The sequence below is a fragment of the Mustela putorius genome, unplaced genomic scaffold (assembly GCF_011764305.1).
Source record: "Mustela putorius furo isolate JIRA1106 unplaced genomic scaffold, ASM1176430v1.1 tig00003846_pilon_pilon_pilon, whole genome shotgun sequence".
Taxonomy (NCBI): domain Eukaryota; kingdom Metazoa; phylum Chordata; class Mammalia; order Carnivora; family Mustelidae; genus Mustela; species Mustela putorius.
Genome location: NW_025421999.1, coordinates 11,508,272 through 11,636,685, shown reverse-complemented (window position 1 = coordinate 11,636,685; position 128,414 = coordinate 11,508,272). Strand labels below are relative to the sequence as shown.

The window sequence follows — 128,414 nt, the reverse complement described above, 5'->3', positions numbered from 1 at the left end:
GAATGTGGGAAGAAATGTGTCCCTTTCCTGAGACTATCAACAGTAACTCCCCCACATGTCTGCATGTGCTTTTTCCCCTATTTTGATTGGCTACAGAGGGAAGGAGCCATGGATGGAAAGAGTCTTTATCCATGATTGGCAATTTAGAAGGTGATCTGAGAAACAAGCTCAATACTGAACTGTAAAGTTAGAGAAAATTAAACTTTTATTGTGTGGAGGGATTATACATTTTTGATTTATTTATAATGCAATAAGGCTACCCTAAGAAACACAGTGAAAAATAGGAAATCAATTCTTGTTTTGATGTCCATCTTGGGGAAAGGGACTGGGCCTTCATCTTTGAGTATTTGGCAGATTGCCCTATATTATCAGGTGCTCCATAAACATTTGCTGAAAAGACTTTAATTTGGTACTAGTTTCCAGATCCTGCTCTTTCTCCCAAGTCAGTGACCCAGAGGTGAGAGTCTAAGAGCCCACATTCCACACAGACCTGTGTCTAGAAACAGTTCATGCCTATTCCACTTTTAAATCTCTTTCCAGGTATACTTTGCCTAAACATGTTGCAAAGGAACTTTTGCATGAATGAATTCACCTGTCAATATTCTTTTTGAATGACTTCCTTTCATCTTAATCTAAAAGATACTTTTATTTAGCAGTGAACAAAGGCTAACATCACTTATTTGGGAATAATGTCTCTTTATTGGCTAGGAAGGAGGAGAAAATGATTACTTGTATTGTAAAATATATATTGGGCTTGATTTTAGTCTCCAAGGACTTTGTGCTTTCTGAGAAGAGAGGGGAAATTATCTTCTGTAATAATTTCTAGAATCTTCTTTCATACTGAAGAAGTCATGAGAGGCTGCTGAATCCTTTTGTTTCTTGGGGAACTACCCTCTGGCCTTGGTAGGCTAATTATAGGAGATATGTTACTTTGAAGATATTTTTATACACCAAAATGTGGTATTTCAAAAAATATTTAAGTTTGTTATTAGTTATATTAGGTACCTAAGTAAATTATATTAGGTACCTAAATATTTAAGTTCCTAATTGTATTGAATACCTAAGTACTATCTGCTTAGTAGAAATGGTTCCCACTTTTTGTAAACCTGTAAACAGAAACCACAAATGTGGACTTAAAAATGCTACAATTGAGGGGCCTGGGTGGTTCAGTCAGTTAAGCAGCCAATTCTTTATTTTGGCTCAGGTCATGAGATCTGAGCTCTGCGTCAGGCTCCATACCGGGCATGGAGCCTACTTGAGATTCTCCCTCTCTCTCTCCCTCTCAATCTCAAAATAAATACATAAATAAATAACAGTAAAGTCCTATAAATGTCAAACATATAAGAGATGGCAACATTTAAAAGGAAAGTCTTTTGTATTGGATGATGAAAGCATGCTCAGAAAGCATGCCAGAGAAGAGAGGGTACATACCTTGTTTTGCCTGCTTACTGCTCTTAAAGGATTCTTAAGCCAGATGTCTCTAGAATTGTGAGAAAGTGCATCTCTAGTGGTGTGAGCCCTCACGTGTGTGATAATTGGTTAGGAGAGTCATGTGAACTATTGTATCTCCCCTACCGTAATGTCAGCTCCTGGAGATTACGGGATTATGTTTTGTTTACTGCAGTAGTTTCCCAGGCATAGACCCCTGCCTGGTGTGAAGCAAGTGCTAAATAAAGACTTGTTGATGGATGAGAAGAAATAAGGAAATGTACCTCCATCTTACTCGGAAGGTGTAATTTCCTTTTTAAACAACATTCATAGTCTTTATGAAATTGTACCGCCACACTGTTTTCTGGTTTGTCCTCATTCTGAGACAGTAGTGTGTGGCGGTTGAGAGCTGAGGCTCTGAACTTTGATAGAGTTGGATTAAAACTCTGGCCACGGAATCACTGGCAAGTATCATAGTGGACAAATTAATTAATATTCTTAAGCCTCAAGGAATTTCTTCATAAGACTGTTGGAAGGATTCGATTAATCATATATATAATTATATATGTATGCATAGATATAATTCCTAGCTTAGTGCTTGACCATGTAAGTATATAGTATATCACTATTATAATAATAATTAGTTGACATTAATAGAGAATAAACTGAAATTTTATAGACTCAAGTATCTTATAATTTTAAGTTGCTTTAAAATGAGATCCATCTGGGATAACATTTCTTTACTAAGAATTTCATTCAAGGAAACCCTTTGAAACCAGAAAATTCCCTACTATGGTATTTTCAGATCTCTCTGTACCATGAATAAACCATGAGAAGACTGTATTAAGTACCTGTGGATTTCTGGGAATTCAAATTATAACATAAATTCAGCCCCATCTGATTGGCCTACCTCACCCACAGTGTCAAGGTGACTAGGCAAGCAACTGGCCTTTTGGTTCTTAGCCCTTCGGCTTACTGTGCCCTGATCTGTCAGTTTTACTGCCTCACAAAAAAAAATTCTCTCTGTGCTCTTTATGTTGTAATTCAGTGTCTAAATATCACATTGGATATTGTGTGTCACTCAGGGAACAACATTTCAAAAACATAATTATTCATTTGCATAAATTAGTATAACATGGAAACACAGATGAAAGATCTTGAGCTACTCCATCACCACTGCATATAAAATAATATAAAATAAAAGTGAAGGAAGATCTTTATGAATAGGAGGCCATGTTTAGATAATAAAACTGGGGAACTGTGCCAAAGAAGGAGGCAAGAAAGGTTATGTCTTTAGAAGGCAAGACGACAAGTATTCTTGATCTGTTTTATTATTTTGTTCACTGAATATAAAATATTTATTAGACTTCAATAAATTCGTTCCTAACCGGAATCCCTTTAATGTTCTTCTAAGCTATTATATTTCTCAACCGTGAGGTAAAACAGTTTGGGGGTTTGGAGACAGAATATGTACTATATATTGTATAGTATATACAATATATAGTATTGTATGGCTTCTTACTCTGGTGGAGGAAATCTTGCCTCTTCTACCTTCCCACTCCAGGATTCTTTTCTGTTCCTCAGAAATAAAGCTGAGGAGTATAGCTGCTCCTTTGGCCTAGGAAAGCACTTTCCCTCATCTGTTGATGGCTGGATCTTTGTGGAGGCTTTCCTAAATCCCTGCTCACCCGTCAGCCTGGCTTTATTCTTTGCCCAGCATGGATATTGTGTGTGTGTGTGTGTGTGTGTGTGTGTGTGTGAGAGAGAGAGAGAGAGAGAGACACCATTCACTGATGAACCGGCCATCTCCTATCCCATTAAAAAATAAGCTCAGGGCACGCCTGGGTGGATCAGTGGGTTAAGCTTTGCCTTTGGCCCAGGTCATGGTCTCAAGGTCCTGGGATAGAGCCCTGCATCGCACTCTCTGCTCAGCAGGGAGCCTGCTTCTTCCCCCTCTCTCTCTGCCTGCCTCTCTGCCTCATGATCTCTCTGTGTCAAAAAAAAAAAAAAAAATATATATATATATATATATATATATAATAAGCTCTGTGAAAATAAGACCCTGTTTATTTTGTTTGCTGCTGTATACTCAGTGCCTAGCACAGTTCTTAGTATAACCAACTGGATGCTAGTAAATCTACAGGAAATGTAATCAAGGCAATTACAATCAAGGCAATATATTAATTTTATTGTTAGTATCCCTTCTCAGTCTTGGATGATCCAAGTTCTGATTTCCAAATTTTCACTTGAGTCTGAGATATTACAAATTCTGACTTCCGCAATTGCAGAATGATATATAACCTTAACATGTAATATTAGGCACTGAGTACTAATACATACTGATGTTGGCCACTAAGGTCCATGAGGGCTCGATGGGAGAACACTGGGCTAGGAGACTCAGGAATGGGAATATCGTCTTATTACTAGAAGTTCTTCTACTTTGGCGTTCTTGGGGAAAGTACACACAGAGAGACCCTGACAAAGAAAGGCAAGGACAGTTTTACTGGTGGAGTGGTTCTGGCACCTCGGATCCCAGTGTGGAGCCGCTAAGAAAATGCACTAGAGCAAGAGATGTGTGAAGGGGAGGAAGCACCATTTGATGGTTTTATCTCTTCCGGCTCAGATGAAAATCTTAGAATCTTATCACTCTGGCCAATAACAAGATACAGATGGTGGTAATTGCCTACAACGTCACAGATGGACATTGACTCAGCTCCTTCTGTATGAGAGAGGCCCCTTGCTCTTTTACCTTCAAGACACATGGATTTAGAAAGAACTGCACACAGTAGATATATCCCCATATAAATTGTGGTGCAGATTCTTAAACAGTTACACATTCATTTACCAGATGACCTAGTAATCCCACTTCTAGGAATTTACCCCAGATAAATGAAAACATGTGCTCCCACAAAGACTTGTATTTGAGTGCTCCTCACAGATTTATTCATAATGTCTTAAAACTGAAATCAAGAAAATACTTGGTGTTAGGGAATAAACAAATCACAGTTTATCTATATAATGAGATATTACTTAGCCATAAAAAACTCCACTGATATATGTAATATCACAGATGATGATTCTTCTTTTTTTAACAGATGAATCTTAAAAACGTGCTTTGGGTAGAAGAAGCCAGGCCAAAAAAAGATGACATGCTGTATGATTTCATTTTATGATATTCTAGGGGAAAAAAACTATAGTGACAGAAAGTAGAGGATTTGTTGTCAGGAGCTGAGGAGCTTGGAGAGAGTTGGGAGGAAGGAGAATGTTTGCACAAAGGAATGTGTCACTTTTGGAGTCATGGGAAATGTTCACAATAATGGTTGTGGGTACACAACGATATAGGTTTGTCAAAGCTCATGGAAATATACACTTCAAACTGGTGAATTTTATTTTATATTAATCATACATAATCATATAGTGTTTACATATATATACATACTTGTATGTTTACTATATATAGTAATAGTATGTATATACATATATACATATATAGTATAGTATAGTATGTATGTTTACTGTATACATATACTGTATATATAGATACTATACATATATATGTATATACATATACATATATACATATATAGTATAGTATGTATGTTTACTGTATATATAGATACTATATATATAGGTACTATATATATAGATACTATACTATATATAGTATGTATATACATACTATTACTATATATAGTAAACATACAAGTATATATATATATAAGTAAACACTATATATAGTATTTACTTAACCAGCTTTGTTGAGGTATGATTATATAATAATATATATTATTATATTATATATTATTATGTATAATATATTATTTATATATTATATATTATTATATAATTATATATATTCCTATAAATACTCTGGAATCTGATACAAAGATATTAGTATTTCTTCCTTTTGAAGAAGAGGGAAGGGAGGAAGAATGTAGACTTTTTGTTCCTATTTAAAAGAACAGCCTCTGGGGCATGTTCTTGCAAAATTACAATGGGTGACATATTTTCTGTTTCACTCAACATGGTTCTGAATGGTCCTTCTCATTTCACATTTTGTAATTACAAATTCTTCTTTGTGTTCTTCAGTGACATGTTTTTTGACTAGGAATTTTTTTTTTCCCAATAGTACTGGGGGATGTGGAGGGGTCATGAGAGGGGGAGTGAGTTGCTGCAGGGTTCTGTTCTTCCTATGAAATAGGAAATGGGTAGTTAAGGATTTTCTTGGTTTACTCATGTGTGGTAACTTGTCATCCGAACTTGTTATGGTTTGATCTGATGTGTCTCTTACACTTTTGAGTGTCTCCAATAGGAACCCTTCATTTGAACAAAAGTCCAAATATATGGCGATCTGGGTAATGCCTATGTGAATAAGCCTGTGTATTCATCCCTTTGACTTCAACCTCTAAGCTGGGCACTTCCATTAGTGAATTTTATTAATGTCATGCTATTCATAGGTATGATGGTTTTAGGTCTTTGAGCAAACTTTTCTTGAGTTTTGACCTCAACCTGACTTACTAAGAATTTAATAATAGATAACAAAGGACAAAATCTATTCTGCCTCTTAAATTTATGCTTTGTGCTCTGTTTCTTTTTGATTGTCCTGTTAAATATTTGTATTGATCTAACTTAAATTAAATAGTTGAAAATCTGATGGGGTCAAGGAATAAGTAAAAGTCAACCCACAGTAGATGTGTGGTAACTTCAGTCAGACCTTCTTTGGGATATTAAGTACCTCTCTCCGCCCCTGGTAAGTATTCATTCCCCCAAACAAGGGATGCCATTCTAGATTTACTGTAGTAGAGAAAGGCATGGCCATTTGAAACCGGAGATATCTTCAACTAAATAAGCCAGGTTTATTTATTATCCCCCTCCTCATTGAACGAAGGAATGAGGAGATTCATATCTTCTTCTATTTTTTTTTAATGGATTATGAGATTCAAATGTGTGGGAAATTATTTTCATTATGTTGTGGGTCTCTATTTTGAAAAATGAAAAATTTTCCTTTTCAGGATTAACTTTGTAGGGAAGAATATTATTCCTAGTCCCAATCTTCTTAATTTGAAGGGAAAAAGCTATTTCTGACCATTGCTAAATCCCATAAACGCTGCCAAGATTCAACCACACCCAGTCCAAACTCTATCCAAACCGGGCCGCTTCTGCCATCTAGTGACCATGCTTCTGAACTACACGCGTAGGACACTACCTAGCCTGGTAGGCTCAAGTGTCAAGATTTTTAATTTAATGTGTCATGTGATTAGTTTTGGCCTTCCTACCTCCTGTCTGTGTAATCTTGGGAAAATTATGTGATATTTCTGTGACTTAGTTTATTCATCTGTAGAATGGGAAGAAGGACCTGTCTCTTACAGTTTTCATGAGGTTCATATGAGGTTCATATATGAAAAATGCAGAGCAGAGTGCCTGGCATAAGGAAATCCTGAAGAAAAATGTGATAGTATTTTATTTATAATTATACAAGTCCAGAGCTAAAAAAAAAAATAGGCCAAAGCATGGAAAATAAAGTTACAATATATGGAGTACTTCAGAATAAATTAAGTATATAATATTTAAAGCTTGGAAGAAAATCAACTTTATTTAGGCTTTTCGTGTAGGCTGCCAACAAATGCATTATTGCACTTGTCTCATTCCAAGTCTTTCCCCAGCTCATGCTGAATGTTCCCGTCACAGAAGACAACTCATTACTCTGCATACATTTTAATGCTTTTCTTCCTCTTTCTGAAATAGTCTCCCTCACATTTTTACATTTCACAGCCCTAAACTCCCAACTCAAATGTCAGCTTCCCATATACACTCCTCTAGTGCTGTCAGGTGGAGTTAACTGCCATGTAGCCTTTAATCTCGTCTTCATTAGAGCATCTGACAGAGACAGGCTCTACTGGAGAGAAGCGGGAATCCGGTGTGCGAGGCCATGTAACTAGTCGGTGACTTGCCGGCTGTGGGAAACTGTGTATTGTCTTTGTATCTTCTCCCCCTCAAGCCAATGCCTCACACAAAGACTTCACACAATCGTGCTCCATAGAAGCTTGCTAAATTGAAATATGAGTTTAGCAAATGTCTTAGAATGCCTTTTTTTTTTTAATTTTTTTATTTTTTATAAACATATATTTTTATCCCCAGGGGTATAGGTCTGTGAATCACCAGGCTTACACACTTCACAGCACTCACCAAAGCACATACCCTCCCCAATGTCCATAATCCCACCCCCTTCTCCCAAACCCCCTCCCCCCAGCAACCCTCAGTTTGTTTTGTGAGATGAAGAGTCACTTATGGTTTGTCTCCCTCCCTTTTTAAGAAGGCTGAATGACTCATAGAGGCTTCTAATGTACATTGAAGTACATCGGCCTACTGGTTTGAGTTGGCAGGGTTAGTCCCATCAAAACATGCTTTTGGCATACAAAATAAGTAATATCTCTTTTTTAAAAAAGATTTTTATTTATTTATTTGACAGAGAGAGGGAGAGAGAGAGCTCAAGCAGGGGAAGCAACAGGGGGTGAGGGAGAAGCAGGCTTCCTGCTGAGCAGGGAGCCTGATACATGGCTCAATCCCAGGACCCTCAATCATGACCTGAGCCGAGGGCAGACACTTAACAGACTGAGCCATCCAGGCGTCACCAAAGTAAGTAATATCTTAATAATAATAGTAATAATAGAGTTCATTTAAAAAAATTTGGAAATTACTAAAAATGTAAAAAAGAATCATGGCTCCCCTACCCAAATAGTCCTATTTGATCTTTTTTCAGTGTTTTTTCTATACATTGTTTTTATTATGGTTGTGATCCTTATCTGTTTGCAGTTATATATCCTGATTTCTTTTTTAAGATTTTATTTATTTATTTGAAAGAGAGAGAGTATGAGAAGGGGGAGGGTCAGAGGGAGAAGCAGACTCCCCGCCAAGCAGGGAGGCCAATGCAGGACTCAATCCCGGGACTCCAGGATCATGACCTGAGCCGAAGGCAGTCGCTCAACCAACTGAGCCACCCAGGCACCCTATACCCTGATTTTTAAGCTTAACATACTGGAAGTATTTCCCCCTCATGCTATATACACATCAAAAACAATTTGAAGAACCAGAATCCCACTGAATAAATGTACCATAGTGTCCTTAACATCACTGTAGTTCAGACAGTTAGCTTGTTGATGTTGGTTTTTTTTTTTCCTCTTATATGTAATAACACGAAGTAAATCTTTGGGCATAAAGGTTTTCCTTTGCCCAGGATTATTTGCTTTTAAGAGTCCCAGAAGTATAATCCCCCACTGACTGAATACCTTATTATAGCAAGCCCTGAGGGACACGAATTGGTTTTAATCAATGGGTTTTGGCTTCTGATGGCTGCAGGCAACCATTATGAACTTCAACTGCCCAGAACTCTACTGAAGATGTGAAGAAAGGCTTTAGAAGATTGGGCTGATCAAACACAGAAGACGTACTGTTTTCTAAAACCATTCGCTGATATTAAGTTCCTTGCTTTAATTTTTATTGCTTGTTTGTGCGTGTGCATTTATGTGTGTATTTTGTCATTTCATTTTATAAGTGAAACCCTCCAGCCCATTATGTGTTAGCTAATTTTATACCTTTCTTTTGCAAAGAATGATTTCTTTGATTTCTGGATTTACTCACTTACACATTTATTAATGCATTTTACAAATATTTATGGACATTTACTCCATGCCAGACACTTCTACTAGGTATTACATAACCAGGCATTAATAAGACACATTCTTAAAAGCATTGACAATGTAGGACAAAACTTAACTTCAACAGAAGTAAGAATTGTATGGCTTTGGAAGAAAAATGGAGGAATTTTTCTGTCTGGGGTAATAGGAAGACTTTACAAAGGAGCTTCTACTTCCGTCTTGAGTGATGTAGGAGTTCAACTGTTGGGCATCAGGTGGATTCCAGTCAGACCAACTTCTTCATGGGTATGAAAGGGAATGATATGGAAAAATCGAAATATTCTTTGTGGCTAATGAGGAGGCTTATATGGAGGGAAAGAACAGGAAATCATGTGGTAAAGATAGAATGAGGCTAGATAATGAAGGGTTTCTTGTATGTTTATATATATATATGCATTTAATTTATATCTGTCTTTATATATATAAATAGATATATTTAATTTATATCTATTTTTAAGTTGCAAGCAAAGTAGTTAATGTTTTATATTATAACCCATTAGGAGTCATTTAAAGTTTCTTTTCCTCTTCTTCATCCTCCTCTTCTTCTTCTCCTTTTTCTTCTAAAGCAAAGGAGTGGCATTAAATGATAATATTTAGGAAATATTATGCCAGGCATGTTACTTGGACATTTTAAATAAGTTTTCACAACAATGCTATGAGACAGTAGAGTTGTTTTCTTGAATAATATGGTGGAGGAAAATAAGACTTAAAAGAAGTTAAGTAATTTGTCCAAAGCCACACAGCTGGTAAATGGCCAAAGGGAGGTACAAACCTGAGTACCGTCGACTGCGGAACCTCTTAATCACTGTGGTCTATTCCCTCTTCAGTGACATATTTTAGAAAGATGGCTTTGGAGTCTGGAGGGAGGTAATTAGTAGTTGAGGGAGAGAATGAGAGAGACAGAGAAGTCAGAGCCCATTTGTGAAGCTATTGCAAAAATGCAGGACAGAGGTGATGAGGGCCCAAAGTTGGAGAGACTAATGGAGGCTGAGAGATTGGAAAAACAACAGCTCTAAGTACAAGGCTTGGATAACAGAAAACCACAGCAATTCTGGAAAAAATAGATTCATTTTATTAAGAAGACTGAACATTCCAATTGTAGCACCTATCATTTGGGGACTATCATAACATTCTAGAAAATAGTTGTCCCTCTCTGAGACTGATCTGAGGTAAATGACATTTCTTTCAAAAAATCTGGCATAATTTCCTTTTGAATCATAGGGTTGCCTTTCATATACAGAGGAATTGTGTTCAAGGAACATTCTTTATTCAGGCATTGCTTCAATACATTGCTAGATCCTGGGGTACGCAAAGATGAATGGACTAAAAACTTTCCCTTAGAAACTTCCCAGTCAAGAAGGGTTGGTACAGTTAGGACAAAATAATCACACTGCTGATAAAATGTACCCGATGTCCTGAGAGGTGTTAAGGCATCCCGAGAGCCCCCAGGGAGGGGACAGAATTTCTGGTTGTGGCATTTGGGCAGAGTCTACCAACAGTCTGTGGAGAGAGTCTGCATTTAAACTGGACATGAAGCATTTGGGGAGGGAGGTAGAGTGAGAGGTGGTGAATCCCGGGTAGAAAAAAAAAAAGAGAGAGAGAGAATCATCACAGAAGGAGAAGAAGGCAAGAACTGGGCATCTGTGGGGAGAGCAGAGTCAAGTTTAGTTTGATGGTTGCAGAAGGCACGTGTCAGCAAAGGGAGGGAGGTAAGGCCAGGAGATACGAGGCCAGCAGAATGCCAAAGCAAGCTGTCACATACGGTCGACCGGGGCAATATGGCTGACACTAAGTAAACACTCTGGATGGAGGAAAAGGTTTTTATTGTGAATCACTGGATTAGAAATCCTTCCGGGTCCTCACACCTCAAATATCCACAACAGTCTTCACGGTGCCTGGCAGATGTGTTGCAGATGTGAATGAATGACTTTTGTTCTTCCTGCTATAGGTACGATAGAGAAGACCTACTTTCCAGCAAGCACACATCTTCTAAAAAAAAAAAAAAAAAGTAGCCAAAATTAATGGCTACCAGTGAACTCTGGAGTCAGGAATGGCTCCAAGTCTCACTGAGGACAAATGATCAAGCCTCTCGCTTCAAGCCCTCTTTCTTCATTTTCAATTGGGAACAAAATTAGAACCTACCTAAGAAGGTTGTGACATTTTAAAAGCCTGGCATACAAAGCACTACAGTAGGCTATTATTCGGGAGCTGTTAGAATTCTAATGTAGCAACCAGAGTTCCTTTCTTAGGCTTCTGGCAACCAGCAGACCTATCAAGACATTATTCTACCTTATCCTCACATCTGTCCTCCTGACATTTTATTTCACTCTTCAGAATGCATAAAGCAAAGAATCATAAACATAAAAATCATCACTTTTCCTTGCCCTAACTGATTGAAACCCTTTTCACATGACAGGCTTCAGCGGGCACTCTCTCTAGCTGCCTGCTGGACCCTGTCAGCTCTTCCCGCACGCTGCCCCGGCCATCTGCTACGCGCCACAGCAAGCCATATGGAACCTAGCCCCCACTTCTCTGGAAATGCTTGGCTTTTTCCTTCTGCGGGTTCTTTGCTTAGCTGTGCTTCCTAGGTCGATGGAATGCCCTGGTTTAGATAACAGTTCTCTTATCTTCCATCCTTGGAAGGACAGTCAATGACTTTAAATTTTATCAGGAGAACCTTTAGATGGTGCATCAACACTCAATGCTAAGTAGTGACCAAACACTTCACTAAAAGCCCTGTGACGTTTGTGACACAAGATAAATAATTCAGAAATCACGGTCCTGTTATTCTTTCCTACAACTCTCCCTCTTCTCTACAAAAGGAGTAATATTATATTTGCTTTCCTTCTTTCCTCTGATACTTTTAGCTGCAATTATCTTCCTCCAAGCTTAGAACAGCAGGTACAGCCATGCTGAGATGATTAGTTCTTAAGTGTTGCAGGTTATTAGCTGTGCAGAAAATTATATGCAAACCAAGATATGGTTTGTCTCCTACTGTGATAATCTCCATGAGATTTACAAATATCAAGGAGATTTCTAAGCTCTCCTTAAAACTCCTAGCAAAAACGCTCCTCTCTTCAAAGTAGGCGCTTAAATTAAACCTTAATCAGTTTTCAAAAATAACTTTTGAGGATTTTGTCTAAATAAATAAAAGTGTCGGGTTGCTTACTTAAATATACTTTTTAATGAAACAGGAAAAAAATGTCTTAATGGAACAGAGGTAAAAGGAAGCAATTTTTGCTGATTTTCAGCAAAACCATGAAGTGAGACAAGCAAGTTTTCAGCTGCCATAACATCTTTTCCACGCTTCTCAGTTTTTCTTCCCACCATGGCCCCAAGCCACTTATAAATCATATTTTTTCTACCATAAGAAAAAATGTATTAAAACACTAGGATGTGAGTATAAATTAATTAAAAAATGTCAACCCCCTGAAGATAAACGAAGGACATGTTTTAACAAAAGCACTTCCAAGGAAGAAATAAGCAATTCACCTTCATTTTCATGGGGGAATAATTTCGCTCTTCTATTCATTTTCTCTTAGGCAGCGATTCTACTTCCATAAAAAACAGCTCTTTTCCTTCCAGTTCTTTCCAGAACAGAGTCAACATACTTAAATTCCTGTTAACTTTGTCTTTCCCAAAGCACTTACCATATATTGCCTCATAATGTAGTTATTTGGGTCCTACTTAATGAACTCAGATAGAAAGCTCAGTTAACTGTCTGTTTTTCTTTGTATGCACAATTGCAGACCCTATGCCTGGCTCTACTAGGTGTGTATAAATGAATCTGTGCTGAATGATCTTGAGAAGTCCAACATTCACTACAGAACAGAGAACTTGGCATGGACGGAAGGGATCTCCGGAGTTAATTGCGTCAATGTTAGAGCCTACATTTGAACACAAAAGGGTTTCCTTATATTTTTGTGGTTCTCAACCTTTTATGTTTATTCATGCTTTAAATTTTTAAGTTTTCGGTGACCACTTTCAAAGGATTCACAAAACAAATCAAGCTAAACATTTCAGCACTGAATACAACCTTAGCTAGTATTTTGTAGTCAAGGACCCAGGGCAAGCTCCCTTGGATGGCATTGGCTCAGAAGTACTTGACTCCGCCCCTTGCCCCGTAATCTTCATCAGTGTCCCCCTTTGCTGCAAGCCACCCCAAACAACACACAGTTGAAATAAAAGATGGATCCCGCTAAGCAAACTCCGTTTGTTGTCTACTATCTCTTCCTTCTAAGTAGACAGCCAACCTACTTAAGAAATTCAGTAGTCACTATTGGTTAATTAATTAATTTAATTTTTATTATCTTAAATTTAATTTTTATTTTATTGTAATAATTAATTATTATAATATTTACTATTTATTATTTTTTATTATTTTTTATTATTATGTCCAATGTACATCACCAGTTTTTGATGTAGTGGTCAATGATTCATTAGTTGCGTATAATACTCAGTGCTCACCATAATACATGCCCTCCTTAATGCCCGTCACCTGGTTACCCCATCTCCCCAGGCCCCTTTCCTCTGCAACCCTCAGTTTGGTTTCCGGAGTCCAGAGTCTCTCATGGTTTGTCTCCCTGTCTGATTTCTTCCCATTCAGTTTTCCCTCCCTTCCCCTGTGGTCCTCCATGCTATTCCATATGAGTGAAACCATATAATTGTCTTTCTCTGCCTGACTTATTCATTCAACATAATCCCCTCCAGTTCCATCCATGTTAATGTAAATGGTAAGATTTCATCCTTTTGATCCCTAAGTAACATTCTATTGTATATATGAACCACATCTTCTTTATCCATTCATCTACTGAAGGGCATCTTGGTTCATTCCACTGTTTGGCTCTTGTGGACAATGCTTTTATGAATGTGGGGGTGCAGGTGCCCCTTCTTTTCACTATGTCTGTATCATTGGGGTAAATACCACTCGTTAATCTTAGATACACTGCTGCCTATTTAATAATGCTTTATCTGCCCTGCCCAAGCTCTTCTATATATTCAAAAGGCAATATTCTCTCACATTCCACTAAACATTCTTTCATGGCACTGATGATCGTGCCTACCTTTTACCTTTGGCCAAGTACCCCTATTCTACCCATGTTACACACTCAATGCAGGGTTCTGGGGGACAGTCATCGCTCTAACAACATTACTAATTATAGCAAAAATGCAAGAAAAGCAGGGAACCCGTGAAAGGTTCACAGTTCTCCACTGATCCAGTGGGCCACAGAAGCTGGGTCAGTCACTGTGAAGAGGAGTCAGCTGGCATCTAAGACTCCCCTCAGAACGGAATCCCTTTGATTTCCTTGTCTTGATTCTTCATACTGCTCTACTCAGGGGCAGACCCAGATTCTGTGGGCTTGAACCTTAAATAATCTGGGACTTCTTTATGAAAAACAATAAAAATAACAAGTACAGAATTAGTTACAAAATAAATACTGATTTCCTTTGAAAAAAATCACAACAAATGACACACTCTAAAAAGTTCACATATACCCCAAACATCACAAAACCTACAAAAATAATAAAAGTTTTCAAATTAATTAAGTGTTGGATGCAACTTTGTGATAATGCTTTCCTACTATTTTGGGCCGCCTACTCTCTGGTTACCTCTTTATATGACATATGGCGAGGTTTCTGGGCATTTCCATTTTACTCAAGCAGGGCCAATTTCAAATACTCATGCGTTGACAATACTCATTACCCAGTTAGCTGTCACTAACAGTCTTACAGTAGCATATTATGAATCTCAGTGTTAGTTATTCTCCATCAAATCAGCAAGAAAGTTATCTTTTATTGGTGTGTTGATATAATTTACTACTCTTTTTAATTTGCTGATCAAATAATTGAAAAACTTACTCATTTCTTTTCAAAATTGATCTATTTATTTTAGTTAATTGTGGCTTTTGATATGATCTGAAATTTTATCGACTTTTTAATAAATTAATTGAGTTGAAATTTTTTTCTGTCTTTGAACACATACCATAGATTCTTTTTTTTTTTTGACAGAGAAAGAGAGAACACAAGTAGGCAGAGGGCAGACAGAGGGAGAGGGAGAAGCAGACTCTCCACTGAGCAGGGAGCCTAGATGTGAGGCTTGATCCCAGAACCCTGGGATCATGACCCGATCCAAAGGCTAAGCCACCCAGTCATCCCCATACTGTAGATTCTTAAAGTATTATTGTTCCCATGCTCTATGTCTTGAATAGCTTTCTAATGAAGTTATTATTCCACATCCAGGGTTGTTAAAGAAAGTCACAAACTTAAAGAAAAATCCAAGTTACTTGCATTTTTACAATGCTTCATCTACAAAACAAGAATGTGTTGCAAAATTTGAAGTAGTCAACAATCCCAGGTACTGCAGATGGAGGGTTTTTTCCCCTCTATCAATGAGCTTAAGTGAAAGAGCTGCATACCGCACATATTCTGCAATTAATTAATCTCTTAAAGAGCACTTACAGCCATTTGTCTTCACCAATGTCATATGCTAATCTCCATATAAAGTATTTTATGTGCAGTACTTCTTTTTATGTCCACCGCTATCCTATTAGTTGTGAATATAATAACTATTATCATCTCCACTTTACAGGTGAAACTGTGAGGCTTGAATGTATAGCTAGCAAGTGATTGAGCCAGAAGTCATGCTTGGAAACTGAATCTAGGGCTCAAGCTCTTAACCCACTTACGATCAGATTTCTTTCTTGCTTTCTTTGATTGCTGTATTGATAGAAGTGAGAAGATTTGGCAGGAGGAAATGTGTGCCCTGAAATACCTGAAATATTGGCATTGCCTTAGCTTAAGGCTATGTATGGCAAGAAAAACAGACTTAGCAAAGCTAAAAGGGTGCATATTTCCCCCTCCCCTTGTTCTAATGATTTATTGGATCATGGCAGCCATTTTTAGCCTCTGAGACGGGCAGAGGGAGCAAGGAGGCTCTAAGTTCTCACCACTTTTGCCAGCTATACAAGATTAGCCTGGTGTAAGGAAGGCAGAATCTTGGATCTTCCCCCTGGCTGTGACCTCTGTTAGACTCTGTCACCAGACTGGGGTACAGCTTCCTTCTCTCTAAAATGACAGAGAACTACACTAAGTGGTCTCTTAGGTCTTTTCCAACTCTAAAATTCCATGAAGCTCAAATGCAGTGCCAGTTTAAGTGGGAGCAGTGGGTGTACCTACTACCAAAGACATTTATTTTTTCATTTATTTTTTTGAGAGAGAGAGTGTGTGTACAAGCACGGAGAGGGGCAGAGGGAGAGAGAGAAGCAAACTCCTGGCGGAGCAAGGGAGTCCAATGTGGGACTCAATCCCAGGACCCCAGGGTCATGACATGAGGCAAAGGCAGATGCTTAACTAACTGAGCCACCCAGGTGCCCCTATTTTTTTGTCTTTAGTTGCTAAACTCATACTATTTAGATATGGATATTTAGATATTTAGATATACTGAAAGACAAACCAAACTATTCTCTCTTCTTAAATATTCTGATTTATCAATTACCCACAAAATTAAAATGAAGGGGCTTTGATATTAATAAACTGTATTGTGCATAAGTAAGGATATTATGGGAGGTGATCCACTGATAAAACAACAACAATAATAATAATGATAATGATGATGGCCTCACTTGAGTTCATATTGGTTTATGGCAATCTGTAAATCCAATTTGGAAAATCAGTCATATTGAGACATGTTTACAAATAAATGCTCCTGACAAAAATTATAAATGATCAATAAGCTCATGAAAAAGTAGCAATATCTCTGAGAATCAAGGAAGTGAAAATTAAATCAAAGAAATATAATTTTCTATCCCCCAAACGAATAAAGATGGAATGGAAATGTAATTTGACTTTCCTAAGAGAAAATTTGATAATATATTTGGAATTCCTTTTAATTAAAAAAAAAAAACTTTATGAAAGCAGCTAAACTGAGCCCGACAACACTTTTTCCCCCAAGGGTACACCTGAAGCAAGAGTTAAATGTAAGAGGAGTCTAATTTTGTGCATTTCTGACTAATTATGACAATTCTAAGTTGTCCACTTCTTTTCCACTCATAATTCAAAGAGACAAGCCCTTGTCGTGTTTTGTGCCCCTCACTCCTTAACTGGACATCACGCTGACCCTGCCTCCTGCACCAGGTGGGAGGACCCCAGCTGAAGGTGCTCTCAGCTCTAGGTCTGCAGACCCTCCTACCACCGACTGAGGGCTCTGACTGGAGTCCCGGGCTCTGACTGGAGTCCTAGACTCTCTCTCCTCCCACAGTGGGATGTGTGCAGGGTTGTATCCAGCAGCCAGCATCAACCATCCTTTCAGATCTTCTTCCCACCTGGGACAAGCTGGGAATCTAGTGTTGTTTGGTCTGAACAGATTTAAGGAGATTTTCTCAGGAAAACCTGAAAACTACCCGAGCCTGCCCTCATCCTACAGAGTCCCTTCAGTTGAGGGCCGTGGTCATCCAGAAAAGGCAGAGGCGTCCTTAGTCTCTCTTACCTCCTGGAGCAAGGAGCTTCCCTGGGCGGGTGTGGGTGAGCGTGGACACTACTCGGGATTCCAGCTTTGCTCCATCCAGGGGCAAAGGGGTGGGGGGGATGGGGAGAAACTACTTAATGGGTGAGATGTTTTACTTTGGAGGGATGGAAATGTTTTGAAATGAAATAAAGGTAGTTGTTACATAACATTGGGGATGTACTAAATGCCACTGAATTGTTCACTTTGAAACGGTTAATTTTATGTTATCTAAATTTCACCTCCAAAAAATTTTTTTGGGGGGACGCCTGGGTGGCTCAGTTGGTTGGACGACTGCCTTCGGCTCAGGTCATGATCCCAGAGCCCTGGGATCGAGTCCTGCATCAGGCTCCCAGCTCCACGGGGAGTCTGCTTCTCCCTCTGACCTTCTCTCTCATGCTCTCTCTCACTGTCTCTCTCAAATAAATAAATAAAATCTTTAAAAAAATTTTTTTTTTATTTGAGTAGAGACTATCTTTGAGTAGCAGCATTATGCATGATTTCTCTTATCTTATTTGCATTTAAAAATTGTCAATTGGGAATGACATTGTTAGTAATTAGGAAAGAATTGTAAAAAAAAAAAAATGAACCTCCAAGAAACTTAAATTTAAAACTACAGTTGAAGGCAGCTGACAAAAAGGCTAAGAAAAATCTAGACATCATTCCACATACTTTGAGAAAAATACATCTTCAAAAAATATATGAAAAACATAATATGTACCATTTTCACCTCTGTTCATTAACAAATTTTTTCCCATGTATGGCTTCCCAGAACTCTTTTTAGCAAAGAAGAATGGCAACAGGAAAGTTCATAGACTTAATTTAGAGCAAGTGTCTTTTGGGAAAAGGAGAGGTGGTGAGAAGGGATGGGATTATTGGGGTAAAAAGGTTAATTCAAATCTACTTTTAAGAAAGAAACAACTAGCCATTTGGAGGATGAGAACAAAGTTCACTTTTACAGCTGTGTTTGTTTTCCCTCTCTTTCTCTGCCAGATAGAGGATTGAGAGAAAGTAAATGCACGATACTTTTTTGCTTGCTTGTTTTAATCATAAAACTATTCCCTGAAGACTTTAGCTAGAGCAGTGGAGTTTTGGTTTGGAAAAATTAGAGAAGCAATAAAGGAGAAGGAACTGCACTTCTCGCTGCCTCTAATTTTCTTCTGTAATGAGTTTCCTGCTTAAATGTGCATGCAATTTGTCCTTTTTTCCTTACGGGAAAATATGCGCAGTAGCAAAGCTTTCAGAATGCTACTTTCCTCGTAGAGCTCATTTTGACCCATTGGGGGAAAACCCTTACAATTAGTGCCAGTCCAGCCCTACTGTGGGAAACATTTGCAAGAACATGGAAGGTGTTGTTGAAAAGAATAATAGATCAAGGCCTTTTATTTTTCTATGATCTACTTATAAGAAAACCATAGATATCTAACATGCAAAGAAAACTGATGGCTGAAAGTGTTTCTCAAAGTGTTTGTGGACTGCCTGAATCAAAATGTCCTCATTATTGCCCAAAATACAAATAGTTGGTTTAATCCTAGAACTACTGAAACAGAAACTGTTGGAGGTGAGACTACATTAAAAAAAAAAAAAAATACACATAGGGACATCTTGGTGGCTCAGTGTGTTAAGTGTCTGTCTTTGGCTCAGGTCATAATCCTGGGGTCCTAGAACCAAGCCCACATAAGGCTCCCTGCTCAGCCAGGAGTCTGCTTCTCCTTCTCTCTCTGCGCTCTCTCACCCCTCCTCAGGCTCTTGTTCTCTCTTTTTCACATTCTCCTTCTCTCTCTCTCTCTCTCTTTCTCAAATAAATGAATAAAATCTTTTAAACAAATACTTGTAAATACATTCTAAGTCAGAGGTCGATGAAGCATGAGCAGAGGACCAAATCCAGCCCACTGCCTGTTTTTATAAATAAAGCTTTATTAGCACACAGCTACACTCTGTTGCTGTTTTCATATGAAGATGGCAGAGATAAGCAGTTGTGACAGAAGCTCTATGGGCCTGTAAATCTTAACTGTTTACTATCTAGCCCTTTGGTGAAAAAGTTCACCATCCCTACTCTAAGCTACTGCCTCTCAAACTTTCATGTGCATAGGAATCTCTCAGAAATCATTTGAGAAAGATTTTGACTCAGTAGGTCTGCCTGAGGGCCCGAGATTCTTTTTCTCTCAAATCTCCTATGTGATGCTGATGTTGCTGTTTTGTAGATCACATTTAGTACCATGGTCTAGAGTAGCTGTTCCCAGAATATGACAAATGTAAATTCTTAACTCCAGCATAAGTCTACCAGGTCAGAAATGCTGAATCATGAGAGACTATGGACTCTGAAAAACAATCTGAGGGGTTTGAAGTGGCAGGGGGTTGGGAGTTGGGGTACCAGGTAGTGGGTATAATAGAGGGCATGGATTGCATGGAGCACTGGGTGTGGTGAAAAAATAATGAATACTGTTTTTCTGAAAATAAATTAATTAATTTTTAAAAATGCTGTGGTTTGGACTCAGCAATCCATGTTTTATCAAGCCTTCCAGGGGATTTCTGATGCATTCCAAAGCTTGAGAACCACTTGTCTGGATTATCCTTATGTAAACTAAAACTATCTTCAAAGAGCCTGAAATTACATGTTTATGTTAGACTCCATTGTCTAACATACACGTCATTGATTTTCCTAAGCATTGTATATATTTGTTGATCATAGTAATCAGCAGGGAAGGAGACATGCTGTATGAAATTGCCGTTTAATAATCTGATATTTCTTCCTTGTGTATCCAGAATGGCAGCTTCAAGTAACTAAAATTTTAAATATGACTTCTTTGATTTATTCTAGTTTAATTAATAATTGCTTTCAGAGGAGTTTTTTATTTTTGTGCCTGCTCAAAATAGCTTCAAACGGCATATGTCATCTCTAAAGTGAACAACAGAGAGAGCTGGTGTTATAATACTAATCCATGAGAATTAGGGGCATTTCCCCTCTTTATTAGCTGAATCAAAGGAAGAACAGCCTCTTGACTCATTCTTGAATAAAATGTTCTTGTGTAGATGCGTAGGGCCTATTATAGACAGCCCTTCTAATGCCAAAGCAGCTATATGGTATGTTCGAAATGAGTGTAACATGTAAGTAATTCCATACGATTACTTTGTTCTTTTTTAAGATTTTATTTATTTATTTATTTGACAGAGAGAGACAGTGAGCAAGGGGCCATGAGCAGGGGAAGTGGGAGAGGGAAAAGCAGGCTTCCTGCCAAGCAGGGAGCCCGAGGCAAGGCTTGATCCTAGAACCCTGGGATCATGACCTGAGCTGAAGGCAGACGCTTAATAACTTAGCCACCCATGTGCCCCTCTATTCAATTACTTTCAACATTCACAGACCTAATATGTTCAAACAGTATTGAAGGTACAAGAGATTACTAGAACACAGAACCTGTTCTCATTAAACATAAGGTTCTGGGGAGAAGGAGTATTAATAGAGACATGTAAATAAAATTAATAATATAGAATACAACCCCCTACTAAGATCAGAGAGGAACAGAGAGCTGCTTTGGCTGGAAGTGTCTTTTGGGTTCATGACATGAGTGGTCACAGGAAAAGCTGAGCCATGTGGCACTGTACTAAAGAAGTACAAACTGGTCATCATAACCATCCAGTTTGTCGACAGGAGAGAAATGTTTACAAAATGCAATGGAATTTATTCCCTGGGATGAGGGACTAGCACACAGGAGACAAATGGACTATATTAGATCCTTGCCTTCAGCACCACAAAGATTTAAATGGGTTTGATTGGCATGGATTCAAGATTTGGCTTAGCGTATCCAGTCAAACAAATTAATGTTAATACAGCTAAAGGACTGAAATGAGCGATGCTGTGTCATTTTGTCCTACCAAGTGACTTTTTGTCTGATCAAGAACATCATTTTATGGAACATTTTGTATAATACTTAGAAGTACTTGGTGGATTAGAGACTAAGTAAATATTTGCTGGTATATGAAGAGGTAGATGGAGAAGAAAATGGCAGATTAGATAGAATAAAGAGATGGTTGAAGTCTGATGAGAGTGTTGTCAGTGAGAATGAAAGAGAAAGGAAAACTGGAGAAATGTTGTTTAGGTAGACTCTCAGGGGTTTGATAATTATTTGGATACAGAGACATAGAAGTCAGTGCGTATGAAAATGACTGGTGACCAAGTGATGATAAGGTCTTGAGCATTAATAAAAAAAATTGGAAAGCTATTTGAGTTTGGGTGTGTGTCTGAGGATGAGCTTAGCGTTCAACTCTTTGAACTGGAGGGACTACAGTGCCGAGGGTGTGATAAACAAGAGGCTGTTGGCATCACAACTTTGAGGTCTGGAAGAAAGTTTTGAAATAGAAGTAGGGATTGCAGTTATCTTTATAGAGATTTTAGGACAGCTTAAGTTATGATAAAAAGAAAATATATCTAGTTGCAAGTGTACTGATCTGTCCAATAACATTTATCAAAGATGTAGCATGTTCTATGCTCTGGGCTACAGGCTGATGCATATATCGGCCCGTGTTTTTGGAGGACTGATTATAGCATAGGTACTGCCTGGTGATAAGACAGGGGCAGCAAGCTTAGATGAAATTTACATCCTAGTGGGAAGAGATAGAAAATAAAATGAAGACGGAAAATGTATACTGTTAGACATGATATGGAGAAAAGTAAGGCCTGAAAGCAAGATGGAGACTGCTAGAGCTAGGGGCTTTCACTTTTGAGCAGGGTGATCAGGGAAGGCCTTGCTGAAAAAATAGCATTTGCACAAAGACCAGAAGTGGGTAAAGGGGCAAGGATGCATGGGAAACACATGCTCCAGGCAGAGCAGCATGTAGCAACAAGAATACTCGGTATAAATGCAAGGGCGGGGGGGGAACATGCCTGCAACACTGGAATAATGCCAAAAAGGTCAGGGTTTCAGCAGCGGAGTAGAGTAATAGGAGACAAGGTCAAGGAGGTGACAGGGAACAGTTCATGTGGGAAGGACTTATAGGCTGCTGAAATGACTTTGGCTTTCATTAAGAAAGAGAGGAGAGGGTGCCTGGGTGGCTCAGTGGGTTAAGCCTCTGCCTTCCGCTCTGGTCATGATCTTGAGCCCCGCATCAGGCTCTCTGCTCAGCAGGGAGTCTGCTCCCAACCCCCACCCCTGCCTGCCTTTCTGCTTACTTGTGATCTCTCTCTGTCAAATAAATAAATAAAATCTTAAAAAAAAAAAAAAAAAGGAGAGGAGAACCTATCAGAGGGATTTTCATGGAGGAGTGACAGGATCAGACTTATATTCCATAGTATCACTTGGGCTTTCACTGGGAAAAATAACTAAAGAGGCAAGAACAGAAGCAGTTAGAAGACTAATTTAGGTAAGAAATGACAGTGGCTTAGACCAGGTTAACAGCAGCAAAAGTGGAGAAGGGCTGCATTCTGGATATATTTCGAAAAAAGAGCTGATAGGACTTGACTGGTTGATTATGGGGTGGGAGAGAAAAGGGGGGGAATAAAAGATCACTCCACCATGTTTTTCTCTGAGCAATTGGAAGTGGGGCATTATCATTGTCTAGGATGGAGAACTCTGAGATAAAGTTGGTGTTAGGAAGGAAAGATCAGAATTTTGTCTGAACATGTGAATGGTGAGATACCCTTTAGACAACCAGGTGAAGTCATGGAAGAGGCTGTTTTCTATATGACCCTGGAGTTTGGGACAGAATTGTAAGCAGGAGATATGAATGTGGCAGTTGTCCTGTCCAGATGGCATTTGCAGCCTGAAGCAGATGAAGTGCCCAAAAGAACGAGTGCAGACAGAGAGAAAAAGAGCTCAAAGGCTAAATTAAAACGAAAATCCTGGAACATTCAATATTTAGAGTCAGAGAAAACTACAAGAACTAGTCAAAGAGAGGCAATCAAGGAGTTTATACTAAAGAAAGACAGAAATAAGTGTAAGTATTTTTGTACTTATTACAGAGGGGGTTCAACGGAGGAAAAAGATTGAGTCTATCAAACTAGTGAAGGATCAAAAAAGATTTGATAGACAAGGACCTGGAAGTGGGTGAGGATGTTCCAGGCTCAGAGAAACAAGGTTTACCAGTCCAGCTCAGTGTGATAGGGTGTGGTCAATGAAAATGACTTTGAAGCCAGACTGCCTGGATTTGAATCCTGGCTCTGCATTTACTAGCTGTGTGACATTGGCCAAATTACTTCAACTCTGTGGGCTTCAGTTTCCTCATCTATAAAGTGAAGATAATAATAGTACATACATCATAGGGTTGTTATGAGGATTAAATAATTTAATATTTGTAAAATTCTTCAGTTACATAGTATGCTATGTGCTATATAGAAGTATTAGTTAAACAAATCAACACATGGAGATTTGCAGTTCTGTGGAATAATTCAGGAATTTTAATGCTCAGAGTACAGAGAGGGTGGGTGGGGAGGAGAAACAGTGAGTCATAAGTCTGGAGAGACCAGCGGGGGCCACTCATTGGAGCTCTTCATATGGTAGTAGGGTATTTGAGCTTTTCCTCTAAGCAACTGATCAGATTCACGTTTTTGAAATGCCATCCTAGAATCAGGGTGAAGGTTCCTGAGTGATGAGGTAAGGTTAAAGGCAAAACGTGAGTAAGGAGAAAGAAATGAGATGATGTGAAGAGGAGGAGTGAGTGAACTGGAGAGCATTAAGAGGTCAAAATCAGCAGTGACTGGTCATGACTTGGATATGAAGAGTAAGACAAAAGGGAAGAACTCGAATGACTCCCGGGTTCTCTACTGTGTTACTGATTAGTTGAGAAGGAATATAAGAGGAAGAACATGTGTCTTTAAGGGAAGATAATTCTTCTGTTTTGTAAGTGCTGGAATTGAGTACTTCTGAGACTCAGGCTAAGAGGATCAGACCCTCTGGGCAGCAGAAGCATGGGATACAATCTGATGCACGGCCATGACCTCAAGAGAAGAGTCTAGGTCGGACATGCAGATTCAGAAGTCAACATCGCGTAAGTGGTTGTGGGAGTCATAGAATTAGAAGAGATGCCTAAGGAATAGCATGCGCATGAGAAATCCTAAGCAGAGCCCTGTGCAGCATCAGCACGTGGTGAAGAGACACCTTCTTCACACAGAGGTGGAAGAAGCAAGGAAGAGTGGCTTCTTAAAAGCCAAGAAAAGGAAAATATCTAGGAGGATGATGACTGAAGCCCCAAATGTTGCCTATAGTGAGGGCAAGGACAAGAACAAAAGAAATTTCATTAAGTTTGACTATTACGAGATCGTTGGTTCCTCACCATAAAATGAAGTGGTAAAAACTGGAGGCTAATTACAGTGGGCGTAGTAGACACAGTTTGTGCTCCTCCCATATCTTTCCAGCATTCGCCATTCCCATACCTGCTCATGGGCTCCTACTACAAACACCTGCCACTTTCTGCCCTTGTGGCCAGCAGGAGCTCAGCTTTGTCTTGGAGCTGGCCAGAATGGCTAGAGTGTCAATGTTACCAGGAGCAACCTCAGTGATCTGAGATGAGAGTTGATGGGTAAGTACCCCAGGATTCCCACCTCCAAAGAGGGTAAACTCTCCGACATGTTCTGCATAATTTCTCAAATGTCCTCAGTGAGATTCAAATCTCAGTAGCACCCTATCCATTGACACACCCTATCTTGACTCTTCCTTCTCTAAGTCACCTCCCCCTGGCTGGGATTACCTCCCAAATAAGCCACTCCTATCAAATTCTCATCAGAGGCTAACACGGAGTTGCCCAACTTAAGATATTAGGTAATAAAAGTTATAAAGAGACAAAGACTAAAATAAGTAGAATATTGAAGCAAGATTGTGGATGAAAAAAACATATAGGGCTGTGGCTAAAGGATGGCATAAGGTCTAGAGATTTTTTTTTTTTCTCTTTATATCATAGGAGAAAATCAAGCAAGTTTACATTCTGAGAGGAAAGAGCCTCTAGGAAGGGGCTGAGAGTGTAGGACAAAGGACAGTGTCCCTGGGATAGTTAGAAGGCAGGTGATTGCACAAGGAGGGATTGTGAATTGAGGGAAAAGGGCACATTTTCTTTGAGTAAGAGGAAAGGAGAGTGCAGTTGAGTGTTTATGTTTTGGTAGCTGGAAAGCAGAAAAAGAGCTCATTCTCTTAGGGTGAAGAAGATTAAGGTCCAAGTATAAATCTATTGAGCAAGAAAAAGGATAAAAGTTGAGACTAATAGAAGGCCTTCATTTAGGCGTCGAATAGAAAAGAGAAAAATTTAGAAAGGTAAGTCACAAAACGAGTAATACAGTGACATGGACATGAAAGAAGAAACACGTTGAAAGGAGAAAATGATCAAATTGGCCAAGATTGTAGACTGGCTGAGGTGATAGGAAAAGGTTTTTGGATTTTTCCATTTCCTACATAATTATCAGTGATTTTGGTGAGAGGATAGAATAGAAGCTATTTGCTTAAAGGAAAAAGGAGTAAGTGGAAAGGGAAACAATAGAGAATAGTAAACAGAAGAGCCCTTGATCAACTAATAATTCCAAAATATATATTCATATCAGTTTAATGGAGAATGATATTTCCAGGGACACCAAAGGCTTATACTCAAAACTCATCAGCTATTTGGTTTTATTATATGAAATTACCTAGATTTGATAATTTTTAATTACAAATAGGATAATTTCATATGACTTAACCCAATACCCTAAAATGTCACCTAACCCATCTTGTCTTACTGACAAGAAGTCAGATTCTCCGGTCCTGTGGGCTAAGTTTACACGGAATACCTAAGCCATAAAATTGCCAAGAATCCTTTATAACTCATGAGACACATGGGTGGGGGATAATGAAAATTGACAAATTATAATTTCATTGTAATTTCAGAGTAAAGTAAAGAGTAATTTCATTACTCTTTGCTAATAATGTATACTCGACAATAAAGAATAATAATTTCTATAACACAGTATTAGAAATAAGCAGTTTGCTTCTTGCTATATTTTCACAAATATTCTGAAAATAAAAATCTTTCTCTAGATCCCTCAGCTTTTTTTCTAAGTATTTTTGAGAGTAAAAAAGCTATAGTAGAATGAAACTATGAATGGTAATTTATCTGCTAGAGACACTATTAAATGAAAGCAACTTTAGTGAACTTGATTATTTTGGACCTTACTCCTTGCTTCAATAATTTTTCTCAAATTTAATTGCTTGAAGGCCAATGATGAAGGGCATGTAAAATGCAATTAACAGGCGAAAAATCTCTCTTGCGATTTGATATTAAGCAGAAGTGATGGAGTGTGACATTAAAAAAATGGTATCAGAGGTGTACACTTTGCATTTCACTTTAATTATATCAATTTCAGATTCTGGAACACTGCAGTTTCACACATGCTTAATTAAATTATGTCAGTACCAAGACTTTTAGGTTAAAAAAATTTTTTTGGAGGAAGTTTCAAAGACAGATAAGATGAGGACAGTGGCTTTCTGGCTACTGGGTCAGAATAAGCTCTTGATTATCTCTTTTTACCTGTAATGATCTATGGTTGTAGTAGAAAATGACTTGAATGGAATTCAAAGCCCTGAAGACAACTGATATGATTTTCAGTAGACTTTGGGCTCACAGGAAGGACAGTGGTCTATTAATTTCACTCACTAATTCCCTCTTATAAGTAGTTTCAAACTGATCTACTTTTTGCAGATGTAAAAAACAAACAACAGAGAGACTAATAAAAACCTTTTTTTTTAATTAAAGAATTAAATCATTCATTTTACTTCAAAGAATTTAAAAGGTTGGGGCTCCTGGTTGGCTCAGTCGGCTGCCTTTGGCTCAGGTCATGATGCCAGGGTCCTGGGATTGAGCCTCCTGTGGGGCTCCCTGCTCAGTGGGGATTCTGCTTCTCCTTCTTCCCACTGCTTTTGCTCTCTTTCTCTCTCGCTATCTCTCTCCCTCTCAAATAAATAAATAAAATCCTTTTTTCCTTTTTTTAATTAAAAGCTCTAATTTATACCCATTTTACAAACCAGAAACTAAAACTTAAAGATACTACTGTTTAGGTTGTGTCCTGCTGGTTGTATTGTTGATGTACAAGTTTCCCTATGACATATCATGTACAGCATTCCTGATCTACATGTTCCTTTCAAGGGATTCTGTGAATATGCAGGAATTACATATTTCCTTCCCTTGCCCCTATTTATGTTAATAATGATGTTCTTTTTGCCCTTCCAGTGCTCATATCCTATCTTCTTTTCCATTCTACCCTTTTCCTAGAAGCATTCCACGATAAAAGTTCAAGTGAAAGTCGTTGATGGAGGCCTGAAGTCCTCATGCGGGGGACACTAGCTAAACCTTGGTACCAAGTAAGTCTTAGGGGCACATTCGTTAGCTTAGATTCTGAAGAAAGTATCTGAAGCCACAGAGAATACCCGCTCCAGTGCTCCAGACATTTTGAGATAGACCAGTTATTTTCTGGGGCCAGGATTGTACTTTTGGAATGTTTTACTTATTTATTTACTTATTTATTTAGAGAGTGAGAGTGAGATCACAGCGGAAGAGGGAGATTGGAGAAGGAGAAGCAAACTCACCACTGAGCAGGGAGCCCACCGCAGGGCTCCATCCCAAAACTCTGGGATCATGACCTGAGCTGAAGGCAGTTATTGTGTGATCCCCTCAAAATCTACTTCCTTAACTGCCAACTTTAACCAACTCTAGCTGTACTTAGCTAGACAGGTTAAAATTGACAGAGTGAAAACCTACAAGTTAGGTATCCCCTAACTAATTAAAATAATTTAAGAGACTCTGATAAGCTAAGATTAATAATACATGTAGAATTTTATTGAACCATTGATCGTTTTTTCCCTGAGACATTTAAGATTTTTCAAAGATATTTCACTAACACTTACATCTTCTTTTTAAAACTAAACATCTTGGGGCGCCTGGGTGGCTCAGTGGGTTGAGCCGCTGCCTTCGGCTCGGGTTGTGATCTCAGGGTCCTGGGATCGAGTCCCACATTGGAGACTCTGCTCCATGGGGAGCCTGCTTCCCTCTCTCTCTCTGCCTGCCTCTCCATCTACTTGTGATTTCTCTCTGTCAAATAAATAAAATCTTTAAAAAAAAAAACAAAAACAAAAACTAAACATCTCTAGTTAAAGCCCAACACTAGATAGGGACAAGCGCACAAATCCTATGTGTACAGGTTGATAAAATATCACAACATGAACTCACCCATGTAACTGTCTTCCAGGTAGAAAACCTTGCCAGTACTCTGAAGCCCCCTCATGCCCTTCCCAATGGCTCCTCCTTCTCTCCTTCCTAAAAGAAACCATTGTCTTGACTTCTAACACCACAGATAATTTTTACAAATTTTTAAGTGTTTTTATAAGAAGAATATTCAGGTTTTTAATCTATGCAAATTCTTTCAGTCAACATTATATTTAAGAAATGTCATCCAAATGGTTTCAAGTAACTGTAATTTTATTTCCATCACTGATTGCTGCTCCATTGTATGAATATACCACTCTAAAAAATCAGTCTGCTATTCATAAAAATCTGAGTTATTTCTATATGGGGGGTCTAACAAATATCACTACCATGAACAGTTTTGCCCTTGTCTCTTGGTAGAAATGTTCGACTTCAGTAGGTAATTACAAATTTTCAGAGTGGTTGTACTAATTTACAATCTTACCAGCTGTGAATGAGGAATCCTACTTCACATTTTAGCCCTAATTTTTAATGTTTGTTAATAAGGTTGGGAGCCCAGAGGAAGCATCATCCTTGTCCAAATGCAGCATTGGGATTTTATATATTTTACCCCAGGTAAGTAAGCTGTCATCTTGGTCTCTTGTCATTGTGATCTATTCCTGAGCTGTAACTGTTCACACTCTAACTGAAAGTGTATCCTGTGAACCAAGACAATTTAATAGCATATGGCAGGGTACCAGTATGATGATCTCATGTATGAGTAACCATTTTAAAATCATCTTAGTAAATTGTTGATTCATTGGCCTGAAAAGAACAATGTCAAAGTAAGCCCATTCAGAGGGTGAGGCATTAAGCCTGCACATTGTGCTTAGATGAACACTGAGGTCTTCCTAATGTATCTTATGCTTATCACAAATGTTTGAATGAAAGTTCTGAAGATACCAGAACTTTTGCACTACACTACTCTAGAAGGTAGTGTTAATTAAACTGACAACAGACGCCTAAAACTTCTCATCCATTCCTTTTAAATAGGTCAAAACCTTCTATTAAAGTTCCTTATAAATCCTAATAGTCTTATTTCAAAAAGTCTTAGAAACTATACCTAGTTTTTACTCAGTTAAGAGAAAACTTGTGAGAGAGAGATGATCATTTACCTTAAATGATCCTGGGGCTGGAAACAATTTGAGAAATACATTTGCAAAATGAAATGTCTATTATTTAGCTTGTCTTTGAAAAGCTGAGTGAGACTTTGGAGTTGCTGTGGAGAAGAAAAGAGAATCACATTCTTGAATTTATTTATTTATTTTAAAGATTTTTATTTATTTATTTGACAGAGAGAGACCACAAGTAGGCAGAGAGGCAGGCTGAGTGAGAGAGAGGGAAGCGGGCTTCCTGCTGAGCAGAGAGCCCAATGCAGGGCTTGATCCCAGGACCCTGAGACCATGACCTGAGCTGAAGGCAGAGGCTTTAACTCACCGAGCCACCCAGGTGCCCCTCTTTAATTTATTTGTAAGTAATGGATATGCATCCATGGTAAAAAAGAAACTGAACTAACAGGTTAAACTTGTAGCCTTCAAAGAGAACCTCCTCTCCTTGCCTCATACACCTTAAGTAGGTGAAGAAGAAAAGATGTCATCTCTGAATAATAAAGGGAAGATTAAGAGAGGCTTAATCTCCGTGGTATTTCCAGTACCCAAAGTTTCTTTAACTACAAAGTCCATCTCCAATGTCTTGTCTTTTTTTTTTTTTTTAATTACATGCATTGTCACTAATTTCCAATACATCATCAATGTTCTTCATTACCTTTTCTTCAGCCCATGGAGTCATGTGAAGAATGATGCAATCATGAAGTGTCTGGTGAAAGTTAAAAAAAAAAAACAAAACTAAACACACCTAGTAACCTAGAAGTAAGGTGTTCATGTTCAAACCTACTCCTGCTGTCTTTGTGCCGTTTGCTTCCAGTGACATCCAGTTAACTGAATTGGTTTAGATAAAAGATTTAGCATAGACCCCGACAATTTTTTCAAGAAATAGCAGAAATCCTTTGCAGATGATAATAAAAAAGAAAAACAAGAGTGGGGTTAAGGAAGGAGGAGGAAATGTGGGGCAAAAGAGAGTGCCTTGTGCACCTTTTCACAGGCCTAGGTCAGTAAGGGTGTGGCTGGTAAGTTTTAAGAGGGGCCGCGTTCTCCTTCAGGCAGAGAGCAACTTGCTCCTGTCCCTCAGCTTCTCTGCAGATTGAAAAACCTCCATCAGGGAATGGTGGAGACTCCTCAGCTATCCTCCTGCCTCTGAGAGGCTACTCTGAATGCTCTAGAGTTGGGGAAAAAAGAAAAAAGAAAGGGTAGACAAAATCTTATTTGACTGGAGTGGTTCGAGCTGAAACTTATTTACATCTGAATAGTAAAGTGAAATATACCTGAAATTTATTTTGCACTCAGTAGATATTTAAAGCTGAATCGTGCGTGTGTGGGTGTCTGTGTGTGTGTGTGTGTGTGTGAGAGAGAGAGAGAGAGACAGACAGACAGACAGACAGAGATGTTACTATGGATCTCATGTGTGAATAACCACCCCTTCTCCACCCTCCCAGTCACTGAAAATTTCTCCCTGGCAGTTACTGCCACTGCAGGAACTCTTCCATCTCTCTATTTATAAACACCCCCTTCAGGAAGAGCTTGCTGGGCAGAAGGGGGCTGGGCCGTAAGAATAAAGGTTATATTATGAAATTTGCTCAGGAATCTAAGTCTAAGAACAGTCACTAGCATAAATTTCAATTTGCAACCCTTATATTATACCCTTAAATTAGATGACAAATGATTAAAAGACACAATGAGGATTTTTTATTGCTGTTGTCAAAGCAGCTTTCTTTCTAGATTGCTAAAGATATGCATATTAATATATATATGTCCTTGAAACTTGATTTACTCTCTTCTCATTTTACAGTGAAAAAAAAATCAGCCACATATACATATAAGTTTATCCAGTTATTTTGTAGCAGAGTAAATTCTAGAAAGAGAGTCTCCTACATCCTATGCCACTGTTCTTTCAACCTTGTGCCTTTAGGGTGAATACTTAGTAAAATGATTATTTTAGGAGAGATGCTAGTGTTCCTTTGCCTGGCATATCTTAAAGTATTGAAGGGTGGTTATGATAGAGACTGAAGCTACCATAACTCAATTCTTAAATAATCTTTTTAAGATAATCTTTTTTCAGTTTAAGTGAAGACAAATGACAATTGAGGCTACAGAGATTGTGGCATTTTTTGAAGAAGTTTAACTAAAGAGCCTAAAAGTCCCTGTTACCGTTTAGATAGTGAGCAAATTGTGCCCATCTATTTATATGACATGTATAGTCATGATATATGGTTTTCCTGAGGCACAAAAGTGGAGGCCAAGCATCTGCATAATTATAGTGTTAAATTCTCCATAGCTGCTTAAAATCCATATACTAACAATACTTTAATCATCAATTCATAGGCCAAATATGACTGATAGAAATAATTTTTTAGGCCCATCCTCTTGCCTTACTTTTCATTTTAACATTTATTCCTATAAAGTATTTTTAAATGCTTAAATAACTATAGAATATATTTGGCATAATTGGTATACCTTTTATTTGGGATTATGTTATTTCTTACTCTGGAAAGACTTCATTCAGTCACCAATCTGCAATTAGATTATACAAATATTCTAATTAAGTTGAGTGGAAATTATTCTTTTTCAGAATGTTTTATGATAGTCCTGTTAAACAACTTTTATTTGGTCCTTCCTAGCCTCTAAGCTTATTCAAAATTGAAAATGAAATTATTCTTCTTTTTCACTCTTATTTTTGCTATAATGCATACCTCTCTCCCTCTCTCCCTTTCTCTCCCTCTATGTCTCTTTCTTTCCTTCTCTCTTTCTCTATCTCTCTCTCTACACAAACACACACACACACATATGCACACATATACATATAAGTATACATATACATATACATACACACTTTATAGAGTTCTATTTATAGCTCTCTCAGATCTTTTATATATAGTACACTTGGATATACAGATGAAAAGTCATCATCAAATATTTCTAGGCCTTATAAACCTATGGAAGTATAAATGAGCCAACATTCTGTTATTCCAGAGGGTTGAGCTAAAACCAATAGCTAGAAATTACTGGAAGCAGATTTCAGCCCAATAGAGATTATGGCTTTCTCCCGATCAGAGCTATTAGAACATAGAAAGGGCTTCTCGGGGAGGAAGTGAGGCCTCTATCATCAGAATGATTTAAGTAGAGACTGGTTTTATTTATACTGAGAGAAACTTAATAGGCTTTAGTTGAAGTAGAAGACCTCCAAACTCTAGGATTTTAAGATTCCTCTTTAGTTTTGAGTCCAAGTCACAAATGTATATTCAGAAATGAAACTATATAACTTTAAAGGATTTGCTAATAATATGTATACTCAAGCGACAACCAATTGGGCCCAGATCAGGTCTGACCAGGAATTACTGCCAAGTGTGCAATTAAAAATTATACAACTTGGGTGTGGGCACCAGAGTTCAAGTTTTACTTCTGAATACGTAAGTGCTAGTGACTTGAACTAGCTAGGTTCCCTAGGAGCACTGAGGACTTAAGGCTTTGGGTTGAGAAAGATCAGTGTGTGAGAAAGAACTAGAGCCTTGCCCTGTGAAATGAGAGGTTGCAGCCATTAGCTCAGGAAAGCTTAAAGGGAAACCTGGTAACATTTTTCACAAGACTTAGTATCACTGCTCATGTTTATTGGAAAGTGATAAAGGTTTATTGAATTCTTAAGGGATTTTTTATTTTAATTATGATTTATACCCCCACCTGCTTTCAAGTGAAATAATAAATAGTTATGATCTTCTGTTCCATAATGGAACCAAACTTTCATTTTAGTAAATATACATCAGGAATGGTTATGCCAATCAAAATGCAAAACTATAATACAATGGAAAGGCAATTAAAACAACACTTTTTTTTCATATAGTAAATGACATAAATAACTTTCATATAGTAAGTAATGTTCAAAGGGACACTAGTAAATGACACTCTTTCCTGTTTTGAGAAGCTGGTATTATTCTAGAGTAGTAGAAGAAAAGAGACTTTCAGGATATATTTCATTGTAAGGCATTCTTTGCAAGACTGGTTTGGGTCTTCAGCTTCTAAGGGGAATCATTATGATTCCTCTATCAGGTTTGTTTGTTTGTTTGTTTGTTTTGGACCGACTAGAGTTTTAAATACTGTACATGATATATTGATAACATAGCTGCAGACGTGATACTATTTTATACCATGCAACAAATACAATTGAACTTGTCACAACAGAGTCACATGCCTCCCCCAGGAACCACTTATACCTATAGTTTCTAACGAAAGATAAGGGCATCAGAACATGTGTGGTAAAATCATTAAGCTTTGCTCTGAGCCTCTTCTCTCCAAAGACCATATCAATGACATGAGAAGGGGGTGCACAGCAGCATCTTCTGGTCCTTACTCATCTGGTACAGGGTGGTGCAGAATCCCTGTTTTGACTTGTACACTGGCAAATTTTATTTTGCAAGTGTGTATCTCAGCATGAGCCACAACCTTGGGGACAGCCAAGTGTCTGTTTATTCCCAAGTTCATGGGGAGGAACTCACTTGAAAACACAGGGCAGCTGGGTAGCGATGTGGGTTGCATCATAGTCTCTAACCCAGTATTTCTCAGACAAGATCTTTCTAATCTGCCGATTAGACGGTGGCTTTGTGGCATTTGGCACATTTGTTTTAAACAGGATGTATCCATTTTGTACACCCACCTGGTTCCTGCCAAAGAGATGACCTGTTGAGACAAACAAACAAAACTCGAGAGTTTCCAGGATACAACTGAAAGCAGTCCGACTAGGTATCCCCTCCCCACCCAAAAGACTATGTGGAATCTTCCTGGAAAATTAACTGAACATTATAAAGATAAAATGAGTTTTTCTGACATTTTCAGAGACATTTAATACCTGAGAATTTCCAGAATGTGCTGAACAAAAACAGCCTTTTAAATAAGTGTTGGTTAAATGGCGGGGGTGGTAGCGGGGGGGGGGGAAGCAGTTCCTTAGCTGGTATAAGCTTAGGTTAACAAACTCCTTGAAGACGCAGGCTAAAAGTCGTTCCACATAATTATTAGGTGATCTAAAATTGCAGTCTGACTTGAATCAAAGCAATCTGTCTTGTGTCGACAGCTCCGCTGGCCCTTCCAGAGTAGTCCACACATGACATATTTGCATAATGCCATGAGAGCAGGGACAGACTGACTATGGCCCTATAGCACCTTTTCCTTCTTGTAGAGCAAATGTCAGTCTTTTTCATTAGATGATACTAGAGTGCCATGATAATGCTGTACTTGCAATTTAGGCTTTGGAGCCGCCTGATATATAAGAATTAAATCTCACTGCTCTTCACCCAACATCATTCATTCTGAGATACTTGGAGTGAAAGAGAGCGCTATTCATAATGACACCAGGACAACGCCATGTCTTGGCAATGCAAAAACCAGAGCACTCAGTCCTGCTAGCCTACCAGTGCAGAAAGGCCATTAGGAACCCCAGCTTTGTTCTGAGAGATTAATTATGTATTTTGAGGCTGAAAAATAGGTGACAAAATTTGAGATTTGTAGCACAGATATTCTTTATCCCACCTTCTCAATTAGACCCAAACCAAGATCATGGTTGCCCTCCATGGTAAAACCCACCTGGCCTTCCAGTCCTGTATGAAGAAAAGCCACAGTGTTTAGCCAACCCAGAAAGCAGAATGTGGTTCACTGGAAACTCAGTTTGGTTTCTCATTATTTGTTAATTTGTGAGTCACTTAATTGAGAAACTCTTGCTGTAGAAGGAGGAATACAGGAATAGACAAGGCAGGACAGCATGCGGACGTGCATGGAAGAAAATAAACCTTTCACTACACACTGTTGAATTTATATCTTTCAGTGTTGGTCAATGCAGAAGTGAGACAGTGAACAAAAGGTGTCCTACGGTGTTTGTAGGTGGATGAGCAAAGGGATCTGTCCTGCCTCTTGGCTCCTTTAGAGGAGTGCACAGAATCAGCTTGATGCTGTTTTCATAATACCGTGCATGTCTCTAAGGGATTTAGAGTAGTTCTTTCCACCACCAGGTAAAGAGGATGAGGGTTAGGATTGAGAAAGTGTCCTCGGCCAGAGTTAGGTAGGTTACTAAATTCTGATGATTCCTCTTAAGAGCTCATTCGGACAAAAGAAAGCGATGAGCCTGACCTATCAGGATAAACAACTTAGAAAAAAGCAACCCTATAATTTTCTAGATTTGACTTAAAAATCTAGTCTTATGGGTAAATATTAATGAAGAGAACTGATCAAATGGTGTTAAGAGCCTGGAGGGAGAAACCTTAAATCACAAAATATCACAGGGACAGTGGGAGACTGAAAAATGGGAAAGTATAATCTGCAAGAAAAGAATTTGGCCTCTTCCAGTAGGAAAAAATCAAATTTGGAGGATTTTTGCTTTTGCAATTTTTAAAGGGCAGAAGTACCCTTTATGAATTTGTCTGTGTGCTTAGAGCTGGGGTAGCCTCAGACTTTGTACACAATATAATGTATATTGGGAAAGGCAGTTTTGTTGGAGGTGGGCTTGAGGAAATTGAGGTTGCTAGGGGATTTGTTTTGAGACAGATCTGGTTGTCTGGTAAGCACATTGTTTTTACTAACATTTTGTGCTTATTGGGGGCGGCTTCACAAGTCTCTTCCTGTTCTATTTCAAGATGCCCCCTTACATCTTGTTTTAGACCTGGAACACTTTGAATACCACCCACATGAGGCATAAAATGGCTACATATTTCTGCAATCTGTTGTCATGAGCTAATGACAAATGTAATACTGAATACTATATAAGTCTGGACTGTAGGGAGAGCTATGTTGGCAAGAGAAATGGATTGATCTTATAATAAGATGAACCATTTTACCCTCTGCCTTATTTAAAATCAAATACCTTTATCATAACATTTTAAAATTATAACTTTCATTGTCACTTTTGCAATGTCTCATTTTCTCTCTATTCTCACATCCAGTTAATTTATCAAGCACATACTTATGATGAATTATTTAGGCAACGGGAAAGTTTTTTTGGTTTGTTTGTTTTTTAAGATTTTACTTATTTATTTGAAAGAGAGAGAGGAGATAGCAAGCACAGAAGAGAGGGAGAAGTAGGCTCCCTATTGAGCAAGGAGCCCAATGCAGGGCTCAATCCCAGTACCCCGAGATCATGACCTGAGCCAAAGGCAGCCGATTAACTGACTGAGCCACCCAGGTGCCCCAGCAATTAGAAAGTTTTAATGGCTATCCATTTGCAGATATGTTGGGGAGGAATCAAACTGTTTGAAGTAAAAGGACAAAATGCATAAAATAACTCCATTTTTAGAAATGCTTTAATGAGAAATAATATTACCAAAAACAGAAGAAAACAACCTTCCATTAATGAATGGTAGCTTGTTGTGGCTGGATACACTGAAGGATTTAAAACTTCAGGGTGTGGCAGAAGCTGCTGAGCTTCCTGACTTCTCATCTGGGAAGCTTTGCTGCTACACACAACTGACAAGATGCAGATTCGTGCTCTATCCACTTATTAGGATTTTCTTTTGGAACGGATTCCAAATGGGATTTTCTCAAGGAAGATGTGGTTTTAAGGGTTGTACACAGCATGAGTAAGCAAGACATGGAAGAACCAGGGTCAAGAAACCTGGTTATAATATTTAAGAGAGAAACTAATTTCAAAATAACGGAATGTCCACCCTCCTTACCCCATTTGACGCCTTCTGTCACACTTTCTGGTGAATGGACAGAAAAAGAGCTGCCTCAGGTTAATTAGAAAGTAGTCCAAAGGTTGTGTAAGGTAATTTTTGGAATGAGTTTGTTCAGTTTCCTGTCTTTTCTATATATTTTTTTTACATTTTTATGGGGATATAATCAGACATCCTTATGCAGGGAAGCGAAAGTCCCCCTGATGTGTCAAAGCCATATGCAAGTTCTTACTTCACAGCTTTGCTATTCAAAGCATGGTTCCCAAACCAGCAACACTAGCTTCACCTGGGAGTTCCTTAGAAATGCTTGGTCTTATGCCTGCTATGGAAACTACTGAATCTGCATTTTAACAAGATCCCCAGGTAATTGTTTGCACACTAAACTTTGAGAGGTATGGCTTTATAGTGTTCACTCTGTCCTCCCCCGCCTGTTTTTACTTAATCTGCACATGTACTAAGAAAAGACTCCATTGTTTGAACATGGATTGCTTTGTGTATTCTCTCCAATGATTAATTTAATGTGGTGCTCTTTCTCTGCCAGCTGCTTACTTTCCAGCCACCAATGCTCAAGGTCCTTAGGAAATGATTATGTACTACGGTCAACTTTACGGAAGACACATTTATCTACACAAACTGTAACAAGGAAGTTGTCTTTAAATAAAACCACACTATACATGCCAAACTTATGTGTGAGTTTGTGGAATATGAAGCAGACCAACTACTAACATTCATCAAAGGAAAGTGAAGAGAAATATTCCGCTTTACCACTAGGTGGAAACAGAGTAATTTTGAGTATACTTTTCAGAGCCATGAACTACTACCACAGGAGATAAGCTCAAAAGGACCTAAGAAACCATTTGCTGTAATTCTTATTGATGAGAAAACTGCGTTTCTGGAGATGTTAAGTAAAATTGCATGTGTCTTACAGATGGTGGTCTTCTAGAGCTATGGAGGGGGAGAACTACTGGTAAGTTTTGATCTTCAACCATTTTCATCTATACGAATAACATGTCATTATCCTCCAGCATGAAGGGAAGACAGGATGTAACACCTACATTGCCTCTGTGTTACTGCTAAAACTAATGACGAGCACAGTCACTTAAATTTGTGAGGATAGGTTTAGAATAAAATGATTTTTCCTCATCCCTGTATTATAATTAATCTCAATCAAGTAATAATTCTCCCTTTTTGTAATAAAGAGATATTCAACCAACCCATAAAGTCACACAAGATTTTAATCAGATTTGTTTTCACGAACATTTTTGGTTTTTAAATTTCGTATTGGGTTCAAATTAAGTAGCCTAGAACAGAGCTTCTGTTAGCGGGTTAAGTACTTTGTTTTTCAGAACGTGAAATCTATTCCCATTATTTTTAAGGAAGGAAGGAAATCTGAATTCAGGCCTTGAGGGACATTAGGAAAAATTTACTCCAATCTCTTTCCATATCTATATATCTTACAGATGAGAAGTACCAGAGAACCAGGGATGAAGTGTGTTGCCCACAGAAGCAAAGCCATCACATGCCCTTCTTCTTTGTTCTAGGACAGACTCTAGCACATATTTTGGTCTATATCTTTCTGTTGTTCATTGGTGTGTGTTAACCACAAAAGGATTATTTCCATTCATTACATCAAAAAGTGTGTTTAAAAGTTAACTTTTAGTTAACTATTCCTAAGTACTATTTGCTAAGTTCTTATGTATTTAGTACCATAGTGTCATTTTCCTTTTGATATTTCTGTGACATGGTTGATTATGATCATCTAAAAATTAGCATTCCAGTCCAGAGTCTTGGCTGTCATTACCATGTTCCATACGAACATGGATAAAGCATGTTGAATTAGCATATTAAGTATGCAAGTCCAAGCACACAGGAGGAGCTGCCTCTCTAGGGGCAGCCTGTCCTAAGTGTATAGAAGCCAGCACTTGCATCACTGAGCAAATGACATACTTAGCTGCCTTCAGAACTTGAGTATTTTCTCAGCAGTAGAGCCTCAAGTGTGGGACATCCGGGCTCTTAATGGCACAACTACATGGTCCAAGTCCCTTGGTATTAAAATGGTACCACAAGAAAAAACAAAAAAACAAAAAACCTGGGAGTGACCTTAAAATTAGGGCAGGAATTTGAAATTTAAAAAAAAAGGATTCAGTGCAGGGGAATAAATGTCCTGAGGTATGATGGGAAATGACCAACCCAAGATTCCAGTTTGTAGAGGATGGAACATGAACCCATGTCTGGTATGGTTCAGGAGACTGTAGCCTCTACTCTTAGCCCCTTGAGTGCAGTGAGCTAGAGGCAACCAGGTGTGGTCCTGTTTCACAAGCTCTGAAGTGAGGACTGGACAGGGATTCTGGTTCTACCACTTTGCAAACGTTCTCTGCCTCATGTCCTCTTGCAGAAAATGGGGACAACACTAGCAAAAATTTAGTGGAGCTCAGAGTTAATGGATAGAAAGTGCACAGGAAGTACGGCACCTAGCACAATAAATGGAGCTCCTCTCCATCCAGGCAGCTGGCCTGTGTGGCAACTTTCTCACCTCGTCCCAAACCCAGAATCACCTGGTAAGATACTATGATAAGTAGTACACTTTGAAAAGTACAATACTCTACACAACAAACAGAGGATATCATTATCATTAAAGGCAAAGAGGAAAGCTCTGGAGTCTAAATACTTGGGAGTCTGAGAAGAAACTATGAAAGGCTCACGTAGCTAAGAACATAAACACATTCTTGATGGGTACATTTAATTGCAACGGCGGTCACTTAAACTGAAACTTAAGGGGTTTTTGTTCGGAAACTGCCTACACTGTACCTTCCGATAACTCAAACCAGGTATAGGCTAGCCCTGAGGCCCTAACTGGGCAGGGGTGGAGGAGGGAGTTGAGGGGAGAGGTAGGGGTGTCCTGAAGGTGGGGAGAACAGGTTCTCTCAGGAGGGGTCCACTGACCAGGAGCGGGGATGAGGGAGGCGAAGAAGTTTATCCATCAATCAGCCAAACCACCACAGATAAATCAAGTCCTGCCCCCAAGCCCTAGACGGGCTAGTGGATTCATCGCGGGTATTTCGAGGGAAAGAGAGCGGCAGCTGGGAGGTAAAACGGTGGGGGGCTGGAGAGGTGGGGCGGGGCTCCTCACAGGCCCCTCCGGCGTCCCTGCTTGGCGGAGGCGCTGGAACGTGCAGGCGCTGGCGTCCGGGGCGGCATGGGGCGCGCCGGGCGAGTCCCCGCTTGCAGGAAGCGCGGGGGGGAGCCCCTCAACCTTCCTCCGTCCCCGGGCAGGTGGAACGGGTTCGCGCCTCGCGACCGGGGGAGAGAGGCCCTAGGGGCGAGCGGGGGGGCGGGGCGGGGGGCCGGGCTCGACGCGTCTGTCATTGGCCTCTCGGAGCCGCCCCGGCGCGCGCCGCTTTTATAAAGCAACCACGCTAGCCCGCAGGTCTCCAGCCAAGCTCCCAACGGCCCGCTCTGCTCAGCTCGATCGGCCCGCCGGCCCGCGCCCACCATGGCCACCATTCAGCAGCTGGTAGGAAGATGGCGCTTAGTGGAGAGCAAAGGCTTTGACGAATACATGAAGGAAGTAGGTGAGGCTCCCGGCCAGGCGGCGCCTGTAACGTGGCGAGTGTGGGTCTGTTCCTGGGTCCCCTTCAGCGTGCCGAGCTCCGCGGCGGGGCATGCCCGGCTGTCCGCCGCCAACCCCTGTACCCCCATCCATCTCCCATCCCCCCACCAGCACGTGGGCAAGCAGCGGGCAGAGCAGCGCGCGCCTACCGCCCGCCTGCGGATTCTGAGCTGTTCCGTCTCCGGGTTCCCGCAGCTCTCTCTCTTCCACTTTCCCCTAGCCCACGCGGCCGCCACCCGCACTGCTTCCTGGCCTTTAGCGCGCTCCTCTTCCGCCCCAAGCTTCACTTCTTTCGACCTCCTCAGACAGCCCCCGTAACTCTCCCTCTTTTTCTTTTCCCACTGCTCGTCTTCCTTCCTCGTGCCGCCGTCCCGCCGTCCCGCCGTCCGGCCGTCCAGCCATCCTGCCATTCCCACTCGCCCCATCGTGGCCGCACCCACTCCCTCTTCCCCACCTTGCTCCCGCCTTGCCTCAGCTTTTGTTCCTGGATGGCGCACGGGTCCCCTCTTCTCCACAGGGCGCGGTTTCCAGCAGAAACCCTTCCGAAGGTCCGAATGGGGCGACAGCTTCGGCCCTCGTTCTGCGGCTCGGTCGCCTCTGCCCCAACCCGCAGGCGCTCTGCCCGCCCTCACCGGGTGAACCCGGGCCCTTTGGTTTGGAGCGGCTCCCGGCGGAGCGTCGGGTTATCCTTGCCTCCCGGCCGCAGAGCGGCGCTCCGAGGCGTGGCGCTGCCGGCGCCGACCGTCTGGCACTGCCAACCCTGAGCCCTAAGCCCTGAGCGCCGCGGTGCCAAGGGCATCGGGCGGGGCCCGCTGTGCCCACGGAGGGCGACGCGCTGCTGCCCTGCCCTCTGTGCCTGCAGGATGGGGGGCGTAGAGGCGGGGAGTGGGTTTATTGGAAAGCAGCCGTCAGAAGCTGCGGAGCCCTCCAGAGGCTGCTTTCCAGCCGTTTGCAAGATGGGTGTGGCCCTGCAGGAGGTCGTTCGCCCCACCCCCCCCAAAGCCTTTCAAGGCAATATGAGTCTCTGTAGGAAGATTCCAGATCACCCTCTCAAAATAGTACCTGAGTCTCTGTTACTGTCCTTTTCTAAACCAGTGACAACCATTGTATGCTGGTTGACCCATCGGGTGGATTAGCAAACAAAAGTGGACCTTTGTCACAGGCCACTTTCCCACAGGAAGTGGGACGGAGGTCTATAGCATGGATCTTCTCAGAAAAGGGGCTTCCAGCCCTAAGACAACTGCTGGAACCCTGAGGGTGCTTTAGAAGCTGCCCATCCACAAATGTTAGCATGACTGCTTTCTGGGGCGGACTTTACTACAAAGACCCTCTACAGAAACCTAGTCCCTGTGGCACTTCAGAAACTGAAGTGGCCTTTATCCAAGACAATGACAGGTGAAGGCTGGTTATTCTCAGAGTAAAAGTAGAACTCAATCTTTTTTTTTTTTTTTTTTTTTCTCTATAAGTCCAGATCAAGGTAACTCTGGAAGAAGCCAGTTTTGCACTCATAGGCAATAATTGTCAGTGTGTGTTCACTTGTGTGAGGACCAAATAAAGAACGCTGTTTCGCTGCCCTTTGAAAATGAATGTGCTCATTGGGTGGTTTGTTTCCAGGGTTCTAGAATCATGAAAGTTGTGGGGCTCAATTCATTAGAGAGCAATCAAGGTGTGGGAAGAGCAGAGCCCTATATTTGTCCAAAGTGAGAATTAATAATGACTCATATAACAACACGAGGCACTAGTCCCCGCACTAGCAAAAGAGAAGGCACCCAGGGGACATTGCAAGCCTAGCTGAGTTTTTATTATCAAGCTAGTTACTCAGCTTAGGTTTAGTCTCTGTGAAACCAGGATTTGGCCTAGATCTAAGTTTCCTTATAAATGTTAACATTAGGGACAAATAGGATTATAAATTAAATGAGATATCAATATAGTAAGTGAGTTACACAGCTCTGAAATGCTTACTGTTTTTGAAGATAAAATTTCCCCAATTTATCTGTATCACGATTGTGCAGTTAACTCTTAAAATACCATGCTCTCTGAACAGAATTGATTTGGATCTTGTGTAGCTATTAATCAGATATTTATCAAGAGCTTTGCATGTGTCGGACTGTGTGCTAAAGTCATATAATACAGTGTTGGGCAGAATTGAGTAAATCCATTTTGGAAGTCCAGATTTCTTCCCTAACTTTCTGAAGGCCAGCATACCATGGTGGCCAAGAGCTTAAGATTTGGAGCCAAACTGCCTGTTCTGTTGGTTCCAGCTCCTTCATTTCCTAGCTGAATGAGCTTGGGTAAGTTACTTCAGTGCCTCATTTTCTCATCTTGTAAAATGGAGACAGTACTCTCCACCTCTCACACAGTTGTTGCAAGACTTCCATTAATTCATATATGTTAAGTGCTGGCACATTGTGGTAAACGCTGGATATGTGTTTACACTTGTTATTGAGAAGTGAATAAGTGGAAATATGTACCACACAGTAACTGCAATTAAATTACTGCATTTATTATGTAAACCAAAGCCTTGGTCTTCCTGTTATTTAACATGATAAAACATTCTACAGGAGTGGGAATGGCTCTGCGAAAAGTGGGTGCAATGGCCAAACCAGATTGTATCATCTCTTCTGATGGCAAAAACCTCACCATAAAAACTGAGAGCACTTTGAAAACAACCCAGTTTTCATGTAACCTGGGAGAGAAGTTTGAAGAAACTACAGCTGATGGCAGAAAAACTCAGGTCAGTCATCATTCAACAAAATCACAGACTTGTCGAATGATAGATTGTATTAATAATAGTCTTACTGGTTATAGACAAAACTTAATGAAAAAGTTAAAGTATTTTATGAATTGAGTTTGACCAATTAGTGAAAGTACCAGCTTCATATCTTAGTCAATTTTGGAAAAATAGTTTAAGGAATATGAGAGAGAGCAAGTGTCTCTTACAGGGAATATGAGAGCGAATAAGTGTCTCTTACAGGGATCTAGAATTGAAAAGCATAAACTGTATTATTAATAATATTGGTATGGCTTAATGAAGTGGGTTCAGAAAGAAAAAGATGAAAAAATGTCGATTAAGAAAGTTATGAGCAGGGCGCCTGGGTGGCTCAGTGGGTTAAAGCCTCTGCCTTCGGCTCAGGTCGTGATCTCAGGGTCCTGGGATCGAGCCCCGCATCGGGCTCTCTGCTCAGTGGGGAGCCTGCTTCCTCCCCTCTCTCTCTGCCTACTTGTGATCTCTGTCTGCCAAATAAATAAATAAATAAAATCTTAAAAAAAAAAAAAAAGAAAGTTATGAGCATCTCTCCGATAACATACTTTGGAAGATTAAAAAGTGTATTTTTGCAGACGGTCTGCAACTTCACAGACGGCGCATTGGTTCAACATCAGGAATGGGATGGGAAGGAAAGCACAATCACAAGAAAATTGGAAAATGGGAAATTAGTGGTGGTAAGTGCCAACATTCTTGTGTCTTATTAGGCTTCTTGTTTGCATTCAAAGTTCCTACAACTGTTCAATACTGATGATAAACATGAAAACTAGGTTTGGGTAGGAAAAAATTGCAAAATAACAAGGTAAAGACTAATTACCCAAGAGAGCCCTTTGTGGGAGTAGAAGACATAAGATGACAGCAGAGGATGTACCTGGAGCTAGGTTTAGTCTATGCTTACTGTGGCGTTACAGTAAAATCTTGGGAAAGCCATCAAAGCCATCAAACTCCCCTCCTGGCATACATCTTTCCACTTCTTTAAAATAAGGAACAACATTTGCCAAGATCATATGAATACTTTAGACTTTGCAAATCAATACTTTAGTTTGTAGTAAAGCATACACATGTCATAAGCAAAATAACAGGTTCTAGTTTTTCAAACTCAGGAATTCTAAAATTCAGTTTCTCCATCTATGAAGTAAATTACAAAATTTTGTAGAATGTCGATCCTTGTATTTAACTACCATTGCTCTGTGACGCAAGACTGACCTAATCCTTTAATATCTTTCTTTCTTCTAGGAATGCATCATGAACAATGTCACCTGTACTCGGGTCTATGAAAAAGTAGAGTAAAAATTCCATCATCATTTTGGATAGGAATTAGCTGTGAGGATGAACAAGCTCAGTTCAATGAGCAAATCTCCATACTGCTTTTTTTTTTTTTTCCATTACTGTGTTCAGTTATCTTTATCACAAACATTTTACATGCAACTATTTTGAAGTGTTGATTTAATTAGGATCATCCCTTTGGTTAGTAAATAAATGTGTTTGTGCTATGCCAGTGTCGTATGCTTTTTTTTTTGACGTCATATGAAATTAGTGGTGAATTTAAGTATGAATTCATTAAATTCTCAGGTAGTCTTGAGAGTACTATATTGAGATCTTTTTTTTTTTTAAGATTTATTTATTTATTTATTTGAGAAAGAGAGAGAATGAGAGAGAGTGAAAATGAGAGGAGGAAGGTCAGAGGGAGAAGCAAACCCTCTGCTGTTCAGGGAGCCTGATGTGGGATTACGATCCCAGGACTCCAGGTTCATGACCTGAGCTGAAGGCAGTCGCTCAACCAACTGAGCCACCCAGGTGCCAGAGATCATATTTTAGTAACTTATGTGTAGAGCTACTTCTATGGAAAATACAGTACCAATTATTTCAACTTCCCCTATACTATTTGAACTCTGTATCAACTGAAGAATCTTAAATTTCTGGCAAAAGACTATTCTCATTAAAAAAGAGCTACATAAACATTATAATGTAAATAATTAGAATAAAAGTTAAATGACCATCATTGACCAATGATCATACTTTAATAGTGCACTTATAACTATTATTCATGAATTCTACAACCCCAAATTCCTTTAATTAGCTTTCTGAGGACCTACCATGTACCAGGCAGTGTTCTAGAGGTTGAGGCATATCTGAACACAAGGTCAAATCATTGCCCTTGCCATGAGAAGAAACACCAGCTTTAGAAGAACACAGTGGATTCCTTAACAAAAGCCAAGAAATAATACAGTTCTCAAATACTTCCTATGTGCATATATGAAAAGTAACTAGGATTCTAATGAACACCTGCTCTGCTTCTCAAACCCAAATATAAACATTTGCAGTTCACATTTGGAGAAATAGCTTGTAGACACTGAGCTCAAGACTTGTGTGCAAGATCACCAGAGCAGTGCTTAGGGGATCTCGAACATTATCCCTATTCAGCAAGTAAGAAAACAGGTTTTGAGTAGTTAACCTGTTAAAGGTTACAGAAATGAGAAGAGCTGGATTGGGAACCTACATCTCCCAGAGTCCACTCAATGACTGTTTGTCATTCTATAACACTGCCTCTCATCAACTTGTATTAAGATCCTAAGTCTAGGGTGCCTGGGTGGCTCAGTAGGTTAAGCCACTGCCTTCGACTCAGGTCATAATCTCAGGGTCCTGGGATCGAGTCCTGCATCGGGCTCTCTGCTCAGCAGGGAGCCTGCTTCCTCCTCTCTCTCTCTCTGCCTGCCTCTCTGCCTACTTATGATCTCTCTCTGTCATATAAATAAATAAAATCTTAAAAAAAAAATCCCAAGTCTATAATGTTCCTCAGAGTAATAATTGAGGTTTTTGTGAAACCACTCTGAAATGTTAGCTGGTAAGACTCTTAAGGATTACTGAAAGCTTGGGGTGCCTGAGTGGCTCAGTGGGTTAATGCCTCTGCCTTTGGCTCAGGTCATGATCCCAGGGTCCTGCGATTGAGCCCTGCATCAGGCTCTCTGCTCAGCAGGGAGCCTGCTTCCTCCTCTCTCTGCCTGCCTTTCTGCCTACTTGTGATCTCTGTCTGGCAAATAAATAAATAAGATCTTTTAAAAAAAAGTATTACTGAAAGCTAGCAGTCAGGGAAAGAGCTCAGCTCACTGACACCCTAGGCCTATGTTGTCCAGTATGTAGCCATGAGCCCCAGGTGGCTACTGAACACTTGAAATGTGGCTCATTGACTTAGATGTGTTGAAAGCAAAATACACACAGGATTTCAAAAACCGGTAAAATGTCTCTTTTTTAAAATATTGATTACATGTTGGGATGCCTGGTGGCTCAGTCGGTTAGGTGAATGCCTTCGGCTCAGGTCATGGTACTAGGGTCCTGGGATTGAGTACCACATCGGGCTTCTTGCTCAGCGGTGAGCCTGCTTCTCTCTCTGCCTCTGCCTCCCACTCTGCCTACTTGTTCTCTCTCTCTCTCTGACAAAAAATATATAAAATCTTTTTTTAAAAAAAGTGGAAAAAATAATGATTATATGTTGAAATAACATTTCTGGATATAGTTGGTTACTTAAACATTATATATTTAAAATGATTTTCCTGTTTCTTTTTTTTTATGTGGCTAGGGAAAATTTTTAAATAACATGTGCCACCATTTTTGTGTCCATGTCTTTTATTGGACGGTGCTGCTCTAAACTTCCTTTTCTATTTGGATTTCCATCTTATTTTAGTCTTCATGCTAGAGTTCCTCTTTCATCCTCTTTTTTCACTTTGATCCTCTTTTTTCACACTGAAAACAACGTTCCTTGGACCAAATACTGGGCCAAGTATTTCAAGAGTTTGGTAATCCTCAGAACCACCCTGGATTATGTGCATTAACTATTGTTTTCTGCCTCGTTTAGATGACGAAACTAAGGCTCAGAGTCTAGGTAATGGGGTTGCAAGCCATACAGTGACTGTAAGTCAGAGAAGAGATTGGAACACAAGTTCATCTGATGTTCAGGCCTGTGCTATTAATAACTATCATTCAGGATTTCTGCCACTTTGTTCTAATGCCTGTACTGCCTCGGTTTATGGATTGCAAGTGTTGCTTAAGGAATAGTAGGCTCGTGTTTCTCATATGGGAACCGTTGACATTTTGGGTAAGAGAATTTTTCACTGTGCTGGAGCATGGCAAGCATCATAAGACTTTTTGCATCCTAAGATCATGGCCACACAATGCACATGGTTCCCATCAGTCTACCCCCAATACCTCCTATATTTCCATATATCCTATAAGGATATGGTATCATACCCATTTGAGAACCTTGGGTAGAGCAAATGTATCTCAACTCTGTTACCGGATGTCAGTTAAGGCCTTCTTTCTGCTAAGCGATCTTTTAATGTCAATTGACCTCTAGCAAAAGATATAAGGAAGTCTCTTCATTGAATATTTTTGTTTTCTCTGGTGGTATGCTGGAATGTATTCTGTTTAGTTCTACAACACACAGGATCTCTTGAGAAATTCACTTTGACCCCAGATCTATCAGATCTCCTATTTTCTTTTCTATGTGTCAACACTATGTTGCCAGTAACCTATTGGACATTTCCCTATGGATGCCATGTTTAACTTCAAACTAGTTAAATCTTCCTAAAATATAATGTGCTAATGTAAGTGCTTGAGCTTTGGAAGCTGATGGACCTGTAATCCAGTTCTGGCTCTCTACCCTTTAAGAACTCTGTAACTTGGGACAAGTTACCTGACTTCTGATCCCCAGCTACCTCCTTTGTAAAAAGATACTACATTACCTGATTCATAGAATTGTTTTAAATATTAAATGAGATAATGCATGTAAGACACTTAGCCCAGGGCAGAGCACATAGTAAAGGCCCAAATGTCTCTCCAGTACTGCTCAATAGAACTTTCTGCCATGAAACAGACTAGAACAGCCACACAATCCAATACAGTGGCCACTGTTTGTGGGTATTGAGCACTTGGAATGCAGCAAGTGTTGTTGAGTAATTAAATTTATTTTAAAATTTAATCAATTAAAATGTAAATTTAAGTTACCCATGATGCTAAACTTCTGTTTTCCAAAATCAAGTTTCTTACTTTTGATCCCAAACCTACTCCTCTTAACAGTATTCTCCATTTTAATACCTGGGAATGGTGTTTTCCAATTCCAACCTTAAAAGACTGAGAATGATCTTTAATTCCTCTCTTTGATACCATATGTAATCCTTTAGCAAATTATTTCAGTTTTACCTTCAGAATATATTTAGAACTCAGTTACTTTTCACTTCTTCGGTAAATACCACCCTGATTCAAATACCACCATCTCTCCTCTGCTCTCCTGTAGGCATTTTTATTCTCCTAGACTATCATTTAAAAAAAAACAGTTTTAAAATATATACTACTCTGTTAAGAAGCTAAAGTCTTTACAGTGATCCTATCCAGTCTTGTCTGTGTCTCCAAACTTCCCAACATTCCCTCCTGATTTCTTTTTCTACCACTCTCCTCTCCCAACCTTTCCCTTTAACCACTGACTCTTGTTGACACAAGATTGCTGCCTCAGGATGTTTGCACTTGTTGCCTCTGCCTATAACCATATTTCGTGAGGAATCTGCAGCCCAGGCCTCTCAGCTTTCTCACTCCCTTCAGGTTTCTTCTCAAATGTCATCCTAGCAATGAGTCATTCCCAGATCACACTGTATGTAAGAGCTGTCACCCCTCCCCCGGACTCTCTATTCCTTCACACTGTCTTTGCCCTTACCACCAGTGCTGACTAACAATATACTTACTTAAAAAAATGGGGCGGAATTATTACCTGTCTCTCCCACTGGAAAGTAAGCTCCATGAAGAAGGGACTTTGTTTTTACAGTGTTCTCTTTAATACTCAATTAGGAAGCAACTTGGCACACAGAAGGTACTCAATAAATATTTGTTGAATGATTAAACTATTTTTTCAAAAAGACTTTATTTATTTGTCAGAGAGAGAGAGAGAGACAGAGCACAAGCTGGGGGAGTGGCAGCCAGAGGGAGAAGCAGGCTCCCTGCTGAGCAAGGAGCCTGAGGCTTAGGACCCTGGGATCATGACCTGAGCTGAAGACGCTTACCTCATTAAACTACCCAGGCGTCCCAAATTCTTTAATTAATGACTTCTTTGTACCTGGTTACATATTTTAATATTACTTAAGACCCTTTATGATTTTGCTTTAATTTATTTTTGAAAACTGTATTTCTTACCCTTCATTCACATCATTCAAATTTCATCAGGTCTTTTACTTACCCTAGAAGTAATGTGCTTAAAGACTATAGAATATGAGTGAAGTAGAGGAAAAGGAATTCATGTCCTCATTTTCCTGAACTGGTGTGTCATGACATTCTGCTCTACCAGGAAATAGGCTGCCCAATTTTGGTCAACATTGAAGATTTATTTTACTACAGCTGAGTACTGCCAGTAGTAGGCAATGTCTATCAGAGAGCTTCACCTGAGTTGTTTGTGGAACACAGTACAAATTAGATACAATTTACTACAAATAAAGTGGTTTCACATAAATCAAACCCTCATCAAAGAAAAGTATACAGGCAAGAGATAACTTTGCTTTTGGATTATGTCCTTGAGTGCTAGAAGGCCTACAAGTTCATACTTTTCCTTCAAACAGAATTTGAGTGCCTAAGGATGAATGGTTATGTGAATCACGACCGTGTGATCTTTGTAGGCAATGTGAGGCTTTGTTATATGCAAGCCTAATTATGTCGCATTTATTAACTTATTCTGTGGTTTCTTGAGTCTTAATCTCAGCTGTTTTCTCAAAATCTGGTGTTTGTGCTATAATCAAAAAAAGGTTGGGAACCATGTGTTTAGTGTCTAGATTTTAATGCTGCCTATGCAACTTATGTTACCACTCAATTCCTGCTGCTTATTGATCAATGATTATTAGTGTTTGTTGTATTTTATTTTATTTTATTCTTTAAAGATTTTATTTATTTATTTGTCAGACAGAGATCACAAGTATGCAGAAAGGCAGGCAGAGAGAGAGGAGGAAGCAGGCTCCCCACTGAGCAGAGAGCCTGATGGGGGCCTCAATCCCAGGACCCTGAGATCATGACTTGAGCTGAAGGCAGAGGCCTTAACCCACTGAGCCACCCAGGTGCCCCTGTTTGTTATATTTTAAATTCACTTTCAAGTTTATGGGAATGACAGTGCTTTTCTCTGGGTTTCATGTACTCACTATTCTCCTTTCTTAGTGTTACCCTCTTAGAATTCACTGCCGTTTGGTGGGTCACGTGCCCTGTGGGTTTGTAGGAAGAAATGATGAAACGGATAGACAGGTTTAAAAAGCTGGGTGGCACATGTTTTGAAATATTGTGAAAGACAGGGTGGTATGACTCCTCACTAGTCCCACAGCCACTGGAAAGTAACTTGAGTCTTATGACAACTGGTCTGTCAGGACCAGTCACCAGATCATATGTGAATATTTACTTGGGATCAAGCCCATCTCCTCCTCCCATACCTCCTTCTTCCACTCTGTATACTTTGAAAATGTCTGAGAAAAGAATAATAATATTTTGAAGAGTCTTTACTATGGTGTTGGTGCCACATGATATGGTGAAGAAGATAGGGTCAGAGTCCTTCTTCATGGAACTGACATTCTAGTGTAAGAAGATAGAACACAGACAATTATAACAAATGACAGTGATAAATGCAGCAAGAAAAATATGAAAACAGTAAGCACTGAGTAGGGTTGAAGCTACTTTATTTGGGATGGTCAGGGAAGGTAATGTTTGAACTGAGACATGAATAAGGAGCAGAAAGTAAGCAAGTAAGTCTCTGGGTACATAGCATTCTAGGCAGAGATATTAGCATTTACAATAGCCCTGAGTGGGGACTAACCAAGTGGGAGAGTGACAAAAGTTTATTGAAAGAGAAGCAGTGATGGATAAAATGTAATCTAATATTTAGGTGGGAGGCTGAGCATGTGGGATCTGGTAGCTGCTGGTGAGGGATCTGCATTATCTGAGGGTCACGAGAAACCACTGAGGGTCTTGAATAGAAAACAACAGAAGACCTAAAAACAAAAACAAAAACAAAACCAACCTAGTTTCACTTCCAGTAATGGAAAACCTGATATTTAGCAATAACTCTCCCATGAGAAACAACTGAAAATACTGGGCAAGATATTTTTAAAAATTTCTATACAGTGACAAAGAAATAATAAAACAGTGAGGAATTATTTGGCATAGATCTGGGAATCAAGACACACAAGTTCGACTCACAAGGCTAGTTTTTCCATGGATCATTTATTTGTGGATCCAGCACTGGCTGAGAGGCTGAACTGTACTTTTGGCAATAAAGGAAATAATCAGTCTTTGTCTGATGGTAGATGAGCTACCTTCATCTTCTACTGAATTAGAAAAAGAGTTCCTAATACTTGAAGATTTAGATATGAGGGTGTTCATCAGAGTGCTGTTTACTCTAGCAGAGGACTAAAAAGCACAGAACTTTCTAGAAATGGGTGATTGCTTAAATAATAATGGTATGAGCATATGAAAAGTAGTAAGAGGCCTTAAAAAAAGACTACGAAGATCTTGGAAAAAAGTCTCATAATACACTGTAAAGTGAAAAAAATTCTGACTATATTATGTACATATCATATTTGTGTAATAATACATGCATATATGTAGAAAAGTATAGAAAAATTACAACAGTGGTAATCTCTTGGGATTGGGTGATGTTTACTTATTTACTTGCTTATCTGTTATAAGAAAAATGTGAAAGCATTTTAATAAAATAGCTTTATTCATATTTTTAATGTTAAATAGTTTACTAGAAAATATTACAGAGAATACTACAGAAGAGTACAAAGAAGAAAATAAAGAGCCCTGGAAGTCTCACTTCCATAGACTATCAATGTTCATATCTGCTTATGGATATTCAAGTAATTCTTTATACATTTATGTGCATATCGACCCCAGACATTTTATATATGGGATCATACAAACCAATATTCTATTGGCAATACTTGTTTTTTAACTCAAATATTTATTTAAGTGATTATAATTGACATACATTAGTTTCAGTTGTACAGTGTAATGATTTGATATTTGTATGCATCAGGAAGTGATCACCACAATAAGCCTAGTTACCATCTGTCCTCATACAAGGTCACAATGATGAGAACTTTCAAGATCTCTTAACAACTTTTAAATATATAATACAATGTTATTGACTGTAGTCATCATGCTGTACATTACATCCTCATGACTTACTTGTTTTATGACTGGAAGTTAGTACTTCTTGATCCCCTTCATCCATTTCACCTACTCCCCAACATCTCTCCCCACTAGCAACCACCATTCTATTCTCCGTATCTTTGAGTTTTGTTTTTTCATTTGTTGTCATTTTTTTAAAATTCCATATATAAGTGAAATCATACAATATTTGTCTTTCCTGTTTTATTTGTTTCATTTAGCATAATGCCCTCCAGGTCCATCCATGTTGTTACAAATATCAAGATTTTATTCTTTTTATGGCTGAATAGTATTCTACTTTATAGGTATATCACATCTTTTATATCCATTCATCCATTGATAAACATGTAGGTTGTTTCCCTGTATTGGCCATTGTAAATAATGCTTCAGTGAACATGGAGATGCATAAGTCTTTTTGAATTAATGTTCTTGTTTTCTTCAGAGAACTACCCCGAAGTGGAATTGCTAGATCATATGACGGTTCTATTTTTCATTTTTGAGGAATAATCTCCATAGTGGTTTCACCATAGTTTCCATAGTGGTTACTCCAATTTACATTTCTATCAACAGGGTATAAGGGTTCCCTATAATTACAATCCATGCCAGCATTTGTTATTTTTTATATTTTTGGTAATAGCCATTCTGACAGATATGAAATTATATGTCATTGCGGTTTTGATTTGCATCCCCCTGATAATGAGTAATGTTGAGCATCTTTTCATGTGCCTATTTAGCCATGTGAATGTCTTCCTTGGAAAAAATCTGTATTCAGGTCCTTTGTCTATCTTAAATTGGATTATGTATTTTTTTAGTTATTGAGTTGAATGAATTCTTTATATACTTTGGATATTAACCACTTCTCAAATATATGACTAGCAAATATGTTCTCCCATTCAGTAGGTAGCATTTTCATGTTGTTAAGTGTTTCCTTTACCATGCAGAAGCTTTTAAGTTTGATGTAGTTCCACCTGTATATTTTTGCTTTTGTCACCATTGCCTCTGGAGTAGAGCTGAAAAAATATAAGCAAGAGCAATGTTAAGGAAATTACCCTCAGTGATTTCTTTTAGGAGTCTTATGGTTTCTGTTCTTACAGTAAGTCTAAACCATTTTGAGTTGATTTTTGTGTCTGGTAGAAGATGATGGTACAGTTTCATTCTTTTGCATGTGGCTCTTCAGTTTTCCCACCACCATTCATTGCAAAGACTGTGCTTTCTCCACTGTATATTCTTGCCTCTTTTGTTGTAAATCAATTGATTATATATGCAGTAGTTCATTTGTGGACTCTATTCTGTTCTGCTGATCTATGAGTGTTTTTTTATGCAAGTACCGCACTCTTTGGATTCCTATAGTTTCGTCATATAGTTTGAAATCTGGGAGTGTGATGTCTCCAGCTTGTTCTTCTTTCTCAGGATCCTGAGAGACTACTCAGGATCTTCTGTGGTTCCATACAAATTTTAGAGCTGTTTGTTCTATTTCTGTGAAAAATACCTTTGGAGTCTTGATAGGGTTTGTATTAAACCTACCAATTGCATTGGGTAAGATGGGCATCTTAATGATACTAAGTCTTCCAGTCCACGAGTACAAAATATCTTTGCAATTTCTTTCATCAATGTCTTATACTTTTCAGAGTACAGGTCTTTCACCTCCTTGCTTAAATTTATTCCTAGATATCTTATGCTGTTTGATACAATTGTAATTGGGGTTGTTTTCTTAAATTCTCTTTCTGAGAGTTCACTGTTAGTATATAAAAATGCGGAAGTGGCGTAGAGGTTGGAGTGCCCACCTGCTGACCCTAAGCGAGAATTCAAAAATGGCGCCGGCCACGCCTGCACCCGCAAGGCAGAGGGAGAATGCAAAGATGGGGCCTGCCTTTGCCGTTGCTGCACGGGAGAGAAAATGCAAAAACAGTGCCTGCCTGTGCCTCCAGTCCGAGAGAGTCCCAACAAGCTTCTGCAACCCCCAGATTACTTAAGGTTAGTAAGTGAATTTCCCTTACATATATATGATCTAGGTGCTTTTCAATCTGCGGCTTTTGCGCTGCTTCCCGAGCAACTGAGTCTGCTTGTGAGTGGACTCTAAGAGTGGACGCTCTGTTCCCTACCATCCTATGTTTCTCCTGGAATGCAAGCCACACTGGTTTTCAAAACCAGAGATTTTGAGGGCTCATCTGTCTGGTGCAAGGCTGAAGAGTTGGGGTGCCAGATGTGGGCATGTACCCTCAGGGTGAAGCTCAGTATTTGTGACGTTCCTCCTGGCTTCTCCCGACTGTGGATTGCTGCGCTGGAGGTGGGGTTTTAGAGAAACATGTCTTTGCTTCCCCTGTTAGTATTGATGTGGCCTTTTTAATCTTTTGCTGTAAGAGAATCTGTTCAGCTGTTTTTCAAGGTTGGTTGTTTTGTTTCAGAGAGAATTGCTGCATATGTGGCTCTATTTGTTGTGCCCTGGGTGGAGGGCAGTTTAGAGTCATTCCTGGACCGCTGTCTTTTACCAGCGTATCCCACGTTTTTTTCACTTCATAGTATTTAACTTTACCTCAACTCTATTATTTATTTTATTAATTGCTTATTGATAACTGTTAAAGCTTTTGGAAAATTTTCAGTTATTAACTGGTTCAATAAGTATTTTTATACATTAATGTAATAAAATCTTTTAAAAATATTTAAAAAGTATTTACCCTTCAGCTAGGTCCCCAGAGCACTTACTCAGCTTTCTTCATAACATAGGCCAAGTATTGCCAGGTTGCAACACAGCTGACCTCAAAAAGTTGTAGAATGTACCTGATTAAGGAGACTTCTACCTGGCAAAATAGTTTTCCTCCTGGAGGCACTTAAACTACTTTAACAAGGAACACGTTTCCCTTATACAATTTAATAACTGAAGGTAGAAAAATCTTTAGTCCAAAGTCAACCCTCGTGGACAAGTGTTTTATTTATGATGGGACAATTTTATTCTTTCTCATCTGATGGGCTTTAAGCAAGGCTGTGGTATTTACTTGAGCACAACTCCAACGACCTGTCTTCTCATTCATGTCTGAGTGGATGGCCGCGCTGGGTCATGTGAAATCTGTGTGGTTATGCCACTGATGTCCTGGTGTTTGGTGTAGTTTGTTTCTTGCTTGGCCTCTTCATTGGTTTATTACTTTCCTAAGAGACATACTAGGGAGAAAATCCCAGTGATATGTTTCAGAATTTCAAAATAGTAGCAATGATGATAGTGTTCATACAGAAGTTTGGAGAAGTTACATGTAAGAGAACAAAGACTTCTTCCCTGATTTAGGCAGAATTGGTTTGACAAAAGCTTTCTGTAAATCACAAGACCAAATATAGAAACTAAGCTTGCTGACTCAGTCTATTGCACTGACCACTAAATTCAGCTTCCTTCCTTAGCCATGCAGGGCAGAAACAAGGGAAAGAACTATGCCACCCTATCTGGAACAGGCAAACTCTGGAAAACTGCCAGTTCTGGAGGTTGACCTGTATAATGCATCATCATTCTACAAAATGCTTACCACACCCAGAAACCTTGGAGAAACCATCATAACATAGATGAGATAATCTCAAAACTTTGATTTCATGTTGAAATGACTAACATGTCTGTGGAAGGTACTTAAATTCTTTAGAAGGAACTTAAATTCTTTATTTTGGAAATAGACAGTAATTTTAGGATCCCAGAACATTTAAATCAGCGTTGATTCTGTATGTTTGGGCAGCTGATGGGGAAATAGTGCTATTTCAATTCCACAAATCAGGGGCACAAAGACACATTAAAATAAGAAATAAGACACCAGACAAGAATGAGGCAAAACAATGTTAACAAAGGCAATAAATCCAAGACATGATTTTGTAAAAGTGTCATCAGCGTATTTACCAAGTAGAGAATCACATTATCTCTATCATGTCTCTTATTTCATTATACTTAAATTCTATATACACAGTCATTCTTTCTTGATCTAGGAGAAATACTCTATACCAAGGACAAACTTATAAATATCATATATAAGTCAAGTCTTCCTTATTGTATTAGCTTTGATTAGTTAGCTGATGAGGTCTTTGAGTCCCACCCCAACGTCAGCATGTTTGAGATGGATTAATTGATTGATTCATTCAATTCGATGAATGTGTGTTGAGCTCCCATGATGTACCAGGCATCCTGCTAGGCTGGGCATACAAAACTGATACAAGGTGAAAAGTTCTTGACTTTATGGAGTTTAGAGTCTGGAGGGAGAGATGGACAAAAAACTAGAACTCCTGTAATAATTATAGGTTGACATGATTGCTGTGAAGGGCTAAACAGGATGCTTTATGGAGAATAACAGTGGGAACCCATAGTGGGCAGGCTGGGGATAGCCTCTCTGAGGCGGAGAAATTTAAGTTAAAACCTGAAGGAAGAAAAGGAGCCAGGTAGGAGATGAACAGGAGAGAGTCTTTGCAGCAGAAGGAGTCAGTCACTCTCTGTGTCAAATAAATAAATAAGATCTTTAAAAACAAAACAAAACAAAAACCCAAATTGCTTGTACAAAGATTCTTGCCTCTGGGTCTGCTTCTGGAGAACTCAGAGCAGCCTTGCTGAGCCGTGAGGAATTCCTGACCCATGGAAACCATGAGAGATTTTAAAAATGCTTGTTTAAACCGTGATTTGATAATGCAACAATGAATAGTTAGGACTCCCTGCTATGGCGTAGCAGTGTGTAGAGCAGGGAGCTTTCCAGCTTTTTCTCAGAGGCATCTATGGCTAAATTCATCACGACCAGGCAGACATTCCAGATAGAAGCTTTCCCTTCTTGCTGAAGGGTCTCGGCTAACACCACTATCTAAGGGCCCACAGAGTGTCTGGTCTGTGAAACAACATCGCCATGGGTCAGCGCACCCACTTTCTGGTAAATGAGGTGTGACAAAGTGTAATGACCATGGAATTCACTGGTCCTACCACGAACTACCTCACTCAGAAGATTTTTAGCCTGATAGAGTACAGGACATTCTCTTGAAGGCACAGCTACGAGTGGGATATATGACCCCTCAGGATGTGGTTTGTCCCACAGAGCTACGGCCATTACATACTGCTGGCTACCCAACAGGAGGAAGGTAGAGGTTCAGGAACCAGAGGCAGGAATAGGAGTGGCTCTGCTCACCATTACTCCCAGTGACCTATCTCTTGTTCCCTTGGATATGTTTTTATACCTTCTTTTGGCTCGCCCAGCTTGGGTGTACTTCCAGAGCCACAGACGTGGTCCCTCTTGGCCAGGCAGTCCGCACACTGCTGGGCGCTTTCTACTTACAAAGGGCTGAAGGTGCCTGAGAATTTATGCTCCCATCCTTTCCGCACCAGTACCGGCAGTCTGGGTGTGAGGCACACAAACATAGCTCCCTTGCCGCAGATTGGGACAACTCTGAGGCTGAGCTTTCCCTCTGGACCACCTTGGGTGACAGTCTCTGCGTAAGGTCTCACTCATCCTTGCTTGCTGCCTTCTCCTTCCTTCTGCTTCCTTCTTCTCCTTCCTAACTCACTTTCTAGGGGCACAAACAAAAGTGTGGAATCAGGACCTAGAGTTTATTTTATACATTCTTTATCTGAATTTCAAATTTAACAGGGTGTCCTATATTTTATCTGGTAACTGTATCAGGACACTAGCCCAAGTCTGTCTTATTCCAGTACCTATGCAATTTTTAAAAATTAATAATTTTGAATCTGCAAATAAATTCAGTGCACACATTATAGAATTCAAAATATAATACTATGGAGTTATATAGTAAACAGCAAGTCTGCCTACTACCCCAGTGCCCTGCCACTCGGGTCTCCTTTTCAGAGGCAATCATGGTAAACAGTTTCTTGTTTATCTTTCTAGAAAGGTTCTTTGTAAATGCAGGCATAATTTTGTATGTATGTATCTCTGTAATTTGCTTTATTAGTTTAACAAACTGTCTTGGAGATAGGTTCTTATCAGAACATATAGAGCTGTTTTATTCTCTTTAATAATTACATATTTACTTTAAAAAAGACTCATTTAATAGTCATGTGGATTGTTTTCAGTTTTTTGCTCTTGTAGATAACCACAGGCGGGGCTATGTTGTTTTATTCAATTTAAAGAGATCCCAGGGTCTAAGTATTAAAGTACAGATCAACAGATTTAACTGCTAAATAGTCCTAATAGGTCTTAGGAGCGATGGGGTTTACTTGGTAATAAGGTAGAACAAATTACAGTGGATGCTTTCTATGCCATCTGACATTTAAATTTATTCTGCCCCCAATTACTGTGCTAGAATTTTTTGGTGGATATAAATACATGTTTGCTCCTGATCCTTTATAATAACTCCCCAAGAAAACGAATAACTATTTACCAATTAAATATCATTATCACTCACAATAGGAGAGGGGATTCATGGCATTGTACTTAATTTCATCTGGGAGTCAGTGCATTTTCTAAGATTAACATACAGTGAGTAGAATGCCTACTGCTAAAATCCAGTAAGACAAGAGTATGTTTTAAAAGCCCTGTTTCAGGGCACCTGGGTGGCTCAGTGGGTTAAGCCTCTGCCTTCGGCTCAGGTCATGATCTCAGGGTCCTGGGATTGAGGCCCATATTAGGCTCTCTGCTCAGCAGGGAGCCTGCTTCCTCCTCTCTCTCTGCCTGTCTCTTTGCCTACTTGTGATCTCTGTCAAATAAATAAATAAAATCTTTAAAAATAAATAAATAAAAGCCCTGTTTCTGGGATAAGCAGAAGGTCCTATAAATCAGTTGTTCTCCTTTCTAGAAAAGCGCCATCAGAGAAAGTGGAATAGATGTCAGGTAGGTTCCCAGAAGGTTGTTTTGCGAATATGTAACAACGGAAGCGTTGTCATAGGCCCACTTTGCTCAGGGTAGAGCCAAATGATGAGTTTAGAGGTTACAGGAGACTGACAAGGGCAGGTGGTCTGGTATATTCTCAAACAGGGAAGTTCTTGCTGGCTGAGAATATGGTGGGGGAAAATGGGGTGATGGTGGAATATATATGGATAGTATGCAGGAAATTATTATTATAGACTGATATTTATTTGGGGCAATTCACATTGAGTTAGAAATACTCCTGGGGCTCCTGGGCGGCTCAGTTGGTTAAGCATCAGACTCTTAATTTCGGCTCATGTCATAATCTCAGAGTCATGAGATCGAGTCCCATGTAGGACTCCATCCATGCTGGGTGTGGAACCTGCTTGAGATTCTCTTTCTTCTTCTCCTTCTTCCTTTCCGGACTCGGGGGGTGGAGGCGGGGTACCAAAAAAACAAACAAACAAACAAAAAAAAACAAAGCAAAACCAAGAAGAAATGCTCCTGCCCTCAGTAGGTTTATAGTACAGTAGCCCGACAAGGAAACAAAAATGCTTTCTAAACACAAGAGTTGTTCTGAATAGAATTCCTAGGTTACAGTATAATAAAAGAAGTAATATGCATAGCTTCGACTTCCTTAAATTCCACAATTCTTTGCTAGTCAAGCATTTGCAACTACCCCCTGATCCATAAAGGCAGGCTAACAGAGTAGGAATTTAGTTTAAAGGGAAAGATAAAGCTTCTGCAATCACTATGTATCCTGTTTTTCCTTCCCTCCACAATTAATCTATTCACTACCTTTAAAAAGATGTTTATTGCGGCGCCTGGGTGGATCAGTGGGTTAAGCCTCTGCCTTCAGCTCAGGTCATGATCTCAGGGTCCTGGGATGGAGCCCCACATCCGCCTCTCTGCTCAGGAGGGGGGCTTCCCCCTCCCCCTCTGCCTGCTTCTCTGCCTACTTGTGATCTCTTTCTTTACAAAACAAAAACAAAAACAAAAACATGTTTATTACTTAAGGAAGAAACAGCTTTGAAATGTTAGATGAGTGTGTGGAGTTTTTAGCCTGACTATGGTAAACTTCTTATTTGGGAAAGAAACATTAGCAGATTTGACACCATCATTTTTCCTTTTTTTTTTTAAACATTCTTACATTGGAATGTCTACTGGTTCAGGGTAGTGGGTAAACCCTGAGGGATGGGCATATGTGTTCGCTCACACTTTATACGTTAAATAAATATCACAGGAACTGAAACAACCCACGTTTCTCAAGCATAGGGATCCTCTCAGCCACAGGATTTACTTGAGCACTTCCCGAGAAGTGCTATTGTAAATACAGGAGCCTTGCTACCCACTTGCAATTTGCACCTGACCACCACGTGAACGTGTCTCTTGAAAGAACACGAAGGGGCTAAGTTGCAAAAAAACAGCTTTCCAAAAACAAATGTAAAACACTTATTTCCCACCCACCCTCATCCCCCACGCATTGCCTAGTAATAATAGTTTGTCTTCTCCCCTCTTTCTTATTTCTTATTCTTTCTAAGCTACCTATATTTCATGATTTCTTTACCAGGTAAATTTGAAAATGGTAAAAACAGTGAAAATGATCTTTATTCTAAAGCATCTTCCCTTCCTGTCTTTACTAGTCCACTAACTGGCTTTCCTGTTCTTGTGGATTGGCAGTGGAGAGGTTGAGGGAGGTTTTCCTTTCCACTTTTAGGGTTTCTGGCTGGGTCGGAACATGAACCTGACAGACAGAAGAACAGGCGAAAAGCATGTACGTTTTATTGAATTTTTACACGTATGTGGAGCCTACCCAAGAGAATGTGGACCAGAAGTGACTAGAGCAGGAAGCCTTGATATCTTTTACATAAAGAAATAATAAATTTGTGGAGAATTGACAAAACAAAGGGGTTCAGGCTTAAGGCAGTCAATGGTGAAGAAGTTACTAGGAAGATAAGGGTTTAGTTTAGGAAGGTTTGTTTGCAGATTCTTCTGGTGCCTTCTCTGGGCTGATAAGAGTTTATCTCCAGGAAGGGAGACTTATGTCCTGTGTTTAGGCAGAAAAGGGGCAGCTTTGTGTGCAATTACTGCTTAATTGTTTTCAGCCCAAAATAATTTCTGTGGCAAATTTTTTTGGGGTGACATATTCTGGTTTTCTTCAGCAAATAGGAGTCATGGAATCAAATGACTCCAAGTCCAGGGGCACTTGGAAGGGACATCTGGTAGAAAAATCCAGGAGAGATAAATATAGAATCTTAGATTTTCAGGGCTGGAAGGAACCTTAAAGAGAAATCAACCTACAACCAGATATTTGAATCTCTCTGGAAATGTGCAGAATTGTTTAAAAAACAATTTCTAGTTTGTGAACGTGCATCCTGAAGCCTACTTCCTTCCCACTTTTGAATAGTAAATTACCAGTTTCTAACTTTCCAACCAGTAATGTTTAAAACTGTCATAAATTATTGTATAAATGACGTAAAACTAATATCATGTCATTGCCTAAAGTAAGTTTCTATTTATTTTTCTTTCTTCTTCAAGAAAATCTTCTGATACATTTTTCTATTTTCTCATAGCAGTGAGAATACAGATATTATCACTGTGTTCCTATTCTGAGTTCAAATCTCAAAGAGCATTGAACTGGGAACTTGAGCATAATTAGCAGAGATAATAAAATGAGAAAAAAGTAGATACAATAAACTACTTAAAAAATCAAATTCTGAAGCCAAAGGGCACTTTAGTTAGATTTCATTTAGCCGAATATCTTCATTTTAGAAGATGAAGAAAGGAAGACCAAGAATGTTTGGGTGACTTGTCTAGTAACACACAGATGGTTATGGGGCAGCCTCTGCTAGGTCCCATTCTCTTGAATCCCAGAAGGGCTGTAAGGCAGATCTCAAGAGCAACTTCAATGCATGAAAGGTATTCTGGCTTCTCCTTTCGGAAAACTTGTTTACTAGACCTTTGGATTCTGGAAACTTGATTTCTTGTTCTCTTTCTCTCTCTCTTTTTATTTTTTTGCACATCAGCTAACTGCAATTTAAACTTTTAACCTCAGAGTAATGAGAAATGTGTATCCACTGAGCTGATTAAATTCTCAGAAAATTCTGGGTCTGGAAAAGTTTCCAGAGACTCCCAGTTTGGGCTATTTATAATAATGAAGGGGAGCAGTAATATACATGATCTAAAATAATAAATAATTCTTAAGAAATCTTAAATTAATTTAAATACCAAAATTAACTAGGCTAACATATTGAAGGGAAACATCCTTCTTAGGCAAAGCACACATATGCAGAATATTTAGAGCTTTGCTTTCAAAAAGGGAGGACTTAACATAACTCCAGTCTATCAGCGTCCCTACGAACTTGTAAGAGAAACTTTGATAAAAGCAGGGATATTCTGGAATATACTTCTGGTAGGAGAGGCCTAAGCAATCAGTTATGGCTTGTTTTCAAGAATGGAATATATTTAATTTATGTGGAGAGAGGGATGGTAGAGCTAATAAACTTTCTATGATAAAATTCCTAGGATGGGTCTCATTGAGAAATGCCATAAAGTTGAGGGAAAAACCAAAAGAAGTGGTCACTTGCAATCACGTCTAGGAATGTTATTATCAGGACTGTCTGTAAACAGTTGCGTTCATTCCCACCTGCACTCTTGCAGGAAATTGTTTTTTTAAATCCATTCTGTCTCTGTGTATCTTTTCTGTTATTATCATCTTTCTGATTCTCAGTTGTTTTTTTTTTTTTAAATAAAAGAGATAATCTACTACTTTTTTGGGGAAGGAACTCCAGCTTTACATCTCTTCTTGGAGGTTTTGCAAACTTGATTTAACATGAATAATTGGGAGTTCACTTTTGTTGGAAATACTTTTTTATGTCTGCATCGATATACAGAAAATAAGAAGCTGGCACAAAGTTAAAAAGATATTGACCTGCCGGTTCACCAGTCCTAAAGACCAGTGTGTAACCATGTGTGCTTGGACTGAGCCAAGGCACGCTGCACATGTTCTTGAATGATTGTTTTTCATAATGCTGGATAGGCAGAACACGAATGAAGTTCTTCATTCTCTATAGATATATTTCCAGATTCTTTAGACTTTCTCTTTTTAAAAATCATTTCACACCTTGTGTTTTCTGTTTTCTTCACGTTGTTTTTCTTCTTAAATATGAGCCCTCAGAATTAGGTCCCCCTAGGGATAAATGTTTTTGCTAAAACAGTGTTTCCTTTAATCTATAAGCCTTTCTCCTTCAGGCTATTTCTACTTCCTCTTCCTTAAACAGTCCATTTCCCAGTTTTTGACCACTAGGTGTCATGAGTATTCACACAAATGCCTCAAAGGTGTAAAAATAAACTTTCTCTTTTAAAACAAGCCTCTGAGTATCTTGACTTTCCATATAAGATCTTGTATCACTTGGGCTCACATAGTAGTTCACATTTGTATGTGATTCAGACTCATACTACAAAGTTCAGAAAACTGCCAAACCCAAGGAGAACAAAATGGAAATCTTTGTGGCTCATGAATGCTTTGTCAAAGGGGCAAACATGTTAGCTTTGAACTTTGCAGAACTCATTCCTTCCAGAGCCCCTTCCCCACGGGCTTCTAAAGGTGCCCTTAGACCCACCACGTAAGATTAACAGGCACTTCTTTTAGAAATGGGCTGCACAACACAATAACTAACACGTTGACTAAAATGCCCTTTAGAAATCTTTCCATTACTTTGTAATTGGAATACACATGAGACATCAGGACCCACTATCATTTTACTTATTTGTATTTCAACTGAAGTGTCTGATAGATTAAAAAATATTTTCAAATGATGCCTTTTGGGATCGAGAAGGATCTTTCGAATGATCAGTTCTAACTTTTTGATTTTAGGTTGGGGAAATGATGCCTGGAGTGTTTTGCTCATTGTCCCAAAATGGTAGCAGAACCTGACCTTGGACACACATCTTCTGACTCCTACACAGATTTCATCCTCTTTGTATTGATTACTGTTCTTAGGGTATATTCACACATCTGCCTTAGAATTCTGAAGAAAATGTAAATCAAAATTTTTCTTAGCCTATGTTCAGTATTATAAGAAAATCTTAACTCAGTAAGCTTCCTTGGTGGAGATTTGATGTTAAAAAAAAAAAACCCAAATCAGTCTATTAGTTAATGTCACGATGACAAGAACCAAATCTTCATTCTCTCATTATCTAAAATTTACAGATCACATCTTAATTCAGAGAGATGAAATGGCTGCTCCATTTAGTAGTTGTATTGCTGCCAGTTCCATACACATCTTTCAAAGAAGTTTTTTTTTTTCCCTTAAAGGAAGATGACCATGTTTAGTGGAAAGATGTAGTCTATATTGATATTCTAAGTCTTCAAGAATATTATTGTTGTTGTCACCAAGGTGAAAAGGAAATTAGTTTAGTTACTTAGATATAAATGGAGTGAAACATTTTCTATTTTTCCAAGTAGATGTATCATAAAACAATTTTGTGTAATGCACATTCTTTTTTTCTTTTTAAAGATTTTATTTATTTATTTGACAGACAGAGATCATAAGTAGGCAGAGAGGAAGGCAGAGAAGGTGGGGGGAAGCAGGCGCCTCGCCAAGCAGGGAGCCCGATGTGGGGCTCGATCCCAGGACCCCGAGATCATGACCCGAGCTGAAGGCAGAGGCTTAACCCACTGAGCCATCCAGGTACTCCAATGCACATTATTTCTTAAAATAAGCAGGGCCATTCCTGTATGACCAAAAGGTGGAAACAGTCACTTTTTTTGTTTGACTGCATCACAGTCACATGCAAGACTGCATGACGGTTGCAAAAAAAGTATTTACTCACTGTCCAGGTAGAGGATTCTATAGATCCATCTGGTAAATATGGTTCTTTTCATTCTGACTGAGATTTCCATGGTGCAGAAATTTTTGAGTAAAACTTTTCATCTACTTATAATACTAAACAGTTGCTTTGGCTAAATTTTTTTATAAAAAATTGAAACACTAAATTAAAAACTCTGGTGACAACAGTGCCTGGAAACTAGTTACATTGGTCATATCAAACAGTGTTTGAAATATTCTACCAAAAAAGTTAGAGCATAAAACAAGTTAGTGAAATAAGTTTGTATGCTTAAAACCCTTTCTTAGACATTTGCAGTTTTGCTATAGCATATTATAGATTGAAAAATCTTGCAATTCAGAAACTTTTATTGTAAAAGGACAAATAACATCTTGTGAAAAACAGGTTGAGAAATTTTGATTGTCCAAATGACATAAAATACTTCATTGATAAATCAATGACTCTGTGTCTTGTGATGTGCAATTCTTCTATTGGATTTTTATCTTGTTTATTGGCCATATCTTGATAGTATCCCCCTTTGCCTCTATGGTCACTTTCTGGCCAGTAAGCTTCGTAATTGCAACACTGAAGACTCAAACCCTGCCAAATTTATCCACAGAATTTCCTAAGTGTCAATGTCCTGTTGACAGATGGACTATTTTAAAATATTACTTTCATGTGTTATAAAACAGTTGTTTCAATTGATTTCCTCTAACCCACTTATTTCTTTCACTTAATGTAACAAGAGGTCAACCAAGCCTGGACTAAAAATGCAATTGTTTTATTTCCTGGGAGCTGATATTATGGCTGTTGACTGATAGTAGGAGTAGCTTGTCTAGGTAAGATAAAATACTAACTTGTTAGTGTGGTGTAAAAGGTTGAGCGCATTTGTTTCTGAGGCGGCGCAAAAGTGGTGTGCCAGGTCACCACGGATAACGGAGCTTCAGCATAAGAAATCAAGATAAAACCAGGTAACCTGGGCTCAGGTCTTACTTTCTTGTTATAAATTGGCCTTAGGTCCTGATACTTCCATAACTGGGTTGTTCTGTAAGCCTGATGGAAAATTGTAACATGGGACGCCTGGGTGGCTCAGTTGGTTAAGCAGCTGCCTTCGGCTCAGGTCATGATCCCAGCGTCCTGGGATCGAGTCCCACATTGGGCTCCTTGCTCCGCAGGGAGCCTGCTTCTCCCTCTGACTCTGCCTTCCACTCTGTCTGCCTGTGCTCGCTCTCACTCTCTCTCTCTTACAAATAAATAAATAAAATCTTTAAAAAAAAAAAAAAAAAGAAAATTGTAACACTAGTTTTGCACTGTTTTGTTTGTCACCATAGCTTCTGTGATCTGCTTTCCCTGTGTTGTCTATTCCTCCATCCCAAGAGAAAGGATTCATTTGGTTTGTTATCACCTTATATAAAGAATTCTTACTAGGCAGTTTTATTCCAAGCTACTGCAAAAGCCATTGACTACCCCCAAGTTCAAGTTCAATTTGAAATTTAGTGCCTATGGAAATAAACTAATCCCCAACTCTGTTAATTTTATGCAGAGTCTCAGCATTTCTTTCTGGTACACATGCCATGAATCCTAACAATAAGTTCCCTAAGGAATTATTTGCTCTTTCTGTCCTCGAAGGGGATATTATGAGTGTGGTCGTGGGAACCCAGAAGTTCCCATCTGCTACTTCATCTGATTTCCCTTTGCCCTTCTCCTTTTCTCATGAAAAGTAAATGAATTTCTTTTCTCTGAATATTCTATGCTTCTACTTGCTGCCATGTTTTGTGTATTTACTTCTTATCTATCAGAAAGCCATTCCCTTCCTTTATCACACAATAAATTCCTCTCATATTTCTGGGCTTGGTTAAAGCAGTACCTTTTCTAGGCTATCTTTCATGTTTATTCTGAGGCTCAAAAAAAACTTCATTTGCCATGGGGAAAAAAATTAAGATTAAATATTGAATAGTTAGTGCATTACTTATGATAGAAGTAGCTGCTATAACATATATTCCTCAAAATATATAACTGTTTAAAAATATATGATAAAAGTTTCTCCCTCAGGGCTCATTCATTCCGCGCCAGGCCTGCCAGACACCTGCGATCTCCTTCAGCCGCTCACGGTCGCCACCGGCATGTCAGGCCCCGCCGCCGAGACCCCGTCCGCCATCCAGATCTGCCGGATCATGCGGCCAGATGATGCCAATGTGGCTGGCAACGTCCACGGTGGGACGATCCTGAAGATGATCGAGGAGGCAGGAGCCATCATCAGCACCCGGCACTGCAACAGCCAGAACGGGGAGCGCTGTGTGGCCGCCCTGGCCCGTGTCGAGCGCACCGACTTCCTGTCCCCCATGTGCATTGGCGAGGTGGTGCACGTCAGCGCGGAGATCACCTACACCTCCAAGCACTCCGTGGAGGTCCAGGTCCACGTGATGTCAGAAAACATCCTCACAGGTACTAAAAAGCTGACCAATAAGGCTACCCTGTGGTATGTGCCCCTGTCACTGAAGAACGTGGACAAGGTCCTGGAGGTGCCTCCAGTCGTGTACTCCCGGCAGGAGCAGGAGGAGGAGGGCCGGAAGCGGTATGAGGCCCAGAAGCTGGCGCACATGGAGACCAAGTGGAGGAACGGGGACATCGTCCAGCCTGTCCTGAACCCAGAGCCCAACACGGTCAGCTACAGCCAGTCCAGCCTGATTCACCTGGTGGGGCCTTCCGACTGCACCCTGCATGGCTTCGTGCACGGAGGTGTCACCATGAAGCTCATGGACGAGGTGGCCGGAATCGTGGCTGCGCGTCATTGCAAGACCAACATAGTCACTGCCTCTGTGGACGCCATCAACTTCCACGACAAGATCAGAAAAGGCTGCGTCATCACCATCTCTGGCCGCATGACCTTCACAAGCAACAAGTCCATGGAGATCGAGGTCCTGGTGGACGCCGACCCCGTGGTGGACAACTCGCAGAAGCGCTACCGGGCGGCCAGTGCCTTCTTCACCTACGTGTCCCTGAGCCAGGAGGGCAAGTCGCTGCCCGTGCCCCAGCTCGTGCCCGAGACCGAGGACGAGAAGAAGCGCTTTGAGGAAGGCAAAGGGCGGTACCTGCAGATGAAGGCAAAACGGCAGGGTCAACCAGAGCCCCAGCCCTAGGGGCCGCCCCACGCTGGGCCCGGAGGGGCCCCAGAGTCCAGTCATGTAGAATCCACCCCCTTGGCCAAAAACCCAACCCACACTGAGAGCCGGTGTCGTGTGAAGTGTTCGTCTTGCAGTGTTAACCTGTGCCCTCTCCCGAAAACCTACACACCAAAGCTTTATTTCTATGACTCCGGTAAGCGCTCCCGTGTTGTCCCTACCCCCGAGGCGTCCCTCTGGAAGACGCACGCGCACTACGGCGTGTGTAGAACCCAGCATCACTAATAAAGCTGCTCTTTGGCTGGAAAAAAAAAAAAAGTTTCTCCCTCAATCATATTAACTCCTGAAGAGAACGGGGACAATTCTCCTCAAACTAGTGATCCAGGGTGTGAGGCTCATTATGGCTTCTAGATTCACCATCCCTAACACAGCGTTATCTGCATCTACTAGCGGAAGAAAAAAAAAAAAGAGGGTGAAAGAGGTGTGACCACTTCTTAACAACCTTGATCTGGAAGTAATATCCATTACTGTCGCTCATTTCTATTTGTAAGCACAGCTCAGATGGCCCAACCTAAATGTCTTGAGCTTGGGAAGCGTGGTTCCTGACTAGGTGGCAGTTTCCTGGTGACAAAACCCAGTGTGGATAGGAAGCATACATGTTGGCGATGACAGCTATCTCTATTACAGTTAATATTCTTATGTTTGCAAATAACCTAAAACTCAATTTAAGAAAGCTTAGGCAATTAGGTTGTTTAAATGAAGCCATTCAGGGGGCCATTCTGAGATGCCTTCGGAGAGCTACAGGGATCGGGCAACCCTGGGGAACTTCAGGTATAGGTCTGGAGACAACAACACCACCACAATTACCTTTTGTCTTTGTTTTAATTGCTTACTAAATTTGGTGATTCATAGTGCAGAACAAAAACTTCTTACATGTGGTGGGGGAGGGAAATTAGCTCCAGGCTTAGAGTCTCCAAGTTTGGTGACTCCAGGAAAAACTGAGAATGTGTGTGTACCCATTTTGCAATGTAAATATCCAGGAACAGACTGGTCATTTTGGCTCCTGTGTTCCCCCTCTGGACCAATTACTGTGGTTACTGCTAAGAAGTGCTCTGATTGTCTAGGCGAGAGTCATGTGCCCCCCACCCCAATTTTAGCAGTGGCAGGCACTATGATGATCGTTCTACACATGCCAGGGCTAAAATCAAACTCTCTAAAGAAAGGTAGGAGCTGATATTACCAAAGAATGAACAAAGATTTTCTGGGTAGGACAAAAAAAAAAAATCTATTATAGAAAAGCTTTAAAAAAACAAACAAACAAATTAAGAATAATGACTTGAGAATCTGAGATTTTGTTCTAAAAATCAGTTTTCTAAAAAAAAATCAGTTTTCTATGTTTCTCTAACTATAATAGTAAAATAACTTAAATTTGATAGTAATCTGAAGAAAACCTTCATTCTTCTCCATATTTATGTTAGTTGCCAAATGTCAAATTTCATTTTATTTGATGTTTCACTTTACCATACCATGAAACTTTTATAAGGGGCCGTAATACGAGAATGAGATAAAAAATCTATTGTTCCAACTGCACAAGGGTCAGAATTAGTATAATCATATATTTTGATTTGCTGATGACAGTCATGTTTATATCTGTTGTCTTAGAATGTAAGAAATTTTACAAAAAGTGTATTAGGAAATAATATCACTATTTCATTTAATAGCCACTATTTTAACATTGTGTTCTCTGAATTGCCTTTGTTAAACTATGCCTCTAAGGACTTTGCAAACTTCTATACTGAGAGAAAACAGTGCTCCCTTAGATTCCTTTATTTTATTTAGCCATGTATAGTGGGATCTATGTAATACTTTAGCTTCCTGTTCCTGGAACTTTAGCAAAAGTAAAGGTGAAATGGACCTTTACTTAGACAAGGTAACTGGAAACAATGTATTTCTGGAAATTAAAATTGTGTTGTTTAGTAAATATTTTTCATTAACTAAACTATATATGTATCTATATTCTTGTGCACATTCTTGATTAGATTCTAGTTTTTCTGGTAGGCTAGCTATATTCCCACCTATGAATCGTGCAAGATAAAATGTAGTTATTCTTTAGTTTTATAATGAGCATTTATTATATATTAGTGCCATTTTCTAATTCCTGGGAATAGTCTTAGTTGGGTAGCTTAGTTGGTTGAGTGCCTGACTCAAGTCAAGATCTCAGGGTTGTGGGACTGAGCCCCACATCAGGCTCCACACTCAGCAGAGAGTCTGCTTGAAATTTTCTTCTTCTCTCTCTGCCCTTCCCCCTCTTGTTCTCTCTTTCTCAAATAAATAAATAAATCTTTAAAAAAACATATGATCTTCTCCATAGATGAAGAACAAGGACTTAACAAAATTCAACATTTTTTCGTGATAAAAAGGCTCAAACAAACTGGGAACAAAGGCAATGTCCCTCAACCTAGTAAAAGGCTATATATCACAAGCCCACAACTAATATCATACTCAATGATGGAAGGAGAAAAGTTTTTTTCTCCAAGATTTGGAACAAGGCAAAGATGCCCACTCTCACCACTTTGTTCATCATAGTAGGAGAAGTCCTAGCCAGAGTCATCAGACAAGATAAAGAAATAAAAGACATCTAAATTGAAAAGGAAGAAATAATACTATCTCTGTTTGCAGATGACATATTATATAGAGAAAACCCTAAAGATTCCAGTAAATAACTGATAGAATGAATAAATTCAGTAAAGTTGTAGAATCTAAACTCAATATATAAAAAAATTTGTTGCATTACTGTATACTAACAAATAAGGATCAGAAAAAGAAGTAAGAAAACAATACCATTTATAATTACATAAAAAATTATAAAATAGGAATAAACCAAGGAGGTGAAAGTTCTATACACTGAAAAATATATTGATGAAAGAAATTGAAGAAGACACAAATAAATGAAAAGATATTTCATGTTCATGGATTGAAAGAATTAATAAAATATACACACAATCCAGAGCAATCTACGGATTCAGTGCCATCTCTATAAAAATTCTAATGGCTTTTTTCACAAAAATAGAAAAAAGAATCCTAAGATTGTATGAAACCACAAATGACCCTAAATTGTCAAAGCATATTTGAGAAAGAACAACCCAGAAGCATCACATTTTCTCAATTCAAATTATATTCCAAGGCTATAGTAATGATAACATATGGTATTTTCATAAAAACAGATATGTAGATCAATGTAACAGAATAGAGAGCCCAGAAAAAAATCCATGTATATATAATCCATTGATTTATGACCGAGTATCCAGGAATAAACAATGGTGAGTGGGTAGTCTTTTCAACAAATGGTACTGGGAAAATAGGACAACCACATGTAAAAAAAAATGAAACAGGACCACTATCTTACACCATGCACAAAAATTAACTCAAAATGGATTAAAGACTTGAATTAAATTGATTAAAAATGGATTAAAACAAAAATAAACAAGCTAAAACAAACTAAAAAGCTTCTGTACATCAGAAGAAATCATCAAGAAAATTAAAAATCAACCTATAGAATGGGAGAAAATATTTGCAAACCACCTATTCAGTAATAGGTTAATATCTATAATATACAAAGAGCTCTCCAAAATCAGATAACTCAATTCAAAAATGGGCAAAGGAACTGAAGAGATATTTTTCCAAAGAAGATGTACAAATCGCCAACAAACACATGAATAGGTGATCAACATCATTAATTATCAGAATTACCAGAACCTTAATGAGATATCACCAACCACCTGTTAGCATGGCTATTCTCAAAAAGACTAGAGATAACATATTTTGGCCAGGATAGGGAGAAAGGAAACCCTTGGGCATTGTTGGTGAAAACATTAGGGAGTTTCCTCAAAAAATAATAATAAAACTACCATATGCTCCAACAATCCCTCTCCTGATGTACAAAGGAAATGAAACCATTATCTTGAGAAATATCTCTACTCCCACAATTGTTACAGCATTACTCACAATAACCAAAGCATAGAAACAACCTAACTGTCTGTCATTAGATGAATGGATAAAGTGGATGTAATATATAACATATAGATAGATATAATAATATAGATATGTAATTATTTATATCAGAAAGAATATTATATAGAGAAAAATAGTATATATAACTTAGCCTTAAAAAGAAGCAAATCTTTTCATTTTTGATAACATGAGTCTGAAGGGTATTATACTAAGCCAAATAAGCCAGACAGAGAAACAAATGCTGAGTAATATCATTTATATGTGGAACTGGAAGGAAAGAAGGAAGAAAGGCAAGGGAATGAAAGGAAGGAAGGAAGCAAGGAAAAGAAAAAAGACAAGAAATGGAAAAAAAAAAAAAAGAAAGAAAAGGAAAGAAAAGAGAAAGTTAACTCACAGAAACAGAGAGTGAAAAAGTGGTTGCCAGGGGCCAGAGTGGGGGAAATAGAGAGGTAAAAGTGTACAAACTTTCAGTTATGAGTAAGGTCTGAGAATTTAATGTATAACATGGTGACTATCATTGTTATTATTGTATAACTATATTTGTATTGTATCATTAAAATTTGCTAAGAGTAGAACATGAATGTTCTCACCAAAAAAGGGGTAAATATGTGAGATGATATATGTGTGAATTAACCTGATAAGGAAAATCTTTTACAGTACATATGTGTATCAGATCATCATGTTGTACACTTCAAATATATTCCAGTGATAACGTTAGTAAAGCCGAGAAAAGAAAAGGAAAAAAGTGATGCCAGTTTTTCTCAACCTTCTTTTCATTATCACCCCTAACAAAACATTTTGGACATTTTTTTTCCTTCTTACCTGTACCCTCTATGAAATTTTAATATCACAGGTATTCTTTCTATATATTTTTTCATGTTCTGTGGCTCTTCAGAGGGCCACAAACCATTGTACTAACTAACAAACTGTCTTACACCCCCAAGGACTAGTTTTTTGCTAGTGAGCTCTGCCTTCAATGTCCTCATAATTAGTGGAATAGTGAAGAGAACATTTAATTTATAGTCGATTGCAGATTATGAAGGATGAGAATGCCAACTCCACCTTATACTATCACCCTTATTTTAGCAAAAACATTCGAATTCCTTGAATGTTGAATGCTTCATGTGTAAAATAGGGTAAGGTAAAATAATAAGCAAAGAAGGAAACAAGATGGAAAATAAGAATAAAAATAAGATAAGAATCTGCCTAATATCACACAGTTGTTGGGAGAGCAACTTTTCCTGAGATAAGTTTATTTATCAAGATGGGACTCATCAGAAGATGGCCTATCGGCATTTTCTTAACAAAACCAGAGTCTTGACGTAACTGACATAGGGAGAACCTCAGATGTGTGCACAGTAGTGACGGGAACGTGGCCAGAAGCTCTGCATTTCAGTTGAGCGTGCAACCAGATGACAAGGGTCTTATGTGGAATTTGTTGAGATATAAAGGAGTACTCATGCCTAATGGAGTAAAAAGTCTCAAAGGGAAATCTTGGAATATTTTCTATTTGGGAACTTTGAAAACAAATCATTGTTTGTCCTCAGTGAATTATTTGCAGTCAAGCACCAGATTGGATGATTGCAAATCATTCCTTCTAATAGCTAATTCATTGCTTTTCTATGACGAGTGTACTTATCTTTTGGCAACCTGAGATATCAATGTAAATTTTTATTTCTAACCATAGTTTGTTAAGTATGACATCTGTTCTTATAAAATTAGTTGAATTGGTCTAAAATAATTAAGTTGGTCTTACAAAGTTTAACTTTTAACTCCACAACTTCTGAAATAAACAATTTGTTGAAAAATAATAATATGGGGGAGGTGCCTATGTCTGTGTTGGTTGAACAATTGATTCGTGTGGATTTGGCTCAAGCCCGGGTCTCAGGATGGTCAGATCGAGCCTCGCCTCCAACTACGTGCTGAGTGCAGTCTGCTTGAGATTCTCTCTTCTTCTCTGTCTGCCCCTCTCCACCTGCCCTCGCTCTCGCTCACTCACGTGCACTCTCTCTCTCAAATAAATAAATAAATAAATAAATCTTTGAAAAAAAAAAAAAACCCAATAAGATGTGTAACATATATTGAGCTCATGGTGTATGCCAGGCCCCGGACTAGGTATGTTACAATCATGGTTTCTGATCCCTGCAGCAACATGAAGAATTAATAATACATGCTGTACCAGTAAGCTACCGTAGCGATAGTTATTTTATTGACTCCCAGTTCTTTGTGTCACCTAGGTTATGCTTGCTTAGGGTCACTCATGTGGACACAGTTGGTGAGCAGGTTGCCTGGGAGCTCTTTGGTCTCGGGTGCCTGGGAGCTCTTTGGTCTAGGGAAGCCCAGCTGGGATGCCTTGTCTCAGCTCCACATGGTCTCTCTTCCTCCAGTAGGTCGGCCTGGGCGATCGTGTCCCAAGAAGGCAAGAATGGAAGCCTGGGGGTTCCTGAGACCCAGACTCAGAATTCCCACCTCACTTCTCTTGCATTCTGCTGGTCATGGCAAGTCACAAGACTAGCCCGGATTCAGGTAATGTGGAACTAGATTCCACCTCTAGGCAGGAGAAATCTCCTAGTAAACTCTTAATCATTTATTATTATTTATTATTTATCTTCAACATCATCAACAGAGCATGACAAAGAAGTAGGGTAAAGAAATAAAAACTTGGTAACAATGCTTTGCATGCTGTGACCCAAACAGAAGAAAACAATTCTTAATGCTGAAATCTCCATGAGCTCTGAGTTTTAGAGATAAGTTCAACAAATATATTTGAGGTATGGACACTTCCCCCAAATGTTGCTTCTGTAATGGCTTATCCTATCAGGGGCAGTGAATAAGGCTAGACCCAGGGCCCCATGGAGGTTTAGGCAATGCTGGGTGCTCTGGAGCCTTGCTTGCCCCTGAGCCGGGGCTGTGTAGTGGGCCTACCTATGAACAGGAAACTACTGGGTGAGCCAGTCATGGGCCTATTACTTTGGAACAGTCCCCTTACCTCCTCTTTGTTTCCAGAGCTGGTAAATTATGGGATTTAAACAAGAGCATGGAAGATCAAATGAGCTTGGTACTATAGGGGTGAGGACATCTTCCTTCATAGAGGAAGGACGGAACAGAGAACAGTAGAATCTAAGAACTGCAAAAGTTCATGTGCTTTCTGCTCTATCATTTTTTTTTTAATTCTAATTTTGGGGCTCTGGAAAAATTGATCCCCCTGATCGTCAGCTTCCTCGTTTTCAGAAATAATGCATACTTCATGGGATTTTTGTGACCACTAAATAATGAATGAGATGAAAGTATCAAGCACAGTTCATGGCATTACCTGGTAATTGCTTTGACATGGTAATTATGAGTAGAATTAAATTAAGTTGAATCTTACTTTTCATAGATAGCTTAGACTGTCTCATGGAGCCATGGATGATATTATTATTAGTTCATTTATTCAAAAAATATTTATGATGCCACTTCTGCGTGCTGCAGACACTGTCAGATGTTGGGAAGACCAAGGTCTGTGATCTCAGGTTTGAGTGTGAAGCCTCATTTGCACAAGTTTGGCCACACAATTCCTGTGCGCATTAATATACGAGAAGCACAGCTGTCCGGAATGTTAAGTGGCATCTACGGCATTCTACTCCATTCCGTACCTAAAGGTGTCAGGGGAGTGTCCTTGCACTTAAGAAGGTGGTACATCTGGGGCGCCTGGGTGGCTCAGTGGTTTAAGCCTCTGCCTTCAGCTCAGGTCATGATCTCGGAATCCTGGGATCAAGTCCTACATCGGGCTCTGTGCTCAGAGGGGAGTCAGCTTCCTTCTCTCTCTCTCTGCCTGCCTCTCTGCCTACTTGTGATCTCTCTCTCTGTCAAATAAATACTTTGAAAAAAAAAAAAAAAGGAGGTGGTACATCTGAGATCCAGAACTGAAAATGCAGAGGGAACCAGCTGCAGAGAGTTTGGTTTTAACTTCCTTAATCCAGCAGAAAGAAATTAGGTAAGACACACAGGCCAAAGTATTGAAGAGAAAATAATGAGAGAAAAGCAATAAAAGCAGGGGCATGCATATTCTTGAATTCTTTCTCTCATCCTCATTTCCTCATTTGTGCAGGATATGGTGCAAGCTTTCACATTACCAACCCCACCCTGTCCTACAGTCCCCACCCCCGAGCCCAGCCTTGCCGTATTTAGGGGACTTGTTGAATGAGTGATGTGGTTAAACACTTTTCACTGCTGGACACGGGAGGAGCTCTCACTTGCTGAATGTGCCTCTGTGGGTCCTCTTAAAAGATTTTTATCAATGACGTGAATGAAGTCATAAAAAGGAAGCTTTCACATTTGCGAAGAACACAAACCTTGGAGGGGGTGACAGACACTGTTAGTTCTCCCTGAGTACCTGTTCCTCACCCTCTTACTTAATAATAGGATGTTTCTTGGGGACACTTGGGTGGCTCAGTTGTTAAGCATCTGCCTTCGGCTCAGGTCATTATCCCAGGGTCCTGGCATTGAGTCCTGCATTGGGTTTCCCGCTCAGCAGAAAGCCCGCTTCTTTCTCCCACTCCCCCTGCTTGTGTTCCCTCTCTCGCTCTCTCTCTCTGTCAAATAAATAAAATCTTTACAAATGATAATGATAAAATGGTTCTTTTTATCCCAAGACATAGCTGCCCAGAATAGAGAGAGCATTTTTTTCCAGCCTCTTTTGTAGGTAGTTTTGACCAAATGGCTACATTCTAACCAATGAATAAAAGGTATGAGAGGCAAAATTCTCTCCATAAAAAAATTGTTTCTCAAGCATTTATAAACCAAAGTGTTATATGGAATGGCACTTTGGGGCAGTCATCTTAGGCTGGAAACAAACTTCTTGGCTCTTTCCCACTTCTTGTTGGCTGGAGAGTGGATAGGACAGCCAAATCCTAGCGTTCATCTTGAACTATGAAGTGTTTAAGATGGTAAAACCAAGTTGAAGGGACCAGGGTCCCTGACCATGGTAGGATTATCACCGCAGGGCTGAAGTGTTTATCTGTGGTCTTTATTCACATAAGACAGGACTGTATTTCTCTGTTGTTTACAGTATGGTATCTCAGTATCCTGTTACTCATAGCCAAATCTAATCCCAGCTAATCCAGAGAGCTTGCTTTCATACTAAACAATGAAATCAAGATCAAAAAGCTCTTGACGGACTGAAATGATAGTCGAAAGTATTGTGAAATAAAATAGAAATGCCAACACTTAAAGAACTAAAAAAACTGAGAAGAACTGGCTCAACAGTAATTCATATATACAAGGCATGAGTGTGTGTTAGGGGAGGGAAGCTGGCGGACACAAAGTCGGTACGAGTGGACAGTGTAATGAGACTTTTAAAGCTAAAGCTGTTAGGCTCAGTTAAATTGTAGAGACCAAGAGAGGTTAAGACTTTTTTTTTTTTAATTAACACATTTATTGATGCAAACATAGATTTAACCTATTCATGAGTAGACAAACATATGGCTCATTTGCATACAGATAAAAACAACTACCTCATTTTTATATTATTTTCCTAATTATATTTTTTATTATTTTTTTTAATTTTTAAATTTCTTTTCAGCGTAACAGTATTCATTATTTTTGCACCAGCGTATTATGTCTCCATCAGAAAGGATGAATACCCAACTTTTGTAGCAACATGGCCGGGACTGGAAGAGATTATGCTGAGTGAAATAAGTCCAGGTTAAGACTTTCAATCTTCTGTGTTGGCTGGCTATAGCATGTCTGGGGTATTGTGCTCACTTCTGAGCCCCACATTGTTCACAGTGATAAACTAGAGAGGGCCTAAAGGACAAACAACTGCATAGGGTCTGACAATCCTATCACAGCCAATCAAAGGGCTTGCGAAGAATTAGCCCAGAGAATAGGCAGTGTAGGGAAACGGCTTCAGATATTCAAAGGGTTTTCACCGGCAGGACAGAGTACAGTTGTTTGTTTTTTTTTTTCCCAGAAGGCATACTTATGACCAATGAATGAAAAGTACTAGAGGCAAAATTCTGTTCTGTATAAGAAGTAATTTCCCAATAACTAAAGCTGTCTTAAATGAGAATGCACTGCTTTGTGAGGTATTAAGTGTGATCATTCTAGAATCCTGAGTGCTAACCTTTATTTAGTGCATCCATGAGGCAAAAACCTTTGTATGTGTTATTTCATTTCGTCCTCACAAACCTGTGAGGCAGATGCTACTTTTACCTCTGTTTTAAAAATTTGTGAGTTGAGGCTTAGAAAAATCAAGTAACCCACCCAGCGTTATCTGCCTGGTGAAAGGAAGAGGTGGGCTCTGATGTTGGTTTGCCCTCCCCTTCTTGTCCATTCATGGCCATGGTCAGGCAGGCGTGGACTGGGAGAAAAGGAGCTTAGGCTGGCAGGACTATGAAATTCCTGAGTTAAGCCACATCTGGAAAAGTCTCCATTTCTTTATCTTGAAAACATTTTCTTTTCTTTTTTTTTTTTTTTAAGGTTTTATTTATGTATTTGGGAGAGGGAGAGAGATCACAAGCAGTGGGGAGGGGTAGAGAGATCCCCTGAGCAGGAAGCTCTATGTGGGGACCTGAGCTGAAGGCAGATAGATGCTTACCTGACAGAGCCATCCAGGCATCCAGGTGCCCTTTGAAAACATTATCTTAACTTTTAGTAGCAGTAATGAAACTCCATGTGGTATGGCAGAAGGAAACCCCACTGGCTTTGTCTCAGAGCCTATAGGTGAAAAGGGGAAATCATGAGACAAGTAGGGGAATGGATCAATACATGTAAATTTCAGTCCTGACTCTTCTACTATCTAGTTGTATAGTTTTGGATAAGACATGTAATCTCTCTGAACCTTAGTTTCTTCCTGAGTAGAATGCAAGTAATTACACGTGACTTGCAGGGTTGCTGTGATAGTGAAACATAAAGTGATCAGCTCAGGGCATATTGCAGGACAGATTCTCATAACTGGTCCTTTGTTGTCGCTGCCACTGGCATACAGGTGTCAGTATTCGCTGTAACTTGTGGTTAGAAAAAAATCAGATACTGGAGGTCCTCCAAGACTTAAGTTTAAGCTCTTTAGACTACATAATATTTATAATGCATTAATCACTACTTGTCTAGAAATTTGGAACTTTATTCTTTTTTTCGAAAGAGAGGGGGAAGCAGACTCCCTGCTGAGCAGGGAGCCCTACATGGGGCTCAACCCCAGGACCTTGAGATCATGACCCGAAGGCAGATGCCTAACTGACTGAGCCACCCAGGTGCCCCTGGAACTTTATTCTTTGGGATGAAACTACATTTCCCAGGTTCACTCAAAATTAGGGTTCTGTTTGCGATTTAGGTTTTGTCTATTAGATGTCCTCATGCAAGACTTGAATTAGTGAGAAAATAAGTGGGGACAGAGACGCAGAGCAAGGACATGTCAGTGTTGTGGAAATATAAAAACAAAACCTCCTGCCAACTCAGAAAACCTCTCCACAAAGTTCTAAAGGAAAGAAGACAGAATTATTATTTTTTTTAATTTTTATTTTTTATTAACATATAATGTATTATTAGAGACAGTTTTATGATTGAGTAAGCATAAGCCAGGATGTGATGTGAATTATAGACAATCCACTAAGAAATTGCAGACAAAAAGCAATTTTACCCTTCTATTGCCAAGCAGACACAATCCATGCCATCCATGTTTTCAAGGTAAACAGTAACTAGTCCTTAAGTAAGAGGACTGCATAGCACTGTTCATTATACACAGCTGATCCTAAATTCACCTGGTAATTGGGGCAGCCACCTGGGGTTTGCCCATTGCCTTAACCCAAAGGGAAAGTAATCTCTTATATCCTTAAGATAGGAGGTAACTTTGCAACTCTGAGCCAGGCACCACCTGAAATTAGGCTCCTCCCCTTCCCCAGAAACTGGAAGATAGGGACACTGTCTTCCCTGATGATTATATTTCAAAGAATTGGTTTCCAAGTCCTTAAGGAAATAGTCCTGGGTTATAAAATTAACTAGAGAGATATTTTATTTTTAAAAAGAATACATACATTTTATTTTATTTATTTTTTTAAGATTTTATTTATTTGAAAGAGAGAGAATGAGAGAGACAGAGGGAGCACAAGAAGGGGAGTGGGAGAGGGAGAAGCAGACTCCCCCTGAGCAGAGAGCCTGATGCGGGACTCAATCCCAGGACTCCAGGATCATGACCTGAGCCGAAGGCAGTCGCTTAACTAACTGAGCCACCCAGGAGTCCCGGATACATACATTTTAAAGAAGCAGAGAAGTTACAAATTTTCTAGAGCAAGGTCTCTAAGAAAAGGGAGAGGGAGAAGTGCTTCACTTTTTTCAATAAGAAGAATTAAATTTGTTTTTTCTTGTTTTTAATTTGCATCTGGCCTAAAACAGGTTGCCATGCAAGCATGGTCAAGTCAACAGTTCAACTGATCTCAGTCAACAATTGTAGGAAATAGTTGTTCTTGCCCTACAGCATGACCCAAACGGTGGTCGAGTTGAGACTGCAGCTCCCTGACTTGCCGACTTCCTAATTATGACAGCAGAGCTCTGGTGGGCTATTTCTGCAGTGCTGATCTGTAGCATCCCAGATCTTGCCAAGGAGTTCATATTGCCCCTAACGCACTATATTAACTCCCTTTCTTCTTAAGTACCTGCTGTGTTATCTGTTTTTTTTTTCTATAACTGAACTCCATCTAATAAAGCATCTAATAAAAATGATCATCTAAATGAGCCACAACTCTGTTTTAGATGAAGTTTCTTGGACAGTATTAGTATACATAGAAGATGTCTAGAATTTGATACTTCTGATGATTTTGCTAATGAGATAAATATTCTAACAGGCAGAAGTGGAAAAATTAGTATTACTTGTCTGTATTAATACATAAAGTTGTGGCAAATCTTCAGCTTTTAACATATTAGCATCTCCAAATAGGCATAAAATTTCCTTAGTGGCAACCAAGTACAGGCTGATGAGAGTGGTCTTAGTGCAGGCAATAAATGGGTGTGTGGCTGCAGAGAATTTAAAAATGATCATGAAATCAGCCAAATGGTCTGCTTTTGAAAATCACTATGTACAGGCAATTTGAACAGACTTCATGACAAACTACTCTTCCCAGAAAAACCCGTTTGTTGGTCTAGGTTTAAACAATTGTGGTTATTGGGGAACTATAATAATTTATGTAAGTGTCAGGGTGGCTCATTTTTAAAAAGATTGTGTTTATTTATTTGACAGAGAGAGCACAAGCAGAGGGAGCAGGAAGGAGGAGAACCAGGCTCCTGCTGAGCAGGGAGCCTGCTCTGGGACTTGATCCCAGGACACTGGGATCATGACCTGAGCTGAAGGCAGATGCTTAGCCAACAGAGCCACCCAGATGCCCTCAAATTAGCTCATTTTTATTACTTACCCCTTCACAAACATTGAATTCTGGGCAGGAGTGTTTGAAGAATTCCTCCGTTGTATACTTGGTCTTCAACACACATGTAGATTCAACTTTGAATCTTGGCGGGAAGGTTGTAACATTTTGAGCTAATTTGAGTACAGTGTCTCGCTCTCCATACCATTGAGTGAATCATGAAAAATGATGTAATTTTTCTTTTATATGTTAAAATCAAGGAAATGCAAATTAAAACTATAAGGAGGTAACAGTAAACCCCACCAGAATATCTAGTTTTTAAAGTAACTTATAGGGGCGCCTGGGTGGCTAAGTGGGTTAAAGCCTCTGCCTTCAGCTCAAGTCATGATCCCAGGATTCTGGGATCGAGCACCGCATCGGGCTCTCTGCTCAGCAGGGAGTCTGCTTCGCCCTCTCTCTCTCTCTCTCTCTCTCTCTCTCTGCCTGCCTCTCTGCCTACTTGTGATCTCTGTCTGTCAAATAAATAAAATCTTTAAAAAAAAATAAAGAAATTAGAGTGCCAAGTGTTGACAAAGATGCAGAGCATTGCTGGTGATCTCTACCTATTTGGGAAAATTGTTCTGTATCTACAAAATTTGAATATATTCATTCCTTATGACCCAGCAATTACTTTCCCAAGCAGATATCCAACAGAAACACATGTGTACACCAAACGAGAGTGAAGGATATTCGAAACAATGTCATTTGTGACTGCCTCATACTAGAAACATTTCAAACTTCTGTAAAGAGTTGAATGAATAAATCAATTGATTTATACAATGGAATAGTCCACAGTAATGAAGGAAATACTAGTGTACCCAGCCTGGAGGGATCTCATAAATGCAATGTTGACCCATAGAAGCCTTAATCAAAATGATACCCATTCATTTACATAAAATCCAAAAGCAGGAAAAACCCTTCTGCAGTATTAAAATTCAGGGCCATTCAAGCAGTTAAAATATGGCCTAGGAGGGCATGAAGATGTTTTCTGGGGTGGTTAGAATGCTCAATTTCTTGACCTAGCTGGGGTTTATATAGGTGTGTTCCCTTTGTGATAATTCAATAAACTGTAACTTTATGACTTTTATACCTTTCTGAATGTATAATTCAACAAAATGTTTATTGAAAAAAACATAGCCAACCATTAAGGTATAAATAAAAGATGTCATAGGTATTGAATTTTGGGGCTATATTATACAATCTGATATGGATGGGTTCATGGGTTTAGCTATATACACACAGACAGAATTTCCCTTAAGAAAATCTGAAACAAAGAAATCCACATTTACAAGACAAATAAACCAGGAGGAATGTTATTTATGTAGTGGTAAATGCATATTTTAAGAAACATTCTTTTATTGTGCATGAAAATGTAATGTGATTTTTAAATACTTTATTCCAATCCTCAGAAAGAATTCTATTACATTATTTTTCAAGTAAATTAAGTATTCTGCCTTATACCTCACCTCTATTTTTGTTTTACTGGCATATTTATTTTATGAGACTCTAATGAAACATCATCACCATCTTTAGTATCGTCATCGTTATCCCACTGCATTTTCATCATGCCCAACAGTAACAAAGAGCTTTCTCTGATTGCACAAGAAGCCTTAGAGGTTAGGGAGGCAAGTATCAGACTCACATGCTGCATTACCAAACAGGCTTGGACTGGCTGAATTTTTTTTTCATATCTCACTGCTTGTATGAGGTGAAATTGTACCCTATCAGGGTAGTCTCTCTTCATTAGCTCTTGAATCTGTTAGGTTTATTGATTTCAAGCTCAGAGAGCAACTCCAGTCATCTTAAGTCAGGGAAGGAAGGAAGGAAGGAAGGAAGGAAGGAAGGAAGGAAGGAAGACAGGCCAGAATATATTGGACGCATATCAGGGGCTCAAGTATTAACAAGAGGCTGAAGCACCCATCTTGGAAAACTGGTGGTTCCAGCCAGCTCCAGAGGCTTGGCAGCAGGAACCATGATGCAGAAACCATCTTAGTCTTTGGGTTGCTGCTGGGATGACTCCAAGATCCAAAAATATTGCTGTTCAGGATTCCACATCCCAGGAAGGAGACTTGATGGTCTCTTTTGATTTTATGCCTACTCCCTGAATATCCTATGGGACCAGGAAGGATCTGAATCCCTTCATTCCTGAGAGAAGGCAATCAGCATTGGGGAATTTCCCAAAAGGGACATTAGAGTTAAGAGCTTCCCCTAATGGGACATTAGGGTGCTGATGATGATCAAAGTGAAAGGAAGTTTGAGGGATGATGTAGGTAAATCAGACACTAGGTTATAATTAACTTGCCTTCACAGACATTCAAGGTTGCTTTCTGGACTAAGCTGATTTGCAGTTTTAACTAATGAAATACAATATATGTCTATATGTCAATTATTTTCCAGATTTAACAGGCTGAAAAGTAAACAGAACAACAGATAACAACAGAAAAGCTAATGGATATCTAAGAGAATATAAAATAACAATCAATAATTAAGTGGCTACTGGGTGTTTACACAAAGAATACCAAAACACTAATTCAAAAAGATGGATGTGTCCCTATGTTTACTGCAACATTAGTTACAATAGCCAAGATATGGAAGCAACCTAAGTGTCCACTGATAGATGAATGGAGAAAGAAGATGTGGTATATATAGTGGAATACTACTCAGCCATAATAAAGGATGAGATCTTGCCATTTGGGACAACATGGATGGACCAAGAGCATTATGCTAAGTGAAATAAGTCAGATAGAGAAAGACAAATACCAGATGATTTCATTCATATGTGGACTCTAAACAACAACAACAACAAAAAAAAAACCAAAAAACAAATGAATAGGCAAACAAAAAAGTGGAATCAGACCTATACACACAGAGAGCAAGAGGGCTTGGGAATGGACAATATAGACTCAGAGGGCTAAGAGCTACAGGCTTCCAGTTACGGAATGAGTAAGTCATGGAAATAAAAGGTACCACTACATAGGGAATACAGTCAATTATGGTGACAGATGGGAGCTATACTTGTCCTGAGCATAGTGTAACATATAGAGATGTTGAATCTCTCTTGTACACCTGAAACTAATGTAACATTGTGTGACAACCATATATATTCAAAAAAATTTAAAAATGACAAAGCACATCACAAGAAATTAATGCAGTGGGGCACCTGGGTGGCTCAGTGGGTTAAAGCCTCTACCTTCGGCCCAGGACATGATCCCAGGGTCCTGGGATGCAGCCCCACATTGGGCTCTCTGCTCAGCAGGGAGCCTGCTTCCCTTCCTCTCTCTCTGCCTGCCTCTTTGCCTACTTGTGATCTCTGTCTGTCAAATAAATAAATAAAATCTTAAAAAAAAAAAAGGAAATTAATGCAGTGGCTAGGATGCCTGGGTGACTCAGTGAGTTAAGTGTCTGCCTTTGATTCAGGTCATGATCTCAGGGTCCTGGGATCAAGCCCCATGTCAGGCTCCCTGCTCAGTGGGGAGACTGCTACTCCCTCTCCCTCTGCCTCTCTCTCCACTCATGCTCTCTCTCTCCCTCAAAAAAATAAAATCTTAAAAATCTTAAAAAAAAAAAAAAGAAATTAATGCAGTGGCTACCATAGAGGCCAAGGCTGCTGCAGTGTAGCAGTTACAATGGTTCAAGAAAACAACTGGAATTTTAAAAGTGTGTATTTATTTGTTTGTATTTAGGGCTGGGAATTTGTGAGACTTCAACATAATATTCAATATGATCAAAATATTTTTCAGTATAATCATGGTTGAGATAATCATGTCTATTATTTTGCTAGGGCTGTCGTGACAAAGTACTTAAACAATGGAAATGTATACGCTCACAGTTCAGGAGACCAGATGTCCAGGATCAAGGTGTTGGCAGTGTTGGTTCCTTTCCAGGGCTCCAAGGAAGAATGACTTCCTTGCATCTCTGCTAGCTTTCCTGGCTATCTTTGGCATTCTGTGGCTTGTAGGTATATCACTGGATCTCTGTCTTCGTGTTCATATGGGGTTCTCTATGTATTCATGTCTGTCTCTGTCCAAATTGCCCCTGTATGTAAGTACAAAATTCAGGTACATGGATCGAAACCCTAACGACCTTATTATAATTTATCTTTATAAAGACCCTATTTCCAAATAAGGTCACATCCTGACAAACTGGGGGTTAGGGTTTAATCGTATCTTTTAGGGGGATGTTGTTCAACCCTAAACATGGAGGATGCTTGTTATCAATCAAGAGCAATACATCATTTACAGTATCTCTTTCTGGGGACCAAAAAGCATGTTCAGCACTGTTTCATATTTAGGAATAGCTTGGTTTGTGAGAAGGTCAATGATTTTCCTAGGCACAAATGACAATGCTAAGGCTGCAGATAATATGTCCTGAGGTCTGACCTGGGTTGATTCTGCTAAGTTCCTAGTTTCATGTTTACTGGAAAATATGAAGTCCTCCCATAGAAAAATATTGGCTTTGTCACATGCTATTTAACACCTTTATCTTTGTGTCTATGTGTGGCACAAAGAAACCCAACTCATTTTTAAAATTTTTTAATTTAAATTAATTCACATATATTGTATTATTAGCTTAGGAGGTAGAGGTCAGTTGTTCATCATTCTTATATAACCCCCAGTGCTCATTACATCACATACCCTCCTTAACGTCTATCACCCAGGCACTCCACACCCCCACTCCCCTTCCCTCCAGCAACCCTCAGTCTGTTCCCCATGATTAAGTGTCTCTTATGGTTTGTCTCCCTCTCTGATTTCGTCTTGTTTTATTTTTCCCTCTCTTCCTTTGTAATCCTCTGTTTTGTTTCTTAAATTCCACATATGCATGAGATCATAATTTCTTTTCTCTAATTGATTTAGCTTAGCATAATACCCTCTACTTCCATCAATGTTGCTGCAAATGGCAAGATTTCATTTTTTGATGGCTGAGTAGTATTCCACTGTCTATATATACCACATCTTCTTTATCCTTTCATTTGTCAGTAGACATCTGGGTACTTTCCATAGTTTTAACACCTTTACCTTATTTAGAGACTACATTTCCTCGATATTTTAAAATATTTTATTTATTCATTTGACACAGAGAGAGAGAGAGTGAGCACAAGTAGGCAGAGAGGCGGGCAGAGGAAGAGAGAGAGGGAGTAGCAGGCTCCTGGCTGAGCAGGGAGCCAGATGCAGGGCTCAATCTCAAGACCCTGGGATCATGACCTGAGCTAAAGGCAGACACTTAACTGAGCCACCCAGGCTCCCCCATTTCTTCAATTTTAATCTCAGTTGTCCAAGACTTCTTGCGTATTTTGCTCTTGTTAATAATTTTTTGGTCCTTAAATATATTATTGGTAGGAAGGATTCATAGGTTTAGAATTTAACAATGACAACTAGCATGTATTAAACCATTATTATGTGTCAGGAACAGAATAAGATGTTTATACAGATTATCTCATTTAATTCTTGACTTATTCTCAGTTTACACATGAAGAAGCTGAGGCTGTGGAAGGTTCCATGAAAGTCAAGATCTGAGGCTACTAATAGTGAGAGAGAATGTGGACTCAGGCTGATTCTGAAGTCCAGCTGTCATCATGCTACAGGACTGCTAATTAAACAGTTTAAGTAAATTGAGATTAGCCCCAAATTAGTCTTTCAGTTCCTTGCTCACAAAGGAGCAAGTTTTATTTATAGCCAGAAATTATCTGAAATGCTTGCTGGGCAGTAACAGCAATATTGCAATCAACTGTTGTATCTTCTGGAAAAGAGCTAGAGGGAAGGGAAGAAGGATGGGGAACGGAAGGATGGAGGGAGTCTAGCCTGTCACTGGGAAGTTTTTCAGCATACAAGGGACAGCATTGAGAGCACTCCTTTCCTCTTCTTCCCAGAAACTCAGGCAGAATGGGAGGACTCTTCCTCTCAGAGAGGGATTAGAATACCAAGCCCAGTGGCTAAACCTAACCAGCTGACAGCTGGCTAGAGGAAGTAAGAACAAATAAACCTCGGGGTAGAGTCTAACTATTATGTCAGAAGAACATTCTTGGGGTGCCTGGATAGTTCAGTGGGTTAAGCCTCTGCCTTTGGCTCAGGTCATGGTCTCAGGGTCCTGGGATCGAGCCCCACATTGAGCTCTCTGCTCAGCAGGGAGCCCACTTCCCCCTTTCTGCCTGCCTCTCTGCCTACTTGTGATCTCTCTCTCTCCTTTCTCTCTGTCAAATAAATAAATAAAATCTAAAAAAAAAAAAAAGGAGAACATTCTTTAGGTGCAGTCACTTTACTGTAAAATGGATTATTTTTTTTCCTTTGGACCCAGATTAGCACTTCTCTGGGCTATCTCCTAGATGTTCAATGCTGAGAGATGAAGTTGTCTCTGCCTTACGCCTGCATCTCTCTAAGCTTCTGTTGATTTAAAGGGGGAAGATATGAGTGCCTCAGATAAACTGTTACCTTCTATAGCTGGTAATGGATGGGAGAGAAAAAAAAAGAAAAGAAAAGAAACTGAATCCTTTTCTTTCCAAAGGCTGGAGAGGATGGGGGAGGGAAGGCAGGCTATCATAAAGTATTAGGTGAGCTTCAGCTGTGGAGTCAGCCCCAGGCTTTACCCAGGAAATGTGACACATCAAGAATGCAAGGGAATGCAAGAACTTCATCTCTCCATCAGGAGCACTTGGTGTTTGGAAATTCTCTATTTCAAAAAGCATCAGCTTAGGAGAGGCCTGGCTGCTTTCTTCATTATCTTTGCAACACAGCACATAATTTCCCTCCTATCCTTAAGGGAAGGTGACTTGCTCTTTCTCTCTCTTTCTCCCTGATAGTGTGCCAATACTCTGGCCTTCAGTAGATGGGCTTGAGGGCTATACAAAAAAATCCCTAACGAACTTTCAAACTTGTTTTTTTTCTCCTGAAATGTGCTGAGGTGTCCACGGCTGCATGCCATGTCAGATAGTAGAAGTGGTGTGATGATGACCTATTTGCGTAGTGAATGGAGGATTCTCCACACCAGGTACCTGCCAGCCAACAGGACAGCAGGCTTGTCCCAGGGCAGCAGCAAGTTGCTCTGTAGGCCAATAGCAAGGCTGCAAAGTGGCCTGATGGGAACAGGAGCCAGTCCCAACCGCACCCCAGAGCTGCCAGGCCTGCCGGGCCAGGGAGGCAGAACCCGCCCTCATTGCTGACATTGCAGGGCGGTCCTCACAAAGCCCTGCCTGTTGGCTCTGGCTCCAGGCAGAGACCTCCCACACCTACAGATACAACAGAGGGACAGGAACGTGCATTAGAAACTAAGCAAATAACTTAAGGGATTTTTTTTTTTTTAACCCTTGTAGATCTAGACCCTGACCTCCTTTTATTCAACTTCAAGGTATGCAAATAGGACAGACACCTTGCGATACTTTTCGGTCCTGGGCAATGTGTGCTAAAATAGCTCCCGGCGTCTGTGGCTTTTGTGGTCTGAATCTTATTCAACTGTCAGTCAGTGAGCAGGAAGTACGCAAAATAACTTTTATGTGGAGTCAGGAGGGGTGTGTGTGTGTGTGTGTGTGTGTGTGTGTGGCTTTCACTGCCAGGAAGGGCATTATGGATGAGTGCTCGCAGACTGAAGCCTGGGCTTCTCCCTTGCCTCCTGGCGCCCTTGACCTTATGCAAGCCTGAAGCCGGAAGTATCCTCGTAACAACCGCCAAACGGATACAGTGTGGCCCAACAGGGTTTCTTATGAATTGTCATTTTTACATCTTTAATTTGGAAATGCCTCTTAAATCTGTTAGGCTAACTGAAAAGCCATGACACATTCACGTCATGATATCTAAAGCAAGTACTTCGCGATTGGATGCAAAGTGCTGAGTACTTACAGCGCGTCATTGGTATTCAGTAAGCGCTGTTGAATTTTCCAGCAGATCCTTTTCTTACTCTCACATTCTGACTTTACATTTATTCCCTCCTCCCTCCCAAAAAAAAGAAAGAAAGAAAAAGAAAAAAAAAAACAGAAACAAAACCAGGACTGAATGTTTGAGTTACTATCATGTCATACTTCCAAACCTAAACTATTGGAATGGCTGCCTTTGCTGTGAGTGTTAAGAGGGAAGCAAAGGTAGCGTCCACGTTCCTGTGTTCTCCCTCGGGGAAAGGGTATTTAACATCTCATATTAACCAGCTGGTTCCAATCTACTTTGGAAGCCAATTTGTAGAAATAACCTCCACAAGTATTCATATATTCAGAAAACAAGTTTCTCTTTACCTTGGAAAATGAGAGCAGCCAAAAAAGAGTGGCTTTTGGACTGCTTCTTTCTCCTCTGTGTTAATGTTTCGATGGAGGAACCACATGACTCCCCAGAAGCTGGTGCAGAAAACAGCACAAGCAAGTGTTGGGACAGGGAAGCATGCAGCGAAGTATGGCTGGGAAAATGCTGGTCACCGACTGCTGTTCTTTGTCCCAGCTCCTGACTCCCTGATCCCTGGTGGGAAGGCACTCTCTCTCTCTAACTTCCTTATTGTTGTTTTGTTTTGTTTAAATCACAGAAAGGGCTTTTTCCATCATGGTTTGCACATGGCATCTCAAAAACACCTTGTCTGGGTTCTCAGTATTCTGAAAGAGTAAGCATTCTGATCCCTTCATTCTCTAAGCAGATGTTCTCCAGTATCTCCAGTCTCCAGACTCACTTCGTAGAGGTCCTAGATGTTGGACAATCTCTTGTATAGTGTTTAGGTTGAGGGACCACATTACTCTGAGAGGAGTGTCCTGATCACAGCCTTTGGTACACATTGCCCAACACAGTTCGCCTTCGGCATGGCGGGGCCTGAGGCACTGTAGCTGTTGCACTGGGAGACAGTCACACACATGCCATGTGGACCGAGGAGCTTTCCCAAGGAGTCCTTGTTTCTAGGTTAGAGATCATAACTAAGTACTGAAACCAAAGGCTAGACAGACACAAGGGAAAGAAGCTTCCAGGAAATTTTTTAGAGAATAATTCTTGACAAATTCCTATGAGAGTAGCTATCAAATTCATAATGGTTTCATCACAAATCTCGTCTCTGGCTCCAAATGTTTCAGAAATGCAACTCCTTTAGCAGCATCAGGGGCCTGGGCACTTGGCAGTGGTTTGTTTATTTTTTTAATGTGCTCCCCACCATAAGAATTTGCCATTGCTAATAATTATAAACCATAAGATATCAGTCACAGAGCAATTATAAGTAATAACCCAGAAGCTAGTTTTTATGTTGTCAGAAGAAGCAAGGAAATGTTCAAGCTTAATCTATCTGTGTGTAAGAAAGTCAGTGGCAGAACACACAAGTAAAAATGACTCAGGTAAAGCAGCAAACCACAAGCACTCAATCATGTACAGTGTGTAAAACTCAACCCTAGTGTTTCACTTCTTAGTCTGAGATCAAGTTTCTTAAAGGAAATGTTCAGATACATGAAGGGTAAGAAAGAAAGTCATCCCAGGCAGGAGGGTGGTTTTTATAGGCAAGAGGGTTGCTACCAGTATTATTAAGCAGCTGCTACTTAACAAGTCTTGTTCCTAGCACTTTGCATATCTGATTTGGCACACTCATCTCAGTAACTCTATAAAGTTGGTATAATTATCTCTGGATTTCAGATGCCTACCATGGGGGAAGTTAGGTAAATTTTGCCAAGTTTCACGTGTAGTAAATACCTTTGGAGAGGCCCAGACCATTCTGATTCCAGATCCCAGAGTGCATGCTTCTGTGGCCCCTCTTCTAGGTGAAGGTCAAAGGCACTCAATAAAGGGGAAATGAGATCCATGTAGGACTGCCGGGCAGCTTCTTGAATGAATGGAGGGAAAATCTCACTGCTGGGCTACACATGAATTCTATTCACCTTTAAGCCAAGCCAATGCCCTGCAAAAAAACCACAAAACAAACAAACAAAAAACCCAAAACACCTTACTGCTGAGTATTCATACACCCAGTCCTGAAGTTCATGCAAACTCCAATTTCGTCTTGTTTCACTGACCTTGCTTAGCTTCCTGTCACTGTCTTTTGCTTCCTTCCATTCCACGGCTCCTGTCACACCTTTCCAGTTTCTCCAACCACGCCTTCCCTTATTAGGAGTTTTGTGATTCTGATTTTTGTGTTTCAGCTTCTGCCTTTCATTCTTAGATGTATGGAATCTGTAAGACAGGCCTGCTTACCACACAGATCTCTGTCATGGGAAAGACACTGTACTATGTTCAGAAAAGTATATTTAAGTCATTAGTAACTATCTGTACATTTTTCTAAAAGTTATTAAGCCATTGCTTTTAAACTTAGTAAAATCAAGGGCGCCTGGGGGCTCAGATGTTTAAGCCTCTGCCCTGAGTTCAGGTCATGATCTCTGGGGCTCTGACCCCACCTGGAGCCCCACATCAAGTTCCAAGTGGAAACCCACTTGGGGCACTGGCTCAACTGGGAGCCTGCTTCTCCCTCTGCCTCTCCCTCCTGCTCATACTCTCTCTCTGTCTCTCTCTCCCAGATGAATAAATAAAATCTTTTAAAATATTAAAAAATAAATGTGGTAAAATCATCATATTTAATTTTATTGATTTTATTATTATTATTTTTTTGGAAATCAGTAAATTTTATTCCTTGTCAGTTTGATCACTTGGCAACTCAATTCTTTCCTCATTTCCCAGCTAGCAACTGAGAAGTGATGGCTAAACCAGACTCAGCCCCAGTGGCTTCCTTCTAAATGTTAGACTGATTTCCAGGAGGTGGAAGAGGAATTCCTGCCCCTGGGGACACCATGGCAGAGGCAAGGGACACAAAGAGGCATTCCATCAGGTAGCTAGGAAGAGTGGGTCTAATTTTCTACAGGTCAGCAGGCTCTGAATAGTCTTGTTATTTTAGGAGAGCCCTCAGGATGCTTTCATTCAGAAAGAGGCAGAATTTAGAGGCATTTAAATCACTGATTTTCCTTTCCTTACAGGGGTCCTAGATGAATATGCTGGAAAGTAACAGTTTTAAAAGGAATGGTTTAACAACTTTTTTTCTTTTTTCTTTCTTTCTTTCTCTTTTCTTTTTTCTTTTTTTTTTTTTTTTTTTTTTTTTTTTTTAGAGGGGTAGAGAGAGAAAGAGAGAGCACAAGCATGGGGAAAGGCAGAGGGAGAAGAAGAGGGAATCTCAAGCCAACTCTGCCTTGATCTCATGACCCTGAGTTCACGATCCAGGCTGAAATCAAGAATAAAACACTCAACAAACTGAGCCACACAGGAGCCCCAGGAATGGCTTAACAATTTTTGAAAAATGTCCAAACATAGTTAGGATGGTTAAGTCTACTTTTCTGAACACAGTTAATATTTTGCATTTCAAATGGAAAATTTCAGTGTATACTGATTTTTGTTTCAAAATTTTATTAAAAATTTTTTTTAAGATTTTATTTATTTGACAGAGAGATAGAGTACACAAGTAGGCAAAGCAGCAGGCAGAGAGAGAGGGAGAAGCAGCTCCCTGCTGAACAGAGAGCCTGATGTGGGGCTCAATCTTGGACAGAAATCATGAACTTAGCAGAAGGTAGACGCTTAACTGACTGAGCCACCCAGGTGCCCCTCAAAATTTTAAATATCTTGTTGGATTACTATATTGTACACCTGAAACAAATGTATGTTAATGACACTGGAATTAAAATGTTTAAAAATTTAAAATGTTTTCAGTTTGTTAACATTTCAGCACCTAAATTTTAATATTCTTCAGATTTCTAACTTGTTTTCTTATCTTTCTTTTATAATTTTACACCATGATTAAATATCAAATTAGTTTAAACATAAATTAATCACAAATCATCCAATCCATTAAAGTATTCCCTTCTAAATATCCTTGTTTCCTTCCTGTTGATTCAAGAAGTTTCACATTTTTAAACTGATACTTTCTGCAATCTGCTACCCAAATTTCTGTTTCTGAAATTCTTGTTAGATACCAATATGTCAGCATTTTATCTCTGGTAGGACTCGTGGCTAATTCTGAGTTATTTCATATGATCTTTAAATTAAATTTAAAATTTTAATTTAATGAAAATTCAACTTAATTCTAATTGGGAAATCAATTTTAGTTAAACTCAGAATTTTCTGTGTTTTAAAATTTAAACTAGTCAAACTAAAAATCACTTGCTAGAAATGTAAAGGTTGTCATGTCATTTGAGGAATTGGCAGAAAAAATACTAAATGTGCTTAAATTTTCAAAAAATAGTCACATACTGAGTGCCAAAATTGTTGATGGAAAAAGTGGTTCATATTGATACTTTCAGTGAATTCAAGATTTGCCACCCTTTAGCAAAGTATTAGGATTACTTTATCAAGTGGCCAGCCAACTTTAGTTTAACCAATACACAAAAGAATATATTCGATGATAGGCAATCAAAATCAAATATTTTTATTAAAACTGGTAAAAACCGCAGTTTCTAAATTTTGGTCATTCTACAAATTGATTCTTTCAAGAACAGGTTTCTAGTGGGTTTGCATGCCTTCATCTCCAAGATCCTGTAGTTAAAAATACAAACCAGAACCTCAATTATAATGGCAACATTCATTGTAAATAAACAGTGAGCCAACGTTGTGCCAGAAACTCCGCAGTAGTTGTCTTCCTTTGACCCAAACCACATTTTGAATTAGGTATTATCATTATTATTCTCATTTTACACAGAAGGGATCTGAGGTTCGAAGAGATTAGTCACATAAATTGCCCAAGGGAGGCAGGATTCGGACTACTTGTCTCAGAGGGCAGGTTGTGAAGCTGTGAAATGCAGGATGGAAACCATCCACCTCTGCCCTCGATCTGCAAGTTGGAGAGGAGGAAAGAGGCTGCTCCTACGTCACTGCCTATGTAGAAAGAGCTTAGCATCTGTGCAGATGCAGCATTGGGGGCAGATAGCAATGGGGCTGGGAAGATTTTCAGCCACCTGTTGAGGGAGGAGGAGTGGCTATAGAAGTGACACAGGTGATGGGTGAGGCCAAGGCATCCAGCTGGCATGGGTGCAGCTAGGCCCTGAATACAGTCACCTGACTGCTGGCCCCTGCCTCCATTTCCCTCGTGAGGCCAGTATGTCTACTGGACACACAGGAGTGGGCTATCACTCCCGAGGGCAGCCTGAAACTGGTTGCTTTCCGGAATCATGCCTGTTAGCCCTGCACGGCTGTCAGGAAAGTAAGTTTTCTTGTCCTATAACCTAAGAACATACGACCGAAGGGCGTGTACAGGTCTAGCTCAGGAGATACAGCTCTAGGGGTCATCAGAACAAGAGGGATGTACATGGAATGGTTTTGACTGTCATCTAGCGAGCATTTCTTTGGGTAGAGCAGGATGAGATGTGTACGGGTTAACCTGTTGTGTGAGCCTTAGCACTTAATTTATTTATTTATTATTTATTTATTTATTATTTATTAAAGCTTTCACTCATTTATTTGACAGACAGAGATCACAAGTAGGCAGAGAGGCAGGCAGAGAGAGAGGAGGAAGCAGACTCCCCGCTGAGCAGAGAGCCTGATGCGGGCTCTATCCCAGGACCCTGAGACCATGACCTGAGCCGAAGACAGAGCCACCCAGGCGCCTCAGCATGTTATTTATACAAACTAGCAAATACCAATCCTTCTCCTCTTCCTGGCACCTTCTATAACTTTCCCTAACCAGCCTGGAGTGAATATCCTGAATTTTTCTACTCCAGTGACAGACCTGGGTGTAACCAGGGGATTGTCACCTACTCTGTCATACTCGCCACACACATACTACTTCCTCTTTCCAATTGCAGCTTCTGGAAGAACAGGTCTGGAGAAGGAAGAGAAAGGGGACTAGGAAGATTTCCTTTTCTTTCTCCTTGAGATGACATAATACCATATCTACCAGATTATTTTTCTTTTCCAATCTTTCATCTCCTATCCTTCTCAGATTGAATGTCTCTCGTTAATGAGATGGCAAGTTTATATAGTTTATTTTTTAAAGTTTACTATTCAGGGGTTTTTAATACATTTACAAAGTTGTATAACCATTGCCACTATCTAAAAACAGAATATTATCACAACCTAAAAAGAAATTCTGTTTCTAGAAGTTCACGTTCTCCTCCCCTCCCAAGCCCCAAGTAATGACTCATCTATTTTCTGTTGCTATATATTTGCCTTATTCTGGACATTTCATAAAAATAGGATCATAACATGTGACCCTTTGTATCTGGCTTCCTTTACTTGGCATGATGTTTTCTATGTTCATCTATGTTGTAGCCTGTGTCAGTATTTCATTCCTTTGTATGGCTAAATGATATTCCACTGTATGAATACACAGTGTACAGTGTTTATCCATTTATCAGTTAATGGAAATTTTAGTTTCCACCTTTTGGCTACTGCTGCTATAATCCTTCATGTACGGGATTGTGTGGATGTGATTTCATCTCTCTTGGGTAGCACCTAGGAGTGGGATCGTTGGGTCATATGGCACTCCGTGTTTAAGTTTCTGAGGAACTACAAAATTATTTTCCCCAGAAGCTACACCATCTTGCATTCCCCCTAACAATGGTAACAATGGTAACTAACAATCATTAGTGTGTTATATAAAAAATGAAAAGAAACTCTGTTAGTGACTATAAGACCAAAAATGAGACGGTGTTGCTTAAAAGGTGATGTAAGAAAGCATTTCAATTAATTGCATCTAAGTGTACAAAGTGTGATTTATACAGGCAACACTGAGCTAGGACATCCAAGAACAAAAAACTAAAATAAAGGATATCCTGAAATATTCAAGGAAGCTTCCTATCAACCTGAAAGATGACAATAGGGGGTTGCAAGGAAGAGAGAATTTAAATGCTTGTAAACTATTTTTGTTTTGTCAAAGTTCCTTGGGTTAATAAAGGAAATCTATGTAAATGATGGAGATCTCTGATCCATTTAGGAAATGGAAAACAATGTCCAATGATAAGAGTTGTGCAGATCCAAATTGACACAGAAGTGTTGGAAAATTCCATCACCATCTGAATTTTTACCCTCTCTAAGACTGTGGCAGAACGTCTACTGCTAACATTTAGTCAGTGGAACACTGAATTGGAATGATGTAATCAAATACCATTACTTAAATTTTTACCCCCATACCCAGGAGGAACAGTCTTTCAGAGGTATTTTATTCATAGATAGAATCACCTGGAAAAAAAAATGGTTTCTGAGGTAACTATGAAGAGGCTTGTTTTGATTACAATTACTTATTTGGGCAGCTCCGGGGCATTAATCTTGCTCTCAGGATATTCAGCATAAAGTCCCCAGAAGTTTGTAAGAATTAAGTCAGACGTATGATCACCCAGAACAGAATTAGGCCCCCAGTTAAGACCAGGGATGGTCTATAGGATGGCAGTTGGGTTTCTGGCTCTCAACCATGAAGATGAGGAACAACTTGGAAGACTTTCTAGTTATTTTCTGAGCCTGTTTTAGATCTGTCACACCAGCTTTATATAAGACTTTTATAAAAGTCCATTATATTTTGACTCACTACGCACATTTGTTGAGATTGGATTTCACTACATGTTAGGGTCCTAGAATACCAATGGCTTAAACAAGATTGAACTTTCTTTCAAGTAAAGTTCAGAAGTGTGCAATGCAGGGTTCATAAGGCAGCAGTGATCCATGGTGAGCCCACTGATCAGGGACACAGCCTTATCCCAGCTCACCAGGTTACCTTCACGTGCGTGTGCCCTTCTCATCAGGTGCTGATGTCACATCTGTGCTCCAGGAAACAGTAAGGAGGAAGGGTGAAAGACACCAGCAGGTGTGCCGGAGCTCATTCATAAGGAGTATGAGAGAAGCTGTCAGAGGAAATGTCCACTTACATATCATTGGCCAAAACACCATTGTAAGCATATGACCACCCCAAACCACAACGGAGTCTGGGAAATGCAGTTTTGATGTCCTAATCCATTTTCCCAGCAAAGAAATGGATGTTTCCATTTTTGGTAATTTATCTCAATTACCATGAAGTAAAGGGAGAACACATATTGGAGGCAGACTACAATAACTGTCATGCCACATTTTGGAAGTAAAGTGTTAGTCTGGGTTGTGTAATGTAATTCTTCCCTACATTTGAGCTCCAGTGTTGCCTCCTGCTTCCATTGTAACTGGCTTCATATTGGTTAGGGAGTAACTTGAAGATCCTGAGGGCTCTGGCTGTGGAGTCCGGAACTAGAGAGGGGTGCACTAAATGGAATGATCTCCGTGTAATGAGGTTCCTGCTCGGTATCACACTACTAGTTTTGAATGGTTGTGCTCACCACCTGTGTACTCTTCCTGTGATTATGGGCTTTAGTTATTGAACCTTAAACAAATTACAAATCTAACTACTCACAAATCATCTTTCCACATAGATTCCTAACTTTGTTTTTTGTATTTACATGACAGTCATTTCTACATCACTGTTAATACTTGGGCTACTCCGCTCTGGACCTTTTGAAGCAGAAATGGTTCTTTTTTGGTAGATGTTAGAACTGAGTGAATAAGCCTTCCTCAGTGGAGAGAGGGAGAGAAACTTTCGATCATTAAAATTCACCAATGGTTTAATGGATCATTAAAAGGAAATCTCTGTGGCCAGAGAGTTGGAAATAGATAATGTCGTTTAAAATAAGGGACTATAGGGGCGCCTGGGTGGCTTGGTGGGTTAAAGCCTCTGCCTTCGGCTCAAGTCATGATCCCAGGGTCCTGGGATTGAGCCCCAAGTCGGGCTCTCTGCTCGGCAGGGAGCCTCCTTCCTCCTCTCTCTCTGCCTGCCTCTCTGCCTACTTGTGATCTCTGTCAAATAGAGAAATACAATCTTTAAAATAATAAAATATGGGACTATAGCTAAAAATACTGTATGGTATATTTTAGAGTTGTTAAAAGAATAGATCTTAAAAGTTCTCATCACAAGAAAAAAGAAGTATATATGGCGATGGATATTAATGATATATTATGGTGGTCATTTTGCAATACATGTACATACCAAGTGACTATGTTGTACATCTAAGACTAATGGAGTGTTATATGCCAATTATATCTAAATCAAAAAGAAATGAAATGAAATGTGGGAACATAATTATAGGAAATATGATAGTGAAACATCATAAATGTTGAAAGGAAATCTTGCTTCAGGTGCAGATTAAAGTAGGCCACCAAGCTAAAGAGAAGAAAAATAGTCCATTTAAACTATATAAATGTAAGAAAGATATTTTAGGAGCAGAATTATCCTTAAAAGTTATCCATCCAAACCTTTCTATTTTATCAGGTCACTGAGATGCAGGGAAGTGAGCTGGAAACACTCATGAAATTAATTACAAACCTCTTGAGAAAATGATTTCAATTTTTGCCACTATTGAATAAGAGCCACCTATAAAGGTAAGATTTTGGTCAGATTCTCACAAAGAGATACAAATAATTTAAAATAATGTAAATTATTCATAAATGGGGAAAGTTATTAATGTAAATCTTGGAGCAAATCCTTAAACTCCTAAAAAGGAGGGGAAAGAATTATTCATCAAAATGACATAGTTCAGAGGATGAAATTAACATTTAAATATAATATTATCTTATTTGTGTATTCAAAAGAGCCAGTCAGTATTCAAGTATGGCTACCTGACTACTTAAATTTAAATACAAAACAAAACAAAAACAAATTTTACCTTCATCATTTATTCCTTACACTTTCAGTTTTCCATGTTTTGTTGGGAAAGATATCAATTTTGGGGTTAAAATCAAGTGAGGAAACACCAACCTGGCCACCAGGACATCTATATTTAACAATTATAGGTTTTATTTAGTTCCATTTTCTTTCCATTAGCTGCTTCTTTTCAATATATTTTCCCAAAAGAGCACTTTAAAAATATTTCTTCTGCTTCTCGCTTTGATTGGGTGAGAGAAGAAAGCAATCACTGTGATTTACTTAAACAGACCACAGAAAATTTAACCATGAAGGAAAAATAATCGCTGACTTTTTATCATTTCTGCATCTTCCACAAAACGTGGAGAAAGTCAATACTGATTCCTGTCATTGCTTTTTATCCCTGATCATTATGCTCAGAAAACTTAAGCCAGAGCACTGAAGAGGTAGTTCCCGGTTCTTTTGAAAGGCGCTTCTGTCATTTTGCTGCTGTGGATATTGATCTGACCTTTAAATTTCTAAGTTGAAATGGAAGCCTTTATCAAGAGTTATTACTATAAGGTGATATTAAGACATAATAGCCTTTAAAATGCATTACCACTTTCTTAACAAATGTTACCAGGATGGGAAAATAAAAGTAGAAACAAACACATTAAAAAAAAAAAAAAAAGAACAGAGGGCATTCTCTAGGATTTGTGGCTGGTTCGTTCATTCCCCCCCCCCTTTTTTCCTTCCTTCCTTCTTTCCTTCCTTCCTTGTAATTAATTACTGAAAATCTGTTACTTAATGATTTTATAATATCAGTACATGCTCTGGCACCATCTTAAATGCTTGAAAGGATTAACATGAAGAACGGGCTGGCAACTTGCTTAACTCATTTAAAAGACAGCAAGTGCTATAGGGAAAAAAAACACAAAAATGAACGTTAACTGGTTTTTAAAGTTAAATTTCTGCTGAGCTATTATAAATTAGTTGAGCTAATTCTTCAATAGAGAAGGGCCATCCATCTTCATGTGGCTAAGTTCAGAGAGAAAAGTTGAGTTATATTGATTTTTGCAATAGTTGTGTGTAGAGGAGGCTTATTTTACTTTGTTTTGAGAACCTTTTCCACAGACTCATCATGAGAACTCAGAATTAAAATCCAGTCGGTCCATTACACATAGATGAAAAAAAAATCACAAAATCTCTGTTATCAATTAGATTTGGGGTACATATGTTTCATTGTAAGCATCCTGGACCCAGAACCTTTCTAGACACTTTGGGTAAAACCTTCTCAGCTGGCTTACCCATTGACTTTATATACAAAAATGCAAGAAATGCGACATTCTTTGCGGATGGGTTCAATTATCTCCTTTAAACTTGTTCTTTCCCACTGACTCTGTTCTAACAGGTGTTTTTGTCTTTATTATTTATGAATGAGGTTATATGGCATCATGGATATTGAGTCTCTCTCTCTCCCTCTCTCTGGAGCTTGAATTATTGCCTAATAGGGAATTATGAAATCATATGGATTGTTTCCGGTCTCAGAGATGTTTCTCCCTGAGCTCACTTGCTTCTTCCTCCATCTGTGCCTTACACAAAAGAAGAAACAGCCCAGAGGATTTCAGACTTAAACTGTCTCTCTGAAACATTCCTATGGCAGTCTCTTCAAGTTGGAAAAAATATGAATCTTTTAACTGGAGTTTGCCCTCACTGATAAACACAGGATTCTTCGTTTTTCCTTTGTGGGGGTTGCTGCTCAGATAAATCTTTCTTTGTTGCATTGGTTTTAATGACTAATTTTTGTTTGAATCTTTTTCTCTCTAAAAAGCAATCAATGCATAGGATAAAAACTTCAAGCACTATATAGTTTGTTCCCTTCTACTCCCTGAGATTCAGTCCTTTAGCTCATTCCCTGAGAAGGATGTGTCTAAATCTTCCTATTACATGGAGAAAAAATTCCATTTCTCTGGAGTGCCTGAGTGACTCAGCTGGCTAAGCATCCGACTCTTGATATCAGCTCAAGTATTGACCTCAGTGTCCTGAGTACAAGCCCTGTGTTGGGCTCCATGCTGGGCACGGAGCCTACTTAAAAAACAACTCTCATGATCTCTACCCTATCTCTTTTATTTGTTTTTTCTTCCTGCTCCAGGCACACACCCTCTTCTCCAGCCATACCACTATCTAATTTCTTTCTTTTAAAAAATATATCAGGTATCTTTGACATACAAAAATTAAAAATAATTCAGGTGTACAACTTGATTTTTTTAAAAGGAAGTTCTACATTCAACATGAGGCTTGAACTCACAACCCTAAGCAAGAGTCCCATGATCTACCAGCTGAGCCAGCCAGATGTCTCTCAATGCCTTGATATCAAGTATGCATTGTGAAAAGATCACCACAATCAAGCTAAATAACCTATCCATCACCTCTACATAGTAACCATTTTGTGCGCAGGGGGAGGGGGTGTGATTTAATTCAAGATCTACCTTCTTAGCAAATTTCAAGTGTATTATATAGTATTGTTAACTATGGTCACTATGCTGTATGTTGTATCTCCAGTACTCTTTCATCTTGCATAACTGAAACTTTGTACCCTCTGACCAATACCTCCTCATTTCTTTCACTCCTGGCAACAGCCATTCTACTGTCTGCTTCCCTGAATTTGACTACATTAGACTGCACATAGAAGTGAGATCATGCAGTGCTTGTGTTTCTGTGCTGGCTTATTTTACTTAGCACAATTCTCTCCAACTTCTGGATTGAGTCCTGGGACATTGCTTCTGGGTACTCTGCCCCTTGGGTCTTTGCTCTGGTGGTCGCCTCTGGTGGGAAGCCCTTCATTCTCCTGCAAAGTTTGCTTAGCCTTCCAGGCCCTGCTCAGGTTTTCATTACCACTTCTTTGTATTTGCCTCACCTATCAGTCTCCACCACTAAACTGTAAGATCTAAGAAGGAGGAAGTTGAGAAACCCAGGCTCAGCTCAGCCATCAATAGCTGTGTGTAGCAGGGAAAAATGGTAAGCCTCTCAGTGCCTCCATTTTCTCAACTGCTACATTTTTGGGGGAGTCATCCTTGTGCAAGGGCCATGCTAATCTTCACTGTATCATCCCAGTGTTAGTATATGTGCTGCTGAATGGAGCACTGATTGACTACATTTTTTTTTAATTTTTTAAAAAGATTTTTATTTATTTATTTGACAGAGATGACAAGTAGGCGGAGAAGCAGGCAGAGAGAGAGAGAGGAGGAAGCAGGCTCCCCACCGAGCATAGAGCCTGATGTGGGGCTCGATGCCAGGACACTGGGATCATGATCTGAGCTGAAGGCAGAGGCTTTAACCCACTGAGCCACCCAGGCACCCCTTCACTACATTTTTAAAAACAAGCAGCCACATGTTAAAAGACGGGAAGAAAGAGTAAATCTTTCTGACTCTGTGGACTCTGTGTTCTTAAAGTAGGGAGACAGATCTCTCTTCCTCTGTAAATGAAAAGAAATATTCCAAGTAAATATGATGATTGTCCCCTAAGAAATGTAAGTTTAGTAGAAAAATAATGTTTATTGAAATATATGAACACTGGAAACTATAGATCTAAGTGATTAATATGAAATCCCAAGTTTCGTGGGCTATTTAGTTAATGGACTAAGACCTTCCATTCAAGCAGATGACTTGTAAGTTGGTTGAATTCATGAACTTTTATTGGTAGTCTTTCAAGTTCAGTAAAATCCTTTAAAATTTCTTAAATAAAGTCCTTAAAAATATTGTTTATAACATGAGCTATGTTTCATGCCCTCTTAAGGAGAGATTATGAGGAGCTTGTGACCTTATTTGAACAGTTAAAATACTCAGTATATAATCATCAAGATGCCTTTCTAGGAAAGAATTTCACTTAAATCCAGTTAAAGTAGACTTTAATATTCATAAGAGGATAGAATTATTATCCAGATAAATCTATTATGCAGAGTGTGGTGGCAAGAATTAAATAAAGCCCAGGAGAATAATATTTTAATGGAAAATTTTCCTTCAAGAACTGGAAATAAAAATAGGAATAATTTAACCTTTCAGGTCATGGAAGTGAGTTTATAAAATTCTCAGGCCACAAATGTTAAGGTAATTCACAGAGCAAGATAAAATTAAAAGAATCATTAAAGTTTTTATACAAATAATTTTGAAACCCTAAATAAATTCTGAAAAATATACCACAATTCATCAAAAAGATTCAAAAAAAATTAGCAGACAGATTTCCAATGAAGAAATAGAAAACATACAAAGTTGCTTCTGTTCCTTCTAATGTTTTCCCAGGGGAATTCCACAAAACCTTTAGAGAGCATGTAATTCAATGTTATTTAAATGGTTTTAGATCATAGGGGAAAAAAGTCCCTAAGTACATTTTATGAAACAAATATAATATTCAATATTATAAACTGTTAAGTCATCATTTGATAGATTCAAGGGGAAACAGCATATGATCATTATTAATAATCCCCCCCAAAAAAACACTGAGCTGGCAGCATATTTTATGGGAAAACTCAAGAAGCATTCCATTGACATCAAGAAAAATTAAATAATGTTCACTGTCGCATTACAGTGGGCTAAAACATCAACCACTGAGCTTTTAAGAAAGTAAAAAGAAATGAGAGGTTTTGACATTAAAAGGCATTGAGAGGCAGAGAGAAAGAGTGAGCGGGAGCAGTGGTAGAGGCAGAGGGAGAATCAGACTCCTTGCTGAGCAGGGAGACAGACTCAGGGCTTCACCAGGACCCTGGGATCATGACCTGAGTTGAAGGCAGATGTTTAACTGGCTGAGCACCCCAGGTGCCCCTATCCGGTTGATTTTGAAAAATGAACATACCTCAAGCATATACTAAGACAAATTATTCCAAATGAATAGTATTTAAATGTAAAAAATAAAACAATAAAAATACAATATAAAAACTTGAGTAAACTCCTATAAAGAAGGGAGATCTAATTACAGACTCAAATCCATAAACCATAAAAGAAGAATATAAAATCCAGCCACATTAAAAAATAACTTCTGCATGAGGTAAAATATTATAAACAAATATTAAAGACAAGTGATAAACTGGGAAAAATTACTTGTAACTCACATTACAAAGGAAAGGCTCGCCTTCCTTTTACATAAAAACATCCTTGAAATAAATAAGAAAAAAAAAATAGACCAGGGAGGGGATGAACAGAGTTCAAAATAGGCAATATAAACAACATTTAGATTTGTGAAAAGATACTCATCAGCACTCATAATAAGAAAAATGCTAATTCAAACATTGCCACATTTGTAGTTTCAAAACATGGCCCCAGAATTATCGAGTATTCCTCCCATGAACAGGTACACATTCCTTTGAATCTGATGTCTGTAATTTTCTGACCTACAGACTCTAGCCTATATGAGAAACAGAGCAGACTGTATAACAGAAGTGTTGCTGTGATAATATGGTGGTTTGTACTACCTGTCTCTTTCTCAGAGAACCCAACCACCATATTCTGAGGAAGGACAAGCCCCCCAGCAGACAGGAAGCAACAGCTAGCACCAAACTGCCAGTGAGTATGCCAATGTGGAGAGAGACTCTTCAGCTTTAGGTGAGCTGTCCTAGATAACACTGCATGGAGAAGACACGAGTTGTCTTTATGAAGTTCTGCCGAGATTAAAGATTTGTGAGCAGATTAAATGATTGTTTCATTTTAAGCCATTAAGGACTAATTCAGGATGGTCTTTTGAAATTGGTAAGGAAGAAGTAAAACTTTCACTATTTGAAGATAACATGATACTATATATAGTAAACCGTAAAGGCTCCACCAGAAAACTACTAGAACTGAATTTAAGAACTTACTAGAACTTACTGAATGAATTCAGTAAGGTCACAGGATACAAAATCAATATACAGAAATATATTGCACTTTATATACGAACAATGGAGTAGCACAAAGATAAATTAAGAAAACAATACCATTTCTAATTTTGCCAAAAATAATAAAATGCTTAGGAATAAACGTAACCGAGGAGATGAAAGACTTGTACTATGAAACACCAAAACTCTAAAATTATATTGATGAAAGAAATTGAAGATGACACAAACAAATGGAAAGATATCCCCTACTCATGGATTGTAAGAACAAATATAGTTAAAATGTCCATACTACCCAAGGCAATCTACAAATTCAACGCAATCCCTATCAAAATACCAGCAGCATTTTTCACAGAACTAAAACAAATAATGCTATAACTGGTGTGGAAACACAAAAGACTCCCAAATAGCCACAGCAGTCTCGAAAAAGAAGAAGAAAACTAGAAATATGATAATCCCAGATTCCAACATATACTATAAAGCTATAGTAATCAAAAGAGTATGCTACTGGCCCCAAAATAGAAACATAGATCAATGGAAAAGAATAGAGATCCCAGAAATAAACCCATGATTATACGGTCAATTAATCTTTGACAAAATAGGCAGGAATATGCAATGGGAAAAAGACGGTCTCTTCAGCAAATGGTGTCAATATCAATATGTCAGTAGATAATATCTATAATATCAATAGAGTCAGATGTCAATAGATAATATATATTATATATTATATATATATAAACAGAGTCAGATGTCAATAGAAAATATCAAAAATTGGAAAATCTAGAACTGACTGCATAAGGCTATTATTTAGAGATAATAGCATTTAGAGAAGTAACTACTACAAGAAATAGGAAAATAAGTAAAGGATGATTGTGGAGACAGCAGAGAGGACAGAAAAGATTAGTGAAGGATCCTCTGTTTTAGATTTCAGTATTTAGGTAGCTCAGTTGATAAAAGGGTCACAATCAGGAAGGAAATTCTCCGGATTTCACTTCAGGAGGCTGAAAGTCTTTCTTGAGGCTTAACAGTGAGAACTACCGCCTCCACCCTGATCAGCAGCTGGGTACTTCCAATCACCTGGTGCAATCAGTCTTCTCTGTGCAGCTGTGAAAGGCAGTCTGAGGCACGCTGTGTATGCTGGCTTCCTGGGTCATAAACTGCTGAGTAACTTCCTTCACTGCTAAATTTTTTAATTCTTCTCTCTTTCTTTCCCTGATATCCCTCTCTCCAGGTTCTTGTTCTGTTATCTCTTTATAACTCCCAATTTATAAACCTGAAACTCACTAGCGATTTTTCTTGTGAAAGAGTTTTATGTGTTTCTGAAGGAAAACACTGGAACAATTTGGATTGAATTCTTGGAATTCTTGGAATCTGGTATTGATTCTTGGAACCTCTTGCCCTAGTGTGTAGTGGAATATTTCGCAAAGTCCAGGGGTATCTCCAGAACAGAAAAGTTCTTCAGAGTGGGTTTTGTCTTCTCAAAGGAGACACTAAGTGATGTCCCTACACGATGGACATTCTGGAATGATGATAGTGGACCAGAGACATTCAAGACTCGTATGTTCTATCCAGCTATGTGGGTCCACTGTTTGGATCTACAAGTATCAGCCATCAGCCTGACATATCATGCTGTTCAAGGGGGGAAAGACATAAACTTATTTTGCAGAACATTGTGGCAGTTTTAGTGTGACCAATCATCTTGGTGTTCCTGGGACCATAACAGTTTTAATGCTGAGAACCCTACATTCCAGGAGGCCTCTCAATCCCCCAAACACTGGGGTAGTTGATCACATTATGGTTAAGGGGTCTAGGGTAAAGCCAACTGCCTTGAATAAAATCCCAGCTCCATCACTTACTAGCTGTGTGACTTTGTCAAAATCACTTACTCCCACTTTTTCTTAATTGCCTTATATGAAAATGGGGATAACATTAGTACCTAATTGCTGGGATTGTAATAGTAAATAACTTAAGACATGTAAAGAACTCAAAATGGTGCCCGGCCTGTGGCAAGCATTCAGTAAATATCACCTAGTAGCACTCAATATATTTTTTTTTAATTTTTTTATTTTTTTAACTCTTTATAAAAGATTTTACTTATTTATTTATCAGAGAGAGAGAAGAGAGCACAAGCAGGGGGAGCAGCAGGCAGAGGGAGGGGGAGAAGCAGACTCCCCACTGAGCCAGGAGCCCAATGCAAGACTCAATCCCAGGACCCTGAGATCATGACCTGAGCCAAGGCAGATCCTTAACCAACCGAGCCACTCAGGTGTCCCTAAATATTTTTTAATAATAAAACCAGTAATAATATTACTATTTTTCAAGTAGAAAGATGCTTTATTGTAAGACAAAGGGAAAAGAGTTGTGTAAATAATGTTTTTTTTGGAGGCTGATAAGGCCAAATGGGACCAATGGGTGTTTTGAAGTATCTGCTCAGTCAAAGTCAAGTATTTTCATGGTTACTCTTACAACGTTCACAGAAAGAGCTGTCAGGAAAAGCAGTACGCTTTACTCATTCGAGCTGTAGACAAAACTTTCATCAATAGATAATATTAAAACTGCAAAAATAAAAAGGACTTTCATATCTGATCTTAAGCTGTGAGGGCATGTTCCTGTTGTTGAAATTGGAGTGGACATCAGGTATTTGCTGTTGTCAGGAGAGGTAATAAAATATGGAATGCAGTGACATTGGGCTGGGTATCTTTGAGTTTGAATTTTCTCATATTTATCTTTTGGATATCAGGTACATCTATAGCCTTCTTGAAATTGAGGATTTTTTTTTAAGATTTTATTTATTTATTTGACAGACAGAGATCACAAGTAGGCAGAGAGGCAGGCAGAGAGAGGGGGGAAACAGGCTCCCTGCTGAGCAGAGAGCCCAGTGTGGGGCTGGATTCCAGGACCCTGAGATCATGACCTGAGCCGAAGGCAGAGGTGTTAACCCACTGAGCCACCCAGGTGCCCCTGAAATTGAGGATTGTAAAAAAAAAAAAAAAAAAAAATGGTACTATAGGCACATGATTCTTTTTGTTGGGTGGATTTGTTTCTTTAATATTCAATATCTGAACATCCTTCCTTTCTTTTGTGTGTTCTCTATTCAACATCTGGACATCCTTCTCCTCTTTTGCTAATCCCCAGCATAGGGGCTTTGGTCCCACTCCTGATGTGAAGAAGCCAAACATTGTTTCCTCCTGCCCTGTTGTAGTGACGACGGCAGTTACCAAACCTTAGCCTACATGCATCAGGATCACAGAGAAAGCTTTTTTCCACAAGGAAATAGATTGCCAGGCCCTACCTCTTAGGTTTAAGAACTTGCATTTCTAGCAAGTACCCTGTGTTATTGATATTTTTCAGGTAGGGATTAAAGAAGATCACACTTAAAGAACCAGTGAGCTAGAATGTGAGCACATGACTTAGGTCAAACAAAGAGATGCATCTGGTTGGGACTTGAGACAATAATATAAGCACAAGGTCAGCTGTGAAATTTTCTGTGAGCAGAGCAGGCATATCAGGAATCCCACTCTGGCAACACCATGTGTTCAACAGCAGATATCAGAGTGGGTAAGAAGATAGTTCCCGGGAGTGACCTTGACTGTCCAGCCTTCCTTGATTCTTGCCTGTTTCCTAATTCTCTCACCTTTCTGTCAGTTCTGTGAGCTGTCCTGTCCTTTCAATGAATCATCCCTCTGGTAAGTTCACTGGTGCCAGTTTCTGTTGGATGCATCTAGAAACAAGAAACAAGGACAGAAATAGCATGACTGTCAATGAGCAACAGGGATTTGAACTCTTGTCTGTCAGGGCAAGTGATAATTGACTCTAACTGAATCAGTGCAGTGACCCAAGAATGTTCTGAGCACAACATGAGCACAGAGGAGAGAATTGGACTTAGCACTAAGTGCTGGGTAATTGTGGGATGGAAAGTAAGAAAATATGTTTGGAGAGGGTGTTTAAGACAGGAAATAGCAGGACAACACTGAAGACGTAAGTAGGAACGAGGTATTGGAGAATTCTGCATGCCCTACAAGGTGCATTTAGGCATTATTTGGCAATATTTAATTGTGAACATTTTCCTAGACTTCTCTGATCATATGAATTACTCTGGAGATTCTAGAGTTGGGACACATAATTCAAATGTTTTATGTTTTACCAAGAGAAAGATCAAGCATGCTCAAGAAATGTTGCCACAGACTATGAGAGTCATTCAAGAATTTTCATATGGAAGTAACATGGCTTTCTAGACTATATTCTAACAGCATGAAGAGATAGCCTTAAGGAGTAGAAGATGGGAAACAGGCAGACCAATTAGGATGTGGTCCCAGTTATTGGGACAAGAAATGATTTTGGTCTCCACAAATGCAGTCCTAAGAAGGAAAGGGATTCAAAACCTCTTAGGGGAAAACAAAACAAAACAAAAAAACAAACAGGCTTCGTTGATGGGATAATACTCAGTTGATGATGGGATTCAGGGTGAGAGTGGGGAAAGAGTCTACCCGGACCACTCCCAGGACTTCGATTTAGGTCATGGATTGACATGTAAGTGTTGCCTTTTTTTTTTTTTTAATGTTCAGTTAGTCAATATATAGTACATCATTAGTTTTTGAGGTAGTGTTCAAAGATTATAAATGTTGCTTTTTAAAATGCTGGAGGCAAAACTAAGGTGTAGGGCAGAGCAGGGGAGAAAGGGTCCAAGAAAGGCACTGATTTCTTTCTGGTAATAATAATGGTTTGTACAAGGAGTGGGTGCTGGGATCCTAGAAATGTACGAATACGGTTGCATAGACTTGTGCCAGTGTGAGTGTGTGCACGTGCGTGTGCATGCTGGGGCAGATATTTCTTAATATGAGTTCACAACACAATCCAAAGTTTCTATATGTGTCCTTTGTAGTAACACTGCAGTCAGGAAAAAGGAGCGAGATGTGGTCGCAGTGGAAAGTTTAGATGTGGGAGAAGACACTGCTGTGTGTGCAGCCCAGAAAGGTGATGACGATATTGCTAAAGTCCCCATGGAAAGACTGTGGCCCAAGTGCTTGACCCCACCACAAGCTCTGTTGGCCCTGTGGGGCTCCTATGTGATACAGTGTGACTCATCTGACTTTCAGTTCCTTGATCTGTTAAGAGGACTAATAAAGGAGGTAGTGATTCTGTTGTAACATATAATAAATTAGAATAAAAGAATTTACATGCACAATAAAGTAGAATATTCTTGTTGAGAGGGCTACAGGGTTGGCATATATAACATAAAAAAATAGTGCTCATCAGTATTGCCCTAGGTATTTAAGATCTATTTTCTAAACTTTGTTCTTCATTTCATGTTGTTTTATTCAAGCACTGATTTGGTATTGATGCATGTTATTATATTATATTATTATTCCTTAAAAGTTCTAATTCAAGAGATTCACACTTCCTTCTAAAATCCATACCAGAGAATTGAATAATTGGATGCTAGTCACTTAGTCTTCCTATACCTTTTACTATAAATAAGTAAATATTGAGGAAATAGCAAAAACAGTAAACATACTTGTATGGGGCTATCTCTCCTTTGACCTTCATATTCTTTTACAGAAGATTTTATCCTTCAACACACAATAACAGGCACCCATACAGCTAAAATGTGTTAAATGATAAAATATGAACACTGATTGTACATGGATTATACTTATTTAATGCTGACAAGATCCCTTTCAGGTTATTATCATCATGATTCCAGTTTCACAAATGAAGAAACCATGACTCGGTGAATTTAAGTCACTGGGACAAGGCTACACAGTTAACTACAATTTATAACCAGCTTTTAAATCCTCATCTGATTTCTACCAAGAGAAAGAAGAAAATAATAACCTGAGAAGATTTGCATGCGTATCTTCCTGGTAACCAGCTCGCCGCATAGCTAAGCATGTGCCCATAAGGAATGCTCTTCATTCCAGATATTACCTAAAACATTAGAAAGATTTTTTTTTTCTTAGAGATAGAAAGGACTTGAAAAAAATGTTTTCTAAATCAGCTGTTATATATTTGCTACAAAGAGGAGTGCTGATACACACCCATTTCATATTACCATTAAATCTTAAGTCCCCTGCTTGGAATTGGGAAGAATTGCTCTGTTCTGACATTTCTGGTCGTGAGAAAGCAGTGAGCTCATGGAGCATCCTCCACCTGCCTCCCTGGTCCAGATGCTTCTGTTCTCCCATACATTTCCACTATCTTCCCTCACTCGACACACAGCCGGCCTCCCGTGCTTCCGACACCCTTGCCGTCACCTCAACACACTTAAAGAAGGTTCACTCCTTTCAATCCATTCTACCTTTTTCTGCCAATGTCTCCCCTTCCCCTGCTTGGTCATGTTAACTTGGTCATGTTATACTTCTTGTTGGAAGAAGCAATTTATTTCTGAGAATATAAACTCTTTAACATGACTGGATACTGATAGATTAACCTATCAACCGAGAAATATCTATGATTTTTCCGTTTCTTAGTTTCTCTTAAAACATTCCTATAAAGAAGATAGATGTCAGATGTCCCCCCAGTTGTAAATTGGAGAACAGAGGTGAATTGCTTTCCAAATGTGATGGAACCAAAGGCAAATTATATTTCTTAGTCTCTTGTTTTGCCTCAAAAAAGCCAGATGTTTTTAGTCATTTTTTAAATCATTTTGACACATACAATAAATAACTCTCACATGTGCCACATACCCCCACATGCATACTTGTAACATGTCGAATTGGTGGCTTTTTATGAAGTGTCCCTTTTCTCTCCTATTCATGAAATTCTCTCAGAGCATGCATTGAGTGAGAGGTGGTGTCCAGGAAAAGAGGGCAAACTTTACAGATACAGAGGTAGACATCTGTCTAGGTTCTGACACCTATAGTTGTAAGACTCTGACACAAATTATTTAACCTCCTCAAGGCTTAATTTTCTTATCTTAAAAATGAGGACAATAAAACATAGGTCTTAGGGATTTAATGAGAATGCAACAAAATGTAAAGTTCTTAGCACATTTGACACATAATAAGTGTTCAATAAAGGGTAGACTTAAAATGGGCTGTTCTAGTTTATTTAGAAATTTCTTGTCGGAGGCTTTGGACTCTACTGGAGGAATAATTTCCTCACAACACAACCTCCTCATAGACCATGACGTAGCCATGTGTGATGGGATCACTTTCTACACAATACATCATTAAAAGACTTAAGTGGATGGGGGTACCATCTGAGTCATATCATATAGACTGGCCTCCTCCAGACTCAGGCGAGCCCAGAAAAGAGGTGCAGAGTGCAGTAAAGATGTGGTGTAGCCCCTCTGCTGTATAGCACCCCACCCCCAGACTGCTAAAAACAGAAATGTGACGTCAACCTGGATGGTGAATCACTGCAGTGAGAGGTTCCTTTGAATAAAGCTTTTGATAAGAACATTCTCTTATATTAGGACTTCATTCTGGGGGTCATAGATATTATACAAGCATCTAAGAAATTCTTGCATTTGCTTGTGAACTTCCTGAAATGTCACAGATTCTGGAATTAGTAATAACAATACTCAAAACTGTGAACCAACATTTGGCATCATCTAGAGGCAGATTCAAGTCTCCACTGCTTCACTTACTAGCCATGTATCCTCGAGTGAATTCTTTGACTTCTCTGAATCTCTTTCCATAGCTGTACAGTGAGAATAATAATAGCACCAACTTCAAAGGCAGGGAGTTTGAGAATTCCATGAGGCAATAGACATAAAATGTTTAGTGCAGTACCTGGCATATTCAACAAACTCAAATAATATAAACCCTCATCTTTTTCCCATTTGAACTCACTTTTCTTATTTCCTATATGATCTCACTTGGAGACATTCTTATTTTTGTACCCACACTTATCCTCCATTTCGTCTCCATACCACACTCACTCTTTCTGATCGCTTGTGTTCAGAGAAGCTGTATCTACAGCAAAGAAAATTCAGCTGTGGGATGAAATGGAGTGTGAAGGATGACAGAGGACCTAGTATTTGGATTTCTTGGATGAGACCTAACTGGGAGGTTAGTTGGGAAATGTAACCAACACAATTTGTTATGCTAGGAAGAGATCTGGCCAAATGGAAGGGACCACAGGGACCAGGACAGGGAAGGAAAAGCCATTCTGGCTGGTTCTCAATTCAGAGTTCTCACAATGATCATCAGGAGCAAACACTGTGTTCTCACCGCATTCTGAGAACCTTCTAGTATGTATGAGAGAAAGATTCTCTGAGTGCTGCTGCTTGAGCCTTCCTTCCATGCCTGGAAATGTCAGCAGGCTATTTGGTATGATCTAAACCTGATTATAATTTGGCATGTATAAACCACCATCTGCCCACATGATTTATCTTAGACTTTGCAGTGATATGGATTTAATAATAACATTGGGGTGTTTCTAGGTGAGACAGGAGGTAAGAGTAAATGACTTGTTTAAATTAAAGAACATATGTTATGAAGATTATGAGTACCAAGCAATTTATAATGTATCTGGTATAGAAAGGAAAATCCTATGGAAATTTTAATCCTCAATTACAGTGAATTCAGTATACCACTAAGAGGGCCTCACTCCTCCCTTTTTCTAAATTAATTAATGCTGTCCTCGTTTTCCATAGAACTGAGTGGCCGTATTTTGTTCAGCTTGCCTAACAAAGCAATTGCAGACCTAACCAGTGCCTAGAGGAATCCAGCCAGCTGCTGGAAAACTCTGTGATGTTGCAGGATATTGGACACAAAACCTGTGATTTCTGGGACCATCAGGAGAGATGCCAAAAGATGTAACAGCAGATTGTGGCCGAAATGGCTACTCAGCACCATGCCTTTCTAGCCTCTCCTAACATATTCATCTTTTCCCTTCCACTGACATCCTCCCAAATGCCTCAGAAAAAGACACTCGCACACATACATTCACCTTAATATTTACACACTTACTATGTTTCTCTACCCCTTCTTTAGTCACCTCTTTTGCTTAAAAAAAAAAAAAAAAGTAAGCTTTAGGTACCAGATCCCTATAATATTATTTTTTTTCTTCTGATATCTAAACTTATTAACAGATAACTATGTATGAATTAGTAGTTCAGGAAACTAGAAACTTCATATGTAAGAAGTTACTCTCTTGGGTTAATAAAGATTATATAAGGCAGAGAAATCACCATGAAGCTGAAGAGATACTTGTTTCTTTAGAATGGTTGTCTATTATAATTCTCCCTAAGCCATAAGCCCAGTGAAGGTGAGGATTGTGACTACTTTTTCACCATTGTATTGTCAACATTTAACGTAGTGCCCAGTGGGGCATCTGGGTGGTTCAGTGTGTTAAGCTTCTGCCTTCGGCTCAGGTCATGATACCAGGATCCTGGGATTGAGCCCCACATTGGGCTCTCTGCTCAGCAGGGAGCCTGCTTCCTCCTCTCTCTGCCTGCTTCTCTGCCTACTTGTGATCTCTGTCTGTCCAATGAATAAATAAAATATTTTTTAAAAAATAAAAAATAAAAATAAAATAAAATAGTGCCCAGTGGGGACACCTCGGTGGCTTAGTAGGTTAAGCCTCTGCCTTTGGCTCAGGACATGATCTCAGGGTCCTGGGATTGAGCCCCGCATTGGGCTCTCTGCTCAGCAGGGAGCCTGCTTCCCTTCTTCTCTCTGCCTGCCTCTCTGCCTACTTGTGATCTCTGTCTGTCAAATAAATAAATAAAATATTTTAAAAAAATAGTGCCCACTAGATGGTGAGCACTCAATATATATTTGCAAATGGCTCATTTCAGGGAGCACCTGCTGCATGACAAGCCTGACTTGTCAAGCATTGTCCTGAATAAGATGAAGCCTCAGTATTAAAGGTCTTCATGGCATATAATGAACTGTGCGAATACAGATGAGGAACAATGGCCTCTGCTCTTGAGGTGGTAGTGGAAGACACAGGAAATAATATGAAAAGGATTTAAATTTTGAGCTAGACCTGGACGAGTAAGTAGGAGTCCCCCAGAGAAAGTGGGAGAGTGGAGAGAATACTCTAGGCAAAGAGAATGCTTGATAATGCATTTGGGAACCATATGTGAAAAGTGTGGTTAGAGGACAGGCTCTATGTGAATAAAGCTTTGAATGGTGACCAGAATTTGAATTCCATCCAGTAGAGGGAGCCATTTAGGATTTTTGTCAGAGAATCATAATTCTGGACTCAATGTGAGTGAATGGATGAACAATGGAGAAGCTGGAACAACGGCGCCTTGTTTGGTAGATATTTCAAATGTGTTTGAGGGAGGAGAGGAGGGCCTGAATGAGAAGCCAGTTGATAGGATTGGTTGGACAGGATAGTTACAGGTCATGGTGTGGAGCTAGGATTAACAAAATTCAGCTACTAATTGAAGCACAAAAATAAAATAACTCTCTCACTTAAAAGTTTCTCTATGGAGGGGCAGCTGGGTGGCTCAGTCGTTAAGCATCTGCCTTCAGCTCAGGTCATGATCCCACGGTCCTGGGATTGAGCCCCACATAGGGATCCCTGCTCAGCAGGAAGCCTGCTTCTCTCTCTCCCACTCCCCCTGCTTATGTCCCCTCTTTCACTGTGTCTCTCTCTGTCACATGAATAAATAAAACTCTTAAAAAAAAAAGTTTCTCTATGGAGTGATGTGCTTAGTCAAGGGACATTTATCAAGACAGCAAATGGAAAAGTAGAAACAGTTGGGAAAATGAGTACAGTTTAGGTTTATTGATGGTGCCAGCTTTGAGAGTTTCATGATGACGAACAATAAGCAATTGGAATGTGGGTCAGATCTCAGAAGAAATGTCGTGTAACAGACAAAGTCAAGAGTGATTGGCTTTAGGGATGCCTGGGTAGCTCAGTCCACTAAGCATCTGCCTTTGACTCAGGGTCCTAGGGTCCAGCCCTGTATCATTGGACTTCTGGCTCAGTGGGGAGCCTCCTTTTCCCTCTCCTTCTGCCCCTTGCCCTCCCCACTTTTTATCTCTCTTGTGCATGTGTTCGCTCGCGCTCTCTCTCTAATAAATAAATAAATAAATAAAATCTAAAAAAAAAAAAAAGATTTGCTCTAGAGGTGACAGTTGAACTCTTTGATGAGGTCACCAAGGTAGAATTAGCAGATAAATAGGCAAGGAGACTAAAGATGAAATCTTGGGAGAATGTCTCCATTTAAGAGTTAATAGAGAAAGGAAAATGAATGAAAGAATAAAGAAGAAACTGTCAGGAAAAAAAACCAAAAAAACAAAAAACAATAGTACACAGTAATGGAAACAGGAAATTTCAAAAAAAAGAGGGAAAATCAAGTGTCAAATGTTGAAGAAGCCTGAAGACTTAATAGCACGAGTCTGGTAATTAGAAAGTTTTAAATGGGTAACTTTGGAAAGTATAGTTAATTGGTGATGCGGAATTCAAATTAATGGGAGTTAAGAAACAGCTATGAGGTGAGGAATGAAGGTGTTGAGTGTTTTGACTATTCAATGAAAATTTTAGTAATGGAAGGAAAGAAAGATCTGTCAAAAGCCCAATAAGGTAGCTATGTCTGAGAAGGTTTTATTAAGACTACAGAGAAAATTAGCTAGGAAAACTAATTGTCAGAGAGGAAAAATTTGAAGATTCCAGAGAGGAAACATCATTCGGGGAACCATCCAGAGGAAAGAAATAAGGAATTGGAGTCTATTGCTTGGGCCTTCAAATGATTAAATTCATTCTCTCACTGTTTTTAGATGATGGAAATTGTGAATTCTCTGAGGTCCAGAAATAGTAAAACTTCTCTAGGGAATACTCATTAGGTTACAATTATAAAAGAACCATGCCATTTTAAGGATTTGGAGGTGGGGGGCTGTGGCTGAAATTTCAGAATACATGGGAATGCACTCAGTCTATCTTGACCTGAGAAGCTGGCGGCCAGGACTTGAGTGAGCACCTCTGCTCTAACTAGCTTTCCTTAGCCTTCCCTGTGGCCACTCCACTTCTTAGACTAAGGAAAATAGCTATTTATAATACAGCCCGTTCAATTGGGATCTGCAGTAGAATAAAGCTAATTCTTGGCTAGTGTAGTTGCAAAAAAAAAAAAAAAATAGCCATGTATAATGGGCATAGGGCGGACTGAAAGATTAAAAAAATCCTGAACATGTTTCTTCTGGGTCTGTGAATAGAGCTTGGCATGGTAATACTGGAGAACAAATGAAAGCTGTGTTTCAAAAATTAATCACTGGACCAAGAAATGCATTCGTCTGGCTTGCAGATAATGTTGAAATACATGGCATTTTCCCTTCCAACACTCTTCCTAGGAGAAATGAACAAAGAGAGGGTGCTGATATTTGCATTCAGTTAATGTGTTTGGCTGTAGGGAACTCATGAACTCAAAGACAGTAATAGCTTTAGCAACAACCAGATAAAGAATGGGTTTGGACAGTTATCTGATGGGCTTCCCACTGGATTAGACTTTGTTTTTCAGAGCAACTGCTGCATTCTCATGGAATATATTTCGTGATGCTTCTCTAAGTGAAGCTCTTTGTAGAAATAATCACTTTCAGTAATTAAAATACCTGATGAATATCAAAACCATCAGGGCAGCAACTTGTACAAACAAAACAGGGAGGTCTAAGAAGGTACAAGTTTTTCTACTTATAAGCCAAAGGGAAAGTTTCAGATGTATCAGAATTAAACCCCTGGCTGTTTGAACAAGCTCGATGTTGCCTAGGTTGCTAAGTAAAGAATGTCCTGAAGGAGAAAAGGAAGGAATGAGTGCCTTGCTAAGAAAAGTATTTTGAATCTGTTTAAAAAAAAAAAAAAAAAAGTGGCCAGCATTTCTGAAGGTAAGCAGGGGGGAAATCAGTAAGTAGAAAATCAATAACATAGGGTTCTTGGTGTTATGTTTTTTTGGTTTTCTTTTTTTTTTTTTTTTAGTTTACATTATACAGGGCTGGCCTCTAATTTCAGACTCCATGAGGTATGGCTTGTGAGTTACAGCAGGGTGGGCCATACAAATTTGCACCTGAAATTAGACCCTCATCTTTAAAGATGAACAGAGCTGTTCAGAAAGAACTAAAGATCTAAGCTAAAAGGCAATGCCAGGTATCAAAGCAATAAGAGCGCCCAGATATCTGAGGGTTGTGTCCTCTTTATCTTTATGTCCCTAGAATGTTGTATAATTTTCAGTCAATATAGAAGCCACTGAAAAATGATTTGTTGGCTGAATGAAGACCAGGTAACAATGATGCTATAAACAAGAATGCTATAATGTAATGATGGGGAAGTCCAGGAAAAGAAGTGCTCAGAAATTTAGGCAGATGGTATTAGGGAAAAGTCTGTTAGGAGACAATGGAAAACAAACCTAGGTAAGGGCTCAGAGTTAGGACCTAAGTCCTATGAAAACAGGACTAGTCCTAGAGGTGCTGATATTAAAAAGTTGCCCAAGTTGCCAAAACAAGATCCAGGTCTAGGCAATAACGCAAAACACCTGCATAACTAAATTGTAAATTCATTCAACAATTGATTATTGAGTTACTTTTTCTGTGACATGTATACTACTAGGTCCCAGGAATAAAGCAAAAAGAGGCAAAGATTCCTATTTTCATGTAGCTAAAAAGAGGGGATGAATAAAAATAGGCAAGAAAAGTATATAGTATGCTAGCTGATGTTAAACACTTTAAAGAAAAATAAAGCAAAAAGTGTGGATAGTAAGCATTAGAAGGATTGTGATTTTAAATAGGGTGGTTGGGGAAGACTTAGATAAAGTGGCATTTGGATTAAGACAAAGAAAATAAATGTTAATGGAATGATTCACCTCAAATCTGAAAGACAAGTAGCCCAGGGGAAGGACACAGAAGGAATAGCAGGTGTAAAGGCTCTGAGACTCAGAGGCTGGAGTAGATCCGGAATTTTCTAGAAAGCAGGGAGGCTTGTGTGGCTTGAGGGAAGCAATCAAGTGGGAAAGTAGTTGGTGATGAGTTCAGAGAGGCAAAGGGAGGGCCAGATGAGGGCACACCATGTAGGACTTTGTCGAATTGGCCTAGATGTGCTGAAATCGTGCATCCCCAAGATCAGAACTGTTCCTCAAGACCAAGGTCAAGTTGAGTCTACTGAGATCTTCAAATGAAAAGCACTTCTATGAGGTGTGAACAGGGATGAAACAGGTGGGTCCCAACAACTAATTTTCAGGGGGGAAAATGCACTAGAAGCAATATATGTCATCAACAATCTCCTCTTCTGGGGACCTCTCCTGTTGTCCTCTGACCAGTCCCCAAAGGAAACATTTTTTGTCTTCTTTCTGTAGAAAATTAAAGAATTATCCTTACTGACTTAATATCAAGCAAGGGTCATTTAAGTTTGGGCAGACTATTGATCTGGTTATCCTTAGGTAGTTCCCTATTGGCAGCTACCTTTGTGAGCAGTTACTGATGTCTAAGCAAAGCTCCCCTTTCTAGAGTCTTTTTCCCCCTTTGTGTATGTAAGTATAGGCAGTTTATTATACACATATTTATAGTTAATTGTTTGTTGAAATTAAATTCCTAGTATAATTTAACCTTTAAATAAAGGTAATAAAAGCAAAATGAAGTCTAAATTTAAGAAACTTAAGTGATTTCCTAATTTCCAACTCTGTGTCGTCCACCTCTCACTATTATCCATTGACTAAATCAGTTGCCAGGCAAGACCTGACCTCTACCTGCTGGAAAAGGGACGAAGGGAGTTTACAAAACTGGATGCCCATTGGAGGTATTTTTAGACCCATTTCTACTTGCATAAACTTACTGGGCTGGTTCATTTTTAACTATTTCAAAATCCTGAGCACCCTTGCTTCCATCTGGAACACATTTCTGTTTCTTTACATAAATGATAAACAGCGAGGGAGTGGTATAGATGGTACAAATTGTTTTGTTCCTGACCCCTCTCCCCCACCCCCAGAAAACAATACCTTTTGGGCTGGGGAAGACTCAGAACTCTCTAGGAATTAAGTTGTATCCTATTTCATATTCATCATAAGCCAAATTCGGGCTTCCATGAGGCTAAAGCTAGTTGTTCAGCCGCTGCTTAGCTCAGCTAGTTTATCAAACCGGGTATTGTGCAGTCTAAATAGAAACAAAAAGCTTTTTTATTTGGGCAGTTCTCATGGGAGCTCATTGAATTTATTGTGATATTTCTCTTTATACAGAGAGGGACCAGCTTAGTATCTGATAATAGATCAGCACATTTATAAATGCTGAATGCTGAGCTGTGGGCCACATGAGAGTGGATACAGAATTTGTAATTATTTGGCTTTATTAGCCTTCTGCAAGGATGGAGACGGAGTAATGAGGCTTTGATCTCTTCCCCAGGGGCCTGGAATAGCTGTGACAGGCAAAGGTAGGCCAGTCCCTGGGGGTGCCAGCCAGAGAAGCAGTTGCTAAGGGGCTGTGCGGGCAGGTGTTAGCACTAAATGTGTGGATTCAGAATGGAAGACAGAGCATGGAGGACACAGGTCCCCTAGTGGATGTATCTGCACTTGAGCTGACAGATGTCCCCATCACTCTTGGGGCAACATATCAATATGGCGGGAGAGGTGGTGGTGAAGATACAGCTACAGTTGGAGAGGAAGGCAGAGATGTGGGAATTGTTCAGGAATCAAGAGTCAAGGCAACTGACTCTTTACCTGAATGATGAGACTGAAAATCAGGGAGAGTTAAGAGATCAAGAGACAAAGTGCTAGTCACTCAGAGGCAAGAGGAGATTCACTTCCCTGGAAGTGTCATACCAATCGACAGTATAAAGTCATACTTTTTGGCTATTAGTTGTAAAACCAAACCAAAACAAAGTACACACATATACAAATTTGTTTAGTGAGGTATAATTTACATACAGAAAAGTGCACATGTCTTAAGTGTACAGTGTGAGGAATATTTTTAAACTAAACCATTCATGTAACTAGTACCCAGACCAAGAAATATCAGGATATTCCCTTGGGCCCCCTTCCAGTCATTCTAACTCCCATTGGAGAGTGTCTATCTGTTCTACTGGTTTCGCATCTAATGTAAATGGTAGTATGCTGTATGTGACCTTTTGTGTGTGGTTGCTTTCACTCAACATTATCTTTCTGAGATTCACCCATATTGTTGCATGTCCTTTGTTCTTGTTGCTGTAGGGTATGCCATCATATGAATATATCACAATTTTTAAATCTATTCTACTCTTTAGTAATGTTTGCACAGTTTCTAATCTTTAATTATTAATAGAGCTTTCATGAGCATTCTAGTACATTCTTTTGGAAATATGTGTGTGTTTTTGTTGGGTGTATACCTAGAAGTGGAATTATGAGGTCATAAGAAAGTATATGTTCAACTTTGATAAATACTGCCAGTCCTTTAAAGTGTGGTTGTACCAATTTTTGTCTGTTTTTTTAACTGTAGATGGCACAAAAATTTCCACTTAGCCTCTACCTGAAGTACTTCTTTTCTTCCTTCTTGTCTGAAAGTGCCTATGTTTTGAGTAACAGCAAGGCTTTTTGCCAAGTCCCAAGAAGTGAAGACCATAGAATAAAAGAAAAGGGGAAATTAGGGAATAGGCCTGAGCATTAGAAAATTACCTGAAATTGTCATACAAACCTGGGCTCTGAAGGCTCTTTAGCTTTTATCTCTATCCAAGTAGGAGCCCCTATTTAACTCTTATAACCACCTAAGAATTTGACCCATGGGGCACCTGGGTGGATCAGTCAGTTAAGCCTCTGCCTTTGGCTCAGGTCACGATCCCAGGGTTCTGGGATGGAGCCCCACATTGGGCTCCCTGCTCAACAGGTAGTCTGCTTTTCTGTCTGCCCCTCACCTAGCTCTCAAGTTCTTTCTCACACTCTCTCTTAAATAAACAAATAAAATCTTGGAAAAAAAAAAAAGAATTTACTGTAGTTCTCACTCTCCCCAAAGTTCCCAACTCTTTAATGTTCCTTCCCCTAGTCATAGAAGATGGATCTCAGAACCCCCTTTTTTTTTCTGTTTTGTTTTTTTAAAGATTTTATTTCTTTATTTGACAGACAGAGATCACAAGTAGGCAGAGAGGCAGGCAGAGAGAGAGGAGGAAGCAGACTCTCTGGGGAACAGAGAGCCCGATTCGGGGCTCGATCCCAGGACCCTGGGATCATGACCTTAGCCGAAGGCAGAGGCTTTAACCCATTGAGCCACCCAGGCTCCCCTCTCAGAACGCTTTGCGCATTAGGATTTGCACATGCAGCCTCTGAAGTTAGCCTTCTTGTCATATTTTTTCAAGGTAGGTGACTGGTTTGAATTCTACAGTTGAGTTAGGGACACGTTGGTTAATGAGCCTTATAGGGCTGTCTGTAATATAACTTGCAAGAACATCACATCGCACTTATAAGAAAAGCAATTGCAATAACTCACTGTTTTTTAAGTGCTGGGAATCTAGATGGATAATAAATTGAGAACCCCTTGCGTTTGTGGTTGTACAACAAGATTCAGTATTCTTGGTTTCAAATCACTAGAAACCACAAAATGAATTCATGGTCTGCTGGATGCTGTCTAAGGGGCCAACTGTATGAAAGGTAGAGTGATCAGGTATGAAAACACATTCCCAGAGCCCTCAGAAAAGAAGGCAATGTTGATAGTGTCTGCAATTGGCTGTTGAGCAGGGAGCCGAAAAAGCCCTTAGGCTAGTCTCTGATTGTACAGATTTATCTATTAGCCTCCTACACTTTATCTCATTTCTCACAGAGAAGGGAGCTCCACTGTATAATCTTCAACTGTTTTTCTGGAAAAAGCAGTCCTTTATGACTTTGAGTAATGCATGCCTTTGCCAAGGCTGGAGCTCCCTGCTGAATATGGGGACAGTACACATGTCAGGTTTGTTTGATAAACCCCAGAGTATTGAAGGGGCAACTATCATATTAAATGTTTATTTTACTAAAACCTCCACTGCTGTTGCCCCTGTTATATTACCCTCATGTTCAAAGTTACACAATACAATTACCTACTGACCTGCAACTATTAAAAAAAAAAAGAAAGAAAGAAACTTACTAAATAGAACTAAATAGACCTGCAACTATTAAAAAAGAAAGAAAGAAAGAAAGAAAGAAAGAAAGAAAGAAAGAAAGAAAGAAAGAAAGAAACTTACTAAATAGAACTAAATACAAATGTGTCTCCATTGGATAGACCCCTAACCACTTCTGAGTTATTGGAGAAGACTGCTGACTGGGAATCTATATGTGCTTGGGAACAAATGCTTGAAATAATATAATCTTTTGTTCAAATTTTATATACTGTATTCCCTGCGATTTGTTCTATTTATACCCATCTATCTTGCATTAAAAGACACTCTCTGGGGATAGGATTCTAGGAAGATGGTGGAGTAGGAAGCATCAGGATTCCATGCACCCACCCAGACAATAACACTGGCAGAGTATGTCTAATGCAAATATTTTGGAATTCTGGAGTCTACTGAAGGCTTAGCTTGGTAGCAGTTACCCAGCCCCAAGCCCTCAGCTCCCAACCCAGGGGCAGGCAGGTATACATGTGCTCCTGGAGCAGCCTGCATAGAGTTTTCACGAGCCTGGCTAGGAATTAAGACCTTGTCCTCCAAATACAGGAAATCTGATTATTGGCTGCTCCTTCTGACCTTAGTGGTAGAGTCCCAGAAGCAGTCAGCCATTGCTGTTGCACCTCTTCACGTGGATGCAAACCCCACCCCCTCAGGCCAAAATGACTTCCAGGGGATTTAAAAGACCAGAACCTTCCTCCCCTATCCTTTCATTTTTCTCTTTTTCTCCTTTGGGAGCCAGACAGGAAAGATACTCAAGAGAAACTGCATATATGAGAGAAATTAGAAAGTTACCACTTACGCCCAGAGAAAGGCACAGGTTCAGAAAAAAAATGAAGAGACCTTAAATTTACACCTTAGACTGATCTGTGGTACAGAAACACCCTACAATAATCTAAACAAAACAACTACTCCCCTTGAAAAGGAGAGGGAGGAATCAGATTTCCAAAGGTACCGGTCCACTAGATTCAGGTGTTCAGTTTTCAACAAAAAAACTATAAGGCACACAAAGGAATAAGAAAGTATGTCCCATTCAAAGGGAAAAAAATACATCAATGGAAACTTTTTCTGAGAAAAGCTTGATGGCGGATTTAATAGATACTAGATAAATTTGCTTACTGAAAGCTGTCTAAAAGATGCTCAACTATGGAAGACATGCAGAAAGTAAAGAAAAGCAATGTATAAACAAAATAAAAGACAGAAATAAAAATAAGATAAAAAGATAGAAAATCTAAGAAGAATCCAAAAAAGAAATTCTGGAATTTCACTGAGTTGAAATGAAATAACTGAAATGAAAATTTCACTAGAAGAATTCATAGGCATATTTGAGCAAGCTGAAGGAAGAACCAGTGAACTTGAAGATAGGACAACAGAAGTTATCAAATCTGAGGAAAAGAAAGACAAATGATTGAAGAAAAGTGAAAGAGCCTGAGGGACTTGTGGGACACCTTCAGGTGAACCAATATGTACATCTTTGGAGTCCTGGGAAGAGAAGAGAAAGACAAAAAGTCAGGGAGAATATTTGAAGAAATAATGGCTGAAAACTTCCCAAGTTTGATGAAATACATGAATATAAATGTCTAAGACGCTCAAGAAACTCCAGGTACGATGAACTAAAAGAGACCCACACATTATAATCAAACTGTCAAAAGTCAAACACAAAGAAAGAATCCTTAAACTGTCAAGAAATGACTCTTCAGGGCGCCTGGGTGGATCAGTGGTTAAGCCGCTGCCTTCGGCTCAGGTCATGATCTCAGGGTCCTGGGATCGAGTCCCACATTGGGCTCTCTGCTCAGCAGGGAGCCTGCTTCCTCCTCTCTCTCTCTCTGCCTGCCTCTCTGCCTGCTTGTGATTTCTCTCTGTCAAATAAATAAATAAAATCTTTAAAAAAAAATAAAAAAAAAAAAAGAAATGACTCTTCATATACAAGGGATTTTTTTTAAAAAATTAACATATAATGCATTATTTGTTTCAGGGGTATGGGTCTGTGATTCATCAGTCTTACACAATTCACAGCACTCGCCATAGCACACACCATCCCCAATGTCCATCACCCAGCCACCCCATCCCTCTCACCCCCCTTAATGAGAGAGTGAGAGAGAGAAAAAGAGAGAGTGTGAGCACTAGCAGGGGAAGTGACAGGGAGAGAGAGAAGCAGGCTCCCCACTGAGCAAGGAGCTTGATATAGGACTCGATCCCAGGACCTTAGGACAATGACCCAAGCCAAAGGCAGTTGCTTAACTGGCCAAGAGTCCCACAGGGGACTCTTAAAAAGATATTCATTTTATTTCTCATTATTTGGCAGCCAGAAGGCAATGGGCTGATATATTTAAAGTGCTAAAAGGTTAAAAAAACAGCAAATAACTTTCCACCAAGAATCATATACCTATCAAAACTGTCCTTCAAGAGTGAAGGAGAAATTAAAACATTCCCAGATAAACAAAAGCTGAGGAGGTTTATTACCACTAGACCTGACCTAAAAAATCCTCAATGGAGTCCTGCAGGGTGAAAAACAAAATATAAAACATATGGCACGTTAGACTATAACTTGAAGCTGCATGAAGAAATAAAGATTGCCATAAAAGTTAAAAATGGACAGTTATAAAAGCTAGCATTATTGTAACTTAGGTTTATAACTTTACATTTTATTTTTTACATAATTTAAAATATTAATACAATAAAAAATCATTTGCTTTTGGGCACACAATATATAAAGATGTAATTTTGTGATATCAACAACTGAAGGGTTGGGAACAGAGTTGTAAAGAAACAGAGTTCTGGGGCACCTGGGTGGCTCAGCAGGTTAAATGTCCAACTCTTGGTTGCAGCTCAGATCATGGTCTCAGGGTCATGAGATTGAGTCCTGCATCAGGCTCAATGTTCAGCAGGTAATCTGCCCGAGATTCTCTCTCTCTTTCTCTGCCCCTCCTCTGCTCATGCACACATGTACACTCTCTCACTCTAAAATACATAAATCTCTTTAAGTATTTATGCTTGTATCCCAAGCAGAGTTTTTGAATGTTACTGAACTTAAGATAAATTCAGATTGGACTTCTAACATTAGAATGTTAAATGTAATCCCCATGGTAACCACAAAGAAAATAGCTTTAAAATATACACAAAAGAAAATGAGAAGGAAATTAAAATCTTTCTCTATAAAACAACTAATCATAAAAGAAGATAGCGGTGCAGGAAATGTAGAGAAAATGCTATAAGGCATATAGAAAACAAATAGTAAAATGACAGAAATAAGTCTCTTCCTAGTAATCAATTTAAATGTAAATGAATTAAGCTCTCCAACTGAAAGAAATTTTCAGAGTGGATTAAAATAAATAAATAGCCATGATTCAATTATATATTGTCTATGTGAAATTCACTTTAAAACCAAGGAAACAAATAGGTTAAAATTGGAATAATATGAAAAGATATTTTGCACAAATGATAATCGAAAGAAAGTTACATGCAACAGAACATTTTTCAGCATTAAAAAGGAAGGAAATTCGGACACATGCTACAATATGGATGAATCTTAAGGACATTTTGCTAAATGAAATAAGCTAATCAGAGAAAGACAAATATTGTGTAAATCCACTTAGGGAGGTACTTCAAGAAGTCAAAATTAGAGACAGAAAGTAGAATTATGGAAGGAGGGAGGAATGGTGAGTTATTATTTAATGAGTATAGAGTTTCACTTCTGCAAGATTACAGGAGTTCCGGAGATCGATGATAGTGGTGTTGCACAACAATATGAATGTGGTTAATGCCACTAAATTGTCCATTTAAAAATGGTTAAGATGGGGGCTCTTGGGTGGCTCAGTCAGTTAAGCATCTGCCTTCAGCTCTGGTCATGATCCCAGGGTCCTGGGGTCGAGCCCTGCATCAGGCTCCCCGCTCAGCTGGAAGTTTGCTTTTCCCTCTGCCCTTCTCCCCTGCTCTGATCTCTCTCGCTTTCTCAAAAAAGTAAATTTAATCTTTAAAAAAATGGCTAAAATGGTTAATATTATATGTATTTTACCACAATGAAAAAATGAAAAAAAAAGTTACTCTGATTTTTCTCTTAACTTTTAAGTAATGGATATAATTAGCCCTTTTGCAGATAACTTGTTGTACTGAAGAGTTTAGTGGTAGATGTAGTAGCAGGCTGAACGGATTGTGTACTGACCCCAAGATGAATTTGTATAGAAGCTTTTATGAACATATCTTGTCATCAGCTTTTCGAGTGAATATTTTGCTCTTTTCCATAAATTGTGAGGTCCCAAGGGGAAAATAGTTTATATTTCCGGTTAACTATAACTCTGGTTATGTGACATTTTCTTGCTTCTTGAAAAAATTGCTAGAATTAATAGTCAAAATATGCTTTTAAAAACCAACCATGGAACTTTTGCTGTGTACTTTATATGCAAAGAATGGAATTAAGGAAATAACCAGAGACAGAATCCTTGACCTTGGGGAACTCATATTGAGCTGGTGCATGGTTTTAATCAGAGGTCTTCAGTTTCAGTGACAGAAACCCAATTGAAGCAGACTTAAGGAAAATAAGGAATTGATTGTTCAGCTCCCTGTGGACATCCCCTCGGCTCTTAACCCTCCCATTCTCACTGGCTTGACGGCTGATTTCTACCACCTGTGACTCTGCCTGCAGGCTTTTTTGGCCTTTTATAGAATAGGCTAGAAGTGCCCTAGAATTAACAATTAGAAGCATTCATCAACCTGCGGTGGAAGTTGGTGAATGAACACGCCAGCCCCCTGCTTGTCAGGCAGTAA

At 39.3% G+C, this 128,414-nt stretch overlaps 2 protein-coding genes, 3 long non-coding RNA genes and 1 other non-coding gene across 6 annotated transcripts; 3 read left to right on the top strand and 3 right to left on the bottom strand.

Moving 5' to 3' along the window:
- Positions 1-9,656: 9,656 nt before the first annotated feature.
- Positions 9,657-30,087, bottom strand: LOC123387186. Its single transcript, XR_006601504.1, has 3 exons — positions 29,931-30,087; positions 28,801-28,887; positions 9,657-11,111 (listed from the first exon to the last, which is right to left on the bottom strand). It is a non-coding gene; the product is annotated as an uncharacterized LOC123387186 (long non-coding RNA).
- LOC123387187 lies at positions 27,536-38,801 on the top strand. Its single transcript, XR_006601505.1, has 3 exons — positions 27,536-27,935; positions 29,323-29,391; positions 38,505-38,801. It is a non-coding gene; the product is annotated as an uncharacterized LOC123387187 (long non-coding RNA).
- Positions 30,572-42,140, bottom strand: LOC123387185. Its single transcript, XR_006601503.1, has 3 exons — positions 41,641-42,140; positions 34,418-34,598; positions 30,572-31,089 (listed from the first exon to the last, which is right to left on the bottom strand). It is a non-coding gene; the product is annotated as an uncharacterized LOC123387185 (long non-coding RNA).
- Positions 40,971-45,443, top strand: FABP5 (fatty acid binding protein 5). The gene is made up of 4 exons (XM_045063165.1): positions 40,971-41,148; positions 43,748-43,920; positions 44,526-44,627; positions 45,187-45,443. The coding sequence occupies exons 1-4, from the start codon at positions 41,070-41,072 to the stop codon at positions 45,238-45,240; spliced, it is 408 nt and encodes a 135-aa protein (XP_044919100.1). The 5' UTR covers positions 40,971-41,069; the 3' UTR covers positions 45,241-45,443.
- Positions 45,444-67,819: 22,376 nt separating this feature from the next.
- Positions 67,820-69,111, top strand: LOC101687018 (cytosolic acyl coenzyme A thioester hydrolase-like). Its single transcript, XM_045063163.1, has one exon. It carries the CDS (start codon positions 67,889-67,891, stop codon positions 68,903-68,905), a length of 1,017 nt encoding a protein of 338 aa, XP_044919098.1. The 5' UTR covers positions 67,820-67,888; the 3' UTR covers positions 68,906-69,111.
- A 33,736-nt stretch (positions 69,112-102,847) lies between these two features.
- LOC123387207 lies at positions 102,848-102,954 on the bottom strand. Its single transcript, XR_006601532.1, has one exon. It is a non-coding gene; the product is annotated as a U6 spliceosomal RNA (small nuclear RNA).
- Positions 102,955-128,414: the final 25,460 nt, after the last annotated feature.

Excerpts from the sequence above, each read along its gene's own strand:
- FABP5 (XM_045063165.1), top strand. The coding sequence starts at position 41,070 with ATGGCCACCATTCAGCAGCTGGTAGGAAGATGGCGCTTAGTGGAGAGC. Across the intron at positions 43,921-44,525 it reads CTGATGGCAGAAAAACTCAG|ACGGTCTGCAACTTCACAGA; the intron begins GTCAGTCATCAT and ends GTATTTTTGCAG. Across the intron at positions 44,628-45,186 it reads AAAATGGGAAATTAGTGGTG|GAATGCATCATGAACAATGT; the intron begins GTAAGTGCCAAC and ends TCTTTCTTCTAG.
- LOC101687018 (XM_045063163.1), top strand. The coding sequence starts at position 67,889 with ATGTCAGGCCCCGCCGCCGAGACCCCGTCCGCCATCCAGATCTGCCGG.